This window comes from Cyprinus carpio, chromosome A20 (assembly GCF_018340385.1).
Source record: "Cyprinus carpio isolate SPL01 chromosome A20, ASM1834038v1, whole genome shotgun sequence".
NCBI classification, from domain to species: Eukaryota; Metazoa; Chordata; class Actinopteri; order Cypriniformes; family Cyprinidae; genus Cyprinus; species Cyprinus carpio.
The window spans coordinates 9,678,019-9,822,197 of record NC_056591.1 but is presented as its reverse complement, the minus strand read 5'-3'; the positions used below and the strand labels follow the sequence as shown (position 1 = coordinate 9,822,197).

The window sequence follows — 144,179 nt, the reverse complement described above, 5'->3', positions numbered from 1 at the left end:
CTCTTATGCTCGCCAAGGCTGCATTAAAACAGCAAAACAGTGTTATTGCAAAATATTTTTAAAACTTAAATTTTTTTTTAAAGAAATATTTCATATTTGTTTTCTGTTTTAATATATTTTAAAATGTCATTTATTCTTGTGATTCCATTTCTACACCCTTCAGTGTCACATGATCCCTCAGAAATAATTTTATGCTGATTTGCTGTTCAAGAAACATTTATTTTTATTAAGGTTTAAAACAGTTATGTTGCTTAATATTATTTGTGGAAATGGTGATACATTTTATTTCAGGATTCTTTGATGCATAGAACGTAAAAAAGAATAGAATTTATTTTTGAAATAATGTTTGTGTCTGTTTTGTTTTTTGTTTTCTAGCACAAATCTTGAATTATAATTACTGTGTGTTCTGTCCAAATTTAAATTTGAATAGCCTGATTTTTTTTTTTTTTTTTTTTTTTTTTTTTTTGATGGGCAAAAAATTGGAAAAACTTTAAAACCGTCAAGTTGAACTGCTTCTCATTATTTCAAAACATCAGATTAGGTTTTACATATTTCTAAATAATAACAATATTTATGGCCATATATGTTGGCCAAAGTTAGGTTTTGATACTGTATGTCATCCTTTACATTTTTGTTGTATCATAAAATGTTTTGTGCGGCATACTTTTTTTTTTCTTCCCTCCAAAATTCCCGATCAAATACACATACAGAAATAGTTTTTCAGAAATAATTCACTGCCTTTAATGTGACAACTAGCTCCAACCTCCCATGAAATATATTCAAATTGCACTGAAACAACTGGCAGGTGCTTATCCAAAATGGCATAAAAGTTTTTTTTTTATCAGTCCATACAGAATCAAACCCATTATATTGCAAAAAATATTCGATTATATTAGGACTGTGAGTATTATTAATGATGTTGCTTGTTGCATGAAAAAAAAAAAATCATTTGTCTTTGCTTTACATTATTCTACTAGGTAGAATTTGGCCTGCCTAGCTTTGAAAACAAAGTGTGCATGTCAGCAGCTGCTCTGCTCACTGTTTTCTGTACTTATGAGGTTGCCATGTTTTCAGAGTTGGCCATCTGGTTTTATCTCTCTGGTGCATGGCAGTGGTGGTGTTTTCTAACTACAAGATACACCGGTCAAGTGCAAGCATCTATCAGCGTCTTCTGTACTCATGCTGTAAGGAATAAAAAAAAACAAAAAAAAAAAGGTTTTGTTTGGATTCGCCCACTTTCAATGCAGAAATCTGTCATTCAAACACATATCCATTGTACAACATTTCTGACTCTAAATCCCAGTTGGATAAATCACATTCAAAGTCATACTTGCCGCATATATAAATAGTAACAATCATGTAATGCAAGTGTGCATGACTCTGTGAGTGTCAACATTTCCAATTCAATGAAAACTTTTCATTTAAAATGGAACGGCACGTATTGTAAGGTCATTGGGAATGACCCTCCTAGATTTATTTTCCTCCACCAAGTTCCATGATTCAATTTATTGCAGCTGACATCTCCATCCCCAAGCAACAGACCTTCTCAAGCTTCACACAGCTGCATGCAACTTAAAGACCATCCCTCGACACCAGCCATACTGTAGCCAAGTGTGTGAGCGAGTTTGCAAACACTAACCTGTCCCAAGATAGTCTTCACCTTGTAGCCAGTAGCATTTGTGCACGTGTGTCAGCATGGATTTGCGTGAATAAATTGTGTGTGAAAATACCTTTTCAGACCTGCCCTGAGGTGCAGTTACCATTCATTACCTCAGTAATGGATGTTTACTGTGAAACTCAAACACATGGTTAGTTTTGAGAAAACTGTAATGTACTTGAAAGAAATAGTTACCCAAAATGAATATTCTGCATGGCATGAGTTTGTGGGATTTGATTGGAAGGTTGTGCAGAAATGTGAGCGTGTTTGTGTTTGTGAGTATGTGTCTCCTTCCTAATCAGAGTTGGAATTTGGGATGTTATTGTTATTGTTGAAATGTCTGTTGAATCGGAGATGTGAAAGAGAATAAAGAGTAAGGACAATGGTGATATGATTGTATCAGATTCAGCATGTGTTGATAGTTTCTCTATGTTCAAACAAAACTGATCATTTAATTACTGTTAACAGTACATCCTTAACTCTGCTAAATAAACATGCTGACCTCTCAAAACCCTCTGATTTCGCCAGAACAATAAAAAAAATTCACACTTTACATGTGAAGCAGCCAAAAATATTCCCATTGTCCCATAGAACCACTTTAACAAAAATTATGACAAATCATTCAGAAAGAAACATTTACACATAACATCATATGAAGTATTAAATACTGATAAAAAAAAAAGGTCTCCTATTTGAATCTGGAGTATAGCTAGAACATTTGTATAGTATGTAGAATATTTTTCTGAAAAATAAATGCACTACAATTCAACGGTTTGTGGTCAGGAGGATTAAAAGAATAAAGGAATACTTTTATTCAGCAAGAACACATTAAATTAACAAAGACATTATAATGTTACAAATGATTTCTTTCAAATAAATGTGGTCTTTTTGAACTTTCTATATTTCAAAGAACCTAGGCCATCACAAGACTAAATTACATTTCAAACTTTAAAAATTCAACTAAAACATTTTACATGAAGTTTCCATAAAAAAAAATCCAAGTTATGATCTATAAAAATAAACAGGTATCAGTTTTAGTCTGTGGGAAAGTTGCCCCCTACATTGTCAAACCCACAACTGAAATGTTAATCTCTAGCGTGTTGCCCTCAAGACCGCAGATGTGGAAACATGTTCTATGCTGAATGTGTTTTATGGTTAAATCGTTTCAACATACTTTAAACAGATATGTCCATTTCCCTCATAAAGTTTCTTTTTTCATGTCTCTCTCTCTGCAGTCATAAGTGAGCGCCGTGAGGATTGGTGTTTTCTTAATCTGGTTCACTGGATTCCAGAAAATAAAACATTGGGTTATTGACTTTAGAAGTTTAGTTTAGTGTGTGTGTGTGTGTGTGTGTGTGTGTGTGTGTGTGAGGAGCACAATGCTTCTGTTTGTATTTTTTATTGCATATTACCTCTGTTTTAACCATTAATCTGTTCAAACTGACGCCGCACACTGCATATCATCATATCCAGTTTGAAGTCTCTGAAAGCACCATTTCAGCTAAAGCATTTCTTCATTAATCAAGTATTTCAGCTGAAAAAAAGGAAAAATGTGACAAATGTTTGAGTTCTTTTAGAAGCCATGAATAGAAAGAGCCTTTAAAGAACCCATGAAATCTAACTTTTTCAAGTTATCTGCATATGCTAGTGTAAAAACTGAACCTTGCCCTAAACATATCTGCACAACACAGATTTATGTACAATAAAGTGCTCTCTCCCCTACTACCTAGAGACTAGCAGCTCTGATTATAGCTCATATGACATAAATTTAAGCCTACTAATTCCTTAAAATAGAGGGATAATCCCTTTAAATCAATCCCTTTTACAATATAAGTTTGTCAAAAGACACAAAAGAACTTAATTTGTGAAGAAACATAATGGAGGTATTTAAAAAGGTTGGACATGCATTGGGCAGCTGCTTGTCTGTGCGAGGTGGCATTCTGGGAAATTCAGGCAAGTCTGAAGCTAAGTGCTGGAGTGAAACAAGACCTAAGAAAAAAACAGGGATGCTGCAGGGCACTGTATTAACATTTCAGTTCTCCTCCATAAGCTTGATCATTGTCTATGCTTACATTCCAAATCATCAGGTATATCACTTTTCAAAGAGTATTTATCTGTTCAATTTATTCTTCAATCAGCAGATCCAGAAATGGCTGATGTGTGTCTCAAAGATGTATGGTGGAGAAATCATACAGGAAAGTGTCTCTGTGGAAATTCTCCTGTAGTTGAGGCCAGTTTTACCCCGTAAGCCTGGAGAAGTCTTCAGGACCGTTACACAAGGGAGCACCCTGCCGTAGTCTTATACATATATCTTCTTACAAAAAAACTGGTCCGCCACAGGTCTACAGCAGCCCACTGTCTGTAACTGATGCACAACTCAATGTGTGTTGACTTCAGTCATTAGGTTTTTGGTTTATAGATCATTTCAAGCCCATCTTTAAGCTTATTGGGTGTTTAAACTCTATGCAACTTTATAAAACAGTTTCTTCTGCTCCTCAAATCTGTTTGGTTGAGTAGCATTCCAAGAGTGCTGATATACAGTCTGAGTTTGCAGAAGTACTTTCTTCTTCACCAATAAAAAGTATGTTCTATATACTGTATGTAAACCAGATGTACTACATTCATCATGTTGTCATTATATTAGGTCATTCAGGTACTTTTTGAGTACAGTTTTATGAATTCAGACATACTGCTCTTTTCTTTGTTTTGCCTAATATTTAGGGAATTATGCATATTTGGATACAGTCCCTTTATTTATGAATGAGTCACTGAATCCTTCATTCAGCTGATTTTAATATATTTTTTTTTTTTACAGATTTATTTGGGAATAAAACAAGTGGCTATCTTCAGAAAAAAGTCATTGAATCATTAATTTGGCTGATTCTTTCAAAAATGCTCACTCAGTGAGAAATGATAAAAGTGAGTCACTGACTGTTGCAAGTTCTAACTTTAAGTTTTATAATATAATATATAATATAATAACAGAGCTCACACATCCTTTGAACAAGCAATGGCAACACACATCTTGAGTTTAATCTTACTTATTTATGTTGAAATGTTTTAAAAACACTTGTGTGATATTGCTTTATTATGAGTGCTGTATATGTTTTGCGTTCGGAATTTGGCATGTGTAGAGATTCATCTTTTTGGTGGTGTCAACGCGTTAATGTAATAATAATTTTAAAACACTCCAAGAGGAAACACATGATTGCTGTGGTGACAAATTGTGCACAAAAACTCCAGAGTCTCGGCCAAGACACCAGACACGTGAGGGCCAGAGTGTCTGCCCTATATGTTCAGTATACTGTAAGTGCATGTGTGTGTTCTCTCTCTCTCTCTCTCTCTCTTTCTCTCTCTCTCTTTGCTGGATTACAGGAGGCCCATCCTGCTAGTTATTATTATGATATTATTTATGTTAATCCTGACCAGCCACTGATTGAGACACAGGTGTCTGGGTTAGTTTGACTGGTTGACAGTTGAAATAATGCACCTGGCTCTATTAGATACGGGTGTGTTTCCTCAGCCAGTTCTGTTTATAGAGTGCATGGTCTGTATAAGCAACTGTGTATATGTAAAAATTTTGGGTTATGATAACATGTTGACCTGTGCTTTAAAGGATTAGTTAAACGAATAATAAAAATTGTCATGTACTCACCCTAATGTCATTTTAAACCCATTTGAGTTTCTTTGTGCAATACAAAAGAGAAATTTTGAATACTATACAAGATGTTTTGTTTTTTTCCTATTCAGTTACAGTGAAATAGGAATTAATCATATCTGCAAAAGCACCATTAAAGAATCCTAAAAAATCAAAAAGGATCCCATACTGTATATTTCAGTTTTTTTAAAGCCAAAAAAATAAATGTTTTTGTGAATAATTACTTCAATTCATGAAGTTATTTTATGTTACGCAATGCTACATTATGGCTTCAGAAGACATTGAATATAGCTTTTGGATGAGTTTCATGGTTCATATGTTTTGATACTTTAAAGCACTTGATACTTTAATTTTGGAGGTCCAGTCTTGATCTCACAGACTTAATGTAAATTTCATACTTATGACATTTTTAGCGCCAGGATATTGTCAAGATGTTGTGCAGTGCAAATGATAAACTGAAGTTACATCAGTCTTAACTTCAATCATGTTCCAGATTGCCATTTCTTTACGATTCTTTCAATTGTGTGGCTATTCAAATTTGAGCATTTTGTTGCCTGAACTGTTTCAAAATAAACATGCACAATTGTTGAATCTCTAACTGTATTAGAGTAAAACTCTTAGAATCATTGATGCCAGAATCTCAGACTCTCTCCATACTGTATGTCCATCTCTGCTTTCCATTCTTTCCAAAACCCCTTTAAATGTTCAGAATTGATGGCCAGATAAAGGTGCTGACAGTTGATATTTAACTTGGTAAATACATGTTTACTTTTACCTAGATAAGAGCTTGAATTCCTTTTTCATATGTGTGTGTCTTTTGGGTGTTTCAGTTTTTTCTGTCCTTGTGGAGATTTTCCCAGAAGTTTTCCCAGAACAGTAAAACCTGACATCTCCTCAAAGACCGGTAGATATACTGTTCAAAATGAAAAGTATTTGGACTCTTTCCAAATGTTACTGGTTTATGTTTGTAGTTTTTGGAGCAGAGCTAAACTGTTTCAAAGATGTTTGTGGATCATGTTCATGTTAATGTGATCCTCTAAGTTTAGCTATGAATATTTTGGAGAGTTGATTATGCAGCACTCTCCCACTGCTTTCTTGATCCAAATCCATCTTTCTCTGCTATGCTGTTGCAGATGGCCCTCTTCTTCCTTTCACCTGTAATGCCAGGTACAGTAAAAGCCCTACAGAGAGACTGTCCTGCAAAGCCTCTGCACCCTATCTCCACAGAAAAGCACCTCGCCTTCCATCCTTGTGCATGGCAGTCGCTGACAAGGCCCTCATATTTCTCTCTCTTCCACTCATTGGCCTACTACACTTGGTCTTCCAACGGCACTGTGAGCTCCAGCGTGACAACATTCTTTAATGTCTATAGCCCCTTTCACACTGCACGTCGGACCCGGCAAATTGCCGGAACATTGCCGGGTCGACTTCTGTGTGAAAGCAAACACGTCCCAGGATTCATTCCGGGATTGATCCCTGGTCGGGGACCTTGTAACAATCTTTACGGGTTGTGTGTGAACGCACGCACATATTCCGGGTAATCACTGGCAGTGTGAAAGTGCAAAATCTAGCGACTCGGGTACAAATGCCGGGACACATTACCCGTGTATTTTGCCGGTGTGAAAGGGGCTTATGACACCAGGACGATGTCTGGTCTTGACAACATGCTTTGGGAACCTAAGTTGCCTGCCTAAGTCCACTATCAGCTGCTAGTCCTGAGCTGTATTAAGAAGACCTGCTGTTGCTTTAGGTGAATGAATAAGTGTGATGTGACATTCAGCCAAGTATGGTGACCCATACTCAGAATTCGTGCTCTGCATTTAACCCATCCGAAGTGCACACACACAGAGCAGTGAACACACACACACACTGTGAACACACACACGGAGCAGTGGGCAGCCATTTTATGCTGCGGCGCCCGGGGAGCAGGTGGGGGTTCGATGCCTTGCTCAAGGGCACCTAAGTCATGGTATTGAAGGTGGAGAGAGAACTGTACATGCACTCCCCCCACCCACAATTTCTGCCGGCCCGAGACTCGCCAAACTCACAACCCTTCGATTGGGAGTCCGACTCTCTAACCATTAGGCCCTGACCTCAGCTGTATTAAGAAGACCTGCTGTTGCTCTGATGAAGCTGGTTGTTTCCTTTGAGGATTGTGACCCCTTGAAGCTGATAATGGCACTACTGATGCTTTCTGCAATGGTCTTGAGTACTTGGTCTTGCCACCAGTGGTACCCAAGTTCGATTGCACCCTCCTCCCCCTGCCCCCGCTGAACTTTGTTCACATTATATTATTTGGGTACAAACCACAGTTTGTTTGTGTCATCAAGCCAGCAGCTGTTTACCCCTTTGCTTAGTAACGACGGTGCAGTGTTCACATCAGCAGCGAACCATACCGGAGTTTACTTGAACCATACCCCAGATGGTTCGTGGGTGCACACCCGAGTTCGAAAGACAGCGTTCACATCAACCAAATGTACCAAACTCTAACATCAATCGAACCCGGGTGTACACCAAAAGTCCTAGTATGAAAGCACCCTTAAAGGTGCTGTTTATAGGATTCACACCAAGTGGGTGAACTAGGTATTGCAGTCCAAATTCAAAATATTGGAGAGGGTTTTTTTCACCAGGCCTCTCCTCCTCAGACTTGACGCAAATGCAGGTTGCCAGATTGACGACACCAACAGGAACGAGCGCACTTGATGATGAATGAAATGAAATACGCTGTATTTTCCACCAACTGGCAACCCGGTGTGCTGAAATACAATTGGGTAAACTGGCAGTGGGTGGGTTTCACAAACCAAAACAGAGACCGACATTCCGTCCCGGAATGCACTTTTTCTAAGGAGAATAATTGACTGTAGCATTGTTTTTCAGATAAACAAGTATGTTAACTTAGTATGTTTCTTAAATGTCTGCAAGCATATTATGGTATTATATGCTTTAGAAAAGTCAAAAACTTACATACAGCACCTTTAATACAAGCATTTAATACGAGCATTTTCTCCATGGGGGGGGGGGGGGCATCTTTGACTATCCATGCTCAGCCACCCCCTCAACATTATCATAATACGCATGCTGAAAAAGATGCAGTCGAGCCAAATATGGACTGTCCCACGATCTCACTAACTCCGTATGGAGCTCAAGAAAGTGGAGACTTCTGGGGGAGTGGAGGTCATGACTGGCTTTCAAAAGCTCCATACCCTTCTCAAACTCTTCTGCAAGCTCAACATGTGAACCCCGCAATCTGAGCCTTCACCATGCTCCGGCAGCAGCAGGACCCAAACCGCAAGATGCAGATTCTTGTCCCTCATCCCTCAAGAAGCGGGACAAACGCGAACTGAGCTTTCTCATTGGAAATTCTCACAATGAGTGCATTCAGAGCCCTCGAGCACCAAACACGCATGCTCCCCACCAAGACACATAGCTCATAGATCGAGTGTGTCCTCAGGTATCAGAAACTTCGGACACGGAGGCACACATTTTCTTAAACGCTCACTTGCCTTGGTTTCTCCATAACGGTCACCTGTGAGGTCACAGGCTATGTGGGCCAATGGGATTGGAGTTATTTCACACGTCCTTCAGACACTGGTCTGAGTCCCCAAGGTTCAAAAAACACATTATTTTACACATACTGTACATTACTGATTCTCCTATATGCCCCACCTTTCTGAAACGTGCCAATTTTTACAAAGCTCATCGTCCTGAAAAAGCGAGGTGTGCCCTGATTGGCCAGCTATCCAGTGTGTTATGATTGGCTGAATACCTCAAGCATATGACGGAAATGTTGCGCCCCTTAACAAACTGTGATGCCGTCTCCCAGCAGGATGAGACTCAGTCTAGCTGCTCTGCTCGTGCACATCCCATCATTGGTTCTCTTTTAGCAGTTCAGTCAATGTACTGTTAGGAGTAACTGAATAGCTCGGGATATTGGTTTATTTCGCATCAGAGGGAGTGTCAGGCATGTTTAGAAACCGTATAACTTAAGTAATTTGTGGATAAGTGTGTACTGGACAGTCCCTCTAGAAAAATGCGATTATGCGATCGCCTGATTTAATGCATAATCAACCAAAGGCTGCATATTTATGTGGGGGTCGCATTTTTTCAAATACACCACACTTCTGCTGCATTAATTGCTGATTTCAGCAAGCAAAATATGCGGGGCTAGCATGATTTCATAATCCCTGTATTTTCATTGCAAAAAGGTCACAAGTAAAGTGCCATTATTTTCCCCCTATTGCCATGGGAACCTTATGAAGTGACGTAATTAGGCGACGTGAACATCATCTGCAAACCCCGCGGTGAAACCAGGGTGAAACCATGATGAAGCACGCAAATCATTCTCATTTGCCAACAAAAATAACCAACCAACGAGTCCACAGTGGAGCATTTGAGAGGGAGGAGATGGTGGAGGGGGAGGAGAAGGATGTTGAGGGAGAGGGGATGGAGGATGAGGATGGCGAATGATAGGCCAGTGTTAGAGGCTACGCAGTTATAGTTTTCATTTTCATAGTGGACTGTTGTAGTTTCATTCAGAAGTTGATGCAACTTTACAGTTGTAAGATTGCACTTTTTTGTTACAGAACAGTACCAAAACCTTACAGTTGTAAGTATATTAGTAGTATGTAAAATAATTTACGTTGCAGTAAGAGATTGCACTTTGTGCATTGGAAGCACTTAATTTAACAGAAGATGTCTGTTTTGTATAGCTATTGTACCTCTGTAAAACAAGAAGCACAAATTTAATTTTTTCATATTCTATGTATTCATTTTTACAGAAGTTGTTGAATATTCCTTTTGTAAAGCTACAGAACTTGTTTGACTCAATGTTTTGTAAGTTTGAGCCATGTATTAATTAAGGTCTGAAATAAAACAGAATGAGAACTTAAATATTCTGTGATTTAGTATGCTTGCTTATCATAGGAAGTAATAAGAAATGACTCTTTACATTAAGGTAGTAGCCTAGTGAGAACAGGGTGTTGGGAGAATCACCTTTTATTTCTCTTTTTCATCAAACCGCAGTTTTTGCAAGTTCCGACAATTTCATCGCATAAAATTGCAAAAATATCCCGCATATTCCATAGCATTTTTTAAGAAAACGTGCCGCAAAATCAAGAATTTTTGCCCGCAACAATCACATTAAAAAATCGGCGTTTTTGTTTTTGTGGTGGGTGTGGATGGAGACGTTTTCAAACAATTCAGTTCGATTTGGTTTTCTGGTTTTTCAGTTTCACTAAGAAGATCCGGTTAAATAGAACGTTTCATTCACGATCCGGACATCACTAGATGAGACAAAACCAATAAAACCCATTACAAACAAGGCATTTGTTGCATCCAGTGGGGACATAATTACTGATTATAATGACTTATTCTGTGTTTTTATGCGTTGTGTTGCATATCACGCTGCATAAACATAAAACCATGTCTGCATTTGTGATCGGAGAAACAACAAGCCTACTTTACACTGCTCAAAACTTGCATTTGAATTATTTAAATATAAAAAATTTAATGTTACTCACAGGCTGTGAGTCGGAAGCACCAGACTGTCCTGCAAAGTTGGAACTGCCCAACTTTACAGAAAAAACCTTTGTGCCACAGACGCATTGTAGGCTACTGGTTCAGGAAACAGTCCTCATCCTCCATAAAATGCGCTGCACACATCTGAAAATTTGGGTTGAACGGTTCTGAAACAGTGTTGTAAATACAATTTAACCACTGATTTTTAGTTGTGTCCTCTTTTGGAAGGCCAAACAAAGTAGGTTTGCTTTCACAATGAAACGCAGCGTCTCCACAACATAGCGGCGGTGGCAACAGCGAGAAAAAAAGTTGCGCCTCCTTGCTTTGCATGTCCTTTTGGGCGGTGTTATGCAAATCTTTCCAAATCGTAACATAGACATGTTGGGTTGTGTTAGAACGAGCCGTTTTAGGGGGGCGTGGTTGACTCTTAACTTTTATAAAGAATATCTCTTTGGGTTTGAGACTTTAGTCTTTGCAACTTTACAGATCATCGTTATGCACCAAGAGCTTGTAACACTCCAAAGAGAAAGGAAAAATTCAAATCGCATCATATGACCCCTTTAAAAATCAATATAAACTTTTGAATGGGGTCATTATAAATTCAGCTATAATTTTCTCTTGTGGATTATATGCAAATGTATTTAATGTGAATGTAAAAATTTTGACTATGCATGTTGAAATGCATGATGAAGCCCAATAAGGTGTAAACAGAAAGTGGACATAGATTTCTATGTGCCATCAGACACGTATATAAACATGCGTACACTCTTTAATGAGTGCATTTGAAAACACGAGGCACTTATGTTTCACAAGTGCTGTTCAGGGGAGTTAAAATAACTCCTATGGCATAAAAGGTGATCCGGCAACACTCCAGAGAGCAACAGGCCCATGTGAATCTCAACCAGGTCATCCTTCAAACACAACCCACCTCAATAAACGATGTCTAATACACTTGGTCTAAAACTAATAAACTACAGGCTGGAGTCAGCTGAGGTTTAATAAGGGGAAGAATTTCTAATGGTAATAAACTGTGTGTGTGTTTGTGTGTGTGTGTGTGTGTGTGTGTGTGTGTGTGTGTGTGTGTGTGTGTGTGTGTGTGTGCGCGCGTGCGTGCACGCTCTGGAAAGCTTGGGTGCTAATTAGTGAGGAATTTCCAAACATAGCTTTAGGGCAGACTTGGCATAGTCAGGTATAGAGTTACATTTGTGTCTATGTCTTTTGGTTGACCATAAGACCAAGATCCTTTCCTGATTTTTTTGTGCTTAGGACTCTGTTCACTGAATTCTAAAATTTATGCTTTACATTGATAGACCAACCAAATGTTTCATATATATAATTGCATTCAAAGGTTTGAGGTCAGTAAGATTTTTTTGGTATTCAGCAAGGCCACATGAACCAAAAGTGGCAGTAAAGATATTTACAATATTACAAAAGATTTCTCTTTAAAATTCTATTATTTTGATCATTTGGTTCATCAAAGAATCCTGAAAAAAAAATGTATCACAATTTCTACAAATATGTTAAGCAGTATAGAATTATCTCGGAAGGATCATGTGACACTGAAGACTGGAATAATCAATCACAGGAATAAATTATATTTTAAAATATATTCAAATAGAAAACAGTTAAAGTTCTACTAATATACAAATAAATTCAATTTTGGTTAGCATAAGAGAATTCTTTCTAAAACATAAAAAAAAAAAAATCTTAAAAGAAATCAAACACAAATGTTTCAATGGTAGTACCTGTATGTAGCCAGCTTCAGATGCTCCTAACTAATTAGCTGTATAATTATTGTTATTAAAATATTATCACAAAAAGCCATTACTGAAATAAAAATATGTGACTTAACTAACTTAATCATTTACCTAAATGTATCTGAAAATCCTGTAGCTTGAGTAATGTTTACAAGAATCTCTGTAGGGCTTTACAGTAATCCGTAAGAGGGTGACTGCAGATGTATTTACATTAAAAAAAAAATAATAATAAAATAAAGGAAATGCTGTATTTAGAAAATTAAGGTATGGATTTGTTTATTTTGTTCATTAGGTTTTTGATTTGATAAAGTTGTTAGGTAGATTATTTCCTTCATGATATGTTCGAAGTGTCAGCTGGGGATATGATCCAGAGCCTATAATGCAGTTGTACTAAGCACCTTTATGTAATCATTCCATCTTTCCAAGTCCCCCGGGCACATCTTAGGGTCATGCCATTCAAACACCCTGCAGGTCCAAAAATGGTCTTGTGTAGAATGCTTGCCTTTTTATAACACTAAGCAGAGAGTAAACGTGCTACGTGTGTTTACAGGTTTTGAGGGTTTATGAATCATTATACTAACAGGCTTTTCACACCGCATTTAACCTTGGGTTACCATCTTTTTTTAAGCATTTAAGAACACGCTTAACCCCTTGTTAACATCAATGGAATCTTTCCATTGCACAAAAGGTTCTTTATAGTGGTAAAGGGTTCTTCATATCTAAAAAAGAAATTTTACTGAAAAGTTCTTGTGAAACCAAAACTGGTCTTCTATGGCATTGAAAAAAACTTTTGTTGTGTATATGAAAATAAAATTAACTTCTAAAGCCACATCTTTATTTGGGGTCTAGTTATTGTTATTGTTAGCATTTTGAGCATTTTAAGGTTTTGGAATTACATGAAGGTGAGGAAATTATGACAGAAATATCAAAATAATTGGGGGTGAATTATCCCTTTAATTCCCTGATTGAACATTGCCAAAATGCAAACTGTTTTATCGCTCAGTGTTGAGTTTGGACTAACTCTCTGTCCAGTTATGATTATAGTGTTTTACACGACTTTTGTTTTACTGACTTAATGAACCTTCACCTCCATGCAGGCCAGTGTCCACTGAATGTCCATTCCTAGTATAAATGGTTTTGATAAATCTGGATGCAGAGATGAACTCATTGTGGCAACAAACTCAAGCATCTCTTAAAAGGCACTTAAAGGCTTAGCAACTGACAGGAAAATAGATATCTAATGAAATAAAAACTAATCTGAGGCTTTGAGGAGACTCCAGGCTGGATTTTCTGTGGCTTTTGAAGGCATGTTTATGAGCTAATATTCTGAAGGCCTCTTTCCCAAGGAAAGAGATGAGTGAGTCAGGGTTTTTTGATCTCTGATTGATTTATATGTAGAAAGTCCTCATGCTCCCCAACGTTTGACTGGCATATCACTACTCGCTTTATAGACGCCTGCCTTTAAGTCGGATAACCACAATAAACTGAATTCAGTGGTTGTGTCATCATCGGCGCATACACACACATGGGTTCACTTAAACAGATCTGGATTTGTGAATCTCACATTTGTTGCATGAAGAGAACCTTTGACCTTGTGTGAAACGTTATGCTTCTCAACTCTAAACAACAGCTGTTGAATTTGAGTGTGTGGTTGACTGTGTATATGTGTAGGTTGGGGATCGATTGTTTAATGATGGATAGACCACTGGACAGAGGCACTAGAGCAAGTTTGGCAGTAGATGTGGACTGTTGGATGGTGACATCATGACACAGCAATGGCTTATCTCATAAATGTTTTGAAGGTTATGCTTATGCTGCTAGGTAACTTTCACTGTAAATAGTGGATGCGTGCAGTTATAGCTATTTGTACTTGAACTACCCCTCAAATTAATTTCTTTTGTGTACAGTCTTTAAATAAAGGTTTTAAAAGGGTGTCTCCTGATAAAAATAAAAATAAAAAAAAGAATCATCTGCGATGGATCTTTCAGTTGATCACTGAGATGTTACACCCATCCTTTCCATGATGGGATGATTCTGACCCTTATCACTTCACCTTGTACATCTCCCTCTCATCACTACTACTAACACCCTTCATCGTCATCAGTGTGTCAACACAGAGAACTTGATGCAGTTTTTTTAATGCTCATATAATTATAACGTCCTTTCATCATGCATGGGCGTAAACTCTTCCACCTGAATCCAGTGTCAAATATTTGGGCAATTTCATCCATCTGACCACCATGTCGTTCAGGAAACCAGCCAGCAGGAAAACACTCTCCATGGGTTATGAAAGCACCAAGGGGTTCTCGACCTCCCTTACTTTACATTCCTTCTGCCAAACTCTCTTTCTCTTTGCAAGAGCAGTTATCATTTCCCAGTTGCAAACCCTTTTTATGATGAAAGTTATACCATGTGGATTTGCTGTGACATCTTTACATTCTAAATATATTGTGGCATTAAGAGAATTTGTAACCCACAGGTGTGCAGATTACATCAGTGAGTTTTATTCAGACTGCTCAGGTCTGGATAGTTTCATTGATGCACTGGGTAAGAGAACACTTAGTAACTATTATGGCTGTTTTTCATAAATGTTGCATAGTGAATCTTGTTTAAATTTATTTCCTGATATTTGAATTTCTGCATGTGCAGTGTGTCTTGTTCTTGGCTGTGGGCTATAGCAGTGTTGTGCCCTGGGGTTTAAAGCATGGCTTGGCAGTGCTGGGCTTCCCCTAGAGGGCCTTTCTGTTTGACTGCCCCTTCTAAATCATACACAGCATGGCCCCACAGACACTCTGTTTGTTATTCCATGGGAATTGACGGCTGTTAGCATGTACGGGGATCACTCCCCGTACGTGTGCATGTCGGTGTGTTTGTGTGTGACTGATATCAGCATCAAAAACCAGAGACACGTTAAAGGCACATTCCATGAGTGGTGTACAAAGCTTAATGTTGTTTTTATTAGTGCATGACAAATAATTCTGTTATCATTTACTCACCCTCATGTCGTTTCAAATGTCTTAATTTCTTTATTCTGTGAAACACAAAAGAAGATATTTTAAATAAAATGCAATAAAAACCTTGGTAGTCCAATGATGTTTGGACCCCATCAATCCACAAAATATTTTCTCTTGTGTTTAAAATACCATGATCATTGATTTTCTTTTTTAAGGTTTTATCTTTTTTTATGGTCAGTAAAAACAATGGGGTGGTTAATATTAATAATATTATAAAATTAAAATGACTTTTATATTTTTAAATGTAATAAAATTTCATTACTCCAGTCTTCGGTGTCACATGATCCTTCAAAAATCATATTAATATGCTGATTTGGTGCTCAATTATTATCATTTATTGTTTGTGCTTACTAATAATGTTTATTATTATTATTATTATTATTATTATTATTATTATTATTATTATTATTATTATTATTATTATTATCAGTGTTGAAATATATAATAACAATAACTTTGCCAGAATGAGTAGCAGGGTTGCAAATGGAACCCAAATTACCCTAAAATATTTCTTGGTAGGGGCTAGGTTCAAATTTTTGGTTTGTAATTGGCTTATATTTACCACAAATTTTACCACATTTTTGACATGTGTCACAGGGTCAACACTACAGTTTGTGCACAAATGAAATTGAAACTCTTTGTCTTTTCTTTTTTTTTCTGCAATAAATTAAATATCAATGCAGAGTGACAGAATATGTCAAATTAGGACAGTTGTTGACATCTCAATTTGCAGGAACAACTGGTCAAGACAGGACAAACATTGCTACTTTTCATGTAGAATTTTATATTATATAGTGATTTATCTAATGCTGGAAATTAATTAATTCCCAATGTTACTCAACCACGTGATAGTCAGATAATTACATTTTCTCCAAAACATGTATTGCATAACCATTAAATAAAAGTCTAGTATGCCTAATAATTAGATGACTAATGGTTGGACATCAATCATAACAGATCATTGCTTTTATTGAGAATGTGCCCTCAGCATGCACTGACCCCACACCGGACCTCATGCGTTCTCCAATTCATGCTAATAACCAATACAAACATCAGCCTGAGGATAGAGAGGGACGCCAGGGTCAGATAACGGTTCTGTACTGTTTACATACACGGTATATAACCTGTAAATACGAGGGGAGGGTTCATCCTCACTGCCCCGCTAACCCAAACCATGTGTGTGAGGATGGACCCCCCCTAAAGCACGTCAATCAACAGGCCAGGGGAGCTGAGATCTTAATGGGGAATATCAGAGAATCCTTCAGCCGTCCACACACAGAAACACAGCAGTTTGAGCATGCATACAAACACGTACATTCAAACATTTATATAGAAACAGACACTCTTCAAACACAGAGAGCAGTCAAATACACAGAAACTATGAGACAGACACACAAAGAGGGATTTTTAAGGGGGTCTGACAGATGTTTCGCACTGGGTTCTGGGGGTTTGTGTGGAGAGTTTTGTGGTTTGGAGCTGAAGTAACATGCACTGCAACATGCAAACAAACCCCATGGCATGCTTTTCATGATACTGACACTGTTTATACCTGTTGTTAATATTAACTTCATGAATGCAAGTGTGAACATGATGCAAAACATTTTGTGATTGGACTATATTTAGTCAAACTCTATTCAGAGGTAGTCAGAACTGCATGTGACTACAGTACATCAGAATCAGAATCTTATTTATTGCCAAGTACTGTATGTATACATGTACAAGGAATTTGTCTTGGTAAATTGGTGCTTGACAAAGACAAAAGAAAAAACAAGAATAAATAATAGAACAATGAGATAAACAATTTTTAAATAAGACAAGTAAAAGCTATACAATAAGAGCAGGAAAAAAAATCAGGAAGATGAAAATATAAAACACAAAATAAACATGAACATTAACTCTACATTTGTGTGGAATATGTAAAGTGGGGGAGTGCAAATGTTCACAGTTGAAACTTAAATTTTACATTCCTGAACATTGAGCAAAATGTGCAGCGAGGAGCCAGTGCAAAGCTTACAGTCTGGGATGTGAGAATATGAGAATATAGCAGCCGGAGTTGTGTGTGATAATGTAACACGTGTGAAACAACACGTGTGTGTGTATGGTGTTTATTCATATTTTTACTTTTTTTTAGTGTTTATTTTTTTTTATTTTTTTTTGTGTAAGGTGTAATGTTGGTTGGTGGGTATTGTTGATAAGGACAGTTGCAGATGGAAAGAAACTTCCTGATGGACTGCAGTCTTCTGCCAGATGGGATTGCTTCAAAAAGATTGTGTCCGGGGTGAGAAGTGTCAGCCACAATCTTAACAGCCCACTTCAGGGTCCTGGAAGTGTACAGGTCCTGAAGAGATGGAAGGTCGCATCCGATTACCTTCTCAGCAGAGCAGATGACATTGCAGTCGGCCTTTGTCCTTGGCAGTGGCAGCAACATACCAGATGGGGATGAAGGTGGTAAGAATGGACTCGATGGAAGTGTAGAAGTGAACCATCAATGTCTTTGGCAGGTTAAACTTCAGCTGCCTCAGGAAGTACATCCTCTGCTGTGCTTTTTTTAATTAGAGAGTTGATGTTGAACTCCCACTTGAGGTTCTGGGTGATGATGGTGCCCAGGAAGTGGACAGAATCCACAGTTTCTACTGAGGAGTTACACAGGATAATGTGGGCAGGTGGGACTGGGTTCTTCCTGAAGTCAATCACAGTCTCCACTGTTTTTACAGCATTGAGCTCCAGGTTGTGCTTATTGCACCAGGTCACCAGATGGTAAATCTCCCACCTATAGGCAGACTCATCCCCATCAGAGATGAGCCCAATGAGGGTGGTGTCATCTGCAAACTTCAGTAGTTTGACAGACTCATGACTGGAGGTGCAGCTGTTGGTGTACAGGAGAAGAGGAGAGGAGAAAGAACACAGCCTTGAGGGCAACCAGTACTGATGGTTCAGGGGTCAGAAACATGTTTTCCCATTCTCACATGCTGCTTCCTCTCAGACAGGAAGTCTATGATCCACCTACAGGTGGAATCAGGCACATTCAGCTGGCAGAGATTGTCCTGTAGCAGAGCCGGTATGATTGTATTGAACGCAGAGCTGAAGTCCACAATCAGGATCCTGGCGTAGGTTCCTGAGGAGTCCAGGTGCTGAAGGATAAATGGGAGGGCCATGTTAACTGCATCATCTACAGACCTGTTGGCTCTGTAGGTAAACTGCAGGGGGTCCAGGAGAGGATCTGTGATGGATTTTGAGGTGGGACAACACAAGGCGCTCAAATGACTTCATTACTGCAGATGTCAGGGCGACAGGTCTGTAGTTATTTAAACCTGTGATCCTGGGTTTTTTGGGGACAGGGATGATGGTGGAGGTCTTGAAGCAGGCTGGCACATGGCATATCTCCAAAAGGGTCTTAAAGATATCTGTAAACTCTGGAGACAGCTGGTCAGCACAGTACTTCAGGGTGGATGGAGAAACAGAGTCTGGTCCGGCTGCTTTCCGGGGGTTCTGTCTCTTGAAGACTCTGTTAACATCTCTACTCTGTTAACATCTTTACAATAAAAACATTGAGTTTTTATTGTAAATGCTAATGCAAACAACACCTGCAAACAACTGCCTAATCCCCAGTCAGTCAGTCTTTACATGAAAGCAAGGTGTGTAAAACTTAAAAAAAAAACAAAACAGATTTAAATGAAATTAATGTGTGTGAACCATTTCAACTTTCATCCAACAGCTTTTATGACATTAATATGAAGTGATGTGTCAAGCACATCTAAAAGTTACTTACGTAACCTGAGATACAGGAACAAGAACTTCATCACTAGACGCTATGGGGAAAAACCTTTTTCTCAGAGGACTGAAGTCTTTACAATCACGCAGTGTAACTGCACGGCCATTGGTTCGTGCAGTAAATAAAAAACGAACCAATGGCTTGGCAGCAGAGCTGCACAATCCTATGGCAACGAATCCTGCAAGAATGGGCGGGGCCATCTGGCTATATGAACGGGCATTTCACCATAGGATCTCAGGTAAATTTGACTGAAGGTTGCCTTTATCACTGCTTAGAATACTATGAAATATGTTGCATGCCTTATTCTGTGTAAGAAGCCACATAATCTCACAGAAGGATTTATTTCAAACACTCGACTGGCGTTATGAAGTGAGTTTGGAGTAAAAATATGTTATTAAATGTGGTATTCTCACATGCTTTCAGATGGAGTAGCATTTACTACACAGAGCCGTAGTTCACAGAGAAGCTATGCAAACTGCTGTCATTATCGCGAACGATTTCTTCGATTTCATAATCATGCAATAAAATGTAAATGTAAACTGTAAATTATTTTGCATAACTTGCCAGTGACACAGAGAATGTATGGCTCTGTTTAGTAAATGCTGCTCCATCTAAAAGCACGTGATGATTACTTACTTGTTATTAAAGTACCGGTTTTTGTAGTAAATTGTGCTTGATATTAGTATTTTTTTAGTCGTGTAGCGCTATTTTTAACCCTGCAGGAGGCAAAGGCTGAACTCACTGAGGTCAGCCCATCCTTGGATAATCGTTCCAATGGTTTTGTACAGCTTCAGCACTACTGAAAAGGCCAAAAGCATTCCTGAAAAAACAGGCAATACCTGAAGCATTAGACTGCCTTAGGCAGGCCCGTATCCATTTAAGCAGATAGAATCTGATCCTGCAAGGCCAGAACATCCAAGTTATAGAACCTGGTGAAAGTGGACGGCGAGGCCCAGCCAGCCGCCACACAAATATCTGCTATGGACACACCACTAGACCACGCCCAGGACAAGGTCACGCCCTGAGTGGAATGGGCTCTGACTCCTATGGGGCTCTGAAGACCCAGGGTGGAGTATGCTAGTGTGATAGCATCAACTAAACATAGAGAAATCCTCTGCTTTGTGACCGGGGACCTTTTGGTGCGGACATCAAAGCATACAAAAAGTTGTTCCGACCACCTGAATGGGGCGGAACGCTCAATGTAAATTTTCAGTGCCCTAACCGGACAGAGAAAGTTAAACTCCTGGTCTTCCTCAGAAGGAGGAAGCACAGAGAAAGTAATAACCTGGTCTCTAAACAGGGTGTAGAGCACCATAGGAATGTACACATGTCTTGGATTTAGGACGAATTTGGAATTAGGCCCAAACTCAAGCTGAGACAACTCTGAAACCCAAAGCTGGTTCCTCCAGAGTGGGGCCACCAGAAGGATTTTGTGTCTGTGTTCCCTGAATCATCTAATTACCTGAGGGATCAGAACAGATGGGGGGTAAGCATACAGGAGGAGGTTGGGCCAATCGTGGGCCAACGCGTCCTCGCTCTTCGAAAAATAATTTGGGCAAAGAGAGATGTCTTTTGAGGCAAAAAAGGTCAACCTCTGCCTTGCCGCAGATCTGCCAGATTCTCCGAACCGATTGTGGGTGGAGCATCCACTCCTCTGAGGGGACGTTGCTCCGATATAGCATGTCTGCTCCTTGATACAAAATGCCGGGCACATGTGCTGCTCTCAATAAACGCAGGTTGAGATGTGCCCACTCCAAGAGGCATTTTACCATCTTGAACGCAATGAGTTGTTGTATGGCCAGTGCACATTCTGGCGTGACTACCATCCTCATTTGGACTGACTTGAAAACTGCTCCCAGGAATAAAGTTCATAGGCTGGGAGACAGAGAGCTCTTGGCAAAATTGAACCTGAGTCCTAGGCACTCTAAGTGGCAGAGGAGTAGGGACCTGTGGGATATTAGCTCGGCCTCTGACTGGGCTAAGATGAGCCAGTCCTCGAGGTAATTTAGAATGTGGACTCCCTTCTGCTTCGTAAGAGTGTGGGGAGCCAGGGACAGTCCGAAAGGCAGGATCGTAAACGGATATGTCCACTCCCAAAGGCAAATCTCAAGAATTGTCTGTGATGGGGGGCTACCTGGATGTAAAAGTAAGCATATTTTAGATCCAGAGAAAAGAACCAGTCCCCTGGGCACATTTGCGAGAGAATTTGCTTCAGGGTAGTCATTCTGAACGGCCATTTCATGAGGGCACAGTTCAGGTCGAGGGATCAAGGATAGGCTGTAGGCCGCCATCCTTTTTAGGGACGAGGAAGTAACCGCTGTAGAAGCCTGACTCTCTTTGAGCTGGCGAAATCGCCCTACATGTGGCCGGCGGAGTACCCTCGTCCAGCGAGGGCATACGTCATTATGCAGGGCTAGGAGGGGTGAGAGACCTTCGCTTTCCATCCAATGGCAGTGGGTGGGCAGAGGTGGGGACTCATTGAGAGGAGGCAGTTTTTCGTAGCCTCTTTCCTCAACGCCATACACTGAGGAGAGCGCAGAAGATAAGGATATGCGAAGGCGAGCCGAGTAGAGAGCGTGCCATGACTTCGTGAGCTCGTTGTGGACTTCCGGGAAAAGCGGGGTGGCTCGCTGACAAGGGACTTGGTGGCACCCTGGCAGGAACCATTCGTCCAGACGGCTACGAGTGGACTCCTCCGGCGTAGACCACTCCAGTCCCAGGTCTTTGACCGCTTTAGAGAGGATACGGAAAGTACGATTGATACGTTGTGTACATTTTCAGATGAACGCTCAAAAAAAGTTTTTGTGCTAATATGTGATGTATACCTAGTGCAGCTTTAGATTTCCAGGTAAAGCACAATATTATTGTCTTACTGAAGTAGTTCTGATAATTAGCGGTGAACCTACTATTTCCTAAGAATGTGTTGATTATTGTAGACTGATGTTGTTCTAATGACTTCATTTAATAATAAAGAATGTAGTGTAGCACACAGACTTTATAATCATTGTGAAATTGCCGTTTATTTTGCTGCACCGGCAGTTATAGGGTTAATGCGGGAGAGACAAGCAAGTTATAAGAGTGGTGCTCCTGAGATACAACTCTTCTGCATTCTGATTAAAAGTTAATACAGGGTCTTTTGTCTGTCATTCTTCAAACATTACAGTAGACATTTTTTGGTTTACAAACTGTATTGTTTCATCAGTTAGTCACGTTAGCACTCGGCTAACACAGTTTAGCGTTAACCTTTAGCCGTGGGCATGATTTACTTGCATAAGAGTTTTTGTATTTTATGTCATAAGAACGGATTGGAGCACTATATTGTTTTATGTAAAGGTGCTTTGTCAATGGTAGCGCTGGCTAACTGGCTTAATGACTCCTCTCTGTGCCAATCACAACAGGCTTGTCCAGCTGACCAATCAGAGCAGAGTAGGCTTGAGGAAGGGAGGAGTTTGCTCCAAATTTGTTTAGAACGAATCATTACCTAATCATTGGCAAATGACTCTAATAAATGTTTATTCTGCGAAAATGACAATGTTTTCTGACCTTAGATGCATTTAAACCTGTTGTAGGGTACTCCAACACAATATTAGGACACTTTATAATACCATATGACCTGCTCTTTAATAAACATATTCAAAAACACAGGCAGGGTCGAGAGTGATGAAAGCGGACCCTCGCGTCTCAGGATAAAGAGCAATCCTAAACAGGCTTGAGTCAGACGACAGCAAAGGTAATCCAGAGTGCTTGACAAGGAGGAGCAAACACAGTCCGAAACAGCAACCCTAATCCAAGATAGTGGCAAGAATCAGGAACCAGGAAAACAGGCAAGGCAAGACTATGACTAGATTATGAAAACTAGAGCAGGTTCTGTAAAGTAGTGATCAGCTATCACAGTGATAAACGCTAAACAGTACTCTGCAGTGAGAAAGAAGATGTCCATGGCTTATAAAGCATGTCTCATTGGATGCAGCTGTGTGTAATCAGTGCAGTGGATGATGGGAAATGAAGTCCAGGGTGATGTGTAACAGTCTGTGTGGTGGGAGAATGACCTCTGGTGGCAATCGGCCAGAAGGTCATGGACCAGATTTGTGACACCAGCTAAGATGTAAATGAGTTTGTTTCTTCATAAGAACAGATTTGGAGAAATTGAGCATTTACTTGCTCACCAATGGATCCTCTGCAGTAAATGGGTGAACAGCTGATAAAAACGTCACAGTAATCCACATATGACTCCAGTGAAGCAAAAAGTTTTGTGTTTGTAATAAACAAACCATTGCTTCTGGCCAAAATATGAGTCCTCTATCCATAATATTGCTTTCTTTGGTGAAAAGGTTGTCTTGTCTGAATCAGGAGAGATATGTGCACTGTTCAGATCAAGTATCATTTACAAGTGTAAACAGTCCAAAGCAGTTCTAAACTAAGTATCTTGGTAACTAAATATGATTTTGATGTGAGAGGACAAGAAGGGTTGGACCCTTACATTGCAGGAAGTGTTATTATGGATTCTGGACTTGTGTGAATTTGTGTAATGTTTTTATCAGCTGTATCCAAGTTACCCCATCTATCCAAGTTACCCCATCTTTGAACTTTTGCCATCTGGCCGGCGCTTCAAAGCCGCAAATACCAGGACAGTCAGGCACAAGAACAGTTTCTTCCCCCAGGCAATCTACCTCATGAACAGTTAAATGTTCCCCACTTATGCAATAAAAACATGCAATATCCTTATATCTATTTGTTACCCCTCCATCCTAGTACATCCCTGCATCTTACTCAGGTCTATTCCATTATCATCTATAGCACAACTGTCTATACAATGTATTTGCAAGGTGTTTTGTTTTTGTTTTTTTGTTTTTTTTTGAATGTCTTATGTCACTAAAACAAATTCCTTGTATGCGCAAGCATACTTGGCAATAAAGCTCTTTCTGATTCTGATTCTGATTCTCTGTTTGGACCCTCATTCTGATGGCACCCATTCACTGCAGAGGATCCATTGGTGAGCAAGTGATGTAATGCTAAATTTCTCCAAATCGAAAACAATCACATCAAACTCATCTACATCTTGAATGGCCTAAGGATGAAATCAAAACAAATTTTAAAATACACCAACTGTTGGAATGATGATTGTGCCCCAGTACAGTTTTACATCTGAAATACACTGAACAAAATTATAAACGCAACACTTTTGTTTTTGCCCCCATTTTTCATGACCTGAACTCAAAGATCTAAGACTTTTTCTATGTACACAAAAGGCCTGTTTCTCTCAAATATTGTTCACAAATTTGTCTAAATCTGTGTTAGTGAGCACTTCTCCTTTGCTGAGATAATCCATCCACCTCACAGGTGTGGCATGTCAAGATGCTGATTAGACAGGATGATTATTGCACAGGTGTGCCTTAGGCTGGCCATAATAAAAGGCCACTCTAAAATGTGCAGTTTTACTCTATTGGGGGTACGAAAACCAGTCAGTATCTGGTGTGACCACCATTTGCCTCACACAGTGCAACACAAGTGTTGCATTTATAATTTTGTTCAGTGTATGAGCTGTGAAAAAAATAAGAATAAAATAAAATAAAACAAATCTGGGCCAAAGGTGTCTATCATAAGCCCCTTTCACACTGCAATTCTGGAAAATACATGGGTAATGTGTCCCGGCAATTGTTCCCGGGTCGCTAGATTTTGCCCCTTTCAAACTGCCAGTGATTACCCGGAATATGTGCATGCGTTCACACACAACCTGTAAAGGTCCCGTAAAGACACGTGACATCAGGATGTTACATGTAATGTACAAGTCGAAAACGCTAGGCACGTTAACTTTCACTTAAGCTGGCGAACAATCTCAGCGTGAGTGCGGAAAGTGAGGAACTAACTGATCTTTGCTTCATTACAGTTTGCACATATATAAACGCTGATCTGCCTTCAAAGCACCTGGTAAAAGAGTTGTGCGATAACGTGCGTCATCACTACGACACACCCGTCATTAGTTCTGGCTTTTGTTCACACAGAGCTCGTTCCGGGACTGAACCCGGCAATGTTACTAGGTCCCCAACCCGGGATCAATCCCGGAATCAATCCCGGGACATGTTTTCATTCAAACAGAAGGCGACCCGGCAATGTTCCGGGTCCAACGTGCAGTGTGGAAGGGGCTATACTCATCTAAGCAAGAGTTATTCCTCATATTTAACTACTTATGATGGGAACATGTGCTTTCATTGCTAATAGGCCTTCAGAGATGTGTCATTTGGTATGGATGGTAATGATTATGTTACATTGTCACAGGTCTGTTATTCTTTCATTCTTGCATAAATGTGTTTGTTTGCACAGCATAAGTGGGACTGATGTGACGATCATCACAACATCCTCCCAAAGCCTCTGAGATCTGATTGGATCCATGCAGCATGAGTCATGTGAATCAGACAGGGCTTTGGCTGGTCCAGTAAAGAAGCTTTGTGTTTGGATCAGGAAGGCACACAGGGAGTCCACAGGGAAGAATGCTTCTGCTGAAGAACCCTACACTTTTACATGTAAATCAAAAGATCGAGAACATGTGTATCAGTGTATTTATAACTCAGGAAGATAAACATATCTTTACTCCCACACATTCTAAGTTTACACAGACCCCAAAATTGTAGGTTCTGCCTTGTGCCTCATTCCATAACGGTATGAATTGAAATCCTGATTCAGTAAAGAGGAGTCTGTCCCAATGGCATGATAACTTAGATATGAGGTACAGTTAAAGAGGATGAAATACTGCACTAGAGCAATTCTTTCTGTAAGCTGCAATATGAGCGTGGTTGTTTCAAACGCTTTGAGACTCAAATGACAATCCAGCCTGTGAACTGGACCTCTGTCTCTTTTCTCAACAACTAGCATTCTAGCTTAACTTGTAGGTTGTGAATGTAAAACAGCACAGTCATCATTCACTCACATTCATGCTGTCCCAAACCTGTATGACTGATGGTCTTCTGTGGAACACACAAAAAAAAAGATTTTAAAAAATTCTTCAAATAGTTCTTCTTATTCCTGTTGTCTTTGAATTGGCAGACTGGATCCAGATTTCCAGTGCTAGAGTTCTTTGTTGAACAACCCACAGCTGGCAGCGGTCTGACCTGGCTGAGGCAGCGGATGGGGTGGGTGTTGAATCTAAGGCCCCTGTGGAGAGGATGGGAGTCCAGGTAAGCCACCCACACCTGCAGGATGTCCTGTCAGATAGTATGACACCAACAGGTTGACGTCAGTTAATCAGTCCTATGTTTTTCAGGTTATATAAACTCCAATGTATATTATTAATAGTATCTGAATTTTGATTATTTAAAGGGAGAAATTTTTCCAAGGTGGGATTTTGATAAGTTTAGTCGAGGTCCTGTGCCTGATGCTGATTTATGTAATTATGGGTGGCACTGTCAGATTATAAATACAATACATGACATACTAATTATTTTTGATGTTGCCATCTTCTAAAAATAGGCTGCGCTTTTTCATTTTCGGATATTTAGTACCATGAGATCCAGATGAGAAAAGGACTTTGCTTTAAGCACAACTGTGGCCGAATAGAGATTTCTTAATTAGCATTGCATTTCAACCTCTTCCGAGAGAAATTGTTTGCAGATTTCTCTAAATAAACTATGAACAAAACACAAGGAATCACTGGAACAGTCAGATGTGTCTGTTATTTATTCGTCTTTGCCCAAAATGATCAAAGAAATGTTTGTTTTTGGTAAGAAGCAGAGATGGATTTGTTTCCATGTGTGTTAACAGCAGAAAAGATCCAGATTTATGGAGGAAGGGAGCAAGAGATAAAAGTGAAAGAGAAAAAGAACAAGTAAAGTTACCCTAAATATTCTTACCAGATGCTGTTTTTGAGTGGTTTCTTTTGGGGTGGGGATGTTTGTTTCTCTTGATCTTGGTCCAAACTCCCAAAGCCAAGCAACTCTTCCAGGACCAGGTAGATTTCTGCTCAGGAAATTAGCTGGAGAATATGTAGTTTACAAGCTTCTTCTGTCCAGCATTCCCATAAATATTTGAATAATTATTGCATTACTCTGATCCTAATGGAATAGTGTGGATTTGATCTATAAAATGAATGTTGTTACACATTTAATATTTTTGTGTAATCTTTTTAGTGTAATTTTAAATACTATAATAAAGAGGTGTACAGCCATTAACATGATTTTTGGTCATGACTGTGTAATACTTTATTTTTAATATAGCCTGAGAAAAAGCGATTTTTAATAGAGATTTATTTTTATTTTATTTTTTATCTTAAAAGTACATTTAGTTACATATCCTCCATAACATTTTGTTTACTTTTGTAATTTATTATTTATTATTATTATTATTATTATTATTATTATTATTATTAAGTATGCATGCATGTATTTAAACTCCACTGGTGGATCCACTGGTGAGCAAGTGATGTATTTTCAGCAAATTTTAATTTTTGACTTAACCCTCTGAAGTCGATTAACGCGTATACGCGTTTTGGGGTATTTTCTCCTGATAACCCCGAAAAGAAATTAAATTACACTTTCAGTTTTGATCGGACAGATAAGAGCAGTGCATCAATCGAATCTGTAAAGGGTCTACTTTTTTTTTTTGTATACAGACATAATAACAACAAAACTTTGTGCACTTATAAAATAAAGATAACAAAACAAGGAGTGCTGTCTGCAGCCTTTGTCTGCGCTGATCTTCAGTTACAAACGCGTCACTAAAATGAACTGTAACTCAGTGAATACTCAACACAGAGACATGACTATTCTTTTAAAAACAAAAATTCTTTTAAAATCACATTTTCAGTTATTTTTTATTGCATGAAAATCATTGTAATAACATTGTGTCTGATCATATGTCATATGAGATATATAAACATAGATTTAGTTACATTAAATTTTATTGTTTGATTAATACATTTTCATCATGCAATAGGGATATTTACTGTGATCCATTCCATTATACCAAAACACAAAACACACACACACACACACACACACACACACAAACACAGACACTCACACACACACACACACACACACAGCATTCGTAAAATCATCACATCTCCAGTGATTTATATCCCATGGAAATCATTGTAATAACAGGGATCATATGAGATATTTAACATATTTAACATTTCTTGTTAATGCCAGAAAAATCCCACTCTTCTTTGGTGGTATACTTATGTGGTGTTACATAACTGATATCTCTGAACAACCCTCTTACAGTATGTTGACACTTGTGGAAGTGTTGCCCAGCATGGCAGATCATAAACCCGTCTAATGGCAGATCTGATGTGTTTGCCTCAGTACTCACTCTGCCACATCATGTGCCAAAGGCAGCAGAGTCCAAATTCTTCTGCAGGGCCCAGAGAGGGCAAACTGAGGGTCAAAACCACTTCCACACCCCATGCTCTCCGCTTCAGTGCCATCAGATCCTTACATTCTTACTCCCTCCTCTGTCCACCAGAAAGGCTTACACACTTTGAAGCACACATTAAACATTGTAACTTCTCCTCTGTGAAGTACTTTAACCCCATTGTTTTCAATAGCATCTCAGAACAGAATTATTTATTCCATCTTGTTTAGGGCTAGCATCCCTAGCCCTAAAACATATATAATGAATATCAGACTGAACAAATTTACAAACATGTGAGTTGGATATTTTTGCCCCATCACCTTAGACAAAATTAATGAATTGTTTGTTTGTTTGTTTATTTTTAACCTTAAAAAAGTTTCCAATAATAATGCATCTTATGCCATGTGTCAGTTTGAATGGTCACAGTCATTTTAAGTAAATTATTTTTAAATGTAAATTAAGTTAAATTGGGTGGAGTGATCTGAAATGGCATTTTGGTTAAAGAAAGAAAGAAACAGGTTACAGGTTAAAGGAGTTAAAGGTGCACTAAGTGAATTTTACCAAACAATGTTGATATTTGAAAGCACCAAAACAAACACGCCCATACCCCAACAGGACCTCACCCCTATTTTGATAACTCTACCCGACACGTGCATACACAACCCTGGCAGCAAAAATGGTGAAAACTGCTATGCCTGCCGGCTGAGCAATGTGTGTTACTATGGTAATTCAACATAAAAATCAATGTAACTCATCCAGAGCCATTCTCAACAGCTCTGAACTCACCTTTCAAGAAGAAACAAAGCAACCTCAGCATCTGATTCCAGGCCTTCCCGCTCCTAGAATTCTCTCCACCACTGGAAAGCTGTTCCAACATGCCTGTTCATATCCCTTCTTTTTAATATTTTGTTCCTCTAAATTTTTTATATTTTTTTTCTATCTATAGTCGATCTGCTAATATCTGTCCTGTGCACTTTCTGAGCCCTCTCTTCTCCCTGTCATTACCAGACCAGCCCAGGGCCGTGTTATCCTAATGGGCAACATGGGCTGCAGCCCAGGGCCCCAAACACTAGGGGACCACAAGTCAATTCTGCTTTGCATTTTATATAGGGTTGCCAGCCGTTCTGTATAATACATAATAATCCCATATTTAAGGCATCAGTTTGTCCCGTATTTGCAGGTATTTGCCGTATGACCACCTAGATCATACGAATAACAAATAAATTGTTATTTTTCCAAAGCATTGTTTGATTTGAGAACGTAGCGGCTCAAGGAAGGCTTTAAGACCAAGCGGAATCTTCTGCCTTTCCTCAAAAACAAGAAAATTTCATCATGTCCTTTTTACTTAAAAATAGTGTTTTCCTTTGTTGAAACATCCCACAAAAGTCAATTTAATCTTCAAAGGAAGAGGTTTCCGAGGAAGTGTGTGTATGGTGCCATACTGACTGTGGCACTTTCCAGAAGTGCTATCAGTGAACATTCCCAGCATCACTATCATACACTCAGACATGTGCTTGCACATTTCGGGTCATCTTTATATAGCATGTGATAGACTGAGATGCCACTTTCTTTGGGAGCAGGGTGGAGGCTCTGGACGTCTGGAAAATAAACTTCCTGCTGTTCCCTGCTTTCTCCCTGTCCGGATCTGCCTAAGAAACAGTCGGATCATGCCAGGGAGCGGATGGACCGGGAGTAAGCAGGAAATCCATGGGAGCAAGGGGGTCGGATGGAGTGCCAATATTGGGACCACTCCTGAGCAGGAATCAGGAAAACTGGAATTTGTTTAACAGTTTTCCAAACTTTTGTTCTTCCTCTTCACCCTTCCAGTCACTGCAGTTGGCTATCCCACCTCTACCTCTGTTCCACTGGGTTTACATGTACATGAGTGCTTATGGAAAAAATAACATGTGCCTAAATGGTTTTTAAAAATATTATTTTATACTTATTTAAGGGTTATAAAGCCTTCCACAAAGATACATACTACCGGTCAAAAGTTATAATTATGAATAATTATGTTTTAAGTTTTTTTGCTTACAAAGGCTGTTTTTATTTGATTAAAATACAGTAAAAACTATAATATTGTGAAATATCAATACAATTTAAAATAAATGTTTTCTATTTTAATATATTTTAAAATGTAATGTTTATGTTTTGGAAAAAATATTTTTTCAGCATCATTACTCTAGTCTTCCAGTTTTCAATGTCACATGCTCCTTAAGAAACCATTCTAATATATGTTAAATTTGACATTTTTATTTTAAATTGTAATAATATTTCACTAAATTACTACTTTTATTCTAATTTTGATCAAACAAATGCAGCTTTGGAAAGCATAAGAGACTTATTTTAGCAACATTTAAAAATGAAATAATTATTTCAAAATTTTGACTGTTATTTAACTCTATTAACACCATTTGTTAATTAATTTATATTCACAGATGTGAATATAATGTCAATATCATTTTAATTTATATAATAATATCTATACTTTAATGTTATAACTTTTGTACTTTTAACTTTTAAAACTTTAAAACAACTGTTTATATAAAATAACTATTAATATTTTCAACTATTTATTAATTAAATAAACTATGGTTACCATGGTAAAATTTTGTAAGGATGACACATTTTCACTTTACACTGTGTATCACACACTGTCTTCATGCCAGTGTCTATAAAACTTGGACAACATCATCTTTTGTAAAAGACCTGAATAATTCTGGATGCTTTTATAGACTTTTACAGAACAAGACCTTATAAGACATGAGGAGAGATTTAAAATCAATGTAGAATTTTTTTTTTTCACTACCCCTTTCATCATAGACCAAGCATGGAGGCCTGGAGTAGGTCTGGCCTGACACAAACCTGTGCACAGATCTGGATGTCAATGCTGCTCCAACTTCTAAGAGTCACCGCAAGTTGTATTGTTCTGCTTTTACTCTCTGGAAACTTCTTATTCACCTGGAAATCACCAACAACCTCGTCGCTAAGCTGAAATCCATCTGACACCAGCTCATTGCCAGATTAGAGTAACTGTAAAGCTGTTATTAAAGAAGAAATCAAGAACTTCAGCGAGTTCATTATGCATTACAGCCAATGCAAACATTACATCATGTTGTATATGAGGAGTCCCAAGGGAGCCGTTAGAGGGTATTTAGTGAAAAGGTCATGTTACACAAGGAGTAGGCCTACATCGTCTATGATTTCCACATGCCCAGATAACAACTGGAATATGAAGTGTTTTGAAACTGAATCCTTCACAGTGTAAAAATAAAGCAGAGGAAGATGTCCGCCCACTCCAAGCATCCCAATTTTCATCCGCACAGGTTCCTGTTTGGTTGACTAATTTTAAAGATGTTTTAGTAAGTGTGGAATGGCACGGGCAATGAAAGGAAACCGTGCTGTTGAGTAAACTCTCAAACAAAAAGCCAATTTTAGAACGTTCCTCCTCAACAAACATACAATGACAGGAAAACAAAGAACGTCACACAAGGGGACCGACAGGGTCAGCTCAAGGCAAAGACCCACCCTCTGTCTGTATGTACATGGCCCTGAATCTCCTGTCTCCAAGGGCATGGAGTACATTCATGAGATGATGCTATAGTCTCCAGTCCTGTGAACACAGCTGACTGAGTGTATTTATGAATGAAATGGGTTGTTTTTAATGTTTATTTATAGAGACACATGTCTTGCAGCTGTGTAATCAGAATTGGATCTGTCTTGTGAAGTGAGGGGCTTCCGAAACCCACTTCTCAACAGTAACAGTCCATTACTTAAAGGGATAGTTCACCCAAAAAAGAAACTGCTGTCATTACTTATTCAGGCTCATGTCGTTCTAAACCTGTACGGTGTTATTTTTTCCTTCGCTCCATACAAGAAAAGTTCAATGTGATTATGTGCAGACAAGTGCAATAAAAAAGGTTATAAAAACACAATAAACGTGATCCAGACTAATTCATTCCAAGTCCTTTTTAAGTTATGACAACTCTATATAAATTAAAATTAATTATAAATTAAGCTATTAACTCTCAGATCTCTATATAATTGTGTTGGTTTCTAATTAAATATGCCATATGTTGGATGTAAGTGTAACGAGGCTGAGGCCGTGTTCGGATCCATATGCAGATGTTTATTAAAATCCACAGCAACCAAATCCAAATCAGTAAGACAGAAAACGAAAACATAGGAAGGCAAAGTTCATCAACAGTAAGGCAGTCCAATAAAGCATTAAAGCAAGGGAAAATCCAAGAACGAAACAAGGCAGGCAATGGTCATACACACAATAGTCAAGACAATAAGGGTAAATGCTCAGTAAGGCAGGAGAACTGGCAAAACTTCGCAATGGCCTGTTAACCAGGCCCAATTAAATAGTAGCAAACAGGAAGCGAACCTGTGCAGCAGAGGGAGTGAAACACATTCAATATTCAGGAGAGGGCTCTCTCTGCTGGTGTGGCATTACAGATTCCTCCCCCCAGGAGCATCTCCTGGTGCTCGACAAGGACGTCCCCGTGGTCATGGTGCTGGACGATTGGGTCTGGCTCGATGAAAGTCCTAAATGAGCAAAGGATCCATGATGTCATGTGCAGATTTCTCCTCAGGTCCGTACCCCTCCCAGTCCACCAAGTATTGGAGCTGACCCCCTCTCCGTCTGAAGTCCAACAACTCCCTCACCGCATATGCAGGAGATCCATCAATTTCCAGCGGCGGAGGTGGCTCCTGATTCTCCACGTTGGGGTCAGCACTCAGGTGGACCGGTTTGAGGAAGGAAACATGGAAGGATGGAGAGACACGATAATTAGCAGGAAGCTCCAACTGGTATGTGACTTCATTAATCTGTCTTAAGATTTTGAGACACGATACTGGGCTTCCTACATACCTTGGAGTGAGCTTCCTGCTTGGTAGCCGCAGCTTGGGGTCCCATGTAGAGAGCCAGACCCTCTGTCTAGGTTGGTAGGGAGGGTGTGAGCGCCGTCACATATTGGCCTGGATCTCCTGGTTCCTGACCGTCATTTGCAGACGTACATGAGCACTGTCCCACACCCTCTCACTACGACGAATCCAGTCATCTACTGCAGGTACCATAGATGGTTCTCCTGAACATGGGAACATAGCGGGTTGGTATCCAAGCACACATTGAAATGGGGTGAGACCAGTCGAAGAATGCCTTAAAGAGTTCCGCGCATACTCTGCCCATGGTAGAAACTCTGACCAACGATGCTGTTCATGACCACAGTATGACCGTAGATACCTGCCAATTTCTTGGTTCAATCTTTCCACTTGTCCGTTGGACTGAAGATGATATCCAGATGTTAGACTGACATTGATGTCCAGTTGTCTGCAAAAGGCTTTCCATACTTGTGAAGCGAACTATGTTCCTCTTTAGGAAACAATGTCTTCAGGTATGCCATAAACTCTGAAAACATGATGGAACAGTGCTACAACAGTTTCCATTGCAGTGGGGAGGGCTTTCATTGGTATGAGACGGCAGGCCTTAGAGAAGCAATCAATGATAACTAGAATTGTAGTGAATTCATTAGACATCTACATTGGGGGTAGATCAGTTATAAAGTCTATTGAAAGGTGTGACCAAGGGTGTTGGGGAATGGGCAAAAGCTGTAGCAACCAGAGGGTAACTCTTTGGGTGTTTTGGACTGGGCACAGATTGAGCAGGACTTGACATAGTTAGCCACATCTTTAATCTTGAGATACCTGGGTGGCCAGAGCAAAGTGATGTATGGACCCATTGCATGATTTTCAGGTACATAGTGCTTGTTGGGGGATAACCTTGTGGTGCAGGATCATTCTGCTGCTCTCTTTGAATCTCATCCATCAGGTCCCATGAAATGGGTGCAGTGATCACAGATGGGGGTAAGATGGATTCTGGCTGGGATTCTGTAGGCAGAAAACGAAAACGTAGGCAGGCAAAGTTCATCAACAGTAAGGCAGTCCAATAAAGGGTCAAAGTAAGGGGAAATCCAAGAACGAAACGAGGCAGGCAATGGTCATACACACAATAGTCAAGACAATGAGGGTAAACGCTCAGTAAGGCAGGAGAACTGGCAAAACTTCGCAATGGCCTGTTAACCAGGCCCAACTAAGTAGTAGCAAACAGGAAGTGAACCTGTGCAGCAGAGGGGGCAAAAAAAAGTCAATATTCAGGAGAGGGCTCCCTCTGCTGGTGTGGCGTTACACTAAGTAACAATGAACATGACTGGTTCTGTTCTGGTAAATAACAGTGTCAAGGTCCATAAAAGGTATGAAAGTCCTCTTCAGAATACTTCATCTGCCATCAGATGTGCAATTTGGGTTATATGAAGCGATGGGAACGCTTTTTGTAAGCGAAGAATATGGTGATATGGAGAGACACCTGGGGGTCTGTGACTGTCCCATAGACTGACAAATGAATTATTGTCCATAAAAAAAAGTTATTTTTGTTTTATCTTCGAACACTTTTTATAAAAAAGAATATGTGATATCCCGTTCGCTCCTTGTTCCCCATATAACCCAGAATGCACCTCTGATGGCAGATGGAGTATTCTGACGATGACTTTCATACCTTTTATGGAGCTTGACACTGTTATTTACTTGGCAGTCTATGGGACAGTCTCAAGCCTCCAGGTTTTCATCCAAAATATCTTAAATTGTGCCGAAGATGAACAGAGCTTTTACATGGTTGGAACGACTTGGTTGGGTAAGTGATTAATGACAAAATTTTCATTTTTTAGGGGTAGTTTGTGGTTTTAAGTGTTGTATGTTTTTTTTTTGGATGTTTTTTTTTCAGGTAATTTGATGGTAAATAATCATGTATTATAGTCAAGTCAAGTCAAGTCACCTTTATTTATATAGCGCTTTAAACAAAAAAGATTGCGTCAAAGCAACTGAACAACATTAATTAGGAAAACAGTGTGTCAATAATGCAAAATGACAGTTAAAGGCAGTTCATCATTGAATTCAGTGATGTCATCATGCAGCTCAGTTCTGTTTAAATATTATCTGTGCAATAATTTTCAATCAAGGCAACGATATTGCTGTAAATGAAGTGTCCTCAACTAAGCAAGCCAGAGGCGACATCGGCAAGGAACCAAAACTCCATCGGTGACAGAATGGAGAAAAAACCTTGGAAGAAACCAGGCTCAGTCGGGGGGCCAGTTCTCCTCTGACCAGATGAAACCAGCAGTTCAATTCCAGGCTGCAGCAAAGTCAGATTGTGCAGAAGAATCATCTGTTTCCTGTGGTCTTGTCCCGGTGGTCATCTGAGACAAGGTCTTTACAGGGGATCTGTCTCTGGGGCTCTAGTTGTCCTGGTCTCCGCTGTCTTTCAGGACTGTAGAGGTCCTGTCTAGGTGCTGATCCACCACCTGGTCTGGATACATACTGGATCCGGGTGACTGCAGTGACCATCTGATTTGGATACAGACTGGATCTGGTGGCTACGGTGACCTCAGAATAAGAGAGAAACAGACTAATATTAGCGTAGATGTCATTCTTCTAATGATGTAGCAAATACATCAGGTGTTACGGGAAGTGTTTCCGGTTCTGTTTTACCTAATTAATGCAGCCTAAAAATACTTTAACGGATTTGGATATTAGAAGCATATTAGTGTGTTATGTGTAAGCCAGGTTAAAGAGATAGGTCTTTAATCTAGATTTAAACTGCAAGAGTGTGTCTGCCTCCCGAACAATGTTAAGTAGGTTATTCCAGAGTTTAGGCGCTAAATAGGAAAAGGATCTGCCGCCCGCAGTTGTCTTTGATATTCTAGGTATTATCAAATTATTAAATTGCCATTTGAGTTTTGAGAACGCAGCAGACGCTGAGGACTATAATGTAACAAGAGCTTGTTCAAATACTGAGGTGCTAAACCATTCAGGGCTTTGTAAGTAATAAGCAAGATTTTAAAATCTGTATGATGTTTAATAGGGAGCCAGTGCAGTGTTGACAGAACCGGGCTAATATGGTCATACTTCCTGGTTCTAGTAAGAACTCTAGCTGCTGCATTTTGGACTAACTTGAGTTTGTTTACTAAGCGTGCAGAACAACCACCCAATAAAGCATTACAATAATCTAACCTTGTGGTCATAAACGCATGGATTAACATTTAGTTTAGTTAACATTTAAATTAAATGTGATTAGCTGAAATTTAACGTGCCTTTAAACTGTATTGAATTTCATAATGAATTCTATTCTATTATGTAATGTTCTATTAATCTATTAATTAATAATATTTGTAATTACACTTTTGGAGTACACGTTAAATATATGAACTAAATGTAATATCAAATAATGCTACAGTTAAAATTATAATCAATTACTTTACATGTGATTTAATATGTTAGTCAATACATCATTATAAGTGTACTTATTTGAAGCACAACAAAAGACTGATGTTGCTTTCATCAAAAAAGTAAACTACAAGTGCACATTCAATAAAGTTAAGCATACTGTACTTCTTTTTTCACAAGGATTTGCTACCGACATTATGTAATTCTAGACATTTGAAATACAGTCTTACTCACTTTTTGCGTATAAAAAAATTGATTTGTGTGTGCGTGACCTCAGATTGCCTGTTTTTCAAGTGTTTGACTGCAGGATGTACCGGATTTTTGTCATGACTATATTTAACCTTGGGTCAAGTGGGGTCAAAGATCTCTATCTTTTGTTTTCTTTGGCACATCCTGATCTGATACCGTAGTGTTTACTATAAAATTACAATTTCATAATTGTTTGTTTTCCACAACAAAACTCACACACTGTCAAAATGTGCTATTATAAACAATGAATTCATCTGGAGAAAGTTTAGTTTGTAGTTGTGACGTCCTCTCTTGAACTTGAACTCTTGAACACGTCAATCACATGTCAAAAGTGTGTCACGTAGGCCTCATGGAGATGTTTGTTTAATGGCTCCTGTGTCCAAGCACAGCTGTGGTTTGTAACAATGTAAATGCAATTTAATTTTCTGAAATCTGATATCTGTAATCTCATACTTTTTTTTCAGAATTCTTTGATGAGTAAAAAGTTAAAAAGTACAGCATTTATTTAAAATAGAAATATTTTGCTACAATATACACTGCTGTTCAAAAGTTTTTTTTTTTTTTTTTTTTTTTTTTTTTTTAAAGAAAAATAGCCTTGATGAGCATAAGAGACTTCTTAATGATCGTTTACATAAAGTCCACAAGAGAAAATAATAGTTGAATTTATAAGAATTAATTCTTAATACTGTGTTGTTGTGATAGCTGTTCATGAGTCCCTTGTTTGTCCTGAATATGGGGTGTAAACATTTTTGAATTTGAAGATCAGGGTAAATTGAACTTATTTTTTCTTCTGGGAAACATGTAATTATCTTCTGTAACTTCTGAAGGGCAGTACTAAATGAAAAAAAAATGAAAAAATAATATATATATATATATATATATAATATATTATTTATACATATATATATATATATATATATATATATATATATATATATATATATATATATATATATATTATATGCAGGTTTATAAACAAGATTTGACATTACAGCAGATGTAATGAACGAATTAGTGACTTTTACAGTTTTGGCCCATCAAATCATGATGTTTCTGAAGGTTAAAACTCCTTAGAAGTTTCCTTCCCTGAATTTCTCAGTGTTCAGACACTTTCTTATTAAGCAAAACTTCAGATTTATACAGATTTCTTTAAAAATGACTTCAGTCGCTACCTCATATTACATCAATGCTGACTTGGACCATGCCCTCTTTGTGTATCTCTGTTTAACAACTTCCTAAAGGCAGCAGAGTCAAGTGGAAATCAGACCCAACAGCTTTATGGGCCCTGCATGGCATCTTTATGAGTGCATACTTCTGTGTATGTGTATGTTTTACTGTAATTCTACAGAATGAAAGCATAGCTTTACCAAAAAGAAGCTCTGTAAAAGCCATGGAACCACTAAGAAGTATTTTTGTCCATGCAGTGAAAGTCAATGTGGTCCAAAACAACACATTCGCTTCGCAAAAAATAATTTTCAAAATATCTTCTTCTATATTCCACTGAAGAAATTAAGTAATTCAGGTTGGAAACAACATGAGGCTGAGTAATGACAGATTTTTCTTTTTTGGGTGAACTACTGTATCCCTTTAAGAATAGGACTATGTCATTACAGACACAACATGCTTTTTCCCCCTTATATTCCTTGGAGTATTAAATAAATATTAGCATACATAGATTTGAAACCCAATCCGTCAAGTGTTACATAAAATAAAAACATACAGTTGCACACCCTGTGTGGACCATTCATTTGCTTAATCTTATTTAAACTGTGGCCTAAATAAGTCAAGTTCATCTTTAAACCCAATAAGATTTGTTCAGTGTCTCAAAATTATCTGTATTTCTCTCACTCCTCTTGTTTCCAGAAAGTCCCTAGACAAGCAGAGCAGTCAAAGATGTCTGTTTAGTGTTTCGAGTGTTTTTGTTCTGTGTTCTTCCACAACCAGGAAGGACAGTCAAAACAGCAGCCTGGACCAACACAAACAGATCAATCCCAATGACGTAGTGTGAACGCAATGCCTCACTCTCTGGGCTGACTGTCGTTATATAAGAAAAACCTGACCTTTTAATAGAAATTTTGACATTAAGTATTGAATAACTACTATATTATTGCCCCTAAAATGTATTCAAGCATGAAATAAAGGGTTAATAGTTTTCAATTATATTTCATAAGCAACTGAATACTGTGTGGGACCTTGACTTTCTCTGTGCTCTTATAAACTGAAGCCAATATCCTCTTGTAGTCTCAAGTGGATCTCAGTGTTGCAAATGTTTAAGGCAACTTTTGCAACATATGTCTACACTCTCAACTGAATGTAGAGTTAGATGTTTAGTGCATAAGTCGTTTATAAAACAGGAAATTGCTGTAATGAAATTTGTCAATGAGCATAAGAGACTTTTTTTTTTTTCAAAAACGAAAACTTAAACTATTCCAAACTTTTGACTGAGTGTAATAATCAGCTAAAACTATCACATGTATCACAAATGTCCAAATCTTCAAAATTACAATATCTGAGTAATCTTACAGTAACATGACTGATATGAGTGATAGATGTTTAGTGCGTAAATAGTCCTTTCTAAAACAGGAAATTACTGAAAGGAAATTGGTCAATGACATGATGCTTGTTTTTTTCCCCCCTTGAATCTTTTACGTTTTTAAAAATTTCTTTAAAAATGTAATTCATCAAAAAAAGAGTAGGTTGTTCAACATAATTATTTTTCCAAGCTATCAACCAGTGTATATTTATTGCAGAATATGCAGTGAATCCGCTTTGTCTTTAAATGTTAATTATGTTTGATTATTATTAACTATTATTATTTATTGATCTGTTCAAAGTGTCACGTAACCACCATGCAGGAAGCCATTTTATTGTCATTTGATGAAAAAATACATAAATAAAAGAGGAACTTACGGTGCATTTATGTCATGTTGGGAGTACCATAACTACTGGATTTGTAAACAATGCTCAAAGCTTCATAAACTTTGTACTTACAACTTGCAAAATTGGAATTTTCTGACATCTCTGGCTTGTCATCTCATAATTAAAGTAATACTGGCATGCTGTGAACACACGTTACCTCAGAGACCTTTGTAAACCCTGTAATATCATGACTAATGATGGTGTCAGTTTATCTGGAGATGGTTCTAGTATTAAGTACGTCAAGACTATCTGTTTGTATGGTCAGAATAATGTTGAAACTGTATCTAAGAGTATAAAAGTGGCAGAGTAAACAGGAATGTTGGCTTGCTTATGTTAGTTATGTTACTATTTAGGATTATTGTAATATTGTGATTTTGAAGGTTTGGCCATTGTTATATGTGTGATAATTTTAGCTGAGTTTTTCTCTCTGTAAGCATCCCTCAGCAGTCCACCTCAATTAAATATCAGTTACGCTTGTTGCCCTTGGGTTGGCATTTAGTCTCTATATAGATCATCCCTTTGATTTCCATGCCAAAGGTTTCAGGTCTCGTCTCATGCATCACACTGGCTTCAGAGGACTTCATGTGACATTTCATGCCCCAGATTGAGAAATGTGCATGAGTTGACATATTTTGCCCTTCTCAGTAAATCATGCAACTTATTTCTGTGGCTTTTCTCTCAAAGTGTTTGCTTACACATATTTGTGTAGAGGCTTTATTCACCCCAAATTCATCCAGACTTTGCATGACCTTTGCTCATGTTCTGCAAGCATTCAAACCGCTGCTCGTAAAACTTTAATTGGATGTAATTTAGTTGTAGTACTAAATGTTTTTGCTGAGGATTTGTTAGCATTTCAGAGAATTTTTCCTACAAGGATTTAATTTTCTGCATGTTCAGTGTCAACATTGTGGTGAATTGAAGATGAGATGTAAACTTCAGTAATCCACTGTTCACTTTGTCATGTTTGAGTATCTAGTACGTCAAGAAAAACAATACAGCAATACCACAGTTTATGCAAAGAAGGCATTGTCCTACATTTCAGTAAACATTAAGAGCTGTTGCAAAAACCTGCGACTGTAAATCTGTGTATTTGTATACAACCTTTTCATGATGTACAGCAGTGGTTCAACTGGTGGGTCATGACCCAAAAATGTCCCACAGGTCTGTTTTGATAGGGTCCCATACTTAGCTAAATCGAAGTGAAATTCCTATTGGAATGACTGGATTTTTTGCATGAATTTTCTCAGAGCAATGGTATATGTAACTGCACTTTAATTCAATAATAAATGCAGGTAGTAAAATGCATATATCTGATTGCTACTAATTACTATAATATAACTTTGTAACATAAATACTAACTTTCAATGCAGAAGAATTTCCATATATTTTGTAATGTCAAAACATCTATAGTGTCTATAGTGCTTTGGTGTAAATGAATCTGTTACTGAAAATAAATGTATGTACTCAAATGAAAACTCAAAATGAAAAATAGAAATGAAAATATATATAGAAAAAAGCAAAATAGAAATCTAAAAATTAATAAAAATGACAAAAGCACATAATAAAATTACTTAAACTAAAATAAAAAATACTGAAAATATAACAATTTATAAATATGGGACTTCTTGCATTTTTTTTTCTGTGTAATTTATGGTATCATTAATAATTTCAGTGGTTTTTAAATTAATTCAATCAGGATCAGTTTACCCAAAAATAAACTTTTGTCATGTTTTTGCCATTTTAAATATATATATATATATCAAGATATTTTTTTACCATCACTTTTTAAAAATAAGTCTTTCAAAGTCATGCATGTTTGCAATGACATGATAGTGAGTAAATAACAGAATTTGCATTTTAAGGTCAGCTCTCCCTTTAAGGCATTGTAAAAAGAAATTTGAAAATCAAAAGTGTAGAGCAAGAATATGCCTAAGATTCATCCAATAACATACTATTTCCTCCTTCTTGAAAAGTATGAGTTGAACATGAACTGATTTTTCCTTTGTTAAATTTCATTCTGCATGGGGCCTGCTCAGGGTTTTCAGCAAGCTCTGGGACCGCTCCAAGGGAAATCCCGATCAAAAGTATAGGGGCATGAACATCACTGAAAAAAAAAAACAGTTCAGAAATATGTCCCTGATTTTTCACTTTCTTAAAATAAAAGCAGCCTCACTTGGTTACAAAGGTCTTCAGGAACAGCCTCTCCATTATAATGTCACTGGCACCAAACTTATTGGTGTCCTGCAAGAGGCATGTCATATTAAAACTACCAAGACCTGCCGAGGTCATGCTTCATTCCTGAATCGGATGTATTCATTGTTCCCTTACAGATTCATTGTCGGAAAACACAACGGCTAACATGTGCGTGACTACAAATGCCACTCACCCTACACATAAATAATCAGTGAGATATGGGTCCTATTACAAACAGGCTGCTTAAAAAACAACAGGGCAAGCAGTCTTACCTCAGGCCGGGCTCAGTTTTGGGGGTTTATGACTGGAAATGATGGCGTGCATCTGGTTCAGGTTATTTTTGTTGTATTTATAACTGATATGACATCTGTAGGTAGAATGAATTGGGTTATCCATCAGGAGCAGGAGGCCTCATATTAAACCCGAATCCCTCTGTAAGCCCAAAGGTAGTTTGGATCACATGTTAGCCAGGAAACCTTTTAATTGCATAAAGATGCCCTCATCTGTTTCATTTAGTTTGAGACTGGCTGGAGAACATAATTATTCAGGGAAAGGAGCTTGATCCTGTGACCTCTCTCCTGAAAACAAGTCTTGGACAAACTTAAGTTGACTTCTTCAGAATTAAATAGTAGTTTTGTAATCTTAATCTTAATCTTAATTCTGTCATCAATGAAAATAATTGTATTTTTTAATCCTAATCGCAGGACTGTTAATAATGAATTGATGTTTAGATTAAATGTTTAATTACTTTTTTAGTTATTATTGCATTAATGTGTAAAATTCTGTTTCTTATCGAAGAAAAATATTATTGGCAATTCTGCAAAAACAAACAAGCAAAAAAAAACTTTCCCTATACTTTATGGTCTTAATCTTACATTTGTTGTTTTGGCCTGTACATACTGTTACAAGTGTTAATGTCATACAAATATGATACACATGCACTTCCATCCAAAACCCAAGGTCTGTAAGAATTTACAGTTCACCAAAAATGAAAATTCTGTCATCATTTACTAGCCCTCAAAGTTTTCTAAACCTGTATGAGTTTCTTTCTTCTTTGGAACACATAAGAAGACATTTTAAAGAATGCTAGTAACCAAGTCCTCATTGACTTCCATAGTATGGCTGCAATTATTTGGTCACCTTGATAAAATGTGACAGTAAAGACATCTATAATGTTACAATAAATTATATTTAAAAATAAATCATGTTTCCACAAAAAAAAAAAAAAAAAAAAAAAAAAAACATTAAACTCTTTTCAACATGAATAATAAGAAATATTTCTTGAGCATCAAATCAGCATATTAGCATGATTTCTGAAGGATCATGTGACACTGAAGACTGGAGTAATGATGCTGAAAATCCAGCTTTACCATCACAGGAATAAATTGCATTTTAAAATATTTTCAAACAGAAAACAGTTATTTTAAAGTGCAATAATATTTCACAATATTGCTGTTTTACTGTATTTTTTTTATCAAATAAATGCAACCTTGCTGAGCATAAACGACATATACAAATCTTTAAACAGATTTAAAAATCTTTAAACAGATTTAAAAATCTTACCAAGCCCAGACTTTTAAACTGAATGTTAGAAATACCATTGCACATATATTTGGCTTATTGTCACAACTAAAGTCAAGAGAGGTAAGAAAAATTAAAAGTGGTAACCACAAACAACATCTTCATTCACCCATTTATTGAGTAATCATTCGATCCCAGCTGAACATGCTTCAACACATACAGTACACAATAGATGCGGTATGCCAAGTGTTTACACTGATCTCATTCCTTTCCCCATGAAACATTGTATTCTGTTCATGCCAACAGACTGTGCAGAGTGACGCTCACTTGCCATCACTCTCATAATTACACCCCAGCCACCTGAATCTTATTAAACATAATGGCTTATTATTTTCCCAGCTGAATCATTTAAAGATCAATGTCAAATGTTTAACGAAAAAAGCCAACACTTTTGTTTCCTTTATTGTGTTAGAAATTGAATTCAAATAATGCTAACTTTGGCATGTGATTCAGAATTAAATTTCATGTTAGTTCTGCCAAAGCTTGGCCTCCAAAATAGATGCATTTGGCTTAGTCATCTCACAGATTTCTTAATCTTACCAAAACCTCCCCACTAACCTCTTGCAAAATCTTACATGTGTATCATGGCTCAGTTCCTTTAGCCTCACTGGCTGTTTGAAAGCCAAGCATGAGCGTATCCCAGAGTTCTTGTGCCAGCGTGCAGCAAATGGCTGTTGTGCAGAGAGACTGGGTGCAGCTCTGTTTATCCTCCCCTTTTAATTATGACAAATATTATTCCAGTCTGTCTTCCACATCCCTTCTGCAACCCTCTCTAGCTGTCTTAGAGAGGAAGTGTGTGTGTGTGTGTGTGTGTGTGTGTGTGTGTGTGTGTGTGTGTGTGTGTGTGTGTGTGTGTGTGTGTGTGTGTGTGTGTGTTACAGATGTGTGTGTGTTTGTTTGTGTAACTGTACATGAGCAGGATTCTTGTTATTCCTCAGAATGGGTCGAAAGTTTGAAAGATTGTGCCATATTAACTTATATTTTATTTAATTGTTATGCTTTGCTTGGTGGGATAAAAAAATTGATTGATTGATTGATTGATTTTTCTCATAATTGTATTTTAATTATTTATTAGTTGGTTGTTTAGTTTTATTTGCTTCATAATTGATCACCTTTACAACACTGACACTGTTTTTGAACTTAACTGAATCAACTTCAAACTAAATTTTACTTTGTAGTTGTACTTTGACCTTGTACTTGTCAAGGCATTTTATTAGGCTGGGACTAAAAGCATTAGTTTGAAGTGACACTTGGCTGTAGGATTAAAGAAAAGAAATGAAAGCCTTACACTACGCTGGTACTGGAAGTACATATTGTGCGTGTGTGTTTAATGCCTGTGAGGTGTTGAAATATTCTGGGCTTGGGTAATAGTATGAGTAATAGTGCTGGAGTTCAGAGGCCCTGCCGTTTGACTCTGTCATGCCAACATGTTGGCGTTTGGATTTAGTGGTGGGGGGGTGGAGACCCTCGGGCAGCTGGATATTCATATATCCAATGGCATTCTGAAGAGATATAGTCATGCACTTGAGATCGGAGAATGGACAAGTAAAAGTTATTTAGATGAAGTGCATATACAACTTGAAATAAACATTCCCTGGGGCTGCGATAAGATGTCCATTGCAGGAACACTGTTGAATGGATAAATAAGGATAATTAGCATAGTTTTGTTTTGAATTGAATAGACCCCACAGGGAGTAGAACTGGAATTTGAGAGACAGAATATGAATTTACTGAGCTGTTATTTAGCTGTTATCTATCTTTCTTTCTGTCTACCTGCTTGTCTGTCTGTCGCTCTGTCTGTCCATCTGTCTGTCATATCATCTCTCTCTCTCTCTCTCTCTCTGTCTGTCATTTTGTCTGTCTTTCTGTCTGTCAGTCGATTTGTCTGTGCGTCTTTTTGTCTGTTGTTCTGTCTCTCTCTGTCCATCTATCTGCCTGCCATTCTGTCTGTCTGTTGTTTTATCTGTCTGTCATTCTTTGTCTGTCGTTTTATCGGTCTGTCTGTCTTTCTGTCTGTTGTTCTGTCTGTCATTCTATCTGTCTGTCTTTCCATCTATCTGTCTGTGTCGTTTTATCGGTCTGTCTTTCTGTCTGTTGTTCTGTCCATCTGCCTATCTGTCATTCTATCTGTCTCTCCATCTATCTATCTGTCTGTCTGTCTGTCTGTCATTCTATCTGTCTGTCTGTCTATCATTTTATCTGTCTGTCTGTCTGTCATTCTATCTGTCTGTCTGTCTATCATTTTATCTGTCTGTCTGTCTGTCTGTCATTTTATCTGTTTGTCTGTCATTTTATCTGTCTGTCTGTCATTTTATCTGTCTGTCTGTCATTTTATCTGTCTGTCTCTCTGTCTTGTCTGTCCATCTGACCTATCTGACCTATCGTAATAGGTTGTGTAACAATGGATTTGATCTTGTGAATAATTTACATATAAAGACTGACTGTTGGCTTTTGATTGATATGAGGTGGCTGTAAATGTGTTTTCAGATGCAGAGAAGCTTTGATGCTGTTTTAAGAATGGCTGACCAGTTTTACTTTTTATTTGATCATATTTTTCCACACTAAACTTTATTGTATTTATTTATTTATTATTTTTTTTACCTGTTCCATGCAGAATGAGTTTGCATTTCATTATGTCTGAATATGAGCTAATGATCTAAATATTCCAAGGAAAATTACCTAATCTTTGATCTTTAGCCAGTCTCTTTCTTTTATTATCAATAATAAACTGCAGGTAACAAATAATATTTGGCTTTCTGTGGTTTCCTTTGGCCTGTAGTGCAGACATGCATGGGGGAAAAAGTTCCCTTGATGCTTAATTTTGTAGCCCATGGAGTGTATTTGTCTGTATGGGTTTGTCCTGGGGCATTTTGGATTCACCCAGTGGTTGGAGTCTTGAGGGCCTCTTTAAACACGATGTGAAGACAAAAGAGACACCGTACATCAAAGATGATTTCCCAGTGTGTGTTTAAGTAGATATAATACCAAACATCCTCGGCTATCAGCATCCAGCAGCATTGGTGAATACTAACAATAAGCAGAGCTTTCACAAGAGACCATTTGGATTTAGGCTTGTCAGGGCTGTGTGAATGTGACCCTTCACTGACATCAGGTCATATTACGGATGTAGTTCGGGTTCAATTCCTCTTTTACTGTGCTTTATATTGACCTGTTTGAAATGATACTAATAACATTGAATATTCCTGTTTTCGTGTCACTGACAATATGTTGTGTATCGCAGATATAAAGTTACTACATAAAGTGTCCACAAATAAACGTGCTGCATAACAGTCTTTTTTTAATTCATCGTTTTTAAATTTTGTAAACTGCTTTAATGCAACAAACTAGATCTTTTGTAAATACAATTAATAGAAATCAATTCACCAGTGTTATTTTAGTATAACTGAGATACATTTATAGTTTTTATTAATATTTTGAATTAGTTTTAATTTTATATATATATATATTTTTTTTTTTGCTTTTGTCATTTGTAGTTTATGTTTGAGTTTAGTTTCAGTTTGAGTTTTAGTTAACTATAATAAACCTACAATTCAAATATATCTGTAAATACTATCAAATTATTATAGTTATTAAAATAAAGAAGCTAAATTGTTTGCATTTTTAACATTTAATAATTATACATCACAAGTTACTTTTGATGTAACAGTCAGATGACATTTAAATATAAAAATTAGGAATTAATCTATTTAATTTATTTTTGTCATTTTTAGAATTTTATTTTTCATTACTTTTGAAAGGAATGATAAAGTCTAATGAATGGATTGTTTATAATTTTAACATCCACAATGATTTAATTAAAACTGCTTTTATGAAACATACAGGGATTATTACAAATAAAATGGACAGAAATCAGTTCAGTAAATAATATTTTGTTTTAGGAGGATAGTGAAATTAAAATTAGCTTGAGTTTGCATATCTTCCAAATTTTGAGAAAATATTTAACAAATTTATAAATAATATATATATATATATTTATGCCATCATTAACAAGTAACATTTTTTCTTTATACAATAATATATTTTAACATTTAACAATCTTTATGCCATCACAAGTTGTTTTTAATACAACTCTCAATGCTATTTAATAAATACATTACCAATTTGCATTATTTTGAATCATTTTATTTTGGATTGACAAAAGGATTTGGTGCCTGAACGACTGGTTTGTTTAATAGAGTATAAAAATGTAGTGAATTCATACGTGACTATACAACGTGATGACTAAATTGCAAAAAGCTGGTTAATCAAATGACCTCATCAGTTCTCTTTACAAAGTGACCCATGACTGAAACGCTGCTGATAAATCAGCAATGCAGAAAAATGTAATTAGTTCTCATTAACAGACAAACAGTGTTCAGGCAAAGTATGTCAAACATTATAAGGAATTAAACACTGTTTGATGCATTTTAGTGAATTTAACAAGTTTCCTGTGGACCAGTGAACAGCTTCAGGATGTTCTCCAAACTTTTGCCATATAAGGCACATTTTGTGTTTATTCTAAAATGTTCATGCTGATTTTCTGAGTGTCATATGTATGCAAACCATGCACATCATTTGGAATACTGAATTTTGAACCATATGTTTGAATTTAAGTGTGACAACTGATGAAAAACGTGAGGTTGTTATTTATATGACAGATTGTGGCAGCGGATGTGGGGAGGGGGTGAGTTATGTGTTTAATCTATTAATTCAATGGATATACATGGAGAAGACTGGCTGCTCAATGTTACAACATGAAAAGTCTGACAAAAGATGTTGTTTTTTCCTAGTCACACATGAAAGTGCATTTTGCAGTTTCAGCTCGGGTAGTAGAAATGTGGTATGGCTTTGTGCCTTTAAAAAATACAATAGAGATGATTGATGACCTAGAAAATCTTTAAATTTAGCTCGCAGTTAGAAGTGGAAGCAGAAGAGGACTTTTTTCTTTCAATGTTTTTCTTTCTAAAAATCATGCTATTGTTTCTATGTATGAGCCCGTCAAGCAAACAAGAGCTTTAAAAATTGTCATCCACAACAATTATTGGCAGGTTTACAAAGTTTTAAATATTTGGCAATTGTGGCTTTGACAATACAGAAATCTCTGTGGCCTTCATGGTCTACAGCGTGCCAATGTTGTCTCCTGTGTGGTATTTTGTAATGGTTACAAAACATGCAATTGTATTGAGCTGCTGTTCTGTGTCCCAGCATCCCTGAGACATGAGTGTGGACAGCTCTTGATTGTGGTCCATTGTCTCTACGGGCTTGCTGAGGGGAACTTTTTGGCACAGTGATCCATGCAGGGTCGAAGCAGAGGAACCAAAATCAGACTTTTAGGTTAGGATTGTATCTCCCTGTACTCCTCTCCTCTTACATATCTATAAAAGTTTCATCCCTGAACTTTTTGCTTTTCTAGGTCATTGCTAATGGGGTAAGAGGTGAGAATGATTCTCAAGGCTCACAGTTCAAGGGAGACCAGCAACAATTCTAGTAGGATTGATGCCAGACTAAGAAAAAAAAAAAAAAACTTTAGAAAACCCCTGGTGCTGGTCATTTTCGGCCAGGACATGCAGACATTTTCTTAAACCTCAAACCCAACACAATCCAATGCATAATTCAAAATACAAGCAAAAACACCTTTGAAATTATTATTTTTTTTTTACAGACTTATTTACTAGAGTATATAATTAATTCGTTTTTAAATCACAATAAAACATACAGTAAAAATAAAACTCATTTTATGTTAATTTAATTTAACTTTTATTTTTATTTTAATATTAGAATATACTATTACTACTACTACTACTAATATTATGAAATTAGTAATAATTCTCTAATATAAAAATATGTTCAATGTGGTGCAACTTTCAAGTATATTTCAATCTATGGACCAACCTCTCCTAAAAAACAGAACTTTTTTTTTCTGCTGTACGTTCTGAGATAAACAGATAGGAGGAATGTTGACAGGAAAAAAATAAAAAAGCTGTTCACTACAGCAAAACAAAGACATGAAAAAGAGCCAAGAAGAAGTGCGGATGCAAAACCAGATTCTTTTAGGCTTCTAGTTTAAGTAATATGAACAGTAACAGATGGTTTACCACTCATGTCATTCACCATTAAAGGAAATCCTCATTTATTTCTTGTTTCATCGCCTCAAAAATTAGAGTTGTTTATGTTTGCCATTCCTTTAAGCTGACTTTACGTTTTAATGGACAAATACATTGTGCTGAAAAGATCAGTTTATTATAATACTCTGCATCAAATGTATTCTAAAAAACATGCAACAAGTTGAACGTCCAAATTAACATAATGAAACATTGCTGAAACTTAAGTTTGATTTAAAGGCCATTCATGAAATGTAGTCTAGTTCAGTAAAATGAGCAATCGGATACATTACTTCAATAATAACCATTTGTTGGTATCAATAAGAACAGTCAATGTAAAACCTAAATGAATACAGTATTGTAATGACATTTGGTTGAACCTGCTGTGATAGAAATGTGATGACTGAAACAGAGCTCACAGAGCTTTATTACAGGCTTCAGGAGAGGAACAAGTAATGATCACAGGTGAGATAACATAGCTGATAATCTTGAGCAAATACAGTCACTGTGGCTTCTTGCGGGCTGAGGCTGAGACAATGTGCTGGGAAGAAACAGAATATGATAGCAGATAACTGGGATCATTTTGACGAACCAGTAGATAGAGCAGGTAAATAGCAGCCAGGTAAGTTGATGCACACTAGTGAACAAGAAGACCAGGCACTGAGGTGGTGATGGGAATGCGTCTTCATGCTGTGACCTGATTAGTGTTGACAGGTAAAGTGCATCAGAATTCAGGTGATTGTGATCGGTGGTGGAGCTGGAGGATCTGGTGCTGCTGGTGACTTTGTGACAATTGTAGTATTTGTGGAGTTGGGATATGACTTAAAGGGATCATTTACTCATATTCAAGTTGTTCCAAAACTTGTGAACTACGAGTTTCTTTCTTCTGTTGAACATAAAAGAAGCTATTTTGAAGAATATTGGTAGCCAAACAATTGATGGTCCCTACTGACTTCCACAGTATGGGACCATCAACTATTTAGTTATAAACATTCTTCAGAATATCTTCTTTTGTGTTCAGCAGAATAAAGAAGTTTATACAGGGTTGAAAGAACTTGAGAGTGAGTAAATGATGAGAGAATTTTCATGTTTGGGTAAATTATGCCTGTTAGGTGGATTCAAACTTGGTTTGCTGGCAGAAAAGTGCCACTGTATATTGTATCTTGTACTAGACCAGACCAGACCAGACTCCCATTTAGCTTAATTTTCATTTTAAATCAAGAGCCCACAGCAATCATGGCCCCCATAATGCCTTTTTTTTCTGCTGTACACCTACCATCCTTTACTTCAGTTTTCACAAACCCTTCTAGGCTCATCTCTTACTGTTCTCTGTTTGCTTTGTCTCAGTCTCTTAATGTAATTTCTGTTATCTGTTCTCCCTGATGCTTTTAGGCTAAGGTGAAACATGTATTTTGTTTGGTTTATCTTAGAGCATCTACAGTAACTCCATCTTTCTCTTCACTTCCTATAACAGTACATAAGGGATTAAAAAATAAAAAAAAATAAAAATAAAGAAAACTACAGTATTATCAGATTGGCAGTGTGCACAGACACTAACACAAACACAGTCTTATTCAGGACAGTGTGTTCTGTTGTTCCACTGTGTAAAGAGATGAGATTCAGTCTTTCATCTAGCACTAGAATCACAAACGGTTTGATCCAGCAGTAAAATAAAATTGTCTTGAAACAACATTCACTAACAAGCAGCTTCAGAGAATTTGATCAAAGAACAGTCAACCAGAAAACCTCAAAAGTCTGTCGTGATATGATCTGCATTAACATCAGATATTGGTAAAGATGGGAATCCTCAGGAATCATTCTCATTTTGATTCCGCTTCCACTAAACTATTCTTTTATTCTTTTGGGAGACTTGACATACAGTTGAATAATAGTTTGATGTTAGAATGTTGATAAGATAACTACACCAAATTAATAAGCATAGAACATATATAGCACAATTAAACATTGGGTATAAAATATTTGTATATTTTTATCAACACATTTTTTAGTACTAAATGAAAAATAAATGTGCTTATTTATAATAAGCAATCCTCTTTTCTCAATTGCCATCTTGGATGTATTTTTCAAAGCATACTGGGTTTGCTTTCTTCATGAAGGATACTGACATGCAATCCTGCCTTATAATTATTATGAATCAAAGTATCTTAGGAGATTTTGGAACAACTTTCATGCTTACAAAGCCTTGAAGGAATAGTTCACCCAAAAATGAAAATTTGTTGTAAATGTACTGACCCTCGGGCCATCCTAGATGTAGATGAGTTTGTTTCATCAACAAAACAGATTGGAAAAAATGTAGCATTACATTACTTGTTCACAAATGGATCCTCTGCAGTGAATGGGTGCCATCAGAATGAGAGTCCAAACAGCTGATAAAAACATCACAATAATCCACTAGTAATCCACACGACTCCAGTCCATCAGTTAATGTATTGTGAAGCTAAAGCCTGTGTGTTTGTAATAAACAAATCCATCAAGACATTTTTGACATCATATTTTTCAAATACGAGTCCTCTATCCATAATACTGTTTTTTCCTGTGAAAAAGTTGTCACATCTGAGCATTGTGTTAGCAGTGCAAAAGGTTGTGGGTTTGATTCCCAGGAAACACGTTAAGTAAAAAATGTTAGCCTGAATGCACTGTAAGTTGCTTTGGATAAAAGTGTCTGCTAAATGTAAAAATGAAAACATACCATAACAGTTCTAAACAAATACTGTATGTTGGTGGATTTTTATCCCTTGACTCGCCTCCAGCCTCTTAGGTCCGGACTCCTCCGCGGCCCGTTGACCCGTCGGCTTCACCATGGCTCCTAGCTCCTTCCAGGAGGGAGCATAATGTCAGGATTCTGGACTGTTTGTGTGTGTTTTGCTCCCCGTGACCCAGTTTCTCCCTCTTGTTTATTGTGTTAATTTGATTCCAGGTGTGTCTCCTTAGTCCCCTCGATTAGTCCGTTAGTCTCGTTATCTTGTGTTTATAAGCCCCAGTCCATTCAGTTAGTTTTTGTTGGGTCTACAGGTTATGTTCGTGTGTCATTCCTCATTCCTGTTGTGGATTTTTTCCCTGTGTTTGTTCATTAAAGGACTGTGACAACTGGGAGAAGCATTATTATGGATTATTTACTCATATTTTATTGTGATGTTTTTATCATCTGTTTGGACTTTCATTCTGACGGCACCCGTTCACTGCAGAGGATCCATTGGTGAGCAATTGATGTAGTGCTCAATTTCTCCGAATCTGTTCTGGTGAAGAAAAAAAAACTCAACTACATCTTGGATGGCTTGAGGGTGTGTTGAGTGGTTTTTGTATTGATAATTTTTTTGTGATATGGAGATATTAATGCGGTTACATTATAATTTATCCGATAAGCCAATACATCACTACCATCTGGTTCCATAACGGCAGGAGGATGTGGAATTTGTGTAAAGTCCAGGGTAACAGTATCACCGTCTGTAAGAATGAATAAATGTAACCATAAAAGAGCTTGTTTATTGTAATCTCTAGCTAAGCAGTTTTCCAGTGAACTTCTTGTGTATTGTATGACAGAGCTGGACACTCTGTGAGAGCAGCTCTGATGATTTGGGGTTTGTTCAAGTTTCACAGAATAGAAGAAAATGCCAAGAAGCCTGTAGATAGATGCAAAATAAAAATTAAAAGTATGACCCTAATCACATATAATTCAAAAGAAACAGACATTCATATTGGGAACACAAAGTTGTGGTTTATGGCTGTGATACTGTTACACATAAACTTTTTTTTTTTTTTTTTTTTTTTTTTTTTTTTTTTTGAGAACTTTTTTTGTGTGTTCATGTTTTTTTAGAAATTGATACTTTTATTAAGCAAAAATGCATTCATCTGACCAAAAGTGACAGTTAAGAAGACTTTTACATTGATTCAGTAGATTTCTATTTCAAATAAATGCTGCTCTTTTGAAACTGTGTGTGTTTGCGTGGGAAAGCGCAGCTATGTAGGCAATACTAGGTCAGCTAGACCTCTCTGTGTCCTGTTTTGGGTTGTTTGTGTATGTGTATTTCCTCAGGTGTTTTCCTGCTTTGATGCTTGATGGAAAACTCTTTATAACATCAATAATCTCACTGAGCACCAGTTCAGCCTCCTCGTTCTGTTGAACAAGACTGTGAATCCACAAAAATGTAATTTTCCTGCAACTGTTTCATGACATTTGCAGTTTTCACATGTTCTGTTCCTGCACATGACAAAGTGTGCAGTCGACAAGGTTAAGAAGAAACAGAATCTCTCAAGTGAGCACGGCCAACAATTCGTGAGTAATGGGAACCACATGTATGATATTTTGATTTAAGTGGTAATACATGAGAAAACTGAAGCTTCATCTTTTCCTGCGAGTTCTGTGTAACTCTACCTCTTCACAGCTACTCTTCAGGCAGGAGAGGAGGAGATGTGAGGGGTGTGATGAGGTCAATCCCCTGGTGCCTGATAGTGAAACTGAAAAATCATGGAGAAAATATGGACTCGGGGCACATGCTATATTTCCTGTACAGAGTCTGGACTGTGGAGGTACAACTCGTGATAAATATTACAAATTAAGTCTTGCTTATTTTTCCTTAAATATCTTAATCTATTTTGTAACATGTTTTATTACACTTTAGAATTTATTAGATGTCATAAGAAGTCATGAAAAGGGCAATTATTGAGTTTCTGTAATCATTTGCATGCGTCAAAGGCAATAAACCTACACCACAGTCTATTACTCAACATAAATCTAATCATAATGTTCTAATTCTCAGAATACCCCCTGATGACATCTGTCTTATTTATCATAGCTCTTCCTCTGTAGGCCAGGTGCTCTTTAGTCTGAACGAATCTACTAAACAGTTGCAGAGAATTTTATTTTTGATAAAACCATCCATCAAATTTGCACCACAAAGGTGGCACAGAAGTGCTTCTGAATGGAATTTAGGTGTCTTTACACAGTCTGTTTAATGCTGCTTTGAGGTGGCATGAATGCATTTACATACTAAATACAACTGTATGATTAGTCAGAGCAGCTATAATTTAGTTGCCCTTTCATGCAGCATTTTGCCTTTACACTTAATTTTGAACAGGCAAAGAGCAGCCTTAACTTGGCTGTGTAAAGATGACTAAATACTTAATTCCTACAAAGTTCAGTATTTGTGTTTGGTACCACAGCTCTGTATAAAAGAGGGAAGGAGTTTTTACCCCAACGGGCCTCATTTCCTTTGTCTTCATGCCCTATGATTATGATGACAATTGAGGGACTGTTGTAATCCTGCATAAATATTCATTCAGACTTTTTCCATTCCATAGAGAAAGAAGAGGAAATGAGTAAAAATTACTGAACTGTTCCTGTACTAGGTAAAGTCCTGCCATGGCAAGTCAAATCATGTTCGTTTGATTTTGTTTGAAGGTCATTTATATTTATATACTTGAGTTGGTTGTATTTCCAGCATTCCCCCTCATGTCTCGCTGAGAAATTGATTTTATTAATTCTCAAAGTCCATGATGCAGATTTTCAGAGTCACCAGCAACGCCAGGTCCTTCAACCCCACTCATTCAGAATTACTAGTGTTCTGATAGTCCTCACCTGTCTACACTAATCAACCACAGTATAAAGCCACCCACCCGTCACCACCTCAGTGTCTGGTCTTCTTGTTACTTCTTGCATCAGCTTACCTGACTACTTACCTGATCTACTTTAGGATCCCTTCATCTTCAGTCATCTGTTTAGCATTCCAGATTCCCCACGAACCTGCAAATCAAGGACAGTGTTACTGCTCAGCTAAGTCTCAGCTAGAAATACTGAACTATCACTTACCTGTGATCATTACTTTCTCCTCTAAAGCCTCTCTGTTGTGGATATTTACCTGCGTTGTCTCCTTCTGCTGACACCCTTCTCCTGTTTGCCCTCCTTAATATGTTATTGGAGCCTTCTTTTCCAATATCGGTATGTATTTGGCACAGAAATTCTTTGGCACAGAATCTTTGATTCTTCTGCCATTACATTACTTGCATGCTTTGGTGAACACACACACACACTGCATCAGGGTGTGGATTGGCTGTGATGAGTGACATATTATTGTCTTTGATCTCAGGACTCTCTTCACTTAATCAAGCCAAGAGCGAGCGAGAAAGAGAGATGCGAGGAGGAGATTTGAAGTAGGAGAGACCGTCTGCTGAACATCAGGTTAGATCACCTCCATATGTACACTCTACTTGCTTAAAACCGGTTGCTTTTTCTTAACCTCTTTCAAGGATTGGATTTACAAATATATTTAATATTAGAAATAATTCTTTGTTTCTAAAGCAGTGTATATGTAAATTTTACATTTTGCATGCTGTTGATGCATCCTTGTTTAGCATACATATACTGTATCCAGATGTACTTGTGGAGATGTGTTGCTGCATGTTGTTGTGAGGTCTGGGACACAGGCTTCTGGCGCCGCATGTACTTCATTAAACTTTGTTGCACCATTTTATCATAGACGTCTATGCACTCATGCAACGCACACACGATATATGAGGCACTGCGTGATTAATACTCTAGGGCAGTGTGTGTGTGTGTGTGTGTGTGTGTGTGTGTGTGTGCGCTCCACTTTGCTCCTTACTGTTTCACGTTACCTAAATCGGCAAATAAAACCTGGTCTTGACAGAGGCACACAAATCATCAACATGTATGATAAAGTCATCCAGTCCAGTTCTGGTGAGCGGCCCCTTCTAACACTGAGTTTTCCTGGGAGACCTTCATTCAGCCAGACACAATGGAACTGCACCGTGTGCTGGCACTGAGGCAGAAACCAGATACTCATCAAACCTCCCGAGTACCTCACGCTTTCTCCCCACTCTCAGCTACATGCCTATAATAGTTACACAGTGTGTACTATTTTGAACACGAACACATTTAAGACAATGTATATTGGCCCTTATAAAGAGGTGGGGGATTGGGGATGGTATGAACATTATAAAATTTATGTAATTTTTTTTTTTTTTTTTTTAATTCTTTGAAATTTTACAATTAAAATATTTTATATTTATTTAAATTGATTAAAAAAAAAAATTGCAGTGCCGATACTGTGGGTTGGAGGGGTACAGAATAATGCCAGTATGTTACAGTGCGTAAATGTGAATATGAGCACATTAGGGAAAACTTTTTTTTTTTTAAATTATGTAGGCTATTTATCTGTAGAAATTATATCATAATTTGGACCCGAGGAGCAGAGCTTGGGCCAAGACAGATAAGGTTCAATTCAGGTTGAATTCAGTGTCCTTTGTACATAAATATTAATTTAAATAATTTATTTTCCGTTTTAATTTAGATTTTTTTTTTTTTTTTTTATGAATGTGGGCACATTACAGACAGAATTCATTCCCCCTTGTTGTCAAAAGTGAGAAAAAAAATCGTCTGAACATTGTCTTATATTTATGCATTTATCTGTGGAATTAGTTTCATAAATTGAAAAAATCCATTTATTTTAAAATTTTTAATGTATAAAAAAATTAAATCATAAGTTGTTCATTGAAATGTATTCATTTACTACATAAATAAAAAATACAGTACTAGATTGCATTTTTATTGCCTGTGACAACAGCAGCTCTGAGTGTTTTGACGTGTCAGTGTCATCATGATTAAAAGCAGTAAAATCAGTGTTGGCTGTGGTAAATCTGGACCCAGAAATCAAGATTAAATCTAAATATTTGGATGCTCAATTGTGAGTCTTTCTAAAGTAGCCCATGACGAGAATTCTGGGAAATTTCAGTGTGCAGTATCTCACCAACACTGACCTAAAGTTTATTGTAGGATCACGTTGTATATTATTATGTGTATCATATATGATTACACCCCATGCCCTGCGTTATATCAACATTACAGTTTGCTTGACTTGCCAAGGTTTGCAGCAACAGGTTCTGTGTAAACCATCCGTTGCCTGGTTAGAGAAATGACTACCAGATGTCTTCACTGCAGAGATAAAGAACCTGCATGACAGTCAAATCAGACAGACGCTCAGGGCGTTTCCAAGTATTCTCCCCTCATATGGGCTCATATGCATAAGTAAACAACCTGGGAGGTTTGTTAATGTGGGAACAGTCCAGCTGCCTTAATGGGTCATTGAGCAGCCATGGCTTCGTCTCTGAGGACCTGATTTACACCTCATGTAAAGAGCTGTGAATGGAGAGAAGGAATGAAATGTGCTCTGAGAGGGCAGCTTGCATCTTCCCTCTGAGACACGTTTGCCGTGGTGTCCATTGTGTCAGGAGATTTACAGCTCTGTGTTTGTTAGCACCACAAAACCACATAAAACACAATGAGCTCTGAATCTCTGAAGATCAATGGAATGAACAACAGAAGCAGGCCAACTGCTCAGTGGAGGCATCTGTAGTGATGGCCATTATCAGCAATGCATTGATTACCAGATTTACTTTTGCTAACATCATTTTTGCTGTTTGTATCATTCTACTTGACTGTGTTGGTTGGTTCCAGAGTGGTGGAGATTTGACTTTTTCTGCAGGCATTATTATGATTCATTCAGTAACCAAATAAATAAGTCTTCAATGATTAACTGAAAAAAAAAGATTATATATATATATACAAATTCAATTCATTTAATTCATGAGTGCTTAATTGAATCATTCATTCAATTGATTAATAAGAAAAATTGATTCATTCGTGAATTAAACAATTTAACCACTCTTCGTGAGTTGTTGAATGTTCATACAGCTGATTCATTCATAATGCTGATTTATTTGGGAACAAAACAAGTCATTGAATCATTCATTCAACTTATTTGTTCAAAACACTAATACATTCATCAACATAACAAATGACTTTCTTTATGAGTGAGTCAATGAATAATCCATTCACACCACTTTTTCTTTTCAAAAACACTAATTCATTCAGGTATGAGACAAGTGACTGTCTATATGGCTGAGTCTCTTTATGAATCATTAACTCAGCCCATTCGTTCAAAATTTGATTTACTGAGGAATATAACGAATGACTGTTTATGAGTGATTCATTGAATCTTTTACTCAACCGATTTGATCAAAAGAACTGATTTGTTGAGGAGTAAAACAAGTGATTGTCATTATGAGTGGTTCATTGGATTGTTAATTCACCAGTTAATTCAAAATATTTATTTATTCTGAAATGTAACAAATGACTGTGTTTATTAGTGATTAACTGAATCATTTACTAAACAGATTTGTTCGAAAGTACTGATTTATTTAGGAATAAAACAAGTGACTGCCATTATGGGTGATTAATTGTATCATTTATGCAACCGATTTGTTAAAAAACACTGATTCATTCAGGAATTGAATAAGTGACAGTCATCAGAAGTGAGTGATTGAATCATTCTTTTAACCAATTAAAAAAACAACAACAATAATGATTCACTAAGGAACTAAATAAGTGGCTAAGTGAATAAATGAATCAATTTATTTAAAAACACTGATGTGTCCTCAGTGTCAGGTAGCGTTTTTGAATTTTTTTTCTCATTGCTTATTGTTGCAAAATTAAATATTGCCCTATTCAATAACCTAAAATCATTTATGCCATAGACATTGTTAATGTTGAAATATCTCCAATCTGCAAACAGTTTTTTTCTGCATAGTATCAAGTATGAGTAAGAGTATGTGCTACACAGACCTGACACTAGTTTGGGCATGTAATCATTGCCCTCTGTGTGAATGATTGTGTGTGATGAATGTGTGTGATTCGTTTGTCTCCTTCAGTCTCTATCATCCAGGAATGGGCCTGTCTGCATGTTCTGTTACTCTGCGGCTTAAAAAGCATGCTTATCTATTTATTACTTACACGAGTGACATGAAACCTTGAGTAATCCATATCATGCACAAGAGACAGACGGACAGGGATTTGAATGAGATTAAAAAAAAAAAGAGGCTAATAAGGCAAAAGCATAAATAATGGTTTTGCACTGTTAGGGGTGTCCCATTTAATCACAGCAGCTGTTTTTGATTACTTTGGCTTGGTGGGAGGGATGCATTATGAAGCCCTTGCTGATGGTGTTTACTGCAGCAGAGCGTGGAGACCGTATCCCTAACACTGTGTGTCAAATTCGGACGAGGATAGTGTTGTTTGCGTGCTTGTGTGTGACAAGGGAAGGCGGGGTAGTGACCGGGCTGCTGGAGAACTGCAGTCTGCTTCTTATTAGTGTGAAGAGCATTTGGGTTCTGGTCTAAAGTATCCCAATATCCTCTCATATAATCCACTCTCTCCTGCCAGAGGGATCCAGCTGTGGGTCAGTGCTAGGGGAAAGATACTCTGAGGCCTTCAAAATCGAAAGCGGCATTTACTTCAAAGATCTACAATGGCATTTCAGTGATTAATCTTGTATTATGAATAGGCCTATAAGTTTTAAATACAATTGGATGTTTTACTCAATAATACAAAAGGAACTACGTGCACTTAATGCATATTAATTGGTGTTTGCACTATTACCAAAAATTTGTCCCGTAACTCATTTATGCAAAGGACAAAAATAATATTATGTCTCTAAGTGATCAAATTATAATTTTCACCTGGCAAATAATAAAATGGGTGAAAAAATTGCCTTAAATAATTTTATGTCTCTAATTGATGGATTTTTTTTTTTTGTTTGGGAATTAATGAATTGTTTGCATGATCCCCAGTTTGGAGGAGTTTGTCTAAATAAAGTATCACAAATAACCATGACTCTGAAGCAGATATCCGCTCCTGAGGATGTTTGTGAGTGGATTAAACTACCAAAACAAAACATTCCAGTCGATCTATCAAATTGTCACTCACTGCAATTCAGAGAAAGATATGAAAGAGATCCGTCAAGTAACTCAACTCTTAGACATTTCATGCTCTGTCTCGCTCACTCACTCACTCGCAAACACAATTCCTCACGGGCTCCCAGGGGAAGGACTTAGATTTATGTATGTTTATTTACTTCAGCACAAGCAGTCTCCTGTGGTCTCGTATGGTTCAGCATTCCTAGATGAAAACCAGGAATTTCTTTCAATATAAATTCAAACACCCCACCACACAATTCCAAGGAGCTCTTTATCACTTCTTCTTATCAAAGAAAGTCTATCTTGGATCTTAATTTCTGTATTTGTTAAAGGCTGTGTGCTCTAATTTATAGTGTGACCTATTTTAATTTACTTCTGTCTTATACTTTTCCCAGGTGTTTTGAGGGGTTTTATTTGTGTTTGTGTCCTGCTCTTAATAGAAGAAACTGCTGAACTTGTTTAGGAAGCTCTTGTGAAAAAGTACACTTCAGCATACTTTTAAAAAAAAGTACTTTTTATGGAAATAATGGTCTATGCTTTAAAAAAAAATTCTAAGCAAGTATGCTGTTTTGTATATTTTTGTGACTTTTGAGCCCCCTACTGTTAGTGGAATTTACTGTAGTAATTACATTATAGTAAATGTAGTAAATACAGTGAATTTTTGTTCACGTGCATTTCTTGCTGCTGTAAAGCAATCCGCCCTTTTCGCAGAGCAAACTTGATACGTGAAGTGCAAATTAATTGCATGTTATTTACAATTAGGCTAAATGAAAATTTTTACATTTATAATAAATGCAATTAGTTGAACATTTTTGACCCACTTAAGTGGGACTTTCATAAATATGTAATATGTCTGTTGCTTTTGAAATCTGGTTAAAGTTAACATTTATGGTAAACTAAAATATACTTTAGTTTGAATTTCTGTTGAAATTGAAAATGTCATGTATTTACCTTTTTAAGTACACATTTGTAATGATGAAGTTGCAGTTTAGTACATTTAAAATATACTAACTTAAATGTAATATCAAATAACACACTACAATTCAAAATATAATCAAGTGCTTTACATGTTTTTAAGTATACTTTTTCAAAGGGAACTTAAGTGTTTTAAACACTTGAAAGTACCTACTCTCTGTAAGTATACTTTTATTTCATTTATATTATATTATCCACAAGTAGTTCTTTTGAAAAATATTCTTTTAAGATGTGCACATACAATACAATTAAGCACACTTCTTTTTCACAAGGGGGTTCAAGGCCAAGTGACTAAAGAATCGTTTGATGAAAGGAACACACACATGTCCTAAATTAAACACAACTGTCGGATGGTGAGTCATACGCCGGCACAGGGAACCAAATGTGTGCGTAAGTGCACAACAACCAAAATATTTGGTTGCTTGTATTGTATTTTATTGTATGCAGAAGCCATTGAGTGGTCACAGTTTGGTTGTCTTTCATGTAATAAACTTCCCTCGTTTTCACAACCGTGGTCAGTTTTTGGAACAAATATGAGACAAACATTATTTTTGCATTATTAAATATAAGACAAACACATTATTTGTACTTCAAAAGTTTTTGCAAAGAGGTAAACTAATAAAAAGGAATACTGATTCTGAATGATTTGTGAACACCGCATGACTTTATGAGCTCTGTGTTTGTTCTGAACCCAACGGTGAAAAATCTATGAGGTTGAAGGAGTTCATGCATGTCACATTTGTAGTGCGCTAATGTGTTTTCTGTGGTGAATCGGGCAATCAGCCATTTACAACATAGAGATCCTCTTCTTTTAGACATATTGCCATTCTTTCACTGAAATACACTTTAGATAGCTTAGACAGAATTTATGTTGGCCTCAGCACGTTTTGAGTGAAATAATCCTCTTTTCACCCTTTTTTTCCCCAGTGTTATGACATTGAACATGTCAGTATTAGTGTATGTTTCATACAGAGAGTAGAAAGCACAGTAGGATTTGGCACTGAACTTAATTTATACAATAGTTCATTCTGGTCCTCAAACTTAATTGGTCGAGTTGTGTTCCAAGAGTGCCGATGTAATTTATTTAAATTGATGTTTTTGATTGCCATCATCCATGCATACGTTTCATTTTGTAACTTTTTTATGTAATTTTGAAGTAAAATGTCATTACTTGACACAATTTTTCATTCTTGAGATCTCCCTCCATCCAATCAATAATTGATGGACAGAATCAAGTCCCCACCCTACTTTTTATTTTTGAAGAATCTGTCTCTACTTCTGTTACAATGTAACTTTAAAGGGATAGTTCACCCAAAAATTATGTCTTTATTGACTCACCCTCATGTCGTTCCAAACCCGTGAGACCTCCGTTCATCTTCGGAACACAGTATAAGATATTTTAGATTTAGTCCGAGAGCTTTCTGTCCCTCCATTGAGAATGTATGTACGGTATACTGTCCACGTCCAGAAAGGTAATAAAAACATCTTCAAAGTAGTCCATGTGACATCAGAGGGTCCGTTGGAATTTTTTGAAGCATCGAAAATACAATTTTGGTCCAAAAATATCAAAAACTACGACTTTATTCAGCATTGTCTTCTCTCCCGGGTCTGTTATGAGCGCGTTCACAACACTGCAGTTTAGTGATATCCGGTTCGCGAACGAATCACTCGATGTAACCGGATCTTCTTGAACCATTTCACCAAATCGAACTGAAACAATAAGCATTAATCCACAAATTACTTTAGCTGTTAACTTTTTTAACATGGCTGACACTCCCTCTGAGTTCAAATAAATCAATATCCCGGAGTAATTCATTTACTCAAACAGTACACTGACTGAACCGAGCCAGATAACGAACGAAACATTGACTCGTTCTCGAGTCAAGAACCGTTTCTGTCGGACGCGTCCGGTTCGAGAAGCGAGGAGCTGATGATACTGCACATGCGTGATTCAGCGTGATTCAGACTGACACACAGCGCGTCTGAACTGAACTGGTTCTTTTGGTGATTGATTCTGAACTGATTCTGTGCTAATGTTATGAGCGCGGGTAAACTGAAGGCTTGAATCAAGGGCAATCATCGCCAGTGAAGTCATTACGTCGAGCGCAAAAGAACTGGTGAACCGTTTTTCGGCAACCGGTTTATTGAATCAAACTGTCCGAAAGAACCGGTTCGCGGAAAAGAACAACTTCCCATCACTACCGGTGATCCGAAAACCGATGCAACCGGTTCTTGACTCGAGAACGAGTCAATGTTTCGTTCGTTATCTGGCTCGGTCAGCAGTTCAGTCAGTGTACTGTTTTGAGTAAATGAATTACTCCGGGATATTGGTTTATTTGAACTCAGAGGGAGTGTCAGCCATGTTAAAAAAGTTAACAGCTTAAGTCATTTGTGGATTAATGCTTATTGTAGATGCGAACCGTTTCAAACGATTCAGTTCGATTTGGTGAACTGGTTCAAGAAGATCCGGTTACATCGAGTGATTCGTTCGCGAACCGGATATCACTAAACTGCAGTGTTGTGAACGCGCTCATAACAGACCCGGGAGAGAAGTCAGTGCTGAATAAAGTCGTAGTTTTTTGATATTTTTTGGACCAAAATGTATTTTTGATGCTTCAAAAAATTCTAACGGACCCTCTGATGTCACATGGACTACTTTGAAGATGTTTTTTATTTACCTTTCTGGACGTGGACAGTATACCGTACATGCATTCTCAATGGAGGAACAGAAAGCTCTCGGACTAAATCTAAAATATCTTATACTGTGTTCCGAAGATGAACGGAGGTCTCATGGGTTTGGAACGACATGAGGGTGAGTCATTAATGACATAATTTTCATTTTTGGGTGAACTATCCCTTTAAGTTGCTCTTTTTGCAGGTTACATTGTTATGCCTGTAGGTGGCAGCAAGTGACTGTCCTTAGGAATGATTAATTGAATAACTCATTCAACTGATTCACTAAATTCTTTCAGCAACAAACAAGTGACTGTCTTTATGAGTGAATAATTGAATCTTGAACTCAAACTCTTCTTTTAACAACTTTAATTCAACTGAATTGTTCAAAAAACTGATCCATTGAAGTGACTGGCTATGTCCAAAAGCACATATTCAGTAATCACAGTAGGTACTTCTTTTGAATAAGTAATTAAATTGTGACCATTAGAATGCTCTACATAGTATGAATGTGTGTAGTATGAATCTAATTTAATTCGGATATAGCCACTGTCTTTATTAGTGAATCATTGAATCATGAACTCAACTGATTAATTCCTTTCACTGCCTTACTGAGGAATGAAATAAGTGACTGAGTGTCATTGATTCATTCGCCTCACTGATTCAGTCAGAAATGCAACCACTTTGTGTTATAGAGAGGTGAATTTACTGTTGATTCTGCTGTTGACTCTGCTTAATAACTGTTTTTGTTGGCAGGATCAGTTATTTCCCTAAAATGTAGGTTTCTCAATATATAAGTTACTCTACAAAAACTTGTTTAATGTACTTTTTTTTTTAAAGCCTTATTACATTTGCAATTGTGATGTTGGTCTAATATGTCAGCACTGCTTGTGTGATATATATCTTTAACTTATTAATGCATCATTTTTGAAGCTGTATCACTGAAAGGTTCTGCCTGTCATAATATCATATGTGTATAACATACAGGTATTTTATTTTTATTTTTTACATATTACTCAATGTGCTGGTCCTGAATAATAACCAGAAACCCAGAGTTGGCAGTAATTCAGAGTGTGTAGGTTAGCGCAGGTTATTGGACTTAAAAGCCCTGGAGGCTTTACATTAACTAGAACATTAGTGCAACTCAACACTAATTACCTACTCGAACAGGGGCTCATAATTAGCCTCGTCAAAAACTGTGATTAAGCACTATATCCACATGCATGCAAATGGCTGTATCCACGACCTCTGCTGCTCTGCCCGGTATTTGCCCCGCAATGTTAAAACTATTCAGGAGGGTGTAACACCCAGTTCGGCCAGCAAACAGAGCAACTCGTGATGAACAGAATATGACTGGTAATCATAGATATATGCCAGAAGTTTGTAAAAGACACGCTCTGTGTTTGAAACTAACTTGTTTTACAAATAACACTGGAGAAACAGAGCCTCCGGGGGTGAGGAACTAACCAATAAGCATCACTCGTCACTGAAGCCCACTAACAGCATAAATCCATCAGAAAAACCCCGTGGACCGGGGAGAGAACTGATTAATGAGTCATTGTGCTCAGTTACTTTTCCTTCATTTTTAAGTGACTGTTACAAGCAGCATTCCAGGATGTAATTACTGTAAACACAACATACGCACAGCAAAGCATTAGATGCCTGTGAGGCCATTACTTACACAAAAAATATTTCCACACACCCCTCTGCCACCTATATACACATTTCCAGTAACCTGATCTCTGAGGACTAGATGAGCAACTTCAGAATAATGAAGAACTGATAATATTTAAAAGAGGTGAACTTTAATAATTTTTTGATTATTAATAATAGATTTTTGATTATTAGAGGGCACAAAAAATCATGTCTATATACTTTGATAATATATAAGAAATATAATAAAGGTTCCATAATTCATATGGAATTAATATAATAATGTTCCATTATAATAAATGTTTCCACAATTACAATTAAATAATCAATTATCTCAGAATTCTAACTTTTCCCTCAGAACTGATATCTGGCAATTCAGGGAAAAAAGTCACAAATGCAAACTTTCAGTTCTCAGAAAAAGAAAAAAAAAAAAGAATTGTGAGATATGAATTTAGAATTCAGAGGAAAAAAAAAATGTCAGAATTGTAAGAATTTTTTTCTTCTTTTCTGTAGTGGAAACCGGCTATATTAACCACCTGCTATTGTGTGCACCACTGCCACAAGCTTTATATATATATATATATATATATATATATATATATATGCACCACTGCCACAAGCTTCTAGCTTTCAGTCATACAAACCAACAGTAGTTATTTGACAAATTTCAACCAGATTCAGAGGTTAAAAAGGCAAAGTACCACCTGTACCACATCAGGACTAGCACCAATCAAGTGCATACTGTAATAAAAAAAAAAGTGCTTCTGTTAGCTGCATAACAGTAACGTGAAGGACAGCATATCACTTCTTTAAAAGATAAAGAAAACCTGCTATCAGTGAGTAGATCCGGTCTTTATATTGGCTCGGTGTTGTGTTTATGTGTCAAGTGTGTTTAGGTTTAAAGAGCAAATATATCAAGGGAGTAAGAATATCTTTCTAGGTAGAGAGAATAACACTGGGACATTATAAACAGTAAGTGTATGTGTGTGGTCAAAATCGAAGCGAGAAAGAGACATACATTTGGTTTGTTCTTTTAGACTATTTCAAATTATGAAAATATGACACTATAGGACAGTATTTCAATTATTAGATGTAAGATAGTACAGTAATGGTTATGGACTGAAGTGCATGAAACAGCCCCATAGTGATTATTTCGGTATACTGACATTGGAGCCTGAACATATGATACACTGGCCACTATCTCTGTGGATGAGCACCTCACCATACATGGCTCTGGATCTATCACTGTGGCTTATATTCAAATTCAGGTTAAAGGTTGAGGCAGAAAATGTGTGGGCTTCGTCTGCCCTCTGGTGGACGTGAACAGAGGTATGAAACAGTATTTCACAGATATTGTAAAAAATAAACCTAAAAAACTACTTTTGCATGACTATACCATCAATAACATGTAATGCAATGAATCATAATTGCATAAAAGCAGCAGTATAAAATGTAAATTAAGGTAGAAATTGTGAGATGTTTGTTAGCTGCACATTATTAAAATATGTAATAACATTCACTTCACACTTTTTTTTTTCCTTTTAGTTAGGTTAGTTAAGATTTTGAAAATAATTCAAAAGTAATACAAATGCTTAGCAAAACATTCGCTTTTCTTACTGCAAACATACAAAATAATGGGTGAATCATCTTTAACAACATATACTGTAACAAGCTATTGTAAATACACTGTACAGATTTATCTATATTCATGCATTTTGAAATCAGAAGTTGGTCTGGAAGCTGACACTCCTGCCCTGTGCAGTCTAGCCTGTGTAGCATCTGATCAATAAATGTGCATTCAATATTATGTACCTAAGGTTACTTGCTGCACAATCCATAACCTAGCGAGACTAATACGCTGCCATAGCGTGTGTGATATCGGTCTGAAGATTGTTTAGTGCATAAAACAAACACAATCTCTGAGATTCCCAGATACATTTGGAGGAGGACTACTTTGAAGGAGTTCCTGGTCACTTTCACCGCTTCTCCAGTTTCTTAAACTTGGCCTCTGTGAAGAAACACACAAATAGAAGTAACTGCACAAGTGAAACACAAAATACTGAGCGATTCAGTTACACATTTGAATGTTATATTAATCTCACAAAATGAGCTCACTACTATAACGGAAAAGGGACCCGAGCATCAATTTTGGTCTCATCTAATGTCCATTTAATCAACTGTTCAGTGATTAATCCAGGGGTATTTCATTTTTCAAAAGGTCCAGTCTCGGCATTTGTTGATCTCTTAAACATAATATGAGTAATGCTATAACTGTCTAAAGATCTACATACAAAGAAACAAATTATTTCATTAAATTATACATCTAAAACTTATCATATCAAATTATCATAAACTGGTTTGCACCCTATTGTCATGACTGTCATCATATTGTTTTCTGTACAGTGTGTTTACAAACCTAATGGTGTCCTTCATCGCTTTTAATCAAATTAAATATAAAATATATAAAAGCAAATAATAAAACAGTAAAAGAGCTCTTAGTACTCACCCAGTTTCTTTGAATATGTGTCTAGTTTATAAGCAGCCTGTTCCAGAGCCGTAACCTGCTCTTCGATCTGGTTAATCTGATCCAGATAAGGCTGCAAACTGGCATCTAGAGCAAAAAAAAGAGGACATCATTTAAAACAATCAATATATGGCTTGCATACTCGCTTATTAGCACAAAAATAAATGCATGCAATGATAACAGTGATGTTCATAAACACAAGTGTACTTTGAACATTATGATAAGACAATCTGGTTGGGAAAAAAAGAAGCTTAATGTCATATTAACAACATACATTGGTTGATTTGATATATTGCTGCCACATTTCTCACATTTCTGGTTGAGATCTTGTAGATTGCGGCTGATGTTGATGGATATGTCCTTCATCTCCATGTACTTCAGACTGGTGAGTTTGTTCATGTTCTCCAGGAGCTTGTAGTCCTCACAGGTTGCTGAGCAAACAGAACAAATATTACACACGGAGTTCTATATAAACAGAAAGAGAGAGACATATATTCATTATTCTTCTATTATCATTACCGGTGAGCTCTCCCTGTAAGAAAACTGACATTTTGTCAAACATGTCTCTGCAGAGCTCATTGATATCAGGTTCAGCGGGTTCAGTGGCCTCCTCCGCCGTCTCCACTCCTCCGTCATCTGTTACAGACAGCAGACACTTTTAGTGAGCAGAGTTTTTAAGCACTAAATGTATTTATCTAGTTAGACAGCTTACTGGGTTTTGAGACACAGACACAGTCTAGTGACAAATGTACACAAAACGCATCGTTCTCTTTGGAAACAGAACAAGTCAAACACCCAAAACAGGGTGCATTCGCTCAAAAATAAGCGACAAACACAACCTGACGTTGCAATAGCTGCACTGGAAAGCTGAGAGAATCTCTACTACAGATGAAGCTGCAGTGACTTGCACACAGGCTGATTTATTTACAAAAGCAGCTTACTGTTAGTACTGGGTCTTTTGGCTTTTGGGTTCTCTGTCGCATCGTCTCTCCTGTGCTCCTGCTCGTGCTCGTGCTCGGGCTCGGGCTCGGCTGTGAGCTGGAGGTCGGTCGGGGGAGCGGGCGCTTTGCAGATGCTGTCCATCACTGCGGACTCATCTCCTGTAGCTGCCATTTTCAGCTCACATGATCACATGACCAGAACCAGTTTCACGTGACTCCTCGTTTCTGTCTTTTTTTCTTATGCAGTGAAATTAAATCGAATTGTTTTTTTAAGAAAAATCTGGTGTAGCGAAGCTGAGATAACACTTTATTATTTATGAAGCGTTACGATAATATGTGAAAACAATTACAAAGTAATCAGATTTGTTACTCTTACTTCTTTTGTATGTAATATTCTTTTTGACATGCATATCAGATACAGTTCCCAAATACAGAATGTGAAACTTAAAGGTGTATCATGAATTAATAAAGTATAGGTCAAAAACACGTTTCATATGCCGATATGGGTGGGGCTGCGTGACAACGCTGCCAATTTAAAAAGAGTGAAGCACAGAACAATGAGCTTCTATGATATGTATTTCCGCCCGAGTGCTTTTCAAAATAATTATTAATGCGAAATTGGATTAGTACTCGGAATTTTGTCCTCGTGTCTTTTTGTGTGGATTCTAAATGTAGTGATATATATATAGTGCTGTCAAAAAAGCTTTTTTTTTTTTTATAATATGTTTACAGACATGCATATATATTAAAAAAATATGTTTTGTTTATATATAAAATATATTTATATAATATTAATATATATATGTGTGTGTGTGTGTGTGTGTGTGTGTGTGTGTTTATATATGTGTGTGTGCATTTATATATACATAAGAAATATACACATTTCACATATATTATATAAACTAAAATGTTATTTCTATGTGATTAATCGTGATATATTGTGTGTGTGCATTTATATATACATAAGAAATATACACATTTCACACACACACACATATATATATATAAAGATAATACATTTCAGATTACATTAAATATTTTTTTAATTTTATTGATTCATTAAATTCAAACTAATTCAAAAAGCACAATAAACTAATAACTTAAACAACTGATCAATAAATAATCCACTTAAAATATATCCAGTTTCTTCTTTAAAAGAATGATACTATAACATGAAATGTGTGTTATATAGTACACTTTGAGTCATATTTTACTAATTTTCACACACATATTAATGATAAGGGAAATATTATTATTCACACTTTATGATGTTGAATGAATGTATCTACTGATTATTTGTATTATTAATTTACTTGTGTTGCTTGTTTCTTTATTTTATTATTTTATTTAAGTCATTATTTTATATACATGCATTTTTCTTACAATTTATATGTATTATTATTATTATTATTATTATTATGAAGGTTTTTTTTTGTACCTTTGTTTTGAAAAGACTATCCGTCTACACCCTCCTAGCGTTCCATTGGCGTCGCCCGCTTCACAGGTTTGGCGTGGCCCTCTCTCAGCCCGCTGCCCTCTGCCTGTGACGGGAATCCATCGTGACAGGATACCAGCAGCACCACCGACTGTAAACATGGCGGCGTGCACAGCCAGATGCCTGTGCTATGTGCCCCCTTACTGAAGCCCGGATCATCGACACACTTCCATGATGGAGACAGAGGAGGAGCAGCACATGACCACGCTGTTATGCATGGGCTTCCCAGACCCGGTGGCCATCCGGAAAGCTCCGCCTGGCCAAAAACGACATCAACGAGGCTGTAGCGCTGCTCACCAACGAAAGCCCGGGACTCGGATACGGCTACGAGCCGATGGAAAGCGGCCCATCCCCGAGCTCCGGCCTCAGCGGAGACGGCGAGAGCAGCGGGCGCACGGGCACCGGAGGGTTTGATCCTCCGCCTGCGTATCACGATGTCGTGGAAAGTGAGGTATGATTATGAAACGCATGCATTTGGGATCATTCGCACGGTTGCTTGAGGCGGAACCACCGGGGCTGTCAAAAACCGGAGGGAAAGGCGCGCGCACGCCTTTATCGCCTCTGCATAAGCATGTAACGTTATTACCTGTTGTGCATGTGCATGCAACACCTGACAAGGATGTCAAGATATTTTCTCTTAACGTTACATGCTTATGCATGCTTTAGCAGGTTACGAAGAAATTCAGCAGAGGCATTCATTCACATGGCAGCAGAAGTTGTAGTATCTTGGGGGATGGGTGTTCGTAGATTGCATTTAAACGCGTGACTTTGTTAGAGTTTACTTTGTTTTTATTTGCGCGTTGAAAGGGAAGCATTCAGCCAATGGAGTGTTTTTCCTCTTGATCAATTATTAAACTAATGTCTGTCTTGCTGTTGAGTAATAGGAGGAAACGTGTGGCTGATGATTTGTCTGTCTTGCTGTTATGATTCATGTAAGGTTGTTCAGATTCCAAATCTCAAGAGTAAACTACTTTTTAAAATACTCGTAATCAGTACATTAGACTTACACAGTTTGCATTGTCATTTCTGTTATGTTAAACCTCTGATTCTTCAAGTCCGCGGAGAAGCCAATACTCAGAAGACAACAAGATAATGTTACTGGGTTGACAATTAGACAGACAGTGTGATGAGATTAATTTGCTGTCCACGGAAATAGTCCTAGCAAAATTCACATGTTCTTTAATATATTTTTTGTGTGTGCATTGGAGTCTCGCCCCTAGTCATTCCCACGTAAGAGATGAACAAACACTTTAATTAACATTAACACATTAATTAATGTATTGTTTGTTCGTTTGTATACGCGCGCAAGGTTTGGATGTGATGTCTTCTGTTCTTAGTGTGTCTCTGGTCTGCCTAATTCATCCTTCCTCATTAGTGTCTTGAGATTGAAAGCAGGAATTCATCAAATGTATGTTTGGAATGGCATTAAATGTTGCATTGATACAGTCATCACTTCTACGAATGAATGGATATTGCTGTAAAATTTCATGTTTTTCAATATTGTTTTTTTGTATGTAGTTACTTTTTCCTAATATGCTTTAAAATCATAAGATCTGATTTTGTTTTATTATGTTTAAATTAAGATGATTTTAACTTTCCATAAGTCTATTGTGGCTCTTTTCTGATTTTTTATCTGTCAAAATAGCACAAAAGCTACATCAGTATATGGTTCGGTTAGCACAAATGTAATCTAAATGATGGAAAAAACCTGGAAAAGTCATGGAATTTCAAAACGGCAATTTCCCAGGCCCGAGATTTTCGCTCGTTTTTTGGGACAGTTGATAGAATTGTCACTTGCCTGTATCATTTGGACATCTTTTTTAAACCATTCAGTAGTTGTGCGCTCCACAATGGTTTTGGGACAGTTGATAGAATTGTCACTTGCCTGTATCATTTAAGCTCCGCATATAAAGCCGCCTCGCAAACACCTCGCGACTACCAAATTGAGTGATTTTTTGCAGCTTATTGCGTTTAAGAAGCTAAATACACACAGTTATGTCAAAATGCCCGCCTGGCGAGTATTCTCATAAACACAGTCGGTTTTGTCTTAAGTGAATGTACTGTAAGCAGTTGTTGAGAAAGAAAACCATTGTGTGTATAAGAATATTGGATCTGTGCTTTAGGTCTTAAAGGGACAGCAGCCTAATAAAGCTGTGTGTCTGTCATTATTGTTAATCAAACAACAAAAGACAAAAAATATGAGTGATTAAGATGTATCGATGATTTTGGATAAATAACTTTTGTAACTTTAATTTTAACCATTAAAGGCCCGGTTTTACAGACAGGGCTTAGACTAAGCCAGGATTAGGCCATAGTTCAATTAGGACATTTAAGTCATTTTTATTAACATGCCTTAGAAAAATCATTTACTTGTGTGCATCTTGAGACAAAACAAAGTCACGGATATATTTGTCTTTGAGTAAGTGAAAGTTTCTTTTATTTATTAAAGATCAGTTTTTGAATTTTTTTCTGGGATATTTCTGTATATTTCTGTAACTGAATACTAGGCTACTTGTTAGACCTAAATAATTTCCTAAATGCAAGGTCCTGAGTTTAGTTGATAATATTGGTTAAATAAATTGTAATATTCAGTGATGTATTATGTTCTCTGCGTGGAGAAACGTCTGGAACAGTTACTATAAACAAATAGAAAGCAAATAAATTAGGGGTGCTCTGATCAGGATTTTTGAGGCCGATCACTGATCACAGAAAGCAGTATCTGCCGATGCAGATCTTTTTAAAGCCTTCTTTTTATCATTTATAACTATTTATAGTGGTACTCTAATCAGGATTTTTAGACATTTATTCAGGGCCTGAATTTCATTTCTGAAAATGGAGGGAATTCCCCTCTTACGTGACTCTTGTGAGAGGAGAAGCAGCACGGACTGTGCTTTCACACAAGAGTCTGCTAATGATCCGTGGCTGTTTACCACAAACACAACATTTCTCCATTACTTTGATTTCAAATCCAAACATTGACCCTGAAAATACTTTTTCAGCATTCCAATTTTTTTTTAATACAATCTTTCACAGACATGTTTAAACAAATATAAGCAACACGTTATTCAATGCTTTTTACTTTTGCATTTACTTCTAGATTTATATATTAAGTTGCTCAAGCAATTGGCAAAACGTTTAAACTACTTTTCTTACGTTATCACAAACTTACCATTGACAGAAATAGTCAGCTCTATTGCCTTTTCTTTTGCATTTAAATCTTTATTACAAGCAATCCTGCGGTTCATAAAGAACTTTCTTTTCCTACCTCCACCACGAGTGCCATCTATTATTGCCTTGTTTATCTAAAAGTGCTCTTTCCCTTAAAACCAAGCCAAAAAGCCATATGTGTTGACTGTGAAACACAGTAGATTTTAATAATATGCATTTATGGTGTAATTACAACATATTTGTGTCAATCCATGTTTATATTTACTGCAAACAATGCGCTGTTACTTTAATTCAGCGCTTGCAGCGCAGCAGAAATAGACTCGGTGGGGAAATGATCTTTTCTCTACAGCAGACGCACCGCTCCTAAACGCACTGCCGGACCACAACCGTGTGCAGTGAATGCTTTAATCCGTTAATATGAGCATGGAAAAAATACGGCCCACGTATTATAGACAGACGCAATGTGTGGTGATTTTAAGCCATTTGTATATTTTGAGAGAGAGTGTGCGCGCGCGCACGGTGATTGAGTGTGGGTGTTTTTGATGTTTTATATAATGGAAGGTTTTCAAATTACTTTATAAGTTATTTAATGAAAAAAATTATGACTGTGAGTACCTCACCTTCAGCATTATAATTATTTCACCCGCACCGGACAGAGACTGAGACGGGCGGCTGCATGTCATGCCAAACCTCTCACGGCAGCGTCATGAGCTTGAGATCGTTTTTTTGAGATCGGCCTTTTAGAGACCGCTGATCAATCATCCCAATGTGATTATCGGCCAATAGTGATTGCTAGCCGAGTAATCGGAGCACCCCTAAAATAAATAGCATTAATAGTCATTAACTTTAGTTAACATATGCAATGATAATTTTGAACATCGATTTTTATTCTTGTTTTACATATATACATGTAAAATAATGGAACATTAGGTCATGAATATTGTCTCAAAATTCATTGAAATTTATTGGTAAAAATGTGTATGAACCATGAGTTTAACAACATTTTTGTTTAAAGCAAGCAAATATTGTCAATGGGGTATGAAAACTTGTTTTCCCTATGAAATAAGTTGATTTTTCTGAGCCCATTGGCATACATATTTGTATAACACTTTACAATAAGGTTCATTAGTTAACATTAGTTAACTACTTTAGTTAACAAACTAAGAATGAACACTACAGCATTTATTAATCTTAGTTCATTTCAACATTTACTAATGGATTATTATTTTTGTTTTAATTAAACTCTGTTCATTTTAATCAACTTCTAATAAAACAAGACTTTGTATGAAAAAAGAAGTTACATTTCAAGGCTTCGGTCACTTTTGACCGCAATGCAAGTGTGACTCCTAAACGAAGAGGGCCAGAGGGTTAAATATGTGTTAATTACTTCAACCATGGCTTGTATCAGTGCGGAAAAGCTATTTTAAAAATTATATATATATATATATATATCATAATTGTATATCATATATCGCGGTATTTTCTTGGAAACTTATTGAATGTTTAGCAACTGAAGCTGCAGCTTGCTTTGTTTCAGAGCAAAAGTCTGTTTTAACACACTCTTCTCACTGCAGTTTGTGATGATGTTGCAGATGGTGGAAGAGATCTGAAGTGCTTCCCTTTTTGGATGCAACCTGTTCATGACATAATCTGTTTATTATTTCTTCAGTTAATGCATTTGTTAGATAATTCAAAGCTATGAAAAAAACAATTATAGTGAATGTATCTATCTGTGGCTGTGCTATACATTATGTGCAAAATGTTAACTGCTAAGAGGTAGGAGGAACACACTTTCACTCATCTGAACATAGTAATTATATTACATTCCATATAAAGCATGTCTCATGTTCATGATAACTTGGATCATCTTCGTTTCCTGCAGCAGCTCAGTCTGTGTTTTCCGCTTTTTTTTTTTTTTTTTTGTCAGATGCGTTTACAATATCAGAGTGTATTGATATAAACCGTATTGCCTCTTTATATATCTCATTTGAATATACTAACTTTTCTTCCTTATTTGTGACATATATCTGATTTAAGTGGCTTCTCACACTAGAAAATATATAGGGCGGGTCTTATTTTGTCTGTTGGTAATTGATTGGATCATTGAACCTTTGTCCATTGTAGTGATCAGCGAACACATCATCAGAAAAGAGAAAAGATGCTGCAAGAAGGAGAATATGTTAATGTTTTTATTAAAGATTGTGAGGGCACAAGAATAAAAAAATAATAATTGCATGGATAAAGGATTTATAATAAACACTGAAATATTCCATAAAACAATAAGAATTGTGCATTTTGATTTCATGGTGACTTTAAAAAATCAATTTGGTAAAAATTATCCAAAAAACATCTTTGGTTTCAGGTGTTTACAGTGACTTGTCATCAACTCTAAATAAACCAAAGCATAACCTGTAGTTGTTTTAAGACATAATAAGTAGAAATATGGCTACGATAAATGGGTGGTAATATGGCCTAGCCATTCTGTTCCAGCCCTGTTTGTAATTGGTTCATGTAGAAATGCCATTGTTTCAAAAGAAATCCAGATGACATTTAACCTAGATCCTCTCCAGTCATCCACCCTACATGTCTTAGGTTTGCCTCTTCTGCCTAAAATACGTTGTTGGATGACGTGCAGGTTTGACAAAACTGAATGGTTGTTGTGTAACACTTTTGGCAGAGGTTTGGAAGGGTGTTGATACTACTGGGAAACCTCTGACTAGTGATGATTAGGCGTGTTTGGATTCTGAGTGGCCTATAGGAAGAAAAAGAAAAGGTAGAAAGGTAGGGCTGCACTTAAATCATGATATGGACTAGTGTCTGTTAATATTAAAGCACAAAGACTGCTGTTAAAATAAGTCTGCCTATTGTGTGTGTGTGTGTGTGTGTGTGTGTGTGTGTGTGTGTGTGTGTGTGTGTGTGTGTGTGTGTGTGTGTGTGTGTAAAAGAGCAGCACAGTTTTGTCTGAGTTTCATGAACACGCTTATTTCATCCCCAGAGCTGTTCCAGAGTCATTTCACAATCATTTTATAATAAAATTGATTTCATAGAGCCCTATGTTTGTGATGCAGTTATGAAGTACTTTTTTGGAAAGATTCAGACATGCCTGGCTGCTTTGTTTACCCCTGTTCTTGCATATCACAGGTTGCAAGCACCATGTATCAGGACTATAAATAGAGCCAGCAGGCCTGGTCTGGAGGGTACTGGTACATACACGGGGTCTCTAGTTACCCAGCCGCTCTGCCCAGCACTGCACAGTGCAGAGGGGAACAACAAGCAACTTGCTCAAATCACAGCTTGCAGAATCACATGCACAGCTGCAGAGGTGCGTTAGGAATAAAGATCAGCATTCTAGGTTATGGGCAGCAAACACCTCGGTCTGCCTAAACACAGATGCCATACAGGCATATGAGCAATTAGTTCACACTTAGGGGAGGTTCGAACCCTCTGAGGCTGTGTGTTTAGCAGGCAGTGGGCCCTGCGCACACACCTCATCCCATTCGTACCATGGCAACAGGTTTGGAATGTGCCATGTGAACTTACATCACCCCAAAGACCAGAGGCCTCCTGACAACACCAACTCTCTCTCGTCTCTTTAGATCATTGCACACAAACACCACCCCAGCCCTAGAGTCACCGTGTTTGTTCGAAACATTCATATTACAAATTGCAAAAATTACCTAGAAGGCTTCTAAATGGGCATAGAATGTTTGCGCAGCAAAATTATAAATATCTCCATCGATGTAAACTTTATCCTGCGTTGAAATGCGGACTAGGACATAACAAGTGTCCAGTTGCATACTCACATACTGTTTATTTCCAGAATCAGAGGCACTGTTATGCTAGACTAGATGGGATTCTTGACCTTTAAGAACAGTACACAAGTATGAAGACATGAATGCTTGCAGAGCTCAATAATAAGATGTGCTCAGATTGTTACTGGTCTCAACTATTATATTATATTATATTACTATTTTTTACATTTACATTACCTTTTCTGTCATCTAACACATCTAATATTTTAACAACACTATTAAATGTATCCTTTTACAAATCTCAAAAAGAATATACATTTTCATATTGTAAATTATAATGTTGTGATGCTTAAATGTATTTTTAGAATTTAAAATGATTGCTCTTAGTTGATTGTTTTATTTGATTTATTTAGACAAAAAATATAGAATTGTAATATTGGTATATTATATTATATTATATTATATTATATTATATTATATTATATTATATTATATTATATTATATTATTATAAAAGTGTCCTGTGCACACCAAGGCTGTATTTAATAGATCAAAAACACAGTAAACAGTAATATTGGTTATATTGTGGTCCTGAGTTTAGTTGATAATATTGGTTAAAAAATTGGTTAAATTATTTTCAGAAGCCATTACTCCAGTCTTCAGTGTCATATGATCCTTGAGAAATTATCCTTCAAATATTTTTTATTTTTTGGAACCCATGATGCTTTTTTTTCAGGATTCCTTGATGAATACAAAGTTCAAGAACAACATTTATTGGAAATAGAAATCTTTCGTAATATTATAAACTGTCACTTTTGATCAGTTGCATTTCTGGATGTATAAAAATATACTTCCGTGGTCTCTATTTCTGTCTCTCTGTCTCTCTCTCTCTCTCTCTCTCTCTCTCTCTCTCTCTCTCTCTCTCTCTCTCTCTTCCGAGGTCCTCATAGTGCAGGTGGTGGTTTCCTCCACCGGAGAACAGAATAAGTAATTTGTTCCTGTTGCCTCTCTTCTGCTTTCCCAGCGCTGCCTCTGCTCTCATGCCGCGTCTTGTTTCTCCTGAACACAGCAGCTGTCAGACTCAGTCAACAGAAATGCACAGATCTTTCATGAATCAATAGCTCCACCAGAGCTGTTTAATGTTTCTGTTGCAGAGAATCTGTTGTAATGAGATATTGTAGATAACTCTCATAATAACTCATACCTTAACATCCTTAATGACATCTGTCATTCATTATGACTTATTTACACCTCATTTCCACTGCAAACAAGCATTTATTTGTCACTTTGCAATGATTGGATGCCAAATAAGACCTTAATATAGTCTATATATAAACAGTGACATGCAAAAGTTTGGGAACCCCTTGCGAAATCTGTGAAAATGTAAATAATTTTAACAAAATGCGAGAGATCATATCATATTTTTTTTTTATTTAGTACTGTCCTGAGGAAGATTTTGTACATGAAAGATGTTAAAATTTAGTCCACAAGAAAACAATAGCTGAAATTATTAAAATAACCCCCTTCAAAAGTTCAGGAGTCCCCTTGTTTGTTCTGAACAGTTAAACTGAGCACTGTTCTTCAGAAAAATCCTCCAGCTCCTGCAGAATCTTCAGTTTTCCAGCATCTTTTGCATATTTGAACCCTTTCCAGCAGTGACTGTATGATTTTGAGATCCATCTTTCACACTGAGGACAACTGAGGGACTCAAACACAACTATTCAAAAAAAGTTCAAACATTCACTGATGCTCCAGAAGGAAACATTAAGAGCAGGGGGAGGTGAAAACTTTTGACCAGGGTGATGATGTCCAGATTTTTCTTATTTTGTTGAAATATTTTTTTTTTCCATTTAGTACTGCCCTTCGGAAGCAACAGAAGATACTTGCATGTTTCCCGGAAGCAGGGCTGGGCAAAAAATCGAATGTGATTTTCATGCGCATCTCGTCAGTAAAGCCGCTCCTGTGATAAGTAGTTAATCTCTGAAATGTACAGTAGACAATACATACTGACCAAAAAGAAATGCAGAATAATACAAAAAGTCACTAAAAAGTGATTCAGATGTAATAGAGTTCATTCAGCACAGATTTGTGATGTTTGAGACACATTACTTGCCGAACAGTCTAATAGTTGTGAAGAGACTCTTCTTGAAATATGAAATTGATCTGCAACTAGCTTATTTAAAGCAAGAGTGGCATGTAAAGTTGACTTTATAAACAAGATGAGCCTTTGTGCTTGGTCAGATGGTTTAAGTTTCTGCATGAATGTGCTTTGTCATCTTTCATAGTACACACAATGAAGTCTAGTCAAAGCCTGAAGCTCCTCAGAATCAATGAAACATCTCTGTCACAGTCGCTCCTCTCAGTTTGAGCTCAGCTTAGTGTTAAACCTGCTTCATAATGGCTCTTTAATAAGTAAACAGGAACAGCTGAAGTTCAGTCAGGTCCAAAAGAAGCTTAATTTAACCCTTGAACTCAGACGCTGCCCACAAAGAGGCATTCACTCCTAATCTCAGGTCTAAAACGGATCTCGCTTTTCCCTCTCTGACTTTGAAAATCACTGATTTCCGGACTTTTGGATTGGCGTAGACATCTGACGTTCCCCTGAGCTACAGAAAGCGTGAAGGTGACTTTCACTGTGTGGTTGCGCTCAGTCTTTCCACCCGTACATTCACTTATTCCTCTCACTCAAGGGCAAACATATGTCTTGTATACTAATATCCCTCTGGCAGGAGTGTTTCCTGTACACAGAGTCCTCAGTAGCACAGTATTCTACTGCAGCGTGTACGCTGATAATCACAAAACCAGCGTGGCCTTTAAAGTTGTGCTATAACTGCAGCAAAGCTAAACATAAATAGCCTCAGATATCAGAATTTCATTTTGCACTCCACCAAACAACAACAAATCTGTGCTGCTAGCCTCTGCGCCAGTTTCTTGGGTAACCACGCTCCAGATTGCAGCATTAATTATGAATGTGAAACAGATGACGTAGATAATACATTACATTTGGTTTAAAATGAGACATGTGGAAGCCGCACAAGACGTTAAAGGACATCTGTCAGTCTCACACTGTTTTGAAATGAAGATTAAAAAGACTTATGAATATAAGCTAGGCTAATTTATCAGATATTTGTCTGATAGCCCTTCTTTAAGGTATTCTATAAAAGAAATTACATTTCAACAATGTTGTGTTAATTTGGAAAAAATAATAAAAATAAAATTGGATAAATTGTGTTATTTAGGCCCTTTATTGACCAACATCCATCCTGTTCCTTATTTCTATTTCAAATAAATGTTGTTCTTTTGAATTTTCTATTCATCAAAAAACCCTGAAAAATATATCATGCTTTCCACAAAAATATTAAACAACACAGCTATTTGATAATAATCAGAAATGTTTCTTGGGCACCAAATCAGCATATTAATATGATTTCTGAAGGATCGTGAGACACTGAAGACTGGAGTAATGATGCTGAAAATTCAGCTTTGCATCACCGTAATAAATTACATTTTAAAACATATGTAAATAGAAATAGTGAATTTTAAATATTAATAATATTTGGCAATATTACTATATTCTTTTACTATATTTTTGATCATAACGAATGCAACCTTGCTGAGCTTTTAATACATGAAAAATGAGTAATTGCAAATATTTATATTGTGACACATCTCCGTCTTTCTGTCTCTTATAGAAGAGTAATGATGAGAACGGAAACTGCTCTGGGAACAGTATGGAGTTTCCCACCACTAATCTGTATGAGCTGGAGAGCAGAGTGTTCACTGATCACTGGTCCATCCCATACAAGAGAGAGGAATCGCTCGGCAAGTGCCTCATCGCCTCCACCTGCCTGGCCAGACTGGGTGAGTTCTTATGGCTTTATAACATGTCTGGATATTTGAGATCTGTAGAAAAAAAAGTCACATCTGAAATCTCTTTTCCTCACTGTAGGCCTGGCCGATGCAGATGAGAACTGTAAGAGATTTGTTGACCGCTGCATGCCTGAAGCCTTCAAAAAGGTGTGTGTGTGTGTGTTTGAATAAGCAGGCATGTAAACACAAAAGCTCTCAGGAGTTTGTAGTAAGTTGTTAGAAATGGTGAGATGTGGTAAGATTAAAAATGAAGGTGTTAAATGGTGTTGTAGTTGCTGACGTCCAGTGCGGTGCACAAGTGGGGAACAGAGATTCATGAGGGCATCTACAACATGTTGATGCTGCTGGTGGATCTGGTCGCAGAGAGAGTCAAACAGGATCCGATACCCATTGGCCTCTTGGGAGTTCTCACTATGGTACAGACACACCCTTTTGCTATTACTTCTACAAAACATCTGACTAAGACTGGATGATACAACAAATAAGTATATCTTTTTGGCAATGTGTTTCCCCTTCTATCTTTATAATATTAACATTTATTTATATATATATATATATATATATATTTATATATTTATATATTTATTTATATTTATATATTTATATTTATTTATATATTTATTTATATATTATTATTATTTTTTTTAAATCAGAAATTAACATTTTTAGCAAATTAACATTTTAACCAAGCAGTTATTGTAGCCAAGTAGATTCATAAACTTTAATGTAAGAAGTAAAATACACCAAGGAAGTATAGGAAAGTAGGAATTAAAAAAAAAAGTATAGAAAATGTTGTAAAAATAAAAAAAAGAAAAAAAACCCATCGGCCTCATGGGAGTTCTCACTATGGTACAGACACACCCTTTTGCTATTACTTCTACAAAACATCTGACTAAGACTGGATGATACAACAAATAAGTATATCTTTTTGGCAATGTGTTTTCCCTTCTATCTTTCTAATTTTAACATTATTTATATATATATATATATATATAATTATTATTATTATTTTTTTTTTTTTAAATCAGAAATTAACATTTTTAGCAAATTAACATTTTAACCAAGCAGTTATTGTAGCCAAGTAGATTCATAAACTTTAATGTAAGAAGTAAAATACACCAAGGAAGTATAGGAAAGTAGGAATTAAAAAAAAAAAGTATAGAAAATGTTGTAAAAAAAAAAAAATATCTAAAATGTTGTATATGTTGTAATAAGTTCCACATTAGTATTATTTTTGTATTAATTTGTTAAAATTTGTCAAATAATATATTATAATTATATTTAATGGATTTTTTGTTAAATTAAATATATTAATCAATTTATATGGAGCAAGTAATAATTTATTAATTTTATATAATAAATATCACTTGTATGCGTAAATGTTATTTTTTATACAATACACATAATGCATAAATGTTAAATGTATACTATGCAATATTTACATCTTGGGCTTAACTTGTTTCCCTGTACTTTTTTATTGACAGGCTTTTAACCCTGATAATGAGTATCACTTTAAGAATCGGATGAAGGCCTGTCAGAGGAACTGGGCAGAAGTGTTTGGAGAGGACAGCATGTTCGCTGTTTCTCCCAGCTCCAGCTACCAGAAGGTACTGCAAATGTACATGGTGTGTGGGTGTGTACGTGTGCTTTTGGCTTGACGGTTGACTTGACAGTCCTTGCTAAAGGACAGAAAAAACTGGTTTTGAAGATTCCAACACACATTTACGGCAAATTAGTGCCGCAGTTTCTTTCTTTTTCCTTTAGAAGTCCCTTTTATAAAAGTGTCCATGTTTGATGGGAGTCTAGTGAATGAAAGAGTCAGGAAGTTTATGATTAAGAAATTGAACTTTTTGATGGCAACAACTACGTCTGTTAGTGTATCTTTTGCAACTAAGAAGCTTGTTAACTGCACGGCAATAAGGAGTCATTTATGTTTAAGTAATTGAGTTTTACACCATGAAGGATAGTTTTTTCTCTTTAGATAAAATAATATAACTTACAAAGAAACAACTTGCATAAATGGGAAAAATATTACATTGTTTTGCATGAAATTTATGTTTTGTGTTCTGATTGGACCAGGAACCTCACGGCTGGCTGGTGGACTTAGTGAATCGGGTAAGAACTTAAGTAACACACACTGACAGAAGGAATTATATTATATTATATTATATTACCTGACATTAGATAGATCTATGTGGTGTCAGATGACTCTGAATATGTGTCTGGCTTATATTTGCAGTTTGGAGAGATGGGAGGCTTCACAGCAATTCAGTGCAAGCTCAACCAGGAAGAGATGGAGATTGGGGTAAGAATGTGAACTCTGGATGTCTTTAAATGTTACTGATGTAAAGTGAAATCGTTATTTATTGCATATGTCCAATGTGACAATTATTGTTGATATTATTATAATAATTATAATTATTGGCTTATGTGTGTCAGCCCAAATTTTGGTGCATCCCTTGTGAAGTGAATGCAACACAATTATTTTTAGTTGAGAATCAAGCAACAGAAATTACTGAGCTAAAACGTTGTTTCCTGTAATTGTGATTTCTGTGTAAACACAGATGCGGCTTCTTTCCTCAAAAATGTAAACTCTGCCAGTGTTCTGTTATTTCCTCAAATGATTTCTTAGCAAACTCTACTGAAATGAACTAAAACTAAATTGTGAAGTAAAGAAAAAGGAACAAATAAAAAAAAAACGCAAAATAATAACCTTGTACCACACCTTAAATGTGAAAGAGTTGTTGGTTACAAGTTTAGATGTCCCAGATAAGAGCACGACTGGCTCACTTTGCTTTGAGAGACCGGTTAACATAATAATGGAGTTGCAAAGAAATGAATGGATAATTCATGGATAATCCATCAGAGTATGGGTGTCTGGATGAAAAGAGGCAGAATGACTGAGATGAAGAGAAAGAGCGAGCTGAACGAGGACAGATTCTATTATAGCATGTGTGCTAAAGAGCTCAGGATGTTTATCACCGTCACGGAGCGCATCCTACTCACAGCAAACAGTGAGAAAGAGACGAGAGCAGGGCGATGAGAGAGAACATGAGATGCCACATTCATATGGCTGGGAAAAAAACGCATCCAGGCCAGTTATTAAGATATTTTTTTAAACGCTATTTCTCATCAAGCCCTCTGAGGTGGTGCGCTTGTCTGAAAAATATTAAAAATTGAGTTAGTGGGATAATGGCAAAACATTCTACCACACAGCTCTCAAACACCAACTAATGTTTTATAGGGACAGACAGATAGAAGGTAGAGATAGACGGGATGCTCGATTAGCTGTCAAACATCCGACACAAGTTGATTGTGAGTCAATAGCTTGTTTGCAAGCACGTGATTCTGATGATGCGTGAAATTCAGATGGAAGGCTGGAAGTGAAAAGCAGAATGGATGAGATGGAGGAAAGTCTGTACTGTACTGGTTTAGACACTATTACAAGAGAAAGGTATAAACAGAAAATCACAACATATGTTGGATGTGAGCCTAACCCTTTTCAACTAAATTGAATTCTTGCCTGCCAACGAGGTGGTGAATATAGGCTAAGCAACTAACCCTGATCGCTATTAAGTGAATCCTGCATTTATATGAATGATGCAGGATACATGTCACTCCTGAAACTTTGCTGCATGTACAGGGTATGTGGTAGTTAGTTCTGTTCAAAGCATGTAAAACAAAACTTTTAATCAAATTCTGAATTGGTTATAGCCTAGAAACGAGCAAATAGTGCTTCCATATAATCACAACAAACTCACTCACTTCAATTTATCGCAATCTCACAGTGTTTCGTTATAATCAATGAAGCTTATATCTTATTTACATCTAGTCTACGTGTGGCGTTTAGCATTGTGTGAATTCTGTCCATCTCATGCTGAATGTTGTTTGTGTGAGTTGGCAGTCCTGTATCTATTTATATATTTCTTTACTAATATCTTAATATATTATTAAATCTTATATTAACCATTTGCACACACAAGCATTATCTTACTCGGCTCCTCCCGACTGCGACACAGGTTTACAAGCCACTTTTTCCTGTTTTTCAGTCAGTTTCTTGCCTTTTCCCCCCTTATGAATAACAAAATTTCGTACACAATAAAAGCTCCCTGTGGTTTTCCTGAACCGATTTGAGCATGTCATGAACGACGCAATGCAAAAGATAGGCATTTTGAGTTTCTGCTAGCGATTTCTATATAGAAAAATCACTTCCTGCCCTCCAGTTGCATTTCGTGCCGAAGCAATGACATCATGTGCAAACAACCTATTAGATAAACAAATTTATCTAGATAAACTAGTAAAAACATTTTTTACATTTTAATTAAAAACAAATTCAGAACTTTTTTTTGTTGTTTGTTTTTTTTGTCAAAATTATTTGTCTGTTACGTCATGTTTCATTACATCTCTCTTTGAATGAATCATTGTTTTTGAATGTATAGTTGAATGAGCGGTTTAAAGACTCAAAATTACCGCAAGGGGAAATTCCTTCACCACGACAGCCCTAGTTTAAAGTTTACTACAATCAGTGTAGATGTTTTTGCTTGCTTGTTTAAAAAAAAAGAAACCCTCAGAAATGTTATTAATCTCAACTGATAGATGTGGTATTAAAAAACAAACAAACAAAAAAAGCCAGACAGAAAGATAGATCCTCAAAATATTTGACGGCTTCATTATTTTAACAGACGATGTGTCCGCTCCCTCTTTAGTGCGAGCCTGTAAATGCTTCCTCTTGTCTTGGAGCTCTGAAGTCGCCTTGTTTTTGGTTCCGCCCGCTTGTCTTTTGAAGGTGGGCATTAGCATGATCTGGGTGCCAGGGCTGAGAGATGGAGCTGGCGACAGGGAAAAGATGCTTTGATTTAGGATTTGCATATTAATGGCCTTAACACAGCAACAGGAAGTTGGAGGCAAGCGTAAGGATAGGAATTCTTTTCAGGGACATACAACCTGCTGCGGCCACGTAAAGGAAGGATGTTTTAATCTCAAACATAAAGGGATGCTGTGCTACAGTAACCATTTAATTTGTAGTGAGGGGAAGAGTCAATTAAAGTGAGTAAACAAGAGATGGATGCCGTCTCCTCTCCTCCGCTGACTGGACTGATTCATTCACTCTCTCCAATGGATGAAAACAGAGGAGTGATTCATCTGTGCTGGCATTTCTCTCTAAAGAGATGTATGCCAGCTGAGAAATGTTGTATAAAACCCTTGATTTTGTAGTTATGGTTTACTGTTTAATCAGGTTACTCTGTCTGGCCATTAAAGGTAAAGTTCACCTAAAAATGAAAATTCTGTCACCATTTGCTCATGCGTTGACCCTCATGTCATTCTAAACCTGTGTGCTGAAAATTTAAAGAATCTTCTCATTGCACTTTGTCATATAGTGGCCAAATGATCCACAGAAATTGTTTTTTTGCCACTGATGAAAGTTAGTCGTACAGGTTTGAAAAACACGCTGGTTCGTAATGATGACAGTGTTTTGTTTTGTTGATATTTGTTTTTGTTTTATTACTCTTTGTTGTTGTGTCATTTTGCTTTTAGCAAGGAAAAATTATGTATTATTATTATTTTTTCATCACTGTTTTGTTTCTGATGTTACATTCATACTAGAGTGTACATGTGTATGTGTGTGTTTCCTCAGTGTGTATCAGCTCTGGTTCAGCCGCTCGGTGTGTGTGCAGAATACCTGAACTCCAGCCTGGTGCAGGTGAGGGTTTCCACAGCTCATCTGTTCTCACTTTGTTACACGGATCCCTGAAATACTTGATTCTGATTGGTCAGAAGTCCTGGAGTCAAGTCAGTTAATTAGGCTGACAAGTTTATTTAAATCAGTTTTTATTTATTCTTATCTAGGTAGATAAGTAAAACTTTTTTTTTTTTTTTTTTTTTTAAGATTTTTTTTTTTTTTAAGATAAGTTTTTTATTTATGAAAAAGATTTGTAGTTTGAAAAAGTGACCGATGGAGTACATTATTTTCATATCATAAAATTATTTAAGTTTAAATCAACATTCCATGTCTGTTTATCTACTTATGTGGACAGTAGCGTGTTAACATCCTTTCAACTCTTGGCTCTTGATCACCCTCTTGCTCCAATAATTACATTATTCTATACTTTCCTATCACGTATTGTAGAACATTAGATATCTCCTATGTATAATCAGATTTACCTGGTGTAAATGACATAGCGTTATGATATTGAATTATAAAGAATGCGTTTGAATCAACATGTTTTTGAACTGTGGTTACAAGAAAAATGTAGAAATTTCAAGGACGCTCTGCAAAGTGACCTTCAGCTTGAAGTGGTTGGTTTTGTTGTATTTTGTAGCCCATGCTGGACCCAGTCATCCATAAGATGATAACATACGTGCAGAACCTGGAGGAGAAAGACCTGAAAGACAAGGTAAGGCACCAGCCTGCATTTCTTCATTCATTTTGTTTTTGTAGTATGAGAGTTTAGTGTAAGAAACCTGTTTCAAAAAAATTTTTGTCACACCATTTTTTTTTTTACCCTCATAAATGAAAGTGCATTTTGTTTTCATTCAAAAATTTACATAATCCTTAAAGTGAAAATGATTTTCAAAATTTAGTGTTGTTTATTTGAATTAGTTATGCGGTTTTCATATGTTGAAGTACAGTACCATGCTTAAAATTTTTGAAAAGTCATCCTGTTTTAAATTTCTGTAATGTTTGAGAGACTGTGAGTCACCCTTGTATGTCTCTTTCTCTCTAAAGCGTTTGGTGAGTATTCCAGAGCTCTTGTCGGCCATTAAGCTCCTCTGCATGCGTTTCCAGCGGGAGCTGGTGAATGTCGTGGATGACCTTCGGCTGGACATCCTTCTCCGAATGCTCAAGACGCCCCACTTCAGTGCCAAAATGAACTCCCTCAAAGAGGTTCAAATTCTTTTCCTCATAGCAGTGCTCTGCAGCTTAAAGTTCACGCCTGAGTTCTTTCTTCCAAGTTGACGGCTTTGTGTTGTGATAGGTCACGAAACTCATTGAGGAAAGCACAGTTTCCAAGACTGTGAAGAACGCCATCGACACAGACCGACTCCTGGACTGGCTGGTAGAAAACTCAGTTCTGTCAATAGCTTTGGAAGGTAAGACGGTCCCTAAATGAACGTTCAGTTTCATATCAAACTCCTATTGAACTGCTAATCCTCTACTTTAATATCGGTTTACCGTACAGGGTATACATGGGAAATAATACAGAAAACTGATTTTTTTTCTTGCTGTTTTGAGATTAAATTCAGAGTTATTGTCGTTAACTAAAACCATAGAAATCATTTTTGTTACTTGAAATGAAAGAAATGATAACTATATAGATATAACTATATATATTTATGTTGACTAGATAGATAGAATAGAAACGAAAACTATAGACCAATTTGGAGTAGACGTCACAGTTACGTCACGTATTGTGGTGGCAGAAAAACAATTTGGAACAAGTGGAGGGAAACGGGTAAAGTCCATGGAATAAGAGAAAAAGTTTATTGCTGTGCCTTTGGATGTCAGAATCGGAATGCAAATAATTTTTATATAATACTGTCATCAAAGATCCCATTTGAAGCTAAACACAGATGTTTAAACGGACAGACTATGGATGAAACCTGCTTTGATTACCCTACTTTTAAAGCATAAATTTGATTTGAACAATAGGTCTATATAATATTCATATAAGGAGACATATTGTATAAGCCCTACAGTTAAAGCATAAAATACTATTTAAACCTATAACATTTTACATTGTGTTCCTGTGGCTCAGTGGTAGAGCATTGCATTAGAAGCACAAAAGGTTGTGGGTTCGATTCCCAGGGACACATGTTAGGTAAAAAAAAAAAAAATGTTAGCCTGAATCCACTGTAAGTTGCTTTGGATAAAAGTGTCTGCTGAATGCATAAATGTAAATGTTTACATATCATTTACCTATTTTATCTCACAATTCTGACTTTTTTCTTGCAAATGCAAGTTTATATCTCCTAGTTCGGACTTTATAACTTGAGTCAACTCAACAGTTGCGAGTTTGTCAATTCTGAGCAAAAAAAAGCAGAAGTGTGGGATTATAAACTAAAAAGAAAGAATGACGAGTTGATTTTTCTTACCAGAATTGTGAGATATAATCTCAGAATTTCAAGAAAAAAGTCAGAATTTTGAAATATAACCTCAAAATTAATTTTTTTTATTCTTTTATTCCATGTCTTGAATAGACTGCTATGTTAAAACTGTCATTTTCTGCCACCAGATAGGCTCCGCCCACAAAAACATCATCACTGTATGCAAACACTGAAATTGGTCAATAATAGCATATCAATGATACTAAAAGAACACTGAAGAACAGATTAAAATGTGGACATAATTTAGCATTAAAACAGTGCATTTGAGCATTTAATGCGGCCGGCGATAAAACAACAGCGTGCGCTTAGAATCAATGTTAAATTTATAGACACATACTTTTTAGCATATTTTTCATCAAACTTTTTTCACTGACGAAAACAAGATGATCACTAAATAAAAACCAGTTTTGAATGAAAAAAGCAATGATAAATCTATTGGTAGTTTCAGACTGGAAACTGAAGGCAGTAAATAATTAGTCTTGAGTATGTGGACGCTCACACTTTCACACTGAGCGAATCATCTATGTGTTAAAGTGTTCAGAAGCCAGAATCTCAAACTGTTGCTTTGTGCCAGAAGCCTTTTCACCTCACCCACTCATTTGTGTCATCTCTTTATTCACTTGTCTCTATTGGACACCGCCTCCTTTCTCTCTTTGTTTTTTTTTCTTTTTTTTTGTTTGTTTTTTTTTTATTTCTCTTGACTTTTTCTTTTTTTCCTCTTTTTTTTTTTTTTTGCTTTTTTTTTTTGATCTTTCTCTTTGCACTCTTCCTTTCACTTTCTTTTTGTTTTACTTTCATTTTTTGTGCCTTTCTCTTTCACTTGTGCTCTGTTTCTTTCTCAGATTTTTCTAAATGACCTTTGTTCTTTTTTTTGTTGAGAGAAACCATCTGTTTTTAAACTGTATAATAAATGTATGATGTTATTAGGTGTATTTAATGTTCATAAGGATTTATTATTAGTATTATTAATTTTTAATGCTTTTGTGGGGGGGGGGGGGGTTCTTTAGTTTAGTGTTGGTTTGCTGAGATATTAAAGAGTAAAAAAAAATCAAGCTATACTTTTTTTTTATAGTATTATTTTCTATTATTTGTATTTTTTTTTTTTTTTTTTTTAATTTTTTTTTAACGTGATGGTAAGAGATGAAAAACTTAGATCAGGGTTATAATGGAGCTAGTCTGTCATTTTAAGAGTATTTTTAATTGCATCCAGTGCTGTATGAAAATTATAAATAATAAAAAAAAATAATTTTTAAATAAAAAAATAAAATAAGTAAAATATTTCTGTGTGTGTGTGCTGTAGGAAACATTGACCAGGCCCAGTACTGTGACAGAATAAAGGGAATCATTGAGCTGTTGGGCAGTAAGCTCTCATTGGATGAACTCTCCAAAATATGGAAAATACAGGTGAGCTGTGTTTTCAAATCAGTGCTCCCTTAAAGCTGCATGAATTTCTGACATCGTTTCTGAGAAATATACTGCACAGAAGACTCTTAAATGTCTTGAGACATTTGAATAAGAACTAAATGAATAGACAGGATTTCAACTGGTGTCCATCCGCATGGCCATTGATGTTCAGAATGGAAATGAAGCTGTGAACAGTCTTGAGATTAATTCACAAGACAAGTGTATCATATGAAAAGTACTGGCTTACTTTGAAAGTATAATGTGATTTTGCAAAGATTTTGAAAGTTACTGAGGTTTTGGGTTAATTATGTTGTTGTGCGTTAATTATTTTTTTTTTTTTGTTTTTAATTTTTTGTTTTAGTGTTATTAGCTGAGCATATCATGTTATAAATTTTTTTTTTTTTTATATGTTTTTTTTTAGTAATGCAATAACTTGTATGGTTAGTGTGATTTATTGCTAATTTAATTTATTTGTTAGCATGTTTTTTTTTATTTAATTGCTATATTTAATAAATTTGTTTTTTATTGTTTGTTTGCTATTTGTGATACATGTAGACGAATGATGGTTTGTGTGCAGGCTGGTCAGTCCTCCACTGTGATTGAGAACATCCACACCATCATCGCCGCTGCTGCCGTCAAGTTCAGCTTTGACCAGCTCAGCCACCTCTTCGTCCTCATACAGAAGGTCTTGTCCACCATCCATCGGACTCTTTCATCTTTATGAGCTGTGTTTCTGACTGTGCCTTGTGTGGTTTCAGAGCTGGGAGGTTGAGAGTGATCGTGTGAGACAGAAGCTTCTGAGTCTGATTGGACGGATTGGCAGGGAAGCTCGCTCTGAGGCAACCACAGGAAAGGTATGTGCAATTCTGTCTCTCAACTAAAACTAAACTGAAATTTGGTCTTTGAACCTGTTTAGCTGCTAATAGCTACAGTGCTGAAATGTGACAGCCAGTGATTAATGTAGAATTGTTGAAGCTGGTGAACGTTTGAACTGTAATGGTTTTTTGTTTACTGAAATAATTGGATGGCTGTCAAATATTCATCGTCGAATAATTGGAGGACAAATGATTGCAATTAATTATTTAACATTAAGAGGTCATTACGTTACATTAAATCATAAAATGCATGAGGAATATAAATATAAAATGTATCATTAAACAAATACTGCACAGGGTATAAATACATGAATATAATATTTAGAATATTATAATACTTCACAATATTTAAATATTTTATTCACACTATTTTTTTAAACCCAAACCACCTAATTATTATATTCGAAAATATTAGAACACGGAGTAATTATGTAATAATATTGTTGTTGTTATTAAAGGTGGTCTGCATGAACTTCATTTAGGTTATTTTCTATATTTGACACCAGATTTTAATGTGCTATTTTCCATTTAATATGCTAACAACTACCCTTCCTTCATATTTTTTTTATATGATTTTTTGAATAAGATTTTTTTTTCTACAGAAATTCTTTTAATCAGTAATAATGCAAAAAATATATTTCAAATGCTATTTTTAGAAACTTTCTTTTAATCAAAGGATCCTGAGCAAAACGTATTACAGTTATTAGCCAACACAACTGTTTCTCAACATGAGAAATGAGAAATGTTTCTTGAGCAGCAAATCAGCATATTAGAACGATTTCTGAAGGATCATGTGACACTGAAGACTGGAGTAATGATGCTGAAAATTCAGCTTTGCATCACAAGAATAAATGACAAATTGTGTTCAGATTATTTAAATTGTAATAATACTGCACAATATTACTGTATTTTTAATCAAATAAATGCAGCCTTGTGATTGTGGTGTGTGATTCAGGTGTTGGAGGTATTGTGGGAGTTGGCGCATCTCCCCACCCTTCCTGCCACTAGTACAGCAGGCCCTGGAAGAACACCTCACCATCCTCAGCGACGCATACGCTGTCAAAGAAACCATAGAGGAACTACATCATCAAATGCATCGAAGATATCAAGAAGGTGAGCTCATATCATAATTCCCATAATACCACAAACTCCAAAGACTATAGCACTCTTCACCTCTAGTGTATGAACGGATTTAGATAACTAACTAACATGAATATGTTTCTTTTTTTATGATGTCACTATTATTCGTCGTTCTGTCATTATGGAAAGTCACTGTCTGGCTTGCTTCTGGTGGTCTGAATTGGAGTGAGGGTCCCTCACTCTCACACACATCTCCTGTGCTACTCCATCTGCTTTGTGCTCCTTCCTGAAGCTCCATATTCAGAAGATTATGGACCATAAACACAAAATATGCATACATACTCACACAGCAGCGCAGTGACACACATTTTCGAGCTTCCTGGCTTTTCTTTCAGGCTAGAATCTGTGCAGTGGGCTATTTTAAGAGCTGATCTGGGAGTATAAAGGCGTTATTGCGTCTCTGGTACAAGATGTATATTTTTGGCAGTCTAGTTTCAGCTTGCCTCATCTCTCACACACACACACACACACACACACACACACACACTCTCACACACAGGCATTCACTTTGCTCAATCTTTGCGCTTCAGCCTCTGGTGTGATTTGGGTGCAGCGTCTGCTGCATAAACTCTTAGTGGCGCTCACTGAATACAACTCAAGTTTATGTCTTTAGATGCAAATACAGGAGGATTCAAAGTCTCCCAGCGAGACACAGGTCTCTTTTCTTACTGGCACCTGGGGCAAGAAGAAACCGAGCTCATTGGCTAAAGTAAGAGAAGACCCACCCCTTTAGTTTAACACTGACCAATCATAACTCAGCCTGAATCTCACATGAACAGAATTTGATTTGCAAACTGATGATTGCCACTTGATTCACGGGGAAGGACTATTAAGATATGTGTGATTTACAAAGGGCACTTCTTAGGGTTTGATCTTCACGTCCAAATATCAACTAATGACTTTTTTACTATTGACTTCAATCTGTTCTTGGACTATTTGAAACTTTTGGAAATCAGGGACTCTAACCAAAACCTGGGTTGTTTGATGGGTCAATGGCGTGATGATAATTTCTTTGACCTGTTCATTAATTAAAAACAAATAAATAAAAAAAAATATGGGTCACACATATAGTAACTTGAATATGCCTCTTTCTGAATTCAAATTCATTGTGATATTTTTTGGGGGGCATATAAAGTGAAAAATGTCAGGGAGATACAACTGTCCTGATATCACAATAAAGAAAAAAAAGCCTCATTAAAAGAAGACAGTCATGTGGTGCAACCAACATACAGAAAAAAATATTTCAAAATTAAATGATATCATAGAGAGGACCCCAGACCCTCATGACTTAAGGTCAATATGCCAATAATTTTCATGACAAGACAAGGTTAGTTCAGATTGTAAAATGTCATGTGGTGCGACTCCTCCAAAACACAAATTTATAATTGAGAATTTTTTTTTAAATTTGGAACATTTGAAAACCCTTTTTTTTTTACTTTTAGTTTATTATCATATTATTATTGTTATATTTTATTAGTATTTTTATACTTAATGGTTATACCACTTGACTTTTTTAGGGTTATTACACTGAATGAAAGTTGTGGGCATTTTTATACGTCATTGACCCAGATGAAGATTACCGTATTCCATGAATGCACAGTGTGTGTTATGGTTGATGTCACTGTGTGTTTATATCTGTGTTTTTGTGCTTGTATTGTAGTCGTCTCAGCAGACTAACCCTCAGACGGTGTGGGTGGTTCCAGCCTTGCGGCAGCTTCATGAGATTACGCGGTCTTTTATCAAACAGACCTACCAGAAACAGGACAAGGTAGGCGCAGACGGTGTCCAGACGGACCATCTGGCCTGTTAATTTTTTTCCTGCAAGTGGTGCTACTTTAACTATAAGCTTAATTTTTCATGCTTTAAATGGCTTTGGATTATACTTTATATTGTGTCCTCTATCAGAGTATAATCCAGGACCTGAAGAAGAACTTTGAGATAGTGAAGCTGATCACAGGCTCTCTGGTGTCATGTCATCGCTTGGCCGTGTCTGTCGCTGGATCCAATGGTCTTTCTGGGTCCACGCTGGTTGATGGGCGGTACTCCTATCAGGAGGTGTGCTGTCACAAGTTAATTCTCTCTTTGTGATACGAAGAATTAAAGCTCAGTTGAAAATAGATTTGGCAATAACTATAAAAAATAATAATAAGCTGATTTCCAAATAATGTGTAACAGTGCAAATCTAAGTTTTATATCTGATTATTCTTTTTTTAAAAACTACTATGAACCTTGACATTATAATAATAATCAAATATGATATATATATATATATATATATATATATATATATATATATATATATATATATATATATATATATATATATATATATATATTTTTTTTTTTTTTTTTTTTTTTTTTTTTTACTTTTTTTTTTTACTTATATATATATATATATATATATATAATTAGCAAATAAAATATGAATTTTTTTAGTTATCTACAACATATTACATGGGTTTTGTTGTTAATTTTGCCATTATGTATTTATTCCAAAAAGGCTAGTTTCTAGTTACATAAGATCGAATATAGTCATTTCCTCTGGTTAAAAGATGAATCCAATTGCTGTTTGACCCAAAAACAGGACAGAAATATATTTGTAGACTACAGAAGTGACTCATGTTATGCCTCACATCTGGTAAGAATGAAAACAGAGTAGTTGTTTTTTTTATTGATCTGTCTGATGTTGTTGTTGTCGTTTTCACATTTTTCCAGTATTTGGAGGGTCACTTGAAGTTCCTTGCATTCTTCCTGCAAGAGGCCAGTCTGTACCTGGTCTGGAATAGAGCCAAAGAGATCTGGGAATGCTTGGTGTCTGGCATGGATGTGTGCGAGCTGGATCGAGAGGTGTTGTGTTGTTTTTTGTTTTGAGTTTGTTTTGGTTTTGTTTGTTTTTTTTTGTTTTGTTTTTTTGCTTTGCTATGCATGTTTGTTTTCTCTTTTTTGCTTATTTTTTGTTTTGTTTGTTTTAGTGTTTTGTTTGTTTGTTTGTTTTAATCATGCTGTTTAATCATGCTGCTTGAAAAGAAAAGCGTCAGGTTAAAGACTAAATGTTATTTGTTATATTCACTAACTTGTTAAATATAGTATGTTTATTGACTTTTCAGCTCTGTGGTGTGGAAATAGGTGTTGCAAATACTCAAAAAGTGTTTACATTTTGCCATTGTGACAAACTATGTAGTAGTTTTGATGGTGTTCCACTCTCTGTTTTAGATGTGTTTCGAATGGTTCACTAAGGGACAGCATGATCTAGAGAGTGATGTTCAACAGCAGCTCTTTAAAGAGAAGATTCTCAAGCTGGAGCCTTATGAGATCACTATGAACGGTAAAAGTTCAACCACAGAGTTCACTCGCTGCTTCCACCGCATTTCCACATTATAACACCCTGAGGTATTACATGTCTTCTGTACATCTGCAGGAAACCACTGCGCTTACTGTGCTAAATTTACCCTCAAAGAAAGAAATGGCCTCATTAGCAGTATGTGGTGAAGTTGCATAAAGTGAGACTATGAGTGTGTGAGCTTTCTGTGGTCTTTCATCAATGTTTTACAGGGTTTAACCTCTTCAAGACCTTCTTTGAGAATGTGAACCTCAGTGATCACCGTCTCAAACGGCAGGGAACACAACTGGTATGAGATTCCAGCTTTCCCTCCGTGAAATTGTGGGGAAATCCCGTCTTGACAGATGAAAAAATATGATTGTCTCTTTCAGTGCGTGGAGCGATTGGATCTGGCTGGGATGGACTTCATTTGGAGGATCGCGATGGAATCTCCAGACGAGGACATCGCTAATGAAGCCATACAGCTCATCATTACTTACAGCTACATTAACCTCAACCCCAAAATGAAGAAGGTCAACATTAAAAGTTTAATTTTTTTGTGTGAGACTTGCTTTATATATAATTTTTTTGTTAATTAATACTTTCTTTGTTTCTTTGTGTATTTTTTTTTTACAGGACTCAGTATCTCTTCATAAGAAATTCATAGCTGACTGCTATAAGAGATTGGAGGTGAGTGTTACAGTGTGAAATGACACTTTTTTTTTTTTCTTTGTGATGATGATTGTGATAAAGCTCGTCGCTACATCACACACAGGCTGCTAGCTCTGCGTTGGGCGGCCCGACCCTCACACATGCTGTTACCCGGGCAACCAAGATGCTGACAGCCACTGCTATGCCAACGGTCGCCACATCAGTGCAATCTCCATCCAGGTATGAGGACAGGTTGAGCAGCTTTCAGATCAGTTGATGAGAGCCAGCTGATGTTGTTGGCTGCATGTCTTAAAATAAGTAAAGCACTTTTACACTACTTTTATTAAGCAGAAAAGTTACAAAGCTAGAGCAGAAGTTCTGTTCCAGTCTTTACATTGCTTAACTTACATCACTACTGTTTTTGTTTTGGTTTTTTTGCATTGGTTTTTGTTTTGATTTTGTCTTGTTTTTTGTTTTGTTTTGATTTGTTGTGTTGTTTTTTGTTGTATTGATGTTTGTTTTTGTCTTCTGTTTTTTTATTTATTTTTGTCTTCAATATTGTTTGTTTTTGTTTTGTTGTGTTTTTTGGGTTTCTTTTTTTGTTTTGTTGTGTTTTTTTGTTTTTTGTTTTGTTTTGTTGTGTTTTTTGGGTTTCTTTTTTTGTGCTCTGTTCTGTCTTTTGTTTTTGTTTTGTTTTGTTTTGTTTTGAACAACTCACATCCCACATGTAATACCTTGTAATTTAATTGCATCAGACTTGGTGTTATGCAACATTAAAGTCTTAATTGCTATTGATATGAAGGTTGTTCAGAAAGATTTTGATATGTAAATTTAACCCACTGAAGTTCATTATCATCTCTGTCCTCAGGTCCAGTAAACTAGTTATCATTGAGAGACTTCTGTTATTGGCGGAGCGTTATGTCATCACAATAGAGGTAAGAGCTGATACACACACACACGGGCCATATACACTAATGTTACACACTACTTTGCGTATCTGAGCGCATAACTTTATTTGTTGTCTTGTATTCAACCTCTCATGACTATTGCACTAATACTCATCTTAAATGACTTACAGTTTATCTCTGTTTGAAAATATCATTCAGTCTCGGCGAAGAAACCAGCAAGCTGTAAAAGTCAAATGTAGCAACATCACTGAATGACAGACTTTACTAATTAATTCTCTTCATGTGTTAGATAGTTGTCAGACTCGCAGCTGTGGAATGATGAAGTCTGATCATTGGTTGACTGCAACATTCACAGTCTCCCCGTGTCTCCAGCTGTTCAGTTCCATGCTGAAATCTAGCATAGATCCTGTCATGCCATTTGATGCATTTAGGAGTAATCATGTCAGAACACAGCGAAGGGGATCCGATACGGTGTTGATTCCTGTGTGTATTCAGAAAGACATTTTCATACCCGTTCCCTCCAACAGACACTAATTGGTCGGTTATTGACAGACATTTGGTGCAGGAAGTGCTTTTGGACTGTAGCACATTTGTCTAATCTTTGAATTTGAGTAAATCATGTAATATGAAGCTCAGTAGCTTATTGCTGGCAATTATTACCCTATTCATTGAAATGCTTATTCATGGAAAACTGATTTGAAATGGCAGGTTTATTGCTGAAAGATATGCAGGAGCTCATCTAATGTCACAATTACATCAGGAAAGTGGTTCAGAAGCTTGTTAGTAAGGATTCTAGAGATTCATATGTTATAGAATTAATTTAAATTTATGTTTTTTAGTAAATATTTTTTATTTTTTTTAATTTTTTTTTTTTTAATTTTATATGTATTTATTTATTTATTATAATTTTTTTTTTTTTTAAAAAAAAAAATTGTTATGAAAGAAGTCTCATGCTCACCATAAGGCTACATTAATTTGATGGGGGAAAAAACAGCAATATTGTAAAATATTACTACAAATTAAAGTAACTGCTTTCTATTCTAATATTTTGAAATGTAATTTATTCATGTGATGGCAAAGCTGAATTTTCAGCATCATTACTCCAGTCTTCAGTGTCACATGATCCTTCAGAAATCACTACCTGTATTTTGTACAGTATTTGAATAACTCTTATAATATCTAAAAATCTGAATTTTATGACAGCCATCATTTAAGTGATTGTATCTTCTCCACATTGTTTTGAAATGGAAAATAAGTTTCCAGATCAAAGCAACTCAACAGCAGGTCACATGGTACTTACTGTTGAACCTCTGGATCTGTTTCAGGACCTGTATTCTGTTCCTCGAACTATTCTACCTCATGGAGCGTCTTTCCACGGCCATCCTGTCACACTTCACATCACTTACGAATCTACCAAAGACACATTCACCTTGGAGGTAACGTCAGACGCACACACTTCTTGGAGACAAAACCCATTTAGTTCTGGCACTCAGGACACAAATGCACACACTAATGACAGACTGTAAGCAGGGTTGATATAAATGGAATATGATAAACATTTCCCCTGTTTGGAGAGTAGAGGAACATTGATAGATGGCAGGTGAACGTTCGGCGTGAGAAACCGAATGTGATATTCACAAACAACGGTCTGTTGGGTGATCGTTCATTCTGTAGACTCAACTGACTGCCTGGTATTTGCTTTGCCTAATTTGAATAGATGGATCAAAACAGCCCTTATGTGTTTGTGTTCATGTGAATGTGAGCAGGGCCACAGCAACGAGACCATAGGCAGCATCAGATGGAAGATAGCCGAGCAGCTCAGCTGTCCGGTGGACAATGTGCAGATATTTGCCAATGACAGCATGGTGAGTCAAACACTCAATGTGATGTGTTGCAGTCATTTCTGAGCGGTGCACAGGTGCCAAACACTCCTACAGCACTGTGAGAGAATGTGGCAGCTATTATGAGCGCATGTCAAGCTTGTTCTCAGACCGTTTTCTAGTTATAGTTAACAATGAACATTGTTTGTTTGTATTGATTATTGTTACAAGTATTAGTATTATTTTTGTACAATTTTAGTTTTTATTCATATTTTGAATAAGTTTATATATATATATATATATATATATATATATATATATATATATATATTTATATATATATTATATATATATATATTATATATATATATTATATATATTTATAGTTATATTTATATTTATTTATTTATTTATTTATTTCGGTTTTCATTAAAAAAAATTAACTATTAGTTTTTCAATATTTCTAAATAGTTTTAATGTTTTTATTTCAAGTTTAGTTGTATTACAGTTAGTAATTTTAGTGCTTCAATTTAAACTTATTTCAGATAGTTGCTAGGGCAAGGCATCTTATTTTCATCATTTTTCATCTAATATTTATATTTTATCAAACAAAAAATGGTTTTAATAGTTAAACTTTGGTTTTAGGTATTGATAACATCAAATAAGATTAGGTTTCCTAGTTATAGAGAGTGAACAATAAACATTCTTTATTTGTATCGGTTATTGTTACTAGTGTTATTTTAGTATTTTTTTTTTTATATATATATAGAATTATAGTTTTTTATTGATCTGAATTATCTTTGCAATTTTATTAGGTTTTGTTTTTAAAAAAATAATAATTTCTAAATTGCATTCATTTATTTTTATATCAGTTTGATTCGAATTAATTTAGTAATTTTAGTACTTCAACTTCATTTGGTTGCCAGAGCAATATTTCTAATTTCTGTATAATTTATGTATTTAATCCAATGTTTGTATTTTATTATCTTTATTTCTGCTAACCAAAATGTTTTTTAATAGTTTTAGTTTTGGTTTATGTTTTAGTTAACAGATTTGTTACTAAAATGGCCAATAATTTGGCATTTTGAAATGATCAACATCCAGTAACTGCCTACAGAATTCTGAACTTCAGAACTTTCAAGTGTTTTTTTTAATAATTAAAATATGTATAAAAATCTAAAATAGAATGTGGAATCCAAAAGGGCAGTGTTTTAATCATTCTAATGAAAGTTCATATCAAACTAGCTCTTCATATTGACCTTTATTTTATGCATTCATGCTAACAGTCCTCTTTTTAAATTCCAGTTGACAATGAATCGTGACCAGAAGCTGTTGAATCAGCTGGGTTTCTCTGATGAGCAGAGTCTGACGGTGAAGAGCTCAGGAACAGGCACTCCATCAGGCAGTTCAGCGGACAGCTCCGCCTCGGCCAGCTCCAGCAGCAGCGGGGTCTTTAACTCTGCGTATGCTTTAGAGCAGGTACATACACACACTCACTGAACTGACAACTCACAATTTCCTGATACTTATTGGATCAAGTACACGCTAACTGAGCAAGTACACACTTGTGTACAGAATACATACACTACCTTTCAAAAGCTTAGAGTCTGTAAGTTTTTTTTAAATGTTTTTGAAACAAGTCTCTTATGATCACCAAAGCTGCATTTATTTGATCAAAAACAGTAATATTTTAAAATAATAAAAAAATGTAATATGATCCTTCAGAAATCATTCTAATATGCTGAAACTTTTTTTTTTAAAACAGATACATTTTTATTTTTTTATTTTTTTGATTCTTTGATGATTAGAAAGTTCAGAAGAACAGCATTTATTTGAAATAGTACATCCCTTTTTTATGTTACAAAAGATTTATACCACCTTTGATCAATTTAATATGTAAATAAAATAGATTTTATTCAGGGGGAAAAAAAAATCTTGCAGACCCCATCTGATAAGTAGTATATCTGAACTGTAGTGTATCTCAACCTCCTTCATTAAGCTCATGTGTGTGATTGCAGGAGAAATCTCTTCCTGGTGTGGTCATGGCGTTGGTGTGTAATGTCTTTGAGATGCTTTATCAGCTCGCCAATTTGGAGGAACCCAGGTAAAATCCCACAACCCCTGCAAGTTCACTCCAAAATTTGAATTCTGTCATTATTTATTCACCCTCATGTCATACTAAACTTGTATGATGTTTTTTCTTTATTCTTTGAATGGTCAATTTTTCCTTTCTATTTGCGGACATACATTGTGTGTATTTTGTGATTTCAGTTGACTTGTAATAACTGTGCGGCCTTCTTGTTCCTCTCCAGAATAACTTTGCGTGTCAGGAAGTTGTTGCTGCTTATCCCGACTGACCCAGAGGTGCAGGACGCCCTTGATAACTTTGTGCCAAAAGAGTCCAGCGTCTGGAGTCACCAGGTACCTGAAAGACACTCTTTGACTTGGATAAAAGTGCATAAATGTGTCAGTTCAAGCTTAGAAAGCAGTTTCCACATACATAATATGAAATGAATTATGGGTATTATTTAATAGTTTAGATGAGTTTACTATTTGGAAAATTGTAATAGTAAAGAATGAGTAAGTAACAGTCAAGTGACAGGTGAAATAGTTTTAGATGTGTGCACAGGCTTCATGACTCAGTCCTTTAGCACTGTAACAGTCAATATGACAGTCTCTTTGTTCTTCGTAGTAGGGTGCTCACAGAGGACTCTCTCTCTCTAGCAGACAGTCTCTCTCTCTCTCTCTCTCTCTCTCTCTCTCTCTCTCTCTTCCATCAGAAAACTCTGTTTACGCTGGGGTCTGGTTCTCAGGCCTCAAAGTCTCCATCTCTGTCCAGTAAACAGCAGCACCAGCAGAGTGCAGCGTCCATCCTGGAGTCTCTGTTTCGTTCCTCTGCCCCTGGCATGTCTACGTTCAGAGTGCTTTATAACCTGGAGGTACATGAAGCATTTTTTATTTTGATTCAGTAGTGTATTAAGTATATGAATTACCACATTTTTGTAACAGTGTTATAATGGATGTAATAATGAATTTTAAAATAAAACCATTTGTTGAGAGAACATGAATTTTTTTAGGCTTGTTCTATATTCACACACTCACCACTATCTTCCTCACAGGTGCTGAGCTCCAAGCTGATGCCCACATCTGATGATGAAATGGCAAAGACCAGTGTTAAATCTTTCTGTGAGAACTTCCTTAAAGCAGGAGGTCTCAGGTAGCCGTCTGCTTTCGACCCACTCTTACACTCTCCTCATGTTGATAATTCTGCAGTCTTAATGTGGCTGTATATTTTGATCATTAATTCTCTCGGTGGTGCATTGTCTCTCTTGTCTCAGTCTGGTGGTTAACGTCATGCAGAGAGACTCCATCCCCTCTGAGGTGGACTACGAGACCAGACAGGGAGTCTATTCCATCTGTCTGCAGCTGGCCAGGTGCAGTCTCATTTATCAGTCTTCTCTATTTTGTTATTTTGTTCACATCTTTTCTTTGAATTCGGCACTCCAAGTGATGGGCATAGTAATATTTTTTTTAAAAACCATTGTGTTCTGTTCCAGTCTTTTTTCTAGCTTAGCTTACTTTGGGCTTTAGCATTTGTTAAAGGACTTGCCCTTTGTCTCCTCCTGTAGGTTCCTGCTGGTAGGGCAGGCTATGCCTAGTATTCTCGATGAGGAGTTGAGCAAGGAAGGTCTGGACACTCTGTCCTCTCGGCCGTTTCGTAACGCCGGGCGGCAGAGCGGCCGACAGCTCTCCGTCTGCGGAACTCCAGAGAAGTCCTCCTACAGGCAGGTGTCTATGTCTGACAGATCCTCCATCAGAGTGGAAGAAATCATCCCGGCCGCCCGTGTCGCCATACAGGTGTGAGACAGCATCCGATGCTTTACTAAATGATTTATTTCTGACCTTCTCTGACTTCTCTGGTTTGTCATTTTAGACAATGGAGGTGGGAGACTTCACATCCACAGTGGCGTGTTTCATGAGGCTCACCTGGGCGGCAGCTGCAGGCCGATTGGATCTAGTTGGAAGCAGCCAGCCAATCAGAGAGACGACTAACTCGCTTCTCCCGCTGGGTGTTCGCAGCAGGGTCAGCAGCACAGGTGAGACTCTGATCAGTACTGTATATCTGTCTTTTAGTCGGACTTATGCATCTCTCTAAATGTTTGTGCTCGTGTGTGTTTTGCAGGAAGTAACTGCAGCTCGAGCAGTGAGGGAGAGGTCACCACGTTGCAGGCTGGGATATGCGTCAAACAGCTGTTTGTGTCCATCAAAGACACTATTATTGCAAGAGAAGCACTCTCTTTACTCGTCACATGCCTTCAGCTACGCTGCCAACAGCTATGTAAGAAAAAAAAACAAAAAACACTAACACATGCGAAATAAAGTCAGCAAAAATCTAAACACTTATGTTTCTTTTTCTCTTTCAAGCTTCATTTTACACTCTGCCTTCTGTGAATGATTTCATCATTGATATTCTGCTGGGGTCGCCCAGTGGAGAGGTCAGTGTTTGCTGACTAAATTAAACTTGTCTCTTATTAGAGTCCAAACGTCTAAACTCCTTCATTCTTCACAGATCCGACGTGTAGCGTGTGATCAGCTGTACACTCTCAGTCAGTCAGACACCTCTGCATACCCTGACCTCCAAAAGCCCAACCTCTTCCTGTTGAAGGTGGTTCTGACAGCCCAACTTCCTCTCTGGTCCCCCACCAGCGTTATGAGGGGCGTTAACCAAAGGTCAGCCACACTAAACACACATTATTTCTTTTCTTTCTTAGGAGACCACTTCTCTAAGTGTAAAATGACAAATGAAATTCTTACTATAACACGCCCACAAAGTAATTAAAACACTGTGTAGACTTTAGAAAAGCTATGAAATGATGAATATCTACTGAGCTAAGCTGATGATCGTGTTTTTAGGTTGCTTTCACAATGCGCCGAGTATTTTGATCTGAGGTGCCAACTACTGGATGACCTGACCAGTGAGTGTTCTGCCTTATTTTCGTAATATAAATGTCCGTTTTCACAAACAAAGTGCACTTTGGCCTCCCATTATTTATTTTCTGGTTATTCAGTCAGGCCATGATTTTGATTATAATAAATATAGGCAATTGTAGTAAAAATTATTTGTATTTATTAACTAATTTAATTAAGAAAATATTTTGTCCCACTTTTTTTTTTTTTCTTGCAGCCCTGTTTTTTTCCCTGTTAAAAATAATAGTAATAACATTCTTTAAAATTGTGATGCATCATGTGGACTGTTTCTACAGCATGGTGGAAAAAAACAATCTTGAATTTTCTAGTGTAGTATTGACTGCATTTATCAGTCTTCAACCCTGTTACTCATGTTATTATTAGAAAATGAAGACAATTATTTATTTATTCATTCATTCATTTATTGGAAATTTAAAATGATCAACTACTTAATCAACACTTATTCCCAGACCTAATAGTCCGTATTGAATGATTGCTTAGTTTAAGGCTAAATTTTCAGCCCTGTTACCCATTCTGCCTACAGTATGATTTAATAAAAATAGTTTATGTATGTATTTACATTTCCTATAATAAAAAAAAAAAAGTTTTTATTTCATTGGAGTTTACTGCTAGAAAAGAACAGTGACATAAACTATATTCATGATTTCGGTATCAGGGTTATAAATATTGAAAATGAATGGATTAAAAGCTTGATGATCAATATTTATATGAGATTATCAATATTTTATGAACGTTCACTGAGCCACTTGCTCACCGCTGTTTTGTTCCCTCTATATAAGTTCCAGATGTATCTTTTAGGGAATGACACTTGCCTTAGTCCTGTAGAATTTAAGAATAATTTTTGGATTCCTTTAGAAAAGCTGATATGTGTCATGTTCTCAGCATCAGAAATGGAGCAGCTTCAGATTGGCCCTGCGGCCATGCTAGAGGACGAGATCAGCTGGCTTGATAATTTCGAGCCCACTTGGACCAACGAGCTGGAGACCAGCGAGGCAGACAACATCCTGCTGGCCGGACACCTGCGCCTCATTAAAACCCTGCTGTCCCTCTGCGGCAATGAGAAAGAGCAGTTCGGTCAGCCACTTTTCAGATAAATATGACAGCATGATATGCATATGAAGAGCCAGATGTAGAGTAAACGGGTCTTCTTGTTAATGTTCTGCAGGTCCTTCTCTGATCCAGCAGCTGTTGGACGACTTCTTGTTCAGAGCGTCACGAATCATCCTGAACAGTGACAGCTCATCTAGCACGACAGCATCTATCCACGACTTTCACCCAAAGTAAGTGGAAAAGCTTACATTTAAACACATTGATGCGCAGGTTGCTACAACTGCCTTTAGTAATTGTGTCTGTGCCTCAGGTGCAGTACGGTCAGCAGTCGTCTGGCGGCGTACGAGGTGCTGGTCATGTTGGCCGACAGCTCTCTTACTAACCTGCAGCTCATCACTAAAGAACTGCAGTCCATGCACCACCAATCTGACCCGTTGTGTGTCAGGTGCAGTCCTTATTTCTCTGTTCCAACAGAGTCTTGTGATTGTGTGTGAGTCCCCTCAGACAGTCCTTATTTCTCTTGGACTGAAGAAGTAGAAATTCAGTGTTCCAGCAGCTCTACATTTTAATTGCTCCTGTTTCTGCTGTGAGAACCTTAGGGAACTGTTAAAAAGTCCTTATTTATTTTTGTGTTATTTGAAATTCTTTTTAATTGTCCTGTTCTGCTATGAGAACTTACAACATCCAATATTTGTGGGAATGAAGAAACGGAGGTGCAACCTGCTACATTTATATGAATGCAGTTTGTTTTTTACAACTGCCATTCAGCTCTACATGACATTTTATAATGGGTTTGCCTGAGGTGAATGTCATATTGCTCCTAAAAAATTATCAACTAGTGTAAGTTTTTAGCACAATCTCTATTCACCACTAGGTGTGACGAAGACTAAAAAACTAGAATTTTAATTGTAATAATATTTTTTTCACTGTTTTTGTCATTAACTCTTTTTGGTGAGACTTTGTCTTTATAATAGGTTAACATTTTATCAGTTTTTTGTGTAACTCTTTTTGTGTATAGGTAACATTATACCTTGCTGTGTGGCTGTCTTGTCAATTGAAGGAAAACCCAGAGGAGAGTGTGTTCTGTCAGGTGCAGTCTCTGTTTGGTCACCTGATGGAGAGCAAACTACAGTACTACATACCTGAGAACTTCTGGAAGGTGAGATCTACCTTATGATTCGTCTGGAAACATTCGACACGCACACAGTCAGCTTAATTTGGAATAAATGCTGCCAAATGTCTAAAATGCTAAAGAGAAATTTCTAATGTCAGATGAGAAATTGATTTAAAATCTGCTTTTATTTGATCTGTAGTTTATTAGACACTCAAGAGCATTTGAGGAAAAATATATCAATTTGAGATGCTTACATGCCATGCATTTTTAGAATGCACTGTATTTTTATTTCAAGTAGTGAAAACGTTCTTCATTGTTCTCATCACTTTGTTGATCTTGATGCAGATATTTAAGATGTGGAATAAAGAATTATATGTACGAGAACAGCAGGACGCTTATGAGTTCTTCACCAGTCTGGTGGATCAGCTTGATGAACATCTAAAGGTACAGCTCACCTGATGTCCCCTGCAAACTCAAATGCTCATGCACAGTCTGAAGTGTGTTTGTAATTCTCCTAATGTCTTCCGCGTAGAAAATCGGTCGAGAGCAGATCTTCAAAAACACATTCCAGGGCATTTTCTCTGATCAGAAGATATGTAAAGACTGTCCACACAGGTAAGCCTTAAAGGAACATATCACATATCGTTCCAAACCCATTTTCTCAAGAAGACTTCTTAATAACATTGACTTGGGTGTGGTTTTTAGGTACGAGCGCGAGGAGACGTTCATGGCTCTGAACTTGGGGGTGACATCCTGTCAGAGTCTGGAGATCTCTCTCGATCAGTTCGTCAGAGGAGAGGTCCTGGATGGCAGCAATGCTTATTACTGTGAGAAGTGTAAAGAGAAGGTACTGTCTGATGTGTTCTCATTTATTAAGACCTGCAGGGAAATACAGGTGTACGTTGTGCTCACACATTCTGTGTTGCAGCGGACCACTGTGAAGCGGACCTGTATAAAGTCTCTGCCCAGCGTGCTGGTCATCCACCTCATGCGATTCGGCTTTGACTGGGAAAGCGGCCGGTCCATCAAATACGATGAGCAGATCCGAGTAAGACCATACGCAGCAGCAGCTCTGCTTCAATTCACATCTTATTTAGTGTTGGCCTGCAGCTAATAACTTATCAAAAAACAATTAATTTGTTGATTATTTCCTTATACACTACCATTTGGGGTTGGTAAGATTTTTAAAATGTTTTTGAAAGAAGTCTATTATTTAATTAAAAATACAGTAAAAGCGGTAATATTGTGAAATATTACAATTTAAAATAACTCTTTTCTTTTTTAATATATTTAAAAATGAATTTTCAGGGCTCTAGACTCATTCTTTTCATTTTTTTGACTCATTCTTTTCATTTTTTATTCATTAAGCTATAGCGTTTCTGCATTTATACTTAATGTATTTCAACTACTGTTTTTCATACAGATACTTAGAAACCATATAGTTGTATTGCTATATGTGTGCATTTAACTTTGGTTTTCATGATCTAAATGTATGCAACTATGGAAAACAAATGATTAATTTGTATAAAACTCAAACAGTCATAATAATTACATTTTACCATATAACAAAATAGATTTTTACAAATTTTACAGGCTTTACTGTTTTTGATAATGGACATCTGCATCCTAACTCAAGCTACTACTCTCAGCTCAAGCTACTGTCAAATTTGCATTTCTAAGAGACAAAATTATTATTAATATTGGAGGCTGCACTGTAAACTGTGCTGAGGATGTGCATTATCATAATCAGGCAACACAAACCTGTTTCATGATTTGATGCAATATCACTCTTTAGAACATGCAGAAAGTAAGAAATCCATTTTTCTATTAAGATAATTATTTTGTTTAGGAAAAATAACTGGTTCATTGTAAAGAATTACAAAATGGTGAAGTCATGTCATGTTCTGACCATAAAGAGTCGTTTAAAACCACAGTTAATGGTCTGGTTTCTACTAAGGAGCAAAAATCTGCCTTGAAACTTGAATGAACAAAGATTATACATTTATCATGAAATAAAAACCATTTTGTTCAGTTGGACAAAAGCATCTGCTCTGCTCTATACAGCGCACGCTGCAGAGCAGCAGCAGGAGTCAGATTTCACTGATCACGTGAAGAGAGTGTGAGAGGTGCTTTCAGTGTGAGTGTATCAGGTGTACATGAGCATGAAGGTGAGCGTGGCAAAAATGATGAGGAAACGATAGCGGATGGCATGTGGTGTATACCATGCCTTGATTATTTAACTCGCACATTCTTAAAAAATGGTTGCCGTCTTAAGGGCCTAATTCTATTCCTGTAATGGCAAAGCTGAATTTTCAGCATCATTACTCCAGTTTTCAGTGTCACATGATCGTTAAGAAATCATTCTAATATGTGTTCAAGAAACATATTATCAATGTTGAAAACTATTGTGCTGCTTCATATTTTTGTGGAAATCATCATACTTATTTTATTTTTTTTTTTTTTTTTTTTGATGATGAACTGAAAGCATTTTCTTTAGAGAATTTACTTTCGCAACAATTTAAAAATATTTACTGTTACTTCTAATCAATTTAATGCATCCTTGCTGAATAAAAGTATACATTAAAAAAATCTTACTGACCCCAGATATTTGACTGTTAGTATATAAAAGATTTGCATCTATTTCAATAATTTGTGCTCACTTTTAGTTCCCCTGGGTGCTGAACATGGAGCCGTACACAGTGTCAGGAATGGCCCGTCAAGATTCAAGTGCAGATCATGGAGAGAACGGGAGAGGGGGCGAGGCCGGATCCGGGGGATCGCCTCGGAAGAAGGTCACCATCTCTGAGAACTACGAACTTGTGGGAGTGGTGGTCCACAGCGGACAGGCCCATGCAGGACACTATTACTCATTCATCAAAGACCGTCGGTGAGATTGCAAGAGAGATTGTCTATTAACGTGTTTTGGGGGGTTTCTGAGTGGATGCTCTGTTTGCTTGTTGGCCCAATTTAAAGGAGAGAGTTTGGTTTTTAGAGTTTGATGAAGATGGTAGTACACTTCTTCCTATCAGGCCTTACAATTTACACCAGGTTTTTCCGAACTGGGTTTTGTGAGTTGATAAATATCTAGTTCAGTTATGAAACTCTAGGCTGATAGATCCTATACATGCAGTCTGCTAGCAATGACAAGTTGATTGGCCTCTGCTGCTTCACAGCAAGCTGCCCTTGCAGTTCTTCTGAAACCCTCCACCTCCCCAGCTCCACCTGTCCATATTTGCTCTGTAGCAGCAGTAGCATGTGTAACAGATCTAATCCACCAAGACCAAACACACTAACATTTTCACATCCAATAACATGCTAATACTATTCAGATTAAAATCATTTTAAAATAAAAACAATTTAAAATAAAACCCTTTTAAAAAAAGATTCAACATTTTATTTATTTTCCTCCATGTCATGTGACTGTTAACTTACATCAGAGGACTGTGAACATGTTAACATGTTGTTCAATTATTGACATGCTAACTTCTTTGGGGGTACTTCAAGCAAATATTTTAGGTTTTATTTAAGGGGTTTGGCTTAAGTTTGGGAATCACTGATCTACACAAACGATAAGGGAATAATTAGATTCTGAGTTTAATGCTTGAGTTTATTTCTAGGGAACAAATCCCCAAAGTAGAAAAAGTAGTGAGAGATTACGGCATGCATAGTATTGTTGCATAAAGCTTGTTCTAAATAATCTCAGAGGTCTTGTGTTTGAACAATACATAAATGAATTCTGCATAATCTGTTTGCATAATACACAGTCTATATATAGGGCATACTTCTGCAACTGTAATATCTGAAACATGTTTCTGGGAGGTCTTTTGCCTCTCTGTGTGTATGTATGTGTATTTATGGGTCTCTGGGGGGCCATGCTTCTGTTTTTGGCAAGAGTGTTTTTATGAGAGCCTTAAACTGTCCCAGATGCTTGGCAGTGTGATGGAGCTTTAAACTGGCAAATTTTTCGAGGGAATGAAGGAATGTTTGGGTGACCAAGGAGAACTGAGCAATGTTTGTAATGTGCGTTTTTCAATCCTTTATTCTCTTTTAGGGGTAGTTCACGAGGACGCTGGTATAAGTTTAACGACAATGTTGTTGAAGAGTTTGACATGAACGATGAGACTCTGGAGTACGAGTGTTTCGGAGGAGAGTACAGACCCAAAGTTTATGACCAGTGTAAGTTATTAATATTTCTTCAAATCAGTGTAAATGAATGATGTCAAAATACTGATACTTCAGCACCAAGTCGATAAAATAAACTTTGTTAAATCTTTCAACATGAACACAAAATGAGGCCTAAAAATCTTTATTTTTACTGTGGTAATCATGAACCATTATTCATGTTATTGACTGGTGATTTTTTTACATTTATTTTGTTTGACTTAATATATATAAAAAACATTGACACAGTACATCTTAGATGGATTACATGTCACATTGTCATCGTCATTATCACTCATGGTGTTCATATTATTAGATTAACATTGTGTGCCACTGTGTTCACATGCTATAGCTAACCCCTACCCGGATGTGCGGCGGCGCTACTGGAACGCCTACATGCTGTTCTACCAGCGCATCAGTGACCAGAACTCCCCCGTCCTGCCCAAAAAGAGTCGAGTCAGCATCGTGAGGCAGGAGGCAGAGGATCTCTCACTGTGAGTTAGCGTTTTACTTCCTCCATGAACATTGCAACATGGACTCTCTTATTAATGTTCATAATCCTTCACCTCAGGTCAGCGCCATCCTCTCCAGAGATCTCACCCCAGTCCTCCCCACGGCCACCCCGAGCCAACAATGACCGCCTCACCCTGCTCACACGCTTGGTCAAGAAAGGAGAGAAGAAGGGTCTGTTTGTGGAAAAGATGCCTGCTAGGATCTATCAGGTTGAGATTTTAAGGCCTTTTCATGCATTGCGATTCCAGTGTGATTAAAAGAAATGTTCCGGGTTGAGTGGATGTTAAAGGTGCTGTATGTAGGATTGACACCGAGTGGTTGAACTAGGTATTGCAGTCCAAATTCAAAATATTGGAGACTTTTTTTTCTCCTGGCTCCTCCTCCTCAGACTTGACGCACACGTAGGTTGCCAGATTGACGGCACAGACAGGAATGAGCGCACTTGATGATGAACTAATTTAAATATGCTGTGTTTTCCGCCAACTGGCAACCTGGGGTGCTGAAATACAATTGGGAAAACTGGTAGTGGGCGGGTTCCAAAAACCAAAACAAACACCGACATTTTGGGCCGGAACGCACATTTTCAAAGGAGAATAACTGACTGTAGCATTGTTTTTCAGATAAACAAGTATGTTAATTTAGCATTTTTCTTAAATATCTGCAAACATATTATGGTATTTTTATGCTTCAGTAGAGTCAAAATCTTACATACAGCACCTTTAAGGTCTGACAACATCATTCTATAATATAACTATAATTATATTATTATACAGTGTTTCAGACATGTTGTTGTTTTCGCAAAAAGTTCACAAAAATTGACTTTTGGATCTGTATAGATGGTGAGAGATGAAAATCTGAAGTTCATGAAGAACAGAGACGTTTACAACAGTGATTACTTCAACTTCACACTGTCTCTGGCGTCTGTCAACGCGGTAAGCTCTGAGCATTCAGCCTCTTTTATAAGCGCTTTATATTTCCTGCACACAAATTTGAGCTTTATACTGTTTTTTCAGACGAAGTTAAAGCATCCATCGTATCAGGCCATGGCCAAAACCAGCCTGCAGCTGTCTGTCCAGTTCCTCTTCCACACTTATCTGCGCACTAAAAAGAAACTCAGGTTGGGATGATGCTTTAGTTTATAGTACTTTAAACGCAAGGCCTGTTAACACAGGTTTATTATTGGTAAACTATTACAAAGACCAGAACTAGTGGTGAAAAAATGTATTACATATATATTTTTTTTAAATAATGACAAAATATATAAATTGTTATTATTATTATTATTATTATTATTATTATAAATGTTTTTTTATTTATTAATTATAAATGATGATTTAAAATGTATTGCATTTGTAATGCACTGTAATTGTGCATAAAATATGAGCAATAAAGTAAAATTAAAACAGTAAAAATGACTTTAGACTTATCATTGTATTTATTTTTTCAATGTGGGAACTCTGACGTCTTCTCTCTCAGGGTGGACACAGAGGAGTGGATCGCTACCATGGAGGTTTTGTTGTCCAAGAGTAGTGAGGCGTGTCAGTGGATGGTCCAGTACCTGGTGGCACCTGAAGGACGGGAGATCATCAAGTGAGCCACATTATCTCTATACCTCTACGCACACATTGGAAAATCCCCACTGGCTAGTAAAAAGTAAAACTATTGACTGTTGACACACAGGCACAAAATATAAAAATATTTTTATACGTCTGTATATCTATGTAGATAATAAAAAATACAAATAAAATAATATAGATAATGAAAAATAATATTAATAATGTAACTAATAGTATAAAATGCACTGAATTCTGACAGAAAGCTGTGCTCATGAATATTAATCAAACTAGCCTTGTTTCCATTACCCTTCAAATTGCGCGAATTGAAATTGTGAATTGAAAATATGCCTAATGGAAATGTGTCAATTTCGCAAAAATGCCTATATATCGCAAAAAAGTTTTTACGCTCGTATGAGTGTTTTTCAGGCAATGGGAAAAAGGAATAATTCGCAAACCTGCACTGGAGACCTTTTTTTTTTTCGCATTTACAGGTCACATGGCGTATGTAAAAATTCATATGATCATTTTTCAATGTACTATAATCTCAAAGAAACACTTCATACGTGGCCGCTCTCCAGTATAAGGGGTTTTCCCTACCATTATCGCGAGAGGAAAAAGTTATGTTTTACTCGCATAACACCGGTTAATGGAAACGCCATCATTTTGCAATACTTTTTTATCGAAATTAATGAAATATCGCCAAAGTCTTGTGCAAATCTGTAATGGAAATGCACCTACTGTCTGTGTTGACTTGATTTGATTTGCTGAAATCAGGTGGATGTGATAGGTGAGTGCTAGTGAATGGGATTTCCACTTGTTAATTCTGCCAGCAGCTCTTAAAGGCTTCATTTTACATGGTAGGCTAAAATAATTAATAATTCCAAATAAATTCCTTCATTTTGATGAGAAAAAAACAAAGGAAGACTCTCTTGCTATTGTATCTCTCTCTCTTGCTAATATCAATCCATTGGCACTCACAAAGTCAGAGAACACTGCAGATCCATTGATATCATTGGGAATAGTGTGTTGTAAAGACAGAGAGAGAAAACGCAAGTCCAATTTGCTGCATTCTCACCTTATTTAAATTTAGAACGGCTCTTTCCATGGCTCTGTTAAACACACCAAAAAGTATCTGACACACAATATAACAACATTTCAAACCAAGTGGTATTTAAGTTTCCAAATATGTTTTGAGGCCACTGTACTTTTGACTTATGTTAAATGTTCTGTTGTACTAGTTTCTACCCTAAGTAAAGTATAAGTGACACAGTATAAAATGTAGGATTAGATATTGAATGATTTTTTATATAGTAACTTTTTTTCTAGTGAGCAGTCTATCAATAACACCTGTGATTGTGTGGAGTGTAAGTGTGTGGTCATAATCATATAACTGAAAATCAATAGCATATGTGTGGGGTACGGCCACAGCTGCATTCTGTCAACCAAAAATGTGGGCCAGTCAGGGGATGTTAATGTTTAAAGCATTTAAGTGTGATCTGGAGATGTCAAAAGGTGCTCCAGAATAGGAGTAAGGGGGCGTAGTGCCCTGCTACACGATTGGCTGCTTCGTATCGGATGTTAGGGCTGCCCCAATTATCACGCAACACCTCAGCAGAAGCCAGGGAATGTTCCCGAACGTTTTATGATTGAGCTCTGACACACTTCCAACAAAAAAAGCAAACTTTTCCCTTATCAATGGAGACCTGGAATTTCATAAACATTTTCGCCCTGGAGGGAACGATAGATCTGGCTCTGCAGGGAAAGTTTCCATAGACCTCCCAACCAGCTCAGATATGCCAGCATCCAGCGTCTCTTACCACATGTTCATGCAAAAAGTGGAAAACTGGTTCAAAATCAACTGAATTAACATTGTTAATGGGTCAATCTCATGAAAGACATGTCGTTCCCTTTTGTAGGATCTGTCTGTTGGAATGCAGTGTGCGGGAGGTCCGTGTCGTGGTGGCCAACATCCTGGAGAAGACCCTGGAGAGCGCTTTGTACTTCCAGGACGCTGGGTTGGACTGTCTTTTGGACATGCTGCTCTCTCTATTGGATAAGGATGTTCCTGATAACTGCAAGAACTGCTCTCAGTACTTCAGCCTCTTCAGTAACTTTGCTCAGAGGGTGAGAACGATGATGTCACTCTTATGGGCATCAGACTGTATATGTGAAGAAAGCCCATGCTATTCTTTTCCATTAATGATAATTAATAGAAAGCTCCAAAGAAGCCACCATAAAAGTGGCCCATTCTGACAACTGATATTCTGTCTTTTAAAGCTACTCTTAGGAGCTGAAGGAACAAATGTGAGTTATTCACTGATGATGTGTTTTAGGGCTGTGGGCCATGTCAGCTGCTGCTGAAACATTCTGCTTTTCGTCGGATGCTTGTCTTCCTCCTGGGACCCAACCGGCAAAACAACCAGGTATTGCAGACACCTTCTGTTAACACCTGACAAAGTGTTTTTTGGCTTGAGAATATTGGGGTTTACTGCTTGCTTAAAGAGATAGTCCTCCCAAAAATGAAAATTTTGTGATCATTTTCTTTTTTTTCTGCGGAACACAAAAGAAGATATTTTGAAGAATGTTGGTAAACAATCCGAGATTGTTACCAACATTCTTCGAAATTCTTCTTTTTTTGTTCCACAGAACAAAACTAAGTCGTACAGGTTTGGAATGACAGGAGTGTGTGTAAATGATAACAGAGCTTTCATTTTTGGGTGAACTGTCCCTTTAAGTGTTAATCTCTGTTTCAGCACCGGCGCTGGAGTTCAGCACAGGCTCGTGAGTTCCTGCATCTTCACAACACTCTGGCCCTGATCGTGATGCACACAGACCTCATGTCTCAGAGGACGGAGTGTAAGAACACACGATTTCTGGACACACACCAACGTTATTATCGTTAACAAGAACTATTATAAGGGCATAAAAAAAATGTGACCCAAAATGGAAGTCATAGTTTGCAAAAGAAATAAAATACTAATGTGCACTAAAAAAAAAATACTTTTTAAACATTTTAAAATTGAAGGTTTTTTTTTTTTTTTTTTTTTTTTTTGGTGAAATTAATACTTTTATTCAGAAAGGATGCATTAAATTGATCAAAAGTGACAGTAAAGACATTTATAATGTTTAAAAAGATTTTGAACTTCCCATTCATAAAAGAATCCTGAAATAAAAATGTTTCATGATTTTCACAAAAATATTAAGCAACACTGTTGTTTTAAATTGTAATAATATTTCTTAGCATAACTGTTTCTACTGTATTTTTGATAAAAAAAAATGCAGCCTTGGTGATTAAGAAAAATCTTACTGACCCCAAACATTTCAATGGTAGTACATCTCTACATTATGTTTCTCAGCAACGTTTGGCCTTTTTTTAATTATTGGGGGGCACTTATCGGTATGCAGTTTTCCCTTTTGCTCACATGCCAGTGATTATTTTGTTGATTAGAATAGGATGCCGACCCCTGGTTTAGAAGGGATACTCCACCCCAAAATGAAAATTTTGTCATTAATCACTTACCCCCATGTCGTTACAAACCAATAAAAACTCTGTTCATCTTCGGAACACAATTTAAGATATTTTGGATGAAAACCGGGAGGCCTGTGACTGTCCCATAGACTGACAAATAAATAGCACTGTCAAGGTCCATAAAAGGTGTAAAAGTAATCATCAGAATACTCCATCTGCCATCAGACAAGCAATCTGGGTTATATGAAGCGATGGGAATACTTTTTGTAAGCAAAGAAAACAAAAATAACAACTTTATCAACGACCTTTGTCAACAGTCTCCTCTGTGTCCATATCACCATATGCTGTGTATGCTCTTCTGTGTCATCCGCGCCACAAGGATGTGCTGTTTCTATATGTATTTAGCTTTGATTTGAAAGAAAACAGTGCATCCTTGTGGCACAGATGATATAACGCAGCATGATATGGAGAGACACAGAGGAGACTGTTGACAAAGGAAATTATTGAATAAAGTCATTATTTTTGTTTTCTTTGCTTACAAAAAGTGTTCCCATCACTTCATTTAACCCAGATTGCACGTCTGATGGCAGATGGAGTATTCTGACAACGACTTTCATACCTTTTATGGACCTTGACGCTGTTATTTACTTGACAGTCTATGGGACAGTCACAGGCCTCCCGGTTTTCATCCAAAATATCTCTAATTGTGTTCCGAAGACGAACGAAGCTTTTACGGGTTTGAAACGACATGGGGGTAAGTGATTAATGACAAAATTTTCATTTTGGGGTGAAGTATTCCTTAAATGATTCTCTGTGTGAGTGATGAGGTAACGCTGGTGTGTTAATGCACTTCTCATGTGTGTTCAGCTCAAGGAGTGTTCAAGCTCGCTTCATCAGGACTGGTGGCTCCATCTTCACCCCTCATGCCTCTACATCCAGACGTCAACATGTTTCTCTTCAAAGCAGAAGGACAGGTGTATCTCATGGAGGTAATGCTGTCTCTTATTCTCTATCTCCTGTCTGTCTGTATAGCACACTACTGACTGAGACATGTCTTTCAGGTGATGTTTGCCATGCGTGAGTTGTCTGGCCCATTGTCGTTTCTCATCGAGATGATCACATATTGTTCGTTCTGTAACGAACCTTTCTCACTGGGAGTCCTACACTTACTCAAGGTTGGTACTCTTACTAGTTTAAACCTTTTAAATGATAATAGATAAATAATTTATATTTATAATTAATGATTTTATTGTACATATTATTTATAGAAAAAAAATATTGGTGTATGTATATTTTGTAATTGGAAGTACACCATATACAGATATACAAACCTGAAGCAATCTCTGCAGAAAAATAGATGTTGAGCTGAGCCCTGCCTGTTTTTACACACACACACACACACACACACACACACAAAGCAAGCCTACACAATCTTTCTTATGACATGTTCATGTGACTTGTAGAACCATCTGGAAACGGCTCCTCCTCACGAACTGAAGAACGTCTTTCAGATGCTCCTAGAGATCCTGGTGAGTGTGGCCGTGTGCTGTCTTAAAAAGTTTTTGGGTAGGATGTAAATATGCAACGCCCTTATTTTCTTATTTTCTCCTCTCAGACGGTAGAGGACCCTCTGCAGTCTCAGAGGCTCAAATATGCATTTGAATCTGAAAAGGGCCTTCTGGGTAAGAACCATGTCACTTGGCTCTATCAGTGTGAGTAGTTGTAAGATTAAATTAATTTGTACTGATATGTGTTTCTCGTACTTTCACAGCTTTGATGCATCAGAGCAACAATGTGGACAGCAGTCGCTGCTATCAGTGTGTGAAGTTCCTGGTCACGCTGGCACAGAAGTGAGTGTAGAACACGGGGATCCAATTAGGGATACACAATATGGATATTGACGTAATTGAATGTAAATGTATATAATACAATTGTATTGTGCCATTTTGGTTATTGGCCAATATTTGATAGATAGATAGATAGATAGATATTTGGATATATTTAGATAGATAGATAGATAGATAGATAGATAGATAGATAGATAGATTTAGATGGCTGATACTATTATGGTCAGCGATAAATTATGTATTCTTTGATCTAATGTGATTAATGAACTGTCAGTGTTTCTGGCAGCATTGTTAAATGTCTTTGTATTTCTGTTAGATGTTCTCCAGCTAAGGACTATTTTAAAGAGCTCTCAGGACATTGGAGTTGGGCAGTGCAGTGGCTTCAGAAGAAGGCAAGAGACCACAGATACACATACCCATGCACACACTCCAGTACTTCTTTGTTGTGAAAGAGCATCCATTATTGAATTCCCCTTCTCTCCTCTTTCAGATGTCTGAGCACTACTGGACGCCTCAGAGTAACGTATCGAACGAGACGTCCACAGCTAAAACCTTCCAGCGCACCATCTCAGCACAGGTATGGCACTCACACTTTTTTACGTTATGCATTACCAGAATAAACTCATTATGTATTTAAAGTTGAAAACTTTTGAGAAAGGTTTTTCTTCTGAAAGCACAGAGCTCCCATTGACTGTTTAGATAAGTTCAGTGAATGCTGTTTTTTTGTGTTTAGGACACTCTAGCTTATGCCACAGCTTTACTGAATGAGAAGGAGCAGTCCGGCAGCAGTAATGGTTCAGACGGCAGCCCGGCCAATGAGAACTCGGACAGAAGCCTCAGACAGGTAGAGCTCTGTCTGTCATTAATTCAGCAGTCCATCATCAGTTATATCATAAAACAGTGTCAACAGCGATATGATAAAATACACTAGTGTTTCATAAATAATTACATTTACTCTTTCACCATTTCTCCCTCTCTTTCTCTCAGGGGTCCGAATCCCCAATGATGTTGGGTGATTCTCGAAGTGATCTAGAAGATGTGGATCCATAACGCTTCTCATTGTTTTTGCGCATCAAAACAACACAAAAAAAGTTACCCTCCGACGTAAAGATGTGGCTCTAAACGGACAATCAGAAAACTGCATTTGATTTTCTAGGGACTGGAAATGGAGCGACCAGAAGCAGCCAAAGAGCCCGTCGGAGAGCTCGCTCTTCAGGCTGCCTCGCACAAGAGGCGAATATCTCTTTTTTTTTTTTTTTTTTTTTTTTTTTTTTTTCTGGTGGTTAAAACCTGATTGGATGAAATTAGAGTTCAGGTCATGCAAGTGATTTAGATGTTTCGTCTGACTTGAGTTCTGTCAGACGAGTGAGACTTAATAAAAACGGAGGCGTTCATTTCCTTGACGTTTTTACGCCGAACTACTATGATGCCAGACGGGGTGTTTTAAAAGAAGTCAGCGTATATTTGCCAATGTAATTAAGTAGATACTATTCATGAGAAATGTAAAGATGTGTTCCATAAGTGTAATTTCAAATGTAAAATAATATTTTTAAGAATCCTTTACTGATTCCTTTTTTTTTTTTTTTTTTTTTTTGTGGTTCGGTTTGAGAGGTGCCTCAAATGTATTCAAAAAAAAAAAGAGGAACTTGCCAAGTCTCTGAGAGTCAAATAATCACACCGGTTTTTCCCTTCTCTTTCCTGCTGGTATTTTTTAAATGCACTTTATATTTGAATTCAATTTGAGACAAATTCATCACGTGAAGACAATTGGACGGATGTCCTTCGCTGCTCTCTGTCCATCGATTTTCTTGGATTGGAACAGCGTGCAGCAAAAGACACAAGCTGTTTACGCCAGTGCTAGACAGAAATATGATGGCGGACATTGAGGACTGACCTTGCAGCGGAAGACATAGTGCATCAGCAGATGCGTCCGAAGACACATATGCAACACACAGAGACGCTACTGTCCAACGAGCTTTTCTTCTTCCTAAAAGACAATGAGTGCTACAATCAGCAGAGTTTGTCATTGAGAAACTGTTTCACTCGTTCTGTTCGTCTGTTTTGATGTTGTCTTGTGCCCACTCTGGTAGGAAGGTCTAGGGACGTGAAGACACTTTTCAGGGTTAATTTAGCCAAATTTTTTATTTTTTTTTGCTGCTTGCATCTTATCTGTTCAGTCTGCCTTACGCAATCCAAATCGGATGACAAGGCGAGGATGGGGTGGAAATGGGGCGAAGGGGGAGAGAAAGACGGAGGTTGTTGGAGGGACAGGAAGTTCTCACAGAGCAGTACAGTGCCTTTACTCGACTCCTCCCCTACACCGCTCACATCCTCGTCTTGAGACAAACCAGAGGACACGTCGTGCTACACACATGCCTGAACCCACTCAACATTACGCTAACAACGCACACACGTATACTCAGATGGCTCGGCTGAGCTCATCTCAGAGCGCCATATGAGGACACAGTCGGCGCCTCGTGCGTCATGGCCCCTTGTTTGAGCCGGGCCTGTGATGTCCCACTTTCAGGTAGTCTGCAGGGTGTTTCAGCTGCCGTTTGCTGCTCATTTTGTATTTAGACTAGAACACTTAGTGACATTGCTTCAATGTTTACAGCGGAAAGACCTCAATGCCACCTCACACAAACGTTAGTGCTGCTTTTTACCTCACAGTCATCTGCTCTTCGCAACTTTCACATTGACGCTTTTTTTTGCCACACTTCTGTGCATGTTTTTATGTGTGTGAGTCTTTTTGCTGGAAAAGAACTGCATCAACTGGCCAAAGCAGCTGAAAGAAGCTGGTTTATAAAATAAGTCTTAAACCAGCCTAAGTGCATTTGCTGGTTTATGCTGGTCTCTCAGCCCGACTAAGTTGTGTTTAGGTGGTTAAGTGTCCAAAAACCATTTAATACCAGCCAACAGACCAGCCTCATCAAGCTGGAAGAGCAACTAAGAGAAGCAAACCAGCCTAGACTGGTTTAAGATGACAGAGCCAGCCAACTTAGCTGGTTTTAAACTCTAGATTGGTCAGGCTGGGAGACCAGGTAAAACCAGCACACCATCTTAAACTGGTTTAACATGTTTTTGTTGTTGTTGTTGTTTTTCAAATGGTCCAGTCTGTCTTGCTGGTTTTAGAGTGTTTTGGGGCACTTAAACTTAAGATTGCCTAGACTAAGAGACCAGGTAAAACCAGCACACCATCTTGATTTTTTTTTTTAACATGGCCAGCCTGGTTTGCTGGTTGTAGAGCGGTTTGGAGTACTTAAAATCAAGATCGGTCAGGCTGGAGGACCTCATAAAACCAGCAGACCATCTTAAACTGGTTCAACATGTTTTCTTTTTTGTTTTGTTTGTTTGTTTGTTTTAACATGGCCAGCCTGGTTTGCTAGTATTAAAGTAGCTTGAGGCACTTAATCTCAAGAGTGATCATGCTGAAGGCCTTGTAAAACCAGCAAACCCGTTAAGGCTGGTTTAAGCAGTATTTTTTGTTTTTGTTTTTTTCTTTCAGTAGGGTCTTTAATTTTTTGACTCTTTCTCTTGGTTTTGGCCTCTAATAGTCAGCAAAACACTGCAGTACTCACAACTGCCTTTATTCTTTGAATCAATAAATGATTCATTGCTAATTCACCGCAGCAGATGTAGTAAGCTTTTGGGACGATTAGTTAGACAGGTTTTAGGATGACCGGAGGACTATTTTGAAATGTTTCAAGGCACAGTGTTCAGTTACAATTTCGGAGAGAATTCATCAGATCAATGCCTAAACACAAGACGTCTTTCTTATTTTGCTGAAATATGCACATTTGCAAAGATATCACACTAATTTCAGCTCAACTGCCTGCTTAGGTTTTCACTAAAGGAGCCGGTAAGATACGGTGGGATTACAGTATATACTCAGTGCTGTAGAGTCTTTGAAATATGGTGTACTTGAGTGAACAGGGTGTGTTAAAACTATCAACAAATCCTGATCCTCCTCCCTCCAATCAATCTTTTTTAACCTTTCCTACACCTGTAGATGCTGTACCAACCACTCGGTAGATCTGTGATGTCATTTCTGCTGCGAGTGTGTATGATGTGTAAAGGAATCTGTTAATGCATGTTAAAACCACATTTTAATTTGTACATCAGAGTTTGACAATGAAAACATTTGATATAAAAAAGGAAAAACTGGAATGCACAACTTTTCAGACTGTGTGATTTTGTACGTGTCAAGCTGATTTTAGACCATTACATGAAGTTGTCAAAGTTTGTAATATAAAAATATACATTTATAAAAAGAAGTACACTCTTATACACAGTGCACATGCATAATAGTAGATAACGCGCTTGCCAAAAATAGTGAAAATAGATCTCTTTTTTTAATTCAGAATATGTGTAAATATCTAAATGAAAAGTGCTGGTTTAAGTACAGTCAAAGTATTGGAACTTATTTTAAATATATTGGCTTATATTGTATATTTCATACACACAGCTGTCATTAGCTGTCATCAAATGCTGGCTTTACCACTGTCAAATGTAATTTTTAGCAAATCTCAAAATTAAATTGATTAAAATTTTTAGTGTTTTTTATTATTATTATTTAAAGTAGTATAGAATTTTCATAGCCATAACGAATATAATTATCAGAATTCTAATATTAATACACTGATGCATGTTTCGCGGTTTAAAGGCCTTTCAAAGTGGTTTAACTCTTATAGTGCCACTTGTTGAGTGTCTAGATTAGATATGCTTATATCCAGAACTGGTTACAATGCACTTTTCTGTCACGTAATATTGCAACGTGACAGGACTGATCTCACTTGTGTAACACCTCCTACTATTATATGTGTTATAGAAGTCATATTCATGGCTACGTATTTAGAGAAGTGACAAAAGAGTAACGCATATCCCTCAGTGGTCAGACAGCTGGTGGGATGGGCGGTGCCTGCAGCAGGTGGCGATGGCAGCAGCCCCTTTATCTCCTCCAGACGTGTGAACTACACAGGTGTTTCCCAAAGCAAATGCCCCGCGAACACCAGAACCATCCGACAGACCCTGACAGCCTGTCAGTGTCCACGAGTCCTCACATGAAACCTCCACCTGAAAGAAATGACGCAGGTTAGTGCTGCTCAGTGATCAGATACACCAAATCAAGTTTAAACTGCAACTGTTATAAATGTTAAAAGCTTTGAATTAGTTTTTATTTTTGAGTCGATGGAAATTTCTTGTGAGAGTAGGTCACCTGCTCGCTGAGACCTGTGGGGTTGTGTTCTATCAGCCGGCACTCCAGAGAGGATGTGTGGCAGCAGGATGCGTATGACATTTCACCCCTTTTAGCAGGACATGCCCTACGGCTGCCATGTAGAGGTAGATCAGAGTCTGATACATGGCCAGATGAAGAGGAAGAACTGCAGCCTGCAGGGAAAGATGACAGTTGTGTACATAAATGTACACTGAAACAAATACGTTGTCATGAAGTTAAGCATATAGAACTCAATTCAAATGAATTTTCAGCTGCAGTGACAACAGAAACTTTGCTCATTAAGTGATTTAAAGGAAAAGTTCACCCAAAAATGAAAATTGAATCACCCTCAGGCCATCTAAGATCTAGATGAGTTTGTTTCTTCCAACTGGAGAAATTTAGCATTACATCAATTGCTCACCAATGGATACTCTGCACTGAATGGGTGCCATCAGAATGAGAGTCCAAACAGCTGACTACAACATCAGAATAATCCACAAGTAATCCACACGACTACAGTCCATCAATTAGCGTATTGTGAAGCGGAAAGCTATGTCATTGTAAGAAACAAATATGTCACGCATCTCTCTATTGATAATAATGCTCCAGTGAAAAGTCGTCTCGTCTGAATCAGGAGAGAAATATGTTGTGAAAACAGTCCAAAACAGATGGACTTCTTCACTGAATGAAGCATTATTACACATTATAGGCTTGTAGGCTATTTTGGCCAGAAGCGATGGTTTAAAGTTAAAACGTCCTAATTATAGATTTGATTCTTAAAAATATACCGCTTTTCGCTTCACGAGATGTTAATTGATGGACTGGAGAGGTGTGGATTACTTGTGGATTATTGTGATGTTTTTATCAGCTGTTTGGACTCTCATTCTGATGGCACCCATTCACTGCAGAGGATCCATTGCTACATTTCTCCAAATCTGTTTTGATGAAGAAACAAACTCATCTACATCTTGGATGGCCTGAAGGTGAGTACACTAATTTTTGTGTGAACTATTTCAAAATAAAAGCTCATTAAAAAGTTACAAGAAATAAAAAGGTATTAAAATGTCTAAATAAAATGTTATTTTATTAATATTAATATTCTGAACCATATTTTTTTTTATTAACAGATTTTTTTATAAAATAACTTTTATGGACATTTCCATATTATTGTCTGGTAATTTACCAAAAGTCAACAGACTTTAGCTTCCACTGAACCCAGAACATTCCATTAATTAATTAAAATTTCCTGAGTTTGTGAAAAACGCTGCAGTGTGAAACCATCTGTCACCTGTCAGCTGGTAGTCTGGAGGACATTCTGCATCCTCGCCTCTCTTGGGACTCTCTAACATCTGGCACTGAGCTTTATGGCCTGTGCAGCAGCGCGCTACAGCGAACACACCATGCCCTCCATTCCCATTGACAGCAACACACTCTTTCTGCCCATCTCTCTCCTGTCAGAAAGGAAATTACTTTGAGCAAAAACTACATTAGGTTGACAATTAAAACATTTATATTTTTTGAGCAATCAAAACAAACTTTCTCTGCTAATCACCTCCACTCTTTCTCCAGCTCTTGCTCCATTTTGTGAGAAACTGGAGCAGCTCAGCATCTCTTCACCGTGGCGACAGCGGGCTGTAGTTGTGGCCAAACCTTTAACAGCTGACCTCTCAGACCAAACGGATCTACAGAGCAGATCCTCTCCTGTAAGAAAACACAGATATGCAGAGTTAAAATTACCTTACTGGTTTCCAATACGTTTTGGACATTGTTAATACTGTTTAAATTTTACCTGGAAAAATAACCAACTAAACTAGCTTGAGCCAGTAACAGACTACCTAAAACCATTTAAGACTATTTTGGAAGTTAAACCGTTCCAGGGAAGAATAAAATGCAATTCATCATGCAGTTGTATGTACAGTATGTTATGATCAAAGTCACTAATAAATACACAATTAGTATGCAAATAGTAAAGGAAAACAATAAATATGATTCATATTAATAACAAATATTTATAAGATTATTATTATATTATAAACTGTCTTCTAAACAGTATTAAAGTTTAATATTATTAAATATTAATAAGGTTTATATTATCTACAAATTCATTGCAGTCTGCTAATTACTGTAATAAATAAATTAAAGGTTAATATTACATACTAGTTCTTTCTGGTTCTCAAATCGGATTGGCTGATGAGAGTGCGATAATTAGGTGTGTTCACGCTTGTAGGTCGGTTCTCTTGGTTTGTTTGTTCCGGACCAAAAAAGAAGATGATACATTTGGTCCTGGTCCGCTGAGCATTCACACTGCCATTTTTGACAGCGAACCTAAAGATACCAAACCTAAAGGCATAGTTATACATTCACAACCTGACTGGACGGGTTAAATTACTTATATTTCGTGACGGAACTAACCGAACACCCCAAACAAAAGCTATGTTCGACTTAAAGTAGCACTGCATAGATCCGACGGTATGACGTCAAAATAACCATTCACCGATCTGTCTGCTCAGTGCCGCTTTAAGTTGAACACACCTAATGTCGTCTGTTGGACTAAGCGCGTGTATTTATGATTTTATTTTCACCATCTGCGAACTCACGAAAAGCTCATAAAAGGCACTTTACATCTTCATTGCTCCACGTTTGCTCTCTGCTCATTTTGTTTTGGATACACCGCTCATTCCGCATAGTCAAATCATGTCACATAGCATTGCATATTGTCATTACTTCCTGTTTTTGGTTTGTTTAGAAGTATTTGGTCCATGGCACCAGAGTTTGTTTGGAAGCGGACCGAGACCCATCTTTTTAGCAGTCTCGGTCAGCTTGTTTGGTGCGCACCAGGGCTCGGATGGCAGCATTCACACTTACTCAGATGAACCGCACTAACAGAGCAAATCGCACCAGGGTTCGTTTTAATTGAACCAAACAGAACTCCTGAACAGAGTGATAACAGAAGTCCTCCAACCATTTCACTGTTTGAATCCCTCCGCTTGCCATATTTCTCACAGCGAGTGTCATGGCAGACGCCCAAATTCACTATAACTTTTATTGTCACAGAATGACATTTTAAGAGTTTTTTGGATGAGAATATACTTGTTTAGACTTCAGATATGCGGTTTGTTAATAAATATAACGTCTATTTGAAAATTTGCTTTGACACTTTCGGAGATGTTAGCTCCAGGGCATTAAGCGGCCATTCAGCACTCATGAACCCACCGAAAGCAGCCTTATCTCGGCCGGATCTTCTGAAATTTGCTGCTGGCTCTGGTGTCTCTATAGTGGTAAAACATGAGATATAATTTGTTTTGGGTAATTCTAACGGCCAGCCTTTGGTCTCATTAATCTATTATTTATTTCGAGAGCAAATAGTTTTGGCTGAGGGCAAAGTTTCATCACATTCCCTATCAAGTTCGGTCTCTCAGCCTGTTTGGTGAGGCTGTGGGCAGTTTCCGGAGGAGTGAAAAACCACCACCTACTTCTTCCTCGGAAAGAGCAAGGGTGGATCTGGAGCCAGCCGTGAGACCGAAGGTGAGGCAGATCCGGTACCCAAAGAAGATGGGGCCCCGTCTCTCAAGTGTTGTGCCAGATCCACAGCAACATTTAAGTTTTCGCTTCATGGTATAGGACGAGAGATGAAGACCCAGTGATGTGTCTGTCATTCTATAGTTTCTGCAGGACTGCTTGGATGCTGGACGCAGGCCATCTACTCTAAAAGTGTATGTGGCTGCTATTTTGGCTTTTCATTTACCTATCAGTGATCGCTCGGTCGGTAGGCATCATCTGGTGACGGGTTTTTAAGAGGAGCGCAGAGGTTGCGTCCCTTTCGCTCTAATATGGTACCAGTCTGGGACCTGTCCTTGGTGCTTAGTGCACTCTCTGAGCCACCCTTTGAGCCACTGCTTTTGGCAGAATCGAAGGTGCTTTTGTTAAAAAGGCGGCGCTCTTGCTCGCTCTGGCATGTAGTAAGAGGTTGGGCGATTTATATGCGCCGTCTACGAGCACTGCATGTATGGAGTTCGGTAAGGATGACTGTATGGTCAGACTGCAGCCTAAACGGGGGTATGTACCTAAAGTGCTTTCTTCATTGTTTAGAGCACAAGTCATCATGCTACAGGCGTTTGTTCCTCAGAATTCAGAGCCAGCGACACACCCACTAGAAAAATGGCTTTGTTGTGGGCCTGGGCAAAAGGTATGTCGATTCAGGATATTTGTCTTGCAGCAGGATGGTCTTCATAAGACACCTTTGCCAGATTTTACAACCTGGAGATTCCATCATTCGCACCACTTGTTCTGTCTGTGCAGTGATGGATCTACAGCTTGGTATTGGTTGCTGCCTGCACCTGGCCATGCCCCCAGTCGATCAGGGTGGTTTTCGACTAGATCCGGTGGACCCAAGGCATGTCTATAATGGTATATTATAGTCTGCGACTCTCTACATGCATGAGGTTATTGACGGCAGTAAGTGTGCTGTTTTTTTCTTATGTATCAAGTGGTATATGCTGCATGTGTGTTATGTGACTTAATTATGTGATTATGTAACGTGACATACAGCCAAGTATGGTGACCCATACTCAGAATTCATTTAACACATCCAGAGTGCACACACACAGCATTGAACACACATACACACCGTGAACACACACCCGGAGCAGTAGGCAGCCATTTACGCTGCGGCACCCGGGGAGCAGTTAGGGGTTCGGTGCCTTGCTCAAGGGCACCTCAGTCGTGGTATTGCTGGCCCAAGACTCGAACCCACAACCTTAGGGTTAGGAGAATGGCCCATGTACATGGCCTGTGGCCAGTCTATGTGTAGTGATGTGCTTATAGTCCCACTCGGCTCAAGCTGGAGGGCATTTTTTCCCCCTGAGTGCCCTATGGAGTAGTAGTCTAGTAACTGTTCGAACAGTCAAAAGATTCTAAGATAATGACGCTTTAGTCGGCCTATATAGTGAGTGGCTCCACCCCTAGTTTGAGCACTTGAGCGTAATTGGGCGATAAAATTTGCTGGCACGATGCAATCAAGCTTCAGTATTTGAGAGGAGAGGGATAACCACCAAGTGTAAGCAAGCAGTGTTTCGTTCCCTCTTTTCAGGGGAACCGAGGTTATCGATGTAACCAGAGACGTTATATTATATGTAACTTTGCTGTATATCAGTGTTTTTCTTATGATATTGCTCATTTACCTATATTGTAGTAATATCTATATATTATATTATATTATTTTATATTATAAATTCAGGGTAATTTTGTTAACTTGAAACAAAATATACTTTGACTGAAATAAAATATTTTTAAAAAGCTGCCAAGTTGCTAGTTGGCAAGGCAACATTTTGTTAGTTTAATATGAAGTACTAAAATAACTAAAACTAAATCAACTAAAACTAATTAATAAAATAATAAAAACTATGTAGACATTTTTTTAAAAACTACATACATTTTTACTAAAATATTTAACTAAAGTTTTAAGACTTTATTAAAAAAAATTAACAAAAACTTTAATAGTATATCAAAAGTGCTAAAATAAGATTTATTATATTATATTACAGTACATTACAATACATTATATTCAAAAATTATTGTAATATGCTAATTCTAGTGTTGAATAAAAAAATGATATTATTATTAAATAAGGTGGTTATATTGCATTGTTATAAATTTATTGCTGATTACAGTATTAAAATCATCATCACACTGTATTTTCAGTCAAGACTATTACTGATGTTGCTCATCAAGCCACAGTGTTGAGTCATTTAAATTTAATTCCTTGTGAACTCTGACCTATGAGTGTGGAAGTCGAGTCGGGCAGGGCGGCCACCATGTTGGGTGTAGTGAGACGGTGGTTCAGTGGCAGAGACTCTGGGTTAATGACCTGTCTGACTGAATGATGGAGGAGCTGCTGCAGAAGCTCAGCAGAGCTGGAGTTTGGACTCAGATTTAGAAGCACAGCTGCTATACCTGAAAAAACACACAGACCACAGAGGTCTCAGAGGGGTATGGACAGAGTGATAAAATAAAATGTCATAGATCTGGCAAGTGTGTGCTAACCAGCAACATGTGCTGCTGCTTGTGATGTTCCGCTCTTGGTGGTGAAGCAGGTGGAGCAATCGCTGGAAGCACTGATGATGTCATCACCAGGTGCGAACACATCCACGCAGCGGCCCACATTGGTGCCTGTCGTCCCAGTGCTCAAGGGCTGGTCAGCAAAATTAACGGCCCCTACTGTTATCACCTGCAGTGGTGGACCAAATGATGTCAAAAACTAATATATTGACAAGAAATTGCTTTTCTGAAGGATTCAATCCATTGTACCTCTGGCTCTGAGGCTGGTGAGTACAGACAAGCATCATCGTTGTAGTTACCAGCTGCAGCAATAAGCACTGTGCCAGATTCCACCATTTTCCTGCAGGCAGCGTTGAGTGTACGACTAAATCCCCCTACAAATGGCAGCAGTACAATCACAGGTCTGATAGGCTGAGACATCAGAGATGACTGGATATACTCCAGACCTGCAACAAAGTTGGGTCAATTAATGCAAATTCTGCAGAGATCTTCTAAAGGATAGTTCATAAAAAATGTAAAATATGTCAGTACTATATGCCTTCTTTATTAGGTACACCTGTTCAGTGCTTTTTAATGTAAATATTTAATCAGCCAATCAAATGGCAGTAACTCGATGCATCTAGACATGGTCAAGATGATCTGCTGAAGTTCAATCCAAGCATCAATATGGGGAAGAAAGGTGATTTAAGTCTCTTTGAACATTGCATGGTTGTTGGTGCCAGATTGGATGGTCTGAGTATTTCAGAAACTGCAAATCTACTGTGATCTATAGGGTTTGCAGAGAATGATCTGAAAAAGATGAGTATACCTAAGTATTATTGCTGACCATGTCAATCTCTTTATGACTACAGTGTACCCATCTTGTGACAGGTACCCATCATGGATGTGAATCTCACGTGGATGTGAATCTGCTGCAGATTTGTTGACAAAGTATGAAATCTGAGATTCACATGTGGATGTGAAATGTCACTATGAACCCAAATCTCTGAGAAATTTTTCCAGCACGTTGTTGAATCTGTGCCATGAAGAATTAAGGGAGTTCTAAAGTATGAACAAGATGTACCTAATAAAGTGGCCAGTGTTTGTGTGTGTACATATACAGGTGCATCTCAAATTATTATGTTGTGGAAAAGTTCATTTTAGTAATTCAACTCAAATTGTGAAACTTATGTATTAAATAAATTCAATGTACACAGACTGGAGTAGTTTAAGCCTTTGATTCTTTTAATTGTGATGATTTTGGTTCACATTTAACTAAAACCCACCAATTCACTGTCTCAACAAATTAGAATATGGTGACATGCCAATCAGCTAATCAACTCAAAACACCTGCAAAGGTTTCCTGAGCCTTCAAAATGGTCTCTCAGTTTGGTTCACTAGACAATCATGGGGAAGACTGCTGATCTGACAGTTGTCCAGCAGACAATCATTGACCCTTCACAAGGAGGGTAAGTCACAAACATTCATTGCCAAAGAACCTGGCTGTTCACAGAGTGCTGTATCCATGCATGTTAACAGAAAGTTGCTTGGAGTCCAGTGTTAAGTTTCCACAGTCTGTGATGATTTTGGGTGCAATGTCATCTGCTGGTGTTAGGCCATTGTGTTTTTTGGAAAACCAAAGTCACTGCACCTGTTTACCAAGATTTGTGGAGCACTTCAAGCTTCCTTCTGCTGACCAGCTTTTTGAAGATGCTGATTTCATTTTCCAGCAGGATTTGGCACCTGCCCACACTGCTGAAAGCACCAAAAGTTGGTTAAATGACCATGGTGTTGGTGTGCTTGACTGGCCAGCAAAATCACCAGACCTGAAACCCATAGAGAATCTATAGGGTATTGTCAAGAGGAAAATGAGAAACAAGAGACCAAAAAATGCAGATGAGCTGAAGGCCACTGTCAAAGAAACCTGGGCTTCCATAACACCTCAGCAGTGCCACAAACTGATCACCTCCAGGCCACGCCGAATTGAGGCAGTAATTAAAGCAAAAGGAGCCCCTACCAAGTATTGAGAACATACTTTCCAGAAGGCCAATGATTCACTAAAAAATTTTTTTTTTTTTTAAATTGGTCTTATGAAGTATTCTAATTTGTTGAGACAGTGAATTGGTAGGTTTTTGTTAAATGTGAGCCAAAATGATCACAATTAAAATAACCAAAGACTTAAACTACTTCAGTCTGTGTGCACTGGATTTATTTAATACACAAGTTTCACAATTTAAGTTGAATTACTGAAATAAATGAAGTTTTCCATGACATTCTAATTTATTGAGATGCACCTGTATGTATGTGTGTGTGTGTGGGTGTGTGTATATATAATTAAATGGCAAATAAATTTGTATGTATATTAGTTATATATACAATAATTTATGTTTTGGTTTACCTGCCAAAGCTCCTGACACAGTACCCTTGCCTTGGCAGTTTAACACTCGGACACTGTTTACACTGGCACCTCGAGCTACACCCGAGTCCCGTCCACTGACCACACCTGCTATGTGTGTGCCGTGACTGTCACACTGACTAGTCTGTGGGCAGAAGACCACAGGGAGTGATGGACATACGCTTCTCATTAGCTATAAAAACTGTTCAGTTGTCATATGAACATTTTTTTTTTTTACATTCAACTACCTGTCTGTGAACTCTGACCCCATCCTCCTCTGGCACACTGTTGAAGTCCGTCACCATCACCCTGTCCTCAATCTCACGATGAGTCACTTGAACGCTTGTGTCCAAAAGATACACTCCCACCTTTGCTCCGTCATCTGCATAGACAAGCATTACAGCTCAACAGGTCAAGTACTTTATTACCAGTAAAGAAAAAAAATTAATAAAAAAAAAAAACCTTTACTGTGCAAAAGAAAAGTGCGAAAGGGGAAAAAAACTTTAGCTCACTGGGTGGTGAGTATTTTCCACTCTCATGTTTGTTTTGAAGGATGCGCTGCAGGTTCCATGGGATGCTCTGGGCAAAAATGGAAGAATCCTCTTCAATGTATTCCACATGGGGCAGCTTTACTGCCTGCCAAAAACAAAGGTAATGGAATGAAGAAGACAGGCAATGTGTTTTTTTTTTTTTTTTTTTTTTTTTTTTTAGAATTATTGTAATTCCAGTACTTGTTTTCTTTTTTTTAGTCCATCAGACAGTTCAAACATTATTAAATATAAAATATGAAACGTTATGTAATAATGTTTGCAAATTACCATGTGGAGAACATCGCTGCTCATTTTCACCAGAAACCCGTGGAAAGCTCCCGAATAAGTCTGCAGTATTTCGATCAGATATCCGCGTTTGGCTGCTTTTGCTCGGAGTCTGCGCGCGGTGCGCTCCACCTGGTTCACGTGCGTTCCTTTCCGCATCACCACTATATACTGACCCGGCATGCGCCATGCGTCCTGTGCGTAAAACACGTAGGGCATTTGATTCGCACTGATTTTGATAACCTCCTCATTCCAGACGTTCCACAGATACAGCACGTTTATTTTAGACTTTCTTGGCATATGGCAACCCTTCTCAGGACTACGTCCGAGTGGTTCTACACAACTAATAAAACATTTCAAAGTTTATTGGCAGTTACATAAAATTTACCATGTGAAAATGACGCACTTCGTGTCCTACACCAGGTGAAACGTATGTATTCGTTTTCTTTTAAACATCTTTTATTTCTATACTGTTATTTGTTATATATATATATATATATATATATATATATACACACACACATTATAATGTATAATGATACATGCATCAATTAGATTTTTTATACTTCATTTGATGCACCTATTAATTAAATAATCTGCATGCTTTAGACATAGTAAATTTGCGTGATTAACAGAAAACAAACCTTTCATATCAAAATAGTTTCTTTTACTTACATAAAAAGTAAAATTTCATGTGATTAAGTCCAAATGTCCAGAATACTAAACAATCATATAGCTGCCCCAGAAAACGGACCTATTTCATTTTGAATATGCAGCAATTTGTCCTACGAATTTGTATTTTTTCCCCCAAAGTATTTTCCTTAACTAGATATTTTTGTTAGTTTTTTTTTTTTTTTTTTTTATAGTTAATATCAAAATATCAGGTAATATTACCAGTCCCACAAATAATCCCAATTAATTAGTTCATTTAGCAGGTAGTGATCTTACCTTAGTGCACCTGTAAAACTGGGCGGATGGCCTGCTCTCTGCTTCAGGCTGGGTGTCATCCTGCAGAATTAGAGACAGGATCATCTCTTCATCCTCAGTGTAGTCTTCATCAGTCTCAACTAAAGCCACAAGACCCAGCAAAAAACTCAGACAGCACACCGTCACGACGCTTTTCATTCTGTGGACACTAATCTAAACAATATAAAATAAATAGTTTCAGGTGATATTGCTCAAAATTCTCACTTCTGCACTATTGTTTGTCATATAATAAGGCAGGCGCATGCAGCAGAGAGATCTGAAGCAGAAGTGGATCCTCATGTCATTTAACATGTCATTTGAATCTCTCTGACTGACTGAAGCAGAGGTGGGGCCTGCTGACGTTTCACTGTCTTTGTATCGAACGATGTCTCGTTAATAAATACAGCAGAAGAGGAGTCATATTACAGTCCGCCCACACACATTTTATACGTTTAGCCTACTATTCCTGCACAGACATGTAACATTTCCTAACATGAAACCTGTAAAATGAAAGTGTCAGTTAGGTAGAATTGTGAAATATAGATCTAAATAAATTGTAATTAACTCAATTAAAATTTAATTGTAGTAAAACTTTATTTTTTTATTTATTTGTTATTATTATTATTATTATTAGTTTATTTTAAAAAAAAAAGACGAAAGGAATACTGTTTTTACACGGAACTTGAGCTCACGTGTCACCTGCGCGCGTCCGCGAGAGCCAAATAGTTGCGCGTGCACATCGGATGCTGATGTTATCACTTGGGCCAAAAATAGATACACGTCGTCCTCTGTTGGCCAAATAGTGGTATTGGTAAACAGTTAAAAGAGTCGCAGTCGGATTAAACGTGCAAAACACAACACAATCCATATGGCTATTGTATTTGTCAGTGTTGAGACATACTGAAGGAAAAAACGCATTTTGTGGAAAAAGAAAGAATGAAATAGGAGATGCGCCCAAAACACCATGATAAATGCTGATCTAAAATAATGAATACTTAACTTTTTCAGTCATGTAACCTGATTGTAGTAGCCTATTCAATAATTATTTCGCTTGGTGTGAAAAATGCAAGAATCAAGGGCTGTCGAAAGTGCAGGTAAACCTTTGCTGAAGAAGCAACGATGATGTAATTCCTTTTTCAGTATGACGTGCTACACCTGTTTGTAAACGATCTGATTATGCAAATCACATGCCAGAGGCTTCAGCAATAATGCTTGATTAATAATCTAACTGCTGAATGTTTTCACCTGTGTGTGTGTGTTAGGTTTTGTATATATTTAGGACTCAAATTACCCAAGACAAGAAAAGACAAGAAAAGAAAGAAAAGCCTACAATGCAAGGCAAGCCATTTGTCCAAAAAGTTTAAAAGGATAATTTGCACAAAAATGAAAATCTGTCATCATTTATTCAGCCTTATGTTTTTCCAAAACTCTAAGATTTTCTTCTGTGGATCATATAAACATGGGTAAATATATATTCAGGTGCTGGTCATATAATTAGAATATCATCAAAAAGTTGATTTCACTAATTCCATTCAAAAACTGAAACTTGTATATTATATTCATTCGTTACACACAGACTGATATATTTCAAATGTTTATTTCTTTTAATTTTGATGATTATAACTGACAACTAAGGAAAATCCCAAATTCAGTATCTCAGAAAAATTAGAATATTACTTAAGACCAATACAAAGAAAGGATTTTTAGAAATCTTGGCCAACTGAAAAGTATGAACATGAAAAGTATGAGCATGTACAGCACTCAATACTTAGTTGGGGCTTCTTTTGTCTGAATTACTGCAGCAATGCGGCGTGGCATGGAGTCGATCAGTCTGTGGTACTGCTCAGGTGTTATGAGAGCCCGGTTGCTCTGATAGTGGCCTTCAGCTCTTCTGCATTCTTGGGTCTGGCATATCGCATCTTCCTCTTCACAATACCCCATAGATTTTCTATGGGGTTAAGGTCAGGCGAGTTTGCTGGCCAATTAAGAACAGGGATACCATGGTCCTTAAACCAGGTACTGGTAGCTTTGGCACTGTGTGCAGGTGCCAAGTCCTGTTGGAAAATGAAATCTCCATAAAGTTGGTCAGCAGCAGGAAGCATGAAGTGCTCTAAAACTCCCTGGTATATGGCTGCATTGACCTTGGACCTCAGAAAACACAGTGGACCAACACCAGCAGATGACATGGCACCCCAAACCATCACTGACTGTGGAAACTTTACACTTGACCTCAAGCAACGTGGATTGTGGGCCTCTCCTCTCTTCCTCAAGACTCTGGGACCCTGATTTCCAAAGGAAATGCAAAATTGACTTTCATCAGAGAACATAACTTTGGACCACTCAGCAGCAGTCCAGTCCTTTTTGAAGCGAGATGCTTCTGACGCTGTCTGTTGTTCAAGAGTGGCTTGACACAAGGAATGCGACAGCTGAAACCCATGTCTTGCATGCGTCTGTGCGTAGTGGTTCTTGAAGCACTGATTCCAGCTGCAGTCCACTCTTTGTGAATCTCCCCCACATTTTTGAATGGGTTTAGTTTCACAATCCTCTCCAGGGTGCGGTTATCCCTATTGCTTGTACACTTTTTTTCTACCACATCTTTTCCTTCCCTTCGCCTCTCTATTAATGTTCTTGGACACAGAGCTCTGTGAACAGCCAACCTCTTTTGCAATGACCTTTTGTGTCTTGCCCTCCTTGTGCAACGTGTCAATGGTCGTCTTTTGGACAACTGTCAAGTCAGCAGTCTTCCCCATGATTGTGTAGCCTATACAGAACTATGAAAGACCATTTAAAGGCCTTTGCAGGTGTTTTGAGTTAATTAACTGATTAGAGTGTGGCACCAGGTGTCTTCAATATTGAACCTTTTCACAATATTCTAATTTTCTGAGATACTGAATTTGGGATTTTCCTTAGTTGTGTTATAATCATCAAAATTAAAAGAAATAAACATTTGAAGTATATCAGTCTGTGTGTAATGAATGAATATAATATACAAGTTTCACTTGTTGAATGGAATTAGTGAAATAAATCAACTTTTTGATGATATTCTAATTATATGACCAGCACCTGCATAATGTGTAATGCAGAAATGTTTGTGAGGTTCATGGTTAGGGTTAGAGGATAGAAAATACCATTAGCTCAGTATAAAGGGGGTGTCTAATTCTGTTTGTTTACCTGGATAACTCTAAAATACAATGCTAGATGTTCACTGAGAGCAGTAACTTATAGCATAAAACAGATCTGAACACATGACAGGGAGGACGACATGAACAGATAACACAAATGAAACAACAGCAATAACAATGGTCACAAACAAATGTATCGTACAAAGTAGTCTACACTTTTTGGCACAATTGGAACACCATATTTGGAAATAGCCTTCTATGAAGGACAGAACATGTTTGGCAAGGTGGATGACAGAACAAGAGGACATAAATTTATGAATGTTGATAAGTATGTTCTTTGTTTATCTCAACACATAGGCACTGACCGAAGACATGGAGAAATGTATAGCACAAAGCAGTTGACTCCTTTTTGGCACAAATGGAACCTCATAAATGGAAAGTCCCCACCATGACAGAAAAAAAACTATCGTGTGTGAGTACTTATATTTTGTGGCCGAGATGATTCCCTGTTCAGTATTGCAAAATCCATTTTTTACATGACTAAAAATATTTAGAACTGTCTCAACAATTATCAGTTTTACACATTGCACTACATTTAAATAATCTAAAACATAAATGAATTATAATTATTGTGCTGTCTCAAATGTAAAGGATCTCTTTTGAAGGAGCATCATAGATAAAAAATAAAAACTTCACACCAGGCAGTTCCTCTTTCAGTGTCCTTTGGTCTTCGTGGTGACATGAGTCATGGTCACGAGTATTTCTTCACCTAAACTTTTTCCAGCCTTATTTCCCTGAGAGAGATTCTATTATCATATGCTTTTGATACAATCATGGCCAGACCTTGTGACATCAACATAATTAACAGCCTAATGTAAAATGTGATGACAAATTACATGCATAAATGTTTTGTTATTGTACAAGTTATTAAAAAAAACAGTATTACTACATAGGTGTCTGGCAAATCTTGTTTTAAGTCATATGTAGATGATGATTTGGACATTAGGATCAACAGGAACTATTCACTCTCCAACTCAGATGTGTAGTAACATGAGTCTTCCACTTTCCCATAGTACATCTCTCTGTTGGGGTCTGTTCGTGGAGTTCTTCTGTCTGTCAGAGGAGTGCTGGAGCAGGCCAGAACACTGGGAGAACTTCGACATGTCTGGAGTACTATGACACGCTCCCTGTGTTTGTTCTCTGTGTGGAGTTTTGGATCTGTCGATGTTTCTTCTACTTCATCATCACAGAAGCCAGCCAAAGGAGCTGCTATTGGTTTCGTTGGACTGTGACATGAAAATAAGTGTAAGTATTATACTACATTATTTCAATGTGCATATATATGCTAATTTTAAACGTTTTACACATTAAAGGGATACACAATTAACCCAGAAATGAAAGTTCTCTCATCATTTACTCACTCTCATGATAACTATCCAACCTGGGTTCACGAGTTACACGCTTGATGTAAATGTCAGCACATGACAACACACTTACAGTTACACAATGCTGACATTTAAGTCAAGTGAATGCACGTATGTTTTAAAAAGTTACAATTATTATTTGGGGTTGTATGTGTTACCATTGTGTTCGTTTTGCATGGTTTTTTCATTGTAAATAATGTTCAGTTTCCAGCTGAACGTTTTGCTTAAGACCTAAATATATTGTCAAGAGCTAAATTTATGGTGCCTTTTTTTGGACTCTCAATTGACACTAGTAGTTGACTTGCATTTTATGAATCACCAAGGACCACAGTTCCAGCTAAAAATCTTCTTTACTGTTGTATTGAAGGTTGTGTTGAATACATTTTAATGACCTGAGAGTGTGTAATTCATTTTAATGACCTGAGAGTGAGTAAATTAACTATCCCTTTGACATGACCCGAAATGCTGAAATTCCTTTGAAATGACATAAAACCTGGGCCCAGTTGTTCAAAAGTAATCCAAAATCTGATCAGATTACTTTTTAAGGTCACTTTTGAAGATTTCCTTTTCTGATAGCTGATTAGATCAAAAATCCAGTCTTGATTTTGATCTGGAACAAATCTTCAGTTTGTGTTGTTGTTCCAAACGTTTTAGTAAGATTGGGATACCCTTGATCCAAAAAATCAGGATTATACTGATCCCAGCAGAAGGATGGATTTCAGGAACCAAATTAATAAAATTTTAAAACTGGTCCAAAAATATGGGGACCTGTTAAAAATGTCTTAAAGTTTATTATATCTTCTCAATTTTATTTTGCTTTATTTTTGTAATGTGTTTTGGTAAAGTCATATTTTTTTAATAATATAATATTGTTTTCAACTCCTTGCTATTTACAAGGATTACTATGAACTGATTTCTTGGTCAACTGTATTAAAATAAGACCAAAAATCAAACTACACTCACAGGCCTAGGGTTTACAGCCTAGGGTTTACAGAGAATGGTCCAAAAAAGAGAAAATATCCAGTGAACGGCAGTTGTGTGGATGAAAATGCCTTGTTGAAGTCAGAGGAGAATGGGCAGACTGGTTAGAGATGATAGAAAGGCAACAGTAACTCAAATAACCACTTGTTACAACCAAGGTATGCAGAATACTGAACGCACAACACGTCGAACCCTGAAGCAGATGGGCTACAGAAGCAGAAGACCACACCGGGTGCCGCTCCTGTCAGCTAAGAAAAGGAAATGGAGGCTACAATTCGCACAGGCTAGAAGATTGGACAAGCGTTGCCTGGTCTGATGAGTCTCGATTTCTGCTGCAACATTCAGATGGTAGGGTCAGAATTTGGTGTAAAGAACATGATAGCATGGATGCGTTATGAATTTTATCTAAGGTTCAGGCTGGTGGTGGTGGTGGTGTAATGGTGTGGGGGATATTTTCTTGTGTAGGGGATATTTTCTTGGCACACTTTGGGCCCTTTTTTAACGACTGAGCATGCCTGAGTATTGTTTCTGACCATGTCCATCCCTTTATGGCTACAGTGTGCCCGTCTTCTGATGGCTACTTCCAGCAGGATAATGCACCATGTCACAAAGCTGAAATCATCTCAGACTTTTTTTTTTTGAACATGACAATTAGTTCACTTTACTTAAAATGGCCTCCACAGTCACTAGATCTCAATCCAGTAGAGCAGCTTTAGGATGTGGTGGAACGAGAAATTTGCATCATGGATGTGTACCTAATAAAGTGGCCAGTGAGTGTAAATGTCATAAAAATTAGTTATTAACCCTACAACAATTAAAAACAATAACATTCAAAAATGTATTGTCCCTGTTTTTTTTATTCATAGTCATAGATAATAACAAATGAGATTTCAATGATATTCTGACTCAAATATAGAATGTTCCCGGTGTTCAGAAATCTGGTCACTTTGCAACAAAGGCAAAGAAATAAATAAATGTCTACATGTCAGTCAACAAAAGATTTGATAATGGAGATAAAGATGGATGATCTTGAGTATAGTGACGCCAGTTGCTAATTTTTATTTTATTTTATTAATTTTTTTGTCAGGGAGGTAGATTAATTTTTTTGTAGACTGATTCTAAAACTCACTATTATCAGTGTAATTTACATCAAATAGTGATGATCATGCTGAGAGAGAGAGCGTGAGAGAGAGATTAGAGACTGTTGGGTTGTAAGGTTGAACCCTTGTCTCTTAAAAGTTTTTTACCAAAAATAATCTTATCATATTCAGAGTAATTACATTCTCTGGCTGGTAAGATTCAATAAGCCAACTGCTAAACCCAGTTACAGAGGAAGTGATTTTAGACTTGAATCTGATGGGCTCTCAGAAAACACACAAACACACAGTGTAATGACAGAAAGAAGGAAGAGATTGAATTAGACTGGATGAATGAATGGAGGGTGATGGAGACGATCATTTGCATTATCTTTACTCTTAAAGTAAATTCAATCACAAAAAAAGTGTTTCTCTTTATTTAGAAAATCCTTAATTAGCTTTGTAAACACCTTGTTGCCAAATATATATATATATATATATATATATATATATATATATATATATATATTTAATTATTTTTTGTTTGTTTTGTTTGTTTGTTTTGTTTTTTAAATATAAATTTACTAGAGAACCACATTTATTGACAACACATAAAACAGACAAGTTTCTTGAATTGATTTTGTTTCCCACTGACAAATGTATGCTTTTCAATCAAAACTCTTAATGTTGTTTGCAGTTTATCTGAAATTTAAATAGTTTGTAAAGAGGTCACTCTAACCTTTTTTCATCTGAGCTTCCAGCACTCAAGTCCTGTTTCCCAGCCCCATAGAGCTTTTCTTTATCTGGCAGTATGACAGTCACCTGTAGGACAGGTGAAACACTCAAATGTAAAACAATTCAAACTCTAACTTTGAGTATTAATAACCTAAGATCTGATATTATGCTTTGACAACTCCATTTATTTACCATGCTACACCAACATAGTTTTGTCACCTTGAATTCTACAAAGAGACAAATTATATGCACATGCTTGATTCTCTGCAGTGAACATAAAACATGAAATCCATCTATTAGGAAACAGTGGTAACAGCCCACCCTCCTTACCCTGGGGTAACACTGACACACCGACCAGACGGTCCCCATAACCACCATTATCACTCCCGCAGTGCAGAACGTGGCGAACACCTGTGGCTTCTCTACAGAAATCATGAACAGACCCAACGCCACAAACGCCATCCCCAGAATGATGAGCCCATAACGGTATGGCTTGTTCTCTGCCATGGAGGAAACTTAGAAGTCCAGTGGTGGTATGTTTAGTTAACAGAGGAAAGTACCGGTGAGAGGGTGGAGCTTTATGAATGTGTCCCCATAGAGGTGGAGGCTGGAGTGAGTGACAGGACGCAGGGTCAGTGGAGAACCGAGATTTGGACCATTGAACCTGTAATGGGCCTTAGTAAGGTGACCTTCCCCCAGGTAAAGGTTGCATTGGCTTGAGCAATCTTACTATTTTCATTTCCAGGAATGCTGGCATCTTAATGATATAGTAGAAGAGAAATACAGAACAAGAACACACAAAAACTTTTGGATTGATAATATTTTTGGTTAACAAATACAAATTAACAATACAGTTTTTGTATTATATGGTGTATTTGTATTTGTATTTTTATGCATGTTATAGTAATATACTAACAATGTGTAACTGACAAAACATAACTGAAAACACACTTATGCAGCATTATGTGATATATTATTAAAAAGACACACAAGGAAAAAAAGACAGAATTGTTAAAGTGACAGTGGAAGTGACATTCAAGAGAGAGGTAAAAAAAATCTCAATATCATATCTTATAACAATGTACAGTAGGTCAAACATTAATATAGAAAAATAAGATAATATGCATTAAGAAATGTCTAAATTATTCTCAAAAACATGTTCTGGTCATTAGGAAAAATTAGTAAAAATCAAGGCACAATTCAATATTTGGTTCAGCTTGATAATAAAGAGGTACTCAGTGGCATTACAATCATAACCTAGCATCTTAACCTTCATGTTCTGTTCAGTTTGACTTCATGTTTGGGTTTCCACCAAGCCCAGTAATAAACAAAACCATTCAAGTTTTGGGTGAGTGATTTATTTATTTATTTATTTTTAAAGAAAGTAATTATTTTATTCAGCAGGGACTTTAAATTGATAAAAGCAGTAAAGACATTTACCTTTTTTTACTGCTGGTTTCCACAAAAATATTAAGCAGCTCGGCTGTTTTCAACATTGATAATAATAAGAAATGTTTCTTGCGCATCAAATCAGCATATTAAAATAATCTCTTAAGGACCATGTGATACTGAAGACTGGAGTAATGATGCTGAAAATTCAGCTTTACCATTGCAGCAATTAATTACTTTTTAAAATTTGTAATAGTATTTCAAAATATTGCTGTCTTAACTGTTTTTGAAATTTAAAACACCCAAAACTGGAATGGTGGTGTATGTGTAATATTAAATAACAATAGTTTTTAAACTAATCTCTTATTTTGCCTTCAAATTAATGTATGTTCATTCCCTTTATTTGACCTATTCAAAACCCATATTGACACTTTTCCCTTGTTTTTTGAATGCATATTTCATTACTGTGGCTGGTATCTATTTTAGTAATTGGTTTCTGTTTTTGACCCCAGTAAAAACACTGTAGAGAAATACTATAAAACAAATGAAAGTAAACAACTTAACAACAATCAACCTTCAATGCTAAATAGTTTTTGAACTAGAACTCAGACCTCAAGTAGATGATGATGATTAAATAAGCTTTAAGTTTTCAATTTCACTATCCACAAACACTGATATGAAAAAAGTGAGAAACGAGATTATAGGATGGTTCACAGAATTAGCCTACAAATCGTTGTGCATATATACGAACTAAGAAAGACTTTAAAACTGTTTATGCCACTCAGTGGACTTCAATTATCGGCTAAAAAAAAAAAAAAAAAAAAAAAAAAAAAAATATATATATATATATATATATATATATATATATATATATATATATATATATATATATATATATATATATATATATATATATATATATATTAGCAGGGCCGGCCTGTAGCATGGGCAGTTGCCTATGGCACAAAATGACTGGGGGGTGCCGCAGGAAAGGATTTTTTTTTTTTTTTTTGGCCCTCTTGTGACCATGCTCCTACATCCATATATTAAAGGGGTCATATGATATTCCTAAAAAGAGCTTTATTTTGTGTATTTGGTGTAATGAAATGTTTATGCGGTTTAAGGTTTACATTATTTTCCACATACTGTACATTAATGTTTCTCCTCTATGCCCCGCCTTTCTGAAACGCATCGATTTTTACAAAGCTCATCGTTCTGAAAA

At 37.1% G+C, this 144,179-nt stretch overlaps 4 protein-coding genes across 10 annotated transcripts; 1 reads left to right on the top strand and 3 right to left on the bottom strand.

Moving 5' to 3' along the window:
- Positions 1-54,221: 54,221 nt before the first annotated feature.
- LOC109112960 (ubiquitin carboxyl-terminal hydrolase 24-like) lies at positions 54,222-121,977 on the top strand. Its single transcript, XM_042777233.1, is given in 74 exon segments — positions 54,222-54,340; positions 54,450-54,594; positions 55,366-55,413; positions 55,901-56,002; positions 56,151-56,242; positions 71,074-71,340; positions 71,342-71,543; positions 81,704-81,872; positions 81,961-82,028; positions 82,154-82,297; positions 83,366-83,488; positions 83,961-83,996; positions 84,121-84,186; positions 87,517-87,582; positions 88,202-88,276; positions 88,609-88,767; positions 88,859-88,973; positions 91,288-91,391; positions 91,969-92,076; positions 92,150-92,245; positions 93,222-93,268; positions 93,270-93,338; positions 93,340-93,379; positions 94,020-94,115; positions 95,067-95,174; positions 95,312-95,461; positions 96,122-96,253; positions 96,620-96,731; positions 96,959-97,035; positions 97,118-97,258; positions 97,362-97,415; positions 97,501-97,616; positions 98,245-98,311; positions 99,610-99,720; positions 100,051-100,149; positions 101,410-101,583; positions 102,123-102,208; positions 102,417-102,525; positions 102,885-103,043; positions 103,224-103,321; positions 103,443-103,538; positions 103,734-103,962; positions 104,039-104,201; positions 104,288-104,443; positions 104,530-104,600; positions 104,675-104,835; positions 105,019-105,080; positions 105,976-106,167; positions 106,259-106,373; positions 106,454-106,583; positions 107,162-107,302; positions 107,603-107,701; positions 107,790-107,872; positions 107,963-108,104; positions 108,186-108,305; positions 109,924-110,144; positions 111,309-111,433; positions 111,771-111,912; positions 111,990-112,140; positions 112,768-112,863; positions 112,945-113,048; positions 113,408-113,521; positions 115,404-115,611; positions 115,821-115,910; positions 116,241-116,343; positions 117,824-117,945; positions 118,018-118,131; positions 118,420-118,485; positions 118,572-118,638; positions 118,728-118,806; positions 119,120-119,195; positions 119,294-119,380; positions 119,537-119,647; positions 119,791-121,977. Coding segments are annotated over 69 exon segments (7,752 nt in total). The 5' UTR covers positions 54,222-54,340; positions 54,450-54,594; positions 55,366-55,413; positions 55,901-56,002; positions 56,151-56,242; positions 71,074-71,263; the 3' UTR covers positions 119,854-121,977.
- On the bottom strand, positions 67,513-69,848 carry LOC109112658 (biogenesis of lysosome-related organelles complex 1 subunit 2-like). The gene is made up of 5 exons (XM_019125564.2): positions 69,598-69,848; positions 69,176-69,292; positions 68,968-69,087; positions 68,639-68,743; positions 67,513-68,140 (listed from the first exon to the last, which is right to left on the bottom strand). The coding sequence occupies exons 1-5, from the start codon at positions 69,767-69,769 to the stop codon at positions 68,109-68,111; spliced, it is 546 nt and encodes a 181-aa protein (XP_018981109.1). The 5' UTR covers positions 69,770-69,848; the 3' UTR covers positions 67,513-68,108.
- Positions 121,978-122,890: 913 nt separating the features above from the next.
- On the bottom strand, positions 122,891-135,414 carry pcsk9 (proprotein convertase subtilisin/kexin type 9). 7 transcript variants are annotated; one of them, XM_042777550.1, is made up of 13 exons: positions 135,331-135,414; positions 134,213-134,404; positions 133,268-133,459; positions 132,962-133,085; positions 132,698-132,831; positions 132,453-132,594; positions 130,325-130,521; positions 130,061-130,244; positions 129,794-129,970; positions 125,571-125,719; positions 125,307-125,469; positions 124,019-124,191; positions 122,891-123,876 (listed from the first exon to the last, which is right to left on the bottom strand). In XM_042777550.1, the coding sequence occupies exons 2-13, from the start codon at positions 134,387-134,389 to the stop codon at positions 123,688-123,690; spliced, it is 2,001 nt and encodes a 666-aa protein (XP_042633484.1). In that variant the 5' UTR covers positions 134,390-134,404; positions 135,331-135,414; the 3' UTR covers positions 122,891-123,687. The 7 variants fall into 7 exon arrangements, with proteins under 7 accessions (XP_042633484.1, XP_042633488.1, XP_042633482.1 ...); XM_042777554.1 differs by having other exon boundaries at positions 124,019-124,229; positions 135,231-135,372; XM_042777548.1 differs by having other exon boundaries at positions 135,231-135,372.
- Positions 135,415-137,809: 2,395 nt separating this feature from the next.
- On the bottom strand, positions 137,810-143,040 carry bsnd (barttin CLCNK type accessory subunit beta). Its single transcript, XM_019110923.2, has 3 exons — positions 141,899-143,040; positions 141,573-141,655; positions 137,810-138,638 (listed from the first exon to the last, which is right to left on the bottom strand). Exons 1-3 carry the CDS (start codon positions 142,073-142,075, stop codon positions 138,371-138,373), a joined length of 528 nt encoding a protein of 175 aa, XP_018966468.1. The 5' UTR covers positions 142,076-143,040; the 3' UTR covers positions 137,810-138,370.
- Between the last annotated feature and the right edge of the window lie 1,139 nt (positions 143,041-144,179).

What these genes read in the sequence shown, in the direction of transcription:
- LOC109112658 (XM_019125564.2), bottom strand. Translation starts at nt 69,769, where the DNA reads ATGGCAGCTACAGGAGATGAGTCCGCAGTGATGGACAGCATCTGCAAA. An exon ending in CTTACAGGGAGAGCTCACCG is followed by an intron (nt 69,088 to 69,175) that starts GTAATGATAATA and finishes CTGTTTGCTCAG; the next exon opens with CAACCTGTGAGGACTACAAG. An exon ending in CACATATTCAAAGAAACTGG is followed by an intron (nt 68,141 to 68,638) that starts GTGAGTACTAAG and finishes GTTTCTTCACAG; the next exon opens with AGGCCAAGTTTAAGAAACTG.
- pcsk9 (XM_042777548.1), bottom strand. An exon ending in TGTGTCAGGAGCTTTGGCAG is followed by an intron (nt 130,522 to 132,452) that starts GTAAACCAAAAC and finishes ACTTTGTTGCAG; the next exon opens with GTCTGGAGTATATCCAGTCA. An exon ending in CCACAGGTCTCAGCGAGCAG is followed by an intron (nt 123,877 to 124,018) that starts GTGACCTACTCT and finishes CATTTCTTTCAG; the next exon opens with GTGGAGGTTTCATGTGAGGA.
- bsnd (XM_019110923.2), bottom strand. Translation starts at nt 142,075, where the DNA reads ATGGCAGAGAACAAGCCATACCGTTATGGGCTCATCATTCTGGGGATG. An exon ending in TGTGTCAGTGTTACCCCAGG is followed by an intron (nt 141,656 to 141,898) that starts GTAAGGAGGGTG and finishes CCTGTCCTACAG; the next exon opens with GTGACTGTCATACTGCCAGA. An exon ending in GGAAGCTCAGATGAAAAAAG is followed by an intron (nt 138,639 to 141,572) that starts GTTAGAGTGACC and finishes TTCATGTCACAG; the next exon opens with TCCAACGAAACCAATAGCAG.